The 142131-nt window shown below is 54.1% G+C and overlaps 1 protein-coding gene and 1 long non-coding RNA gene across 2 annotated transcripts; one reads left to right on the top strand and one right to left on the bottom strand.

The window, feature by feature from the left end:
- Positions 1-25548: 25548 nt before the first annotated feature.
- On the bottom strand, positions 25549-112534 carry SLC38A3 (solute carrier family 38 member 3). The gene is made up of 16 exons (XM_054033510.1): positions 112415-112534; positions 70040-70175; positions 68457-68541; positions 65755-65870; positions 55059-55132; positions 53025-53117; positions 52618-52699; positions 48878-48960; positions 48019-48077; positions 37511-37687; positions 36845-36924; positions 35708-35808; positions 35148-35272; positions 34431-34575; positions 32381-32484; positions 25549-30849 (listed from the first exon to the last, which is right to left on the bottom strand). Exons 2-16 carry the CDS (start codon positions 70141-70143, stop codon positions 30745-30747), a joined length of 1533 nt encoding a protein of 510 aa, XP_053889485.1. The 5' UTR covers positions 70144-70175; positions 112415-112534; the 3' UTR covers positions 25549-30744.
- LOC128840051 (uncharacterized) lies at positions 37654-47802 on the top strand. The gene is made up of 2 exons (XR_008445597.1): positions 37654-41659; positions 45390-47802. It is a non-coding gene; the product is annotated as an uncharacterized LOC128840051 (long non-coding RNA).
- Positions 112535-142131: the final 29597 nt, after the last annotated feature.

Raw genomic sequence — 142131 nt, 5'->3', positions numbered from 1 at the left:
CTGACCGGCTCCCAGCCCGGACCCCGGCCCGGCACCGCGCCCCCGGCTCCCCGGCCGGCCCCGCGCCCGGCACTGCACCCCTAGTTCCCGGCCCGGCACCATGCCCCCGGCCCCGCACCGGCCCCGCACCGCCGGCCCCGGCCGAGCACCACCCAGCCCTCCCGATTTTCCCGGACATGGCCAGCTTTTGGGGATTTCCCCCCGGACGGGGATTTGAGCCCCCAAAAGCCGGACATGTCCGGGAAAATCCGGACGTATGGTAACCCTAAATAGGAGCATCTCACAGCGGGAGCTCTTAAATAAGTGTACATTTACGTGCTTTGCTGAACGTGGCGTCTGATTTATTGACATGGATTTTCTTTTAAAAAAGCTAGGAAATTCATCCACAAAAACTTAGTTAAACAGCAGTTTCGGTTACTCCTCAAGGTGAGCTCTTAAAAATAAGTAAAAACCAACAATTCCCAAGGGCCTGCCAGTCTTTCCCCACTTATGCTCATTCCCCCGCACACACACACACTCATAGCACCTTCACTTTCCCCTAACATTTGCCATAATTTGTGCAAGTGTAAAAAAATAAAGAGTCTAATATCCTGTGTGCTATTCATAGGAGAGGCTAGAACACTGACAAGCACGGTCTGAGGGTCTGTGCTGTGCCAGGTGCAGCACAGAACTTGCAGCCCCTAGGGAAGGGGACTAAGGGTTTGCTCTCTTGTGCTCCTGAGCTGCTCCAGCATAACCTGGTGGCCTGTTCAGTTATGGCAACCTGGCCCTAGCTGCCTCTAGGTCACAGCGCTGACAGGAATCTCTGCATCCCTGCTCCCAAAATGGCCCTCCTGCACCCAACATGGCCCCCTACTCCAGCACATGCAAGGAGGTCCTCTGAAAGCAACCCAACTTTCTCAATAACTGCACCGGAGTAGTCCTCCCCCTCCCTCAGATGGAGCCAGGATTTTTAGAACGCCTTGACACTGCTCCAGTCCTTTCACTGGCATAACGGGGCCAGAGAAGGGACAAGGATCTAGCTCACTCTGTTAGTCATTTAAAAAAAAAGAAAAATTGAAAGTTACTCGCTACAACACTGAGATTCTATATTTAAAAATACAAAATGTATGGACTGAATAAACTTCAAAAACTGCTGTAGGATCAATGCATTTCAGCACAAAGAGATGGCATAGACTGTAAGGTGTCTTTTTGGGCAGTGTTTGTGCAGCATCTAACACAATGGGCTCCTGGACTGTGACCGGTGCTCGTAGGTGCTACTGCAATGCAAATAATAAAGTGGTCACTAGTTCCAGTCCTCTGTAAAATAGTCTCCTCCTGTGCTGATACATCATGTTAGGAAAACTTGCAGAAATCTGACGTATCTTCTAGTACTCTTGGGTCTAGGGGTTTTGTTTTCCAAAAAATCTTCCCTACACATGTACTAAAAAAATTACTATTAAAATCAGCAGCGCACATCTGACAGCTCATTTCAATGGCACCATAATGCAAGGTTAAGGCTGAGTGGATGCCGCAAATCAAAGAGATGAAGGATTGATTATAGGACAACAGGAGAATGTTTAGATCTCTTCACTGCCTCGGAGATCATAACACCAGAAAGGAGCACTATGATCAGCTACTTTGATCTCCTGGAGAACACAGGCCCAGAACGTCCTCAAAATAATTCCCATTTGAACAAGAGTAGGTCTTTCAGAAAACCAGCCATTCTTGATTTTAAAATGGCCATTGGTGGAGAAGTAAATTGTTCCCCTGGTTAATCGCCCTCTCCATTAAAAAGTTGGGCTTTATTTCCAGACTGAATTTCCTGTCAATTGTTTCATTTATGTTGATCAGCAACCTTAAATAATGGTTAACAAACTTCTGCGTGCACTAAACCACTAAGCAGGAAAGATGCAACCAATTTCAGCAATGACCCCATGCTATAGCGTCTGCCGGGGGGGCTTCAGCCCCGCAGTGGGGTGGTGGGGCTAGGGGCTTCTCAGGGCTTCAGCCCCATGGGAAGCACCTGGTAGGGCTCAGGGCTTAAGCAGGAGTGGGGCTGAAGCCCCGAGCCCTGGCAGGCACATCCTGGCTCTTGCACTTCTGACAATTGTTGTCTGCGGCTCTGGGTGCTAGAGCGTCAGAGAGAAGTTCCCTGAAGGCTCTCTCCCCCTGAGTACGCTTGGGGGCTGAGCGGGACAGTCCCTGCGGTCGCAGCTCTGGGCCCCAGTGGGGCGAGGCAGCAAAGCAGGGCGTCCCTCTTTCTTGCACTTCCACTGGCCCCCAACTGTGAAGCATGGAGGAGTCCTAACCTGAATACGGAGGGGACCAAAAGCCAAACCTGGGGGGAGGAGACTAATATAAAGCAACGGGGTGGGGTGGGAGACTGGAGACGGAGGAAACTGGGGCTGAGAGTTGGGGGAGCTATAACCCCAACCCCTGTGGGATCAGACACGAGAGCCTGACATATTGATGTGACTGACAGAAGACCTGGCTATGACATTAGCAGACGAGTGCCAGCTCAGACAATGTGCCCCTTTGTCTCCCTTGACCTCTGTTAAAAACAGAGCCAGTCGGCCTGGCTCACCTGTGTGCTGGCACCCTTAACATAGGCAGTAGGGTTATAAGAACGTGTTTAGACTCTATGAAAGGCTTGTAAATTGCTGCGTGCATTAATCTCGCCTATGACATCTGCACCGATGTTATAAAGGTTATACTAAGGCCATGTCTACACTGCCACTCATGTCAGCAAAACTTCTGTCACTCAGGAGTGTGAAAAAACCACCCCCCTGAGCGACATAGTGGCAGTGTGCACAGCACTATGTCAGTGGGAGAGCTTCTCCCACTAACAGAGCTACCGCTGCTCATTGAGCTGCTTTTAGAATGTAGATGGGAGAGCTCTCTCCCATCGGCATAGGGCAGCTACACGGGTGCTCTTAGATCAGTGTGGCTGCAGCGGGACATGTAGACACAGCCTAAGTGTTCTCATGGTCAGTGTCTTTCATTGTGAAGACCAGCAAACAGGAAAGAAACACTGGTTGGTGTAAATAGTGGCTTCCAGCAGAAGGTGTCAAGTACTGCCTGTAACGATGCTGCCTGTGGCGGGACACAACTGAGAGTATCAATTCAGGACAAATTGCTTAGAGCAGGGCAGTCACAGCCCAAAGCTGGGTTTCCTTTACCATTAAGGCACCCAAGCCAGCCAAACAGAGAGGACTTCGGTCTCACCCCACTGGCTAACCACAAGTCATACAAGCAATTCCCTTAAACACTCCAAGTTTCACTGTATCACCACCAGTGCCACTCGTTATGGGGACGAATGGTTATGAAAACCAATCCCCAATAAAAGAAAAAAAGGTTCTCCCAAAGGACCAAGTCCCAGAGCCAGGTCAATATACACGTCAGATCTTACCCACAAATCATGCTGTTGCCAATCCTTTAGAATCTAAAATCTAAAGGTTTATTCATAAAAGAAAGAAATATAGATGAGAGCTACAATTGGTTAAATGGAATCAATTACATACAGTAATGGTAAAGTTCTTGGTTCAGGCTTGTAGCAGTGATGGAATAAACTGCAGGTTCAAACCAAGTCTCCACAGCTTGGATGGGTCATCCACAGCTTGGATGGGTCATTCAGTCCTTTGTTCAGAGCTTCAGTTTGTAGCAAAGTTCCTCCAGAGGTAGGAAGCAGGATTGAAGACAAAATGGAGGGGTTTCCAGGGCCTTTTATATCCTGTGTCATGTGGAAGGACACCCCTTTGTTCTCACTGTGGAAAATCACAGCAGCAAGATGGAGTTTGAAGTCACATGGGCAAGTCACATGTCCATGCATAACTCAGTTCTTTACAGGGAGAGAAGGCATTGCTCACATGCTACCTTGAATGTTCCCAGAAAGACTTCTCATGTGGACTGGAGTCTCCCAAGAGCCATTGTCAGTTAAGTGTTCTTGATTGGGCACTTAATTTGAAGAGTCTCTTCACAATAAGCTGGCCAAATGCTTCACTGGTGCTACTTAGAATCAAACACATTGAGATACAAGTACATAGCCAATATTCATAACTTCAAATAAAAAAATGATACACACATACAGACAACATAATTATAACCAACAAATTACAACCTTTTCATAGACACCTTACTGGACCTCCTTTGTACAAGATTTGGTGCAACTACAGGACCTTGGTTGCAACAATGATTTATACGGTCATGTCAATAATGTCACACCCCCAATGCAAAATTCATGCAGGAAGGGATGACACAAACATCGCTGATTGCATCCCAAGAGCTCCCCATCCTTGGTTCTGTCTTACTACAGCTAGTATTGGGTTAAAAGCAGTATCAGTGTATAACAGCAATGGTTTATCCAAGTCATGTTCAATAACATGATTGAATCTCTTTACAAACTCAAAGTAAAACTTGGTTAGAACAACAGCGGATTGGATCTGCTCTTGCAGCATGGTTCCTGTATTCCTTATCTGATCATGCCAAATGCTAAAGAACATAGCTACTTTATCCTCAGTCCTTTAGTTAGAATGCTCCCATTAGTATAAATTCATAGTCCAGAGGTTTGAGCAGGAAAGAGGCCAAATGGAGATGTTTCAAGGGCCTTTTATAGCTTCTGCCAAGTAAAGGCAAACCCGTTGTTCTCACTGTGGAAAATTACAGGTAACAAGATGGAGTTTGGGGTCACATGGGCAAGTGACAAATCACATGTCCATGCATGATTTCGCTTAGTCATAGCAGAAGCCATTATCCATACTCCAGTTAGAACGTTCACAGGAAAGTCCATTAAGTGTGGATAGGCGTCTTCCATGGTCCATTATGAGTTAAGTGTTCATTGATGGGTCATTCAACTTGAATAGTCCCTTCAAGGTGTGCAGGCTAAATACCTTGTTGGTGTTTCCACAGGAGCAAACATTTCAAATACAGGTACATAGTTCATATTCATAACTTCAGATACAAAAATGATTAATGCATACAAATAGCCTAATCATATTCAGCAAATCATAACCTTTCCATAGACACCTTACTTGACATACTTTGTACAAGATTTGTTGCAATTATATAAGTGGTAGCAACAATGCTCTATATGGTCTTATTTTAATCAGATAATGTCACATTCCATCAAAGGATAAAGATGGCCAATGGTTTCTTACCCACCCCCAGCAAGAGATATGTGGCATAACTCATGGCTCAACAGCCAGGAACTCTGTGAAGAGGATAAAACCACTCAATAAAGGACTAATTTATCTCTATGCTACTTGAACTCGGAAGAGCAAAGATTTCTAAGCCTAAAGAAGGGATCCCCAAGCCACGTGGCTTGTATTAGCCCTAAATCATGGAATATTAGAGTTGGAAGAGACCTCAGGAGGTCATCTGGTCCAATCCCCTGCTCAAAGCAGGACCAACACCAACTAAATCATCCCAGCCAGGGCTTTGTCAAGCCGGGCCTTAAAAACCTCTAAGGATGGAGATTCCACCACCTCCCTAGGTAACCCATTCCAGTGCTTCACCACCTTCCTAGTGAAATAGTGTTTCCTAATATCCAATCTAGACCTCCCCCACTGCAACTTGAGACCATTGCTTCTTGTTCTGTCATCAGCCACCACTGAGAACAGCCTAGCTCCATCCTGTTTGGAACCCCCCTTCAGGTAGTTAAAGGCTGCTATCAAATACTCCCTCACTCTTCTCTTCTCCAGACTAAATAACCCCAGTTCCCTCAGCCTTTCCCTCACTCCCTCAACCTAAAGGAGAGATATAGCTTGCTTATTATAGAAGCTTCTATTACCTTTCAGAACCTAAGGCTGTAACTCATGTGTGTGAGCGCATACCTGCTTTAGCCTAGTAAATAACTCCTTTCTTAGCCAATAAATCATTAGTCAATGTATTATAGGATTAGATACAAGCATTGTCTTTGGTGTAGGGTCTAAAGTGCAATCGACCTGTGTGACGAACTGGAACTGTTCTTACTGTGGTCTTTGAATGCTGACAGGGGAGTGTGGCTAGGATAGTCTGCATTGGGGGATGGGAGACTGACCCACGGAGAATACCTGAGCATGTAAATGAGAACCCAGGAAAGGGTTTGAGGCCAGGTGACACCTTTGCCCGGGAAACTGAACAAAGGCTGTGGGAGGGGTCGCTGAAGAGAGAGTTTTCAGAAGCTGGCTGGTGAGATGGCTGGGAGGCAGACGAGGCTCTGACCTCCCAAGGGGGCTGGGGCACCCTGGGAGCCCAAGATGGACCTAACCGAGGGGGGTCCTGTTGTCTGTGCCTGCAAGACCTGTCTTGGACTGTATTCCTATCGTCTAAATAAACCTTCTGCTTTACTGGCTGGCTGAGAGTCATGGTGAATCACAGGAAGCCGGGGGTGCAGGGCCTTGTGTCCCCGCACATGCCGTGACAACCTGCGGTCAGTGAGTGGTCCTTTGGGAGTGGTAGTAACCTTAATATTGCTGTGATTTTGGGTGTAAGGGACTATCTGTCACAAAGGCAGGCTCTGTGGCAGGATAGACCGGAGTGCCCAAGGGACTGGCTGTGATTCCATGGGAAAGCTATTCTAGTGCCTGAGGAGTTCACACTGGTTATTTGGTTGGTGAAAACTAAGTGTAGAACACACAACCAGTTTGGGGTTTGTGCCTTGGTTCCTAACAGCCTGCCCTGAGGCTGTCACCCACAGTCGGGGTGTCCACACAGCCTGACACTGATCTGTAACCAACGCTTTTCTCTGGGGAGAGGGAAGAACTCTCTGCTGTGATCACGTGGGTCCATTCCCCGTTGCCCAGCCCTGGGGGCGGGATCTGTGGGGAATCCCCTTCCCCCAGAAAGGTCTGTTCTTGGGTCTCTTTCCTCTCCTGTGCAGAGGCCTGAACCTGGATTGAGTCCCCAGGGGCCCCTCCTAAAGTGTAGGGATGCAGATGGAGGGGAGCCAGGCTTCTGACTCAACACAGATGTGGTTGGGCTGGTGCCTGGGGATACAAATGCTCATTTTGCTCTGGCTGATACAGGCACTGTCCTACCTGCCCCTTCCTTGTCATTTCTCCTCTAGGCCCTGATCTGCAAATACTCACGTGTCAGGCTGGCTGACACACCCATGAATTCAGCCCATTGGAGTCAGTGGGATGACGCACGGGAGTCTAGTGAGCGTGTGCATAAGGGATCGCAGGATCAGGGGTCTTGTCCCTACACAAACACTGCCTGTGCGACAGATCAGGCTGCACAAATACAACCACCCCAACCCAAACCTGGGGAAATCCACCATGTGCATGACGGATGGACACACTGGACAAAGTGCTTTCTATACATCCTTGACCAGCTGCCATGCAGCTAGCGCCTTTGTCATTACTTCACTGTGGATAAAATATTCTGGATCTAACCTATTCACCCATGTAATATTCTGAGGGATAAAACAGCATTAATCTGATGCAAAGTCTATTGTTCTATAATAAACCTACATGTAATCCTTTATAAAGAGCATAGGTAAAGGATTGACTATAGTCTTATGATCTTGAATAAGAGGTAGGGTTAGACTATATTCCCACACTCGCTTTCTGCTTCCTGATTTGTCTAATCGTGGGGCCATGGGCTGATCTGAAGCAACCTCCAGTAAGGCGCCCTACTCTGAGCTAACATCAACTCCAGAATGATTTCATTGCCTAGAGCAGGGCAAGTCCAGATTTCACCTGGTGCAATTGGGATCAGAATCCAGTCCTGAGCCTTTGGTAGATGGTATTCAAGTGCTATTGTTGCTACCTTCTCTTCCAAGCAATCCAAATCATCTCTGTACCTGTAACTCCAGCAAGTGAATGCAATAACCCCCCCGGCCCCGCCCCGCCATCCCGCCTCCCCGCTGCCATTGAAACCAAGGGCAAAATTCCCATGCACATGAGGGAGTGGGATCTGGCACCTAGCAGGCCTCAGGGTTTGATATCTGCCCAGAGTGCCATTTGCTAAAAGCATAATTGTCTTCTCCCTAGTGCCTGTGACGTCCCCTCTTCATTAGCAGCCATCACAGCCACTGAAAGCAGCCGAAGTCCCACCACCCAAAGTCACTCTGCTGGGGTGTGTTTTCAAAGAGACATGAGTTCACGCTGCTTTTTGTTTCTTGATGATGATGCAAGAATCCTAAACACCCACAACCCTGGTTATTTTTTGAAGAACTTCAGGACTTGCCTACGCTGGAAGATGATGGATGGCAGGAGAGCTCAGTGCGGTTTGAACATCGACGCCAAGAAAATGAAACCTGATTAATTGAACAAGAAGCAATGGTCTCAAGTTGCAGTGGGGGAGGTCTAGGTTGGATATTAGGAAACACTATTTCACTAGGAGGGTGGTGAACCACTGGAATGGGTTATCTAGGGAGGTGGTAGAATCTCCATCCTTAGAAGTTTTTAAGGCCTGGCCTGACAAAGCCCTGGCTGGGATGATTTAGTTGGTGTTCGTCATTCTTTGAGCAGGGTATTGGACTAGATGACTTCCTGAGGTCTCTTCCAACCCTAATATTTTATGATTCTATGTCTGTTTAAAAAACTCTTTGATTTTTGGTGGGGGTAAGAAGGATGGTCGAGTAGTGAAGCAGGACTTGGGATACCCTGGATTGATTCCCATCTCAGCCACAGACTTACTGGGTCATCTTGGGCACGTCACTTAATCTGTGCTGGGGCTCAGCTCCCTAGCCGTAAAGTGGGGCTAGTCCTACCCTATCTCACATGGGTATTGTGAGGATAAAACCCATTTGTGATTGCAAGATGCGCATATCCTATGGTGTTGAGGGTCTTACATATACAAACACCTACTTAATACTTGGGAGAAAAAAGCTCTTTGCTAAATATTCAGTACCACCACCTCCCTTAACGGCCAAGTAATGCATATTTCCCAGTTTTCCAAGGGAAAAAGGAATGAGACAATTAAATGCTCCTGGTCTTTCTAAGGCAATAAACAAGGAGAGGGCAATTGTAACTCTGCCGTAACAACCTCCTGGGGTCCCTCCCTTCCCTTTGCCATGTTCTTATTAAAAGCAAAGGCTAAGAAATGCCAGCCCACAGACTGTTTTAAGTGGGTTAATCATGCCAAGAGTTCATGATATAGCCCAGGGGTCGGCAACCTTTCAGAAGTGGTGTGCCGAGTCTTCATTTATTCACTCTAATTTAAGGTTTTGCGTGCCAGTAATACATTCTAACGTTTTTAGAAGGTCTCTTTCTATAAGTCTATAATATATAACTAAACTATTGTTGTATGTAAAGGAAATAAGGTTTTTAAAACGTTTAAGAAGCTTCATTTAAAATTAAATTAAAATGCAGAGTCCCCCGGACTGGTGGCCAGGACCTGGGCAGTGTGAGTGCCACTGAAAATCAGCTCGCGTGCCGCCTTCGGCACGCGTGCCATAGGTTGCCTACCCCTGATATAGCCAATGGAAACCCATTTGATGGCTGCAGGTTGCAATTCTCCTTTCCCCCAGAGCGTTCCCTTGTGCAGCGAGATCGTCTGCTCAGGGCAGTCTGTAGGATTTGTAAAGCATTCTTTTCCAGGAGGCTACAAAGCCTCTGTGAGGTAGGTAGACGGGCAGGAGACAAAGGGAGATGGGTACCATGGGTCTGACTGGGAGCTGGTGGAATGTCCGTTTGGCTCCGAGCAACAAAGCAAGTAGTCACTCGCTAACGCCGTCTTTTCCATGAATGGCGTTGAGGCTTGTGGTGAGCAGCTGAAGAAGGACAAGTTCCAGCCTCCTGTAATACATGGAAAAACATTCAGGGCAGAAACAGCCTTTGCTGCCTGCACATCCCAGCTGGGCTGCTTTTCTAAAGGCCTATGAAGAGGGTTTGCATGGAAGCAAGTGCCCTGCTCCTGGGACGTCGGCCCACGTGCGGGACAGCACTTGGGGAAGGCTTCCCCAGTCCCAGGCTCTTTGGACTCAGGCCATTTGGGTGGGTCTTCAGCTGCTCCCAGAGCTTCTACTTCACCCATCCTGCAGCCTCTCAGCTGGGCAATCAGGAGCGGAGGAAGAGGAGTTTTAGGGAAACACAGATTCCATTCTTATGCAAATGCCTTGAGAGAGCCAGGTCAGCAGGGGAGAGGTGATCAGATCTGAGGTGCTGGCATGTGTATCTGTACAAAGCATTGCCCTCTACTGTATGAAAGCAGAATGGCTCAGCTGTGTCTCATAGATTCTATATTGCCAAATGAGATTCTCCTGTAGCTTATGAGGCAGAATATTGTGCTGATTTGGGAGCCGAAGCATCTGGGTTCTGTCTCTGCTGTTGCCATGAAGCTCCAAGTGAGGGCAGAGGGATTTTACCCATTCTAGTAACAAGGCCTGTGCGGGAAGCAGACATTGTCTCCCAGCTGGGACATAGCACATGAAGATGGAGAGTGATCCGTTTTAGACATGGCCAGACCGTTTTAGACACCTCTAAACCAAACTCCCCGCAGCAGTTCTATCTGCTCTCTGTCAGTGATGGGCTAAGAATGCTGCTAAGGGACAGTGGGCTCCAGTTATACGGCTCCAGGTGGCCATGGACCTAGCGCTATTCAGATGGCAGCCACCTGTATCTTTAATGCTGGCTGTGGAGACTACAGCCCTCATCATGCAATGCTCCTCCCTGATCTGGGTTTAAACTGCAGCAAGGGAGGTCTAGATTGGACATTAGGAAAAAGTTCCTAACTGTCAGGGTGGTTAAACACTGGAACAAATTGCCTAGGGAGGTTGTGGAATCTCCGTCTCTGGAGATATTTAAGGGTAGGTTAGATAAATGTCTACTAGGGATGGTCTAGGCAGTATTTGGTCCTGCCATGCGGGCAGGGGACTGGACTCGATGACCTCTCGAGGTCCCTTCCAGTCCTAGAATCTATGAATCTATGAATCTATGAATCTGAGTAGGGTTGCCAACTTTCTAATTGCACAAACACCCCCGAACACCCTACCCCGTCCCTTCCCCGAGGCCCCACCCTCCACTAGCTCCATTCCCCCTCCCTCCGTCGCTCAGTCTCCCCAACCTCACTCACTTTCACCAGGCTGGGGCAAGAGGCTAAGGGGTCGGGAGGGCTCCCGCGGGGGGTGCAGGCTCTGGGGTAAGGCCAGGGATGACGGGTTTGGGATGCAGGAGAGGGCTCCAGGCTGGGGTAGGATGTTTGGGTTTGTGGGGTATGGGCTCTGGGCTGGGGACTGCAGGCTCCAGATGGGGCCAGAAATGAGGAGTTCAGGGTGCAGGAGGGGGCTCTGGACTGGGGCAGGAGGGTGGAGTGTGGGGGTTGAGGGCTCTAGCTGGGGGTGTGGGCTCTGGGGTGGGGCTGGGGATGAGGGGTTTGGGGTGCAGGAGGGGGCTCAGGGCTGGGGCAGAAGGTTGGGGTGTCAGGGGGTGTGGGTGTGGGAGGGAGTTTGGGTGCAGGAGGGGATCTGGGCTGGGGCAGGGGGTTGGGGTGCGGGAGGAGGTTTGGGGTCCCGGCAGCACTTACCGTGGTTCCCAGGAAACGGCCGCCAGGTTCCTGCAGCCCCTAGGCACATGGGCAGCCAGTGAGGCTCCATGCGTTGCCCTCGCAGCTGCAGGCACTACCCCCGCAGCTCCCATTGGTTGCAGTTCCCAGCCAATGGGAGCTGCAGAGCCCCAGCCCTCAGGGCAGGGACAACGTGTGGAGCCTCCCTGGCCACCCATGCATCTAGGGGCCATAGGGACCTGGTGGCCACTTCCAGGAGCCACATGGAGCCTCTCTAGGCAGGGAGGCCTGCTTTAGCCCTGGGCCCCTGCTGCGTCACCAACCGGACTTTTAACGGGCCAACCAGAGCCGCCAGGGTCCCTTTTTGACTGGACGTTCCAGTCGAAAACTGGACGCCTGGCAACCCCAGATCTGAGAGGTCAGGCCTCAGGGCTCCTAGTCGCTATAGGCCACCTCTGCATTTTAATAAGCGCCCTTCTCTAGTGCTTTTCATCTGTAGCTCTCAAAGCACTTCACAAGGAGGTCGTTCTCATTACTCCCATTTTACAGGTGGGGGAAACTGTGGCATGGGCAGGGGCAGTAACTTGGCCAAGGTAACTCAGCAGGCCAGAGCCATGACTATAACGCAGGTTTCCTGAGTCCCAGCTCGGTGCTCTATCTGTCACACAACTAATCATTAGCACAACCCCAAGTCCTTGTCTGCTGAGGTTGTTCCAATTGAGGGAGAGTTCTGCAGCCTCAGTTCCAATAAAAACCCTGTGATGCCAGCGGCGTTGGAACAATTTGTGTAGTGGGGGGGCTGGGAGCCATTGAACCAAACTGGAAACCCTGTGTCTGATGGAAACCACTTCAAACCAGCAGGTGCTGCCACACCCCGAACACCCCTAGTTCCAGCCCCCAAGCATGATGCCTGCCCACTCAGGCTACTTCCCACCTGCTTCCTCTGTTCCCAAGGTGCTGCCGCTTCCCCGCCCCTTCTGCATCAGCTGCCTCCTTGCTTATCAGCAGGGCAGTGCAGTGCCACGCCTGGCCCTGGAGTGCCGCAGCAGCAGACGTTCCCTGGCCATGGATCAGCAGAACAGAGATTCTCAACCTGGCAGCCAAGTCACTGTGGGAGGGGAGTAAATGGGACCAGAATGGGGCGATGTGGGGGGAGGAGATAAGGTGGGGCACAAAATATTTCAGGCCACGAGACCCAGTTCAGCAAAGTTCTGAAGCATGTGCTTAACTTTAAGCTTGGATTTCAAATGAACTTGCTTAACTTTAAGCACGTGCTTAAGCACTCTAAGGAATCAGGACCTGAAGGAAAGGCATCCTGTGCCTGCTGTTGCATTCAGGATCCTACACATCTGTTACTCCCTCCCTTTCACCAGCCAGAGGTGCTGCCCCCAATGCTCACTAGTCATTGGCCAGGGGCTAGTGACCGATTCAGTGTCCTGGGGCAGCATCCAACCGGCTCAATACACCAGACCCAGACTTTCTAACTCCTTGGGATATTGTTCCGCTCAGAGCCTTGCCTACTCTCGCCTGAGGTCCGGATGTGGATGGAGAATACCTGGAGGAATCATTTTGAAATAACACGTGCATTTCTCTCCTAGGGGACAGGGAATTACATCACAGTGACCTGTGATCTCACCCCTCACCGATCTAGGCTGTCCACTAAAGATGCTGGGCCTCACCCTGCTCAGGGGGAGCTTGGTTGTAGATTTCCATGGAAGCAGGGTCAAGCCGACCTGGGTTCCAAGGCAAGGGAAATTTCAGCCCTGGCTCCTAAAGGAAGGCACATCGAGGAGTTTTCTGCATTGCTAGAGCTCTCTGGAGGACATCTTGGCCTGACTGAAGTCAGTGGCAAAACTCCCATTGAGGTCAATCATATACACCCACTTTCTGAACCCAGATCAGGGCATTGCCTGCCAATCACATCAGGAGATTGATAAAAGGCCCCTCCTCCCCAGGGGAGGAGCGACCCTGCCAGTTTGCACTGTCTGTATGCCAGTTTCACTCACCTTTGCTGTATTGACCCAGAGCTGCATTCCAGCCTGTCCTCGTAGCACCCTCATACCTGCAACATCGGAGTGCCTTCCAGACATGTCCGGAGCCACGGATACTCGCATCTGTCACCTGTCTTTTCGCTGCATGAAGAGCAGCTCCCTGCCCTGGGCAGGGCACATTCCCGTTGGGGTAAGCTAAGTGCAGTTGAATCCAATCTGTCCGTATCAGTAGGGCTGAAAGGGCCAGCAGGGTCCCAGCAGAAGGAATAAGTGACACATTAAAACCAATATCATAAATCAGAGGTCATTGATCATGCTGGTGAGGACAGGTTCCCACAGGGGAGAGGAGAAGTGATCCACCTCCCAGCCCCTGACATTGGAGGGAAACAGGGAAAGGGGGTAGAGTGGGAACGCCATTCCTGCACCCGAGGGCCCCCTCCCCTCAGCAACCTGTGGCTGGGCTCCAGCTCCCACTGCCATACCCAGGTGCAGAGCCTCAGATAAGGCATCCCTGAGTGGGATAGCTATGCTACTGCTTGCAGGGACTGTCTGTCCCTTCTGTATCTGCTGACTCCAGGCTGGAGCACAAGGAGACACCTAGGGCTTGTCTACATGAGCACAGCCAGGAAAATTAACCTGTGGCCTGGTCTACACTAAAAAGTTAGCTCAACCCAGCTATGTTGCTCATGGATGCGAAAAATCCACATCCTTAAGCGGCGTAGTTAAGCCAACCTAACCCCTGGTGTAGACAGCGGTAGGTCGACAGACGAATTCTAGCTACTGCCCCTTGGGGAAGTGGATTAACACCACCGACTGGAGCACTCCTCCTGTTGGCGTAGCTGCGCTGCTATAGTGTTTCAATGTAGATAAGCCTTGAATTAACTAAATAGGTGAATTTGAAGTGGATTAGTCAAACTTCATTAAACCCTTGTGTGAACACCTTCATTTAGAATTAAAGTGGCCTTAATTCGGTTTAGTTTAATTCACTTTGGCTAGGTCTACACTACCCGCCTGAATCGGCGGGTAGAAATCGACCTCTCGGGGATAGATTTATCGCGTCCCGTTGGGACGCGACAATCGATCCCCGAATCGGCGCTCTTACTTCACCAGCGGAGGTGGGAGTAAGCGCTGCTGACAGAAAGCCCCAGAAGTCGATTTTGCCGCCGTCCTCACAGCGGGGTAAGTCGGCTGCGATACGTCGAATTCAGCTACGCTATTCACGTAGCTGAATTTGCGTATCTTAAATCGACTCCCCCCTATAGTGTAGATGTGTGACGGGTTGGATCACAGAAACCCCCTTGGGAGCTGCCACCCGATGCGCCAAGACTACCCCTGCTTCTGTTTTCCCTGCCAGCTCAGGACTCCAGCACCCTGTCTTGCTGAGCCAGACACTCCCGTCTGGCTCCAGACACAGACCCAGGGTCTGAATCACTTGTCCCAAAGCTGCAAGTTTACCTGAAAACAGCTCACAGTAGTATGCTTGTCTTTAGCACTCAGATGCCCAACTCCCAGTGGGGTCTAAACCCAGATAAATCCGTTTTACCCTGCATAAAGCTTATGCAGGGCAAACTCATAAATTGTTCGCCCTCTATAACACTGATAGAGAGATATGCACAGCTGTTTGCTCCCCCAGGTATCAATACATACTCTGAGTAAATTACTAAATAGAAAGTGATTTTATTAAATACAGACAGTAGGGTTTAAGTGGTTCAAAGTAGTAACAGACAGAACAAAGTAAGTCACCAAGCAAAATAAAATAAAATGCGCAGATCTATGCCTAATCAAACTGAATACAGATAATCTCACCCTCAGAGATGCTTCAGTAAGTTTTTCTCAGACTGGACATCTTCCAGGCCTGGGCACAATTCTTTCCCCTGGTACAGCTCTTGTTGCAGCTCAGGTGGTAGCTAGGGGATTCTTCATGATGGCTCCTCTCCTCTCTGTTCTCTTCCCCCCCTTTATATATCTTTTGCATAAGGCGGGAACTCTTTGTCTCTCTGGTTTTCCACCCCCCCTCACTGGAAAAGCACCAGGTTAAAGATGGATTCCAGTTCAGGTGACATGATCACATGTCACTGCAAGACTTCATTACTCACTTGCCAGCACACACATATACAGGAAGACTCACAGGTAAATACAGCCATCTGCAGACAATGGGAGTCATCAAGATTCCAAACCATCATTAATGGTCCACACTTTACACAATTACAATAGGCCCTCAGAGTTACATTTTATATTTCTAGTTTTAGATACAAGAGTGGTACATTTATACAAATCAGATGATCATACTCAGTAGATTATAAGCTTTGTAATGATACCTTACAAGAGACCTTTTGCATGAGGCATATCCCAGTTACGTTACATTCACTTATTACCGTATTTTCTCTAAAACTATCTCAGTTACGTTATATTGACTTATTATCAAGTTTTTATAAAACCATATAGACTGCACAACATCACAAGATGTACCCTTTGAAAGTGAATTGAAATAAACTGAATTAAGGCTATTATAATTCTGAATTACAGCATTCACACAGGAATTTAATGTAGTTTAACAAATCCACTTCAAATTCACCCATTTAGTTAATTCAGATTAATTTTCCTGGATGTCCCCGTGTAGACAAGTTGCTAGTGGTGACAACAGGCTGAACAAGCTGGGGACAGGAGCGCCGCAGTTGAAGCACAGGTGTCCAGCAGCCCCCATAAAGAATCCCCCGAGATCTGTCTTCCCATCTGTCCATTCCCATACATATCCACCTCAATCCACCCAGCCCCGCACACTCCCCTAAATCCATCCCTACAGCTAATAAAGTGGAAATTAGCAGCACAGCTGATACAGAATACACACAGAGGCAAATGCTTCCCGAATAAAGAGCCACGTCAGAGCTGGTCTGGGGTTACTCAGCCCTGCCTCAGCGCAAGGGGCTGGACTTGACAGCCACTCGAGGTCCCTTCCAGTCCAACATTGCTAGGAGTCTATGCCCTTAACCTAGGCCCCTGAGGCAATGAAAGAGCTGCCCACTAGGCCATACTGCTGTTTGTCCCGATGCAACTCCACTGATCTCATTACATTGGATCTGGCCTGTTCTGTGTGATGGAGAATCAAGGATTTGGAGGGCATGTGGGACCTCCTGGCTGGGGAGGAAGCAGACGGGGAGTTCCTTCCCTGGGTGTCCAGTCCCTATTACAACCCCTGAGAAGTTATCACTTTATGAGAACATTGGCATCTCCACCAGAGCTGGGGGGCTGGGGCTGCTTGCTCAGAATCTGAGCCACAAGCCGCTGCACTCAATGGAGTCTCCCGGAGCTAGAGCCACATAGGGACCTAGGTCCGGCCACGCGTAGCGCTGCAACGCTCAACTGCTGCCCAGTGCACTCCTCCATCCCGCACTGGGCACCAGGGTTGCCAGGCATTGTACAAAGAGAGTCAAGTGCCGAAGGAAGGGCTTCCCAGAAGACAGCCAGGAGTGAAGTGCCCAGGTGAAACCCGAAGGGAACGCCCCACTCATGACTGTGCTGGAGTCTCCGGCGGGGGGTGCTGAGCGGTGGCATCCGAACATAAGCAGTTTGGCTCATATTCATCCGTGGTAGGAGTTTTGAGGATTTGACCAGCAGGAATTTAGGCACCTCCAGGCTTGGATGAGAGCTGAGCAGGGTCTTTGAGACTCTCAATAGTGGCGAAGTCTCTTTCTGGATGAGGCCCTCAGCCGAAGGGAGAGATCCTGACTTCCACAGCCTGAGAGCGACTCCGAACCAGTGCTAGCCACGTTTGATGGTGCTTGGTGAATGGCAATCAGGGCTGTACATCAGCTGTGGGGGTCATCCTGGGGCCCCAGAGCAGGGAGTTAATTGCTGGCTAGCCCCCGGGACACGGTCCATCCAGGCCCTGGCACAGCATGTGCAGCCAGGGAGCTGAGCTTGCCAAGTGGGGGGTGACCTGTTTACTTCCGCCTGGCCGCACCTCCCGCTGGGACAGAGACAACGGAAATCGGCTCCTCCTCTACCAAGATCCATTGGGCTTTGCAGCAAAGTTTGTTAGCGAGTTCCTCTCCCCACTCTGTCCAGCAGAGTGCGATGTGGAGCCTCGCCCATCTCTGGTGGTGACCTGTGCACCAAGAGCAAGACGCCCCTTCCCTTGGCACCTGGGTGAGGGTCCTTTCTCCCAGCAAGCCCTGGAAGAGGGGAGGGGCTGGTATCAGTTGCTTCTCATCCTACATCCCTTTGGGCAGCTAGCGCCTTACCCTAGGACTGCTGGGGATGTGTGTGCCGGTCAGATGGGGTCCTGGGAAGGGGATGTGTGATGGCGGGTGTTATAAGGAGGATCCTTCTCCTTCTGGTCCATCCCCAAGGCACAGGTAGGACTAGTTAGCAAGCCCTCTAGCTAGGCATCAGCTGCCCTTATGGGTCTCTTCACCGAGATCTCAGAGGCCAAGGGACCCAGGGCTTTCGAACCATATGGCTATTTCTGATGGTAGCCAAGGGGAGTCAAGAGTTGGGGGTGGTGGTGTTGAAGGAAGCTCCCCCACCTATGATCCCTCTAGCTCCTGCATGTCCCCTCTTCCTCATGGCCAGTCCGAATGTTGGCCCAGCACCAGTCAGGGGCTCCAAATCCGCAATGGGGTCAGGAGCTGCATGCAGTTCAAACTAGGACTAAGGGCTTCCTCCTTATTGGTGAGTTCAGGCTCTCTGCTGCCATCCTAATGAGGCAGAGAGACTTGTCCCCATGCCCCTGTGCCAGGGATTTAATGAAGACGGAGAGCAGTAGCGCTGACACCGACGGACTGCGTGTGCGGTGCTAGGAGGGGGCAGCAGAAGGGAAGTCTCCAGGGAAGCAGACACAGTAGGAAGCATGTGGGGGAGAGGTGCAATGCCTTGGTGTATGTATCTGGAAGGTGGGTTTAGTGCAGGGGTGGGGTACAGCACTGGGGGTTCTCTGGAATGGCACTCAGGGCGGGGTGCTTCCTGGCACAGCCCTTGGGCTATGGAGGTGCTCTGAAGCAATGCCCAGGGGAGGGATGCTCCCAGTCACTCCTAGGGCAGGGCTGCAAGCAGTAGGTGACCCTGGTTCACCTCCCTGCTGGCATCATTCCCCGGGGATCACTCCCTCTTTTCCTGGAATCGCTCCTTCCGCAGCTCGTTTGCTCCTGTCCTTGCAGCAGGCTTAGCCCGGCCACTCAGTGATGGTTACACAGCTCCCTATCCCCACCCCTACGGCGCTGGTGAGGAGACAGGCAGGAAGGCCCAGTGCACCAGCCCTTACACCCTGAGCATCCCCACTTGCCGGGGCTGGTTCCGAAACAAAGGGTCGAGACTTTTTTTTTTTTGACGCTTTACATCCACCCTGATTGAATTGGCCCTGTCAACACTGGTTCTCCACTTGCGAAGTAACTCCCTCCTCTCCATGTGTCAGTATATAATGCCTGCATCTGTAACTTTCACTCTATGCATCCGAAGAAGTGAGGTTTTTACTCACGAAAGCTTATGCCCAAATAAATCTGTTAGTCTTTAAGGTGCCACCAGACTCCTTGTTGTTTTTGAATGAAGCTTTGACATTTTTGGAGAAAAAAAATGTTTCCTGGTCTTTTTATTTGGCCAAAAGGATTCACTGAACTCGACCTGAATTCTCAAATAGTTTGTGTCATGGACTCACAAGTCGTGCCCACTCTTGGCCCATACAGTCCCTGGGTGGACCCCCTTCAGTGTGACAGCGCTTCTTGAGGGTCCACTCTCTCTCGGGGGTTAAGCCCTTCTGCCTCCTAGAACCGTGCCTCTTGAGCCTTAGCATGCCTGTCTCTTGCTGTGGGCCCCCTTAGGGAGTCCACTCGCCCTGGACCCCCGGGGCCTCCACTCCCAGAGGGAATAATGCAACCCTGTTCTCTAGACCGGAGCGACTCTCAGCCAGCGTAAAACAGAAGGGTTTATTGAGTATCTGAAGACAGCATAGGAAACTCTCCGGGCCGCAGGCCTGGCCTCTCTCAGCACAGTACATCTAAGTCTCCCCTGCATCCAGGTGGGCTCTGGCTGCTCTCTCTCTCCAGTCCCGAGACCCCGCACTTTCCACCTGGGCATCCGATATCAAGGTCCCCAACAGCTCCTCCCCTGTCCTTTGTCTTCGTCCCAGGTAAACAGGTCGCTGGGGCCCTTTCTCTTCCATCCTTTGCTCCCCTCTGGCTACAACTGGTTGGTCAGGTCACCAGGGTCCTCTCTCCTCAGCCCTTTGTCCTCCTACTGGCCAGAACCAGCTGACTGCTAAGCTGGGGTGGGCCTCTTAGTCACCAGGTCACCAGTTGTTAGGGTTCCCCATCTCCAGGCCGTTGTCTGGGGGTCCCAGCTGCCAGGTGAGGTCACACCTGGTCCTCTGCAACAACAGACCCTCTCCCACCACCTTGTTAAACATGCAGCAAACAGGGAAACTGAGGCACGCACACGCTATTCATGTAAAACACTACAAAAATCCCCAATGTCATCACAATTTGTTCTCCGCAGAGCTGCATTTTGTAGGGAATTGAGTAATAGACTGAAAATGGCTGGCCAGCTCTTCTATGGTCCGACCTGCTGGGATAGTCAGCAAGTCTCAGGGCGACTGCAATCCAGACAGGCAATGGCTGGGAGTCTGCGACCTAAAGCAGCCTTGAGCTCTGACTCTGCCCAACAGGCCACCCAGTCTGATCTATCACAGGCCAGCATCCCACCCAGCACCCGCATGCTAAACCAAGCAACCAGAATGAGCTCAAACTCTAGACGATTCTGTACCACAGGCAGAGAACAGGAGGAATGCCCCACTGCTGGCCCCCAATGTCCCCAGGGGATTGCCTGGGGGACTGGGATGACCTGGCCACCCCAGAAAGCAGGGGGAGGGGGGAGGAGAGGAGGAAGCCAGAGAACAAGACAGTTCTTATCAATGCCCCATCAGTATTTCAGGTCCCCCCCATGTACACCCTTTAGTCTCTTTCCCCTTAAGCTCTCCATATTCTGCACACGCAGTCTTTACGCAGGAACCCCGGTTTATGCCCAACCCCCACTACGGTCAGTACCTTCCTCTCCAGCGCATCATGGCTCCCCCTGCCCTGGCGTGGGGCTGTTTCCTGCAGCACCCCATAACAGCTCACCACCTTTACTGCTACTTCTCTGCCTGGGCTTAAGACTGAGCTGGTGAGATTTATATAGGGCCCAGGCTCCTCCCACTCACAGCAACCTCTGCAGGGCATGGGCGTGGATTAGAGCCATCTCCCCCCCTCCCCCGGGGTTTAACTCTCAGTGGTTCCACCACCTACAGCTACCTGGGCATTATTTTGTCCACCTCTGAGACAGTTCACCCTGTCACTCCCCGCTATCGGTGCAGTTTGACCCCCTCCCCCTGCAGTGACCCCCCCCACTCTCATGCAGTGTGACCCCTCCCCCTGCAGTGAGACTAGGATGAACAGATGTCCTGATTTTATAGGGACAGCCCCGATTTTTGGGTCTTTTTCTTATATAGGTTCCTATTACCCCCCACCCCCATCCCGATTTTTCACATCTGCTGTCTGCTCACCCTAAGTGAGACCCTCACCCCCTTAGTGACCCTTGCTATCAGTACAGTGTTACCCCCCCGCTCGTGACCCCTGCTATCATTGCAGTGTGACCCCTATGCCTTGCGGTGACCCCCACCCTGCAGTGACTCCCTCCTATGGATGCAGTGTCACCCCCTCATAACTCTCCCCCGCTATGGATGCAGTGTGACCCTCTCTCTGCAGTGACTCCTGCAAACAAATGTGATACAGGGCAGATCCAGATTCTGCTCTTTGAAGGTTCAGGATTCTTTGGTACATGGGACAGTGCAAAGCCCAGGGGAGGGAAGGGGGACTGACTCCTAGAGGCTCACACTAAATTGTCTGCCCTGTACCACAGCAACCCTGCCAGCAGGAGCAGGGCTATGGGGATGAGGGAGTGGGGGAGGGGGAAAGCTGCAGCTACAACCCTCTGTCTGTTTGTGTGTGGGGGGTGGGGAGGGGCTGGGAGATAAGTTCAAGCAATGTGAAATGTCAGAGCCCTGTGCCCTCGGGGAGCACATACTACCCTGCTGCTCCAGCCCAGGGGAGGGCGGGGGCCTCGGAGCTTGGGGTGCTACCTGCAGCCCCCATGTGCTTTGCACGCCAGTGCCCACTGGATTCGAACTGCAGGGGTTGCCCTTTCCTGGGGCATCCTGAGTGAAGGGCGGCGAGAAGCTCAGGAGCACTGAGCGGTGGGTTCTGGTGCAGTTGCAGTCCTGCTCGGGGCATTAAATGGCATCTAGTCAAACATTTCAGACAGGGAGTCACAGGGGGCCCGATCCTGCCCAGCTGCCCCCTACCCACCCAGCCACCTTCCCCCAAGGCACCTCATGGCTGTCCCATCCCCACCTGCAGTCTGGCCCTGCAGGGCATCTCTGGGCAATAACCCCTGGGCGCGGCCCTCGGGGCGAGCAGAGCAATGGGGCCATCCAGTGGCCAGCTGAGGGAATCCCAAAGCCTGTTAATGGCATAGTGATTGCTGGGCAGCCCACGCAGCCTGGGGTGGGGAGGCAGACCTCCCCACCACTACTTCCATGGTGCCATGGGGACCCGCAGCCATCAGCCCTGACCAGGGCTCCTCGGGCTGTCGCCCTCCCCGCACAGACCAGCCACTGTTACATGCTGCTTGGGGGCTGCCATGCCCCTTGGGCGAGCTGCGGTGAGGGGTGGGTGGGACCTGAGCTGGTCGCTGTGGCAGTGGACCGGCGCCCAGGGAGGCTGCATGCCAGGGAGGTGCAGGCCATGCTGGCCTCTTGGCACCACTAAGGAGTTGCTGATAGACACCATAGGAATGCCCTCACTCCTCTGCATGCCATGGAAGTCCGATCCCTTGGCAGAGGGGGCAGAAGCCTTGCTCCCAGAGCAGGCGCTGAATACTGCTGCATGCTCCCAGCTCTGCTCAGAATCAGCAAAGAGGGTGAGGAGGGGGTTTCACTTCATGACAGTACAAGTTTGGAGGTGCTGTGCTGCAGGGACTGGTGGAGAGGATGCACACCCCCCACACCCCCACTGTGGTGCTGAGGGCACTGTGCTGCAGCGAGTGCTGTGATTGACTCTGAGTCACTGTACTGACCCCAGACTGGTACTAGGAAGATCTGCAGGGAAGGGGGAAGAGGGGGCGGAGACTCAGCAGAGGGCTTGCACTCCTACAGTGTATATGTGTGTGTAGACAACTGAGCCCCTGCAGCAGTCCCCCACCCCTCAAAGACTGCAGCACAGGGTCCCACCTGCACTCGGCTGGCCTGGGGCCATGGCTCCTTTCCCTCTTCTCGAGGGGCACAAGAAGAGGTGGAGGGGGCACTGCCACGCTCTCCCACCCCTGGTCACACCTGGGCAGTCTCAGCCGTGGTGCTGTGCATTGCCCAGCCCCAGCTGCCCACGCTGCCCAGTTGTGCTGGGATTCTGCAACAGGGGTGGGGTGGGGGTGGAAGAGAGGGGGAGGGCCAGTCCCCCTCCCCAGCATCTACCTCTCTCTCTCTCTGCCTGCAGCTGGGTGTTTGGCTGTGAGGGAGGGAGCTGGACCCTGGCTGAGACTAGGTGGCAACCCAGGCTCCCAGCTCAGCAGCAGTGTACTATGGCTTCCAGCAGTGCTCTGCGTGCACTACAGTCCTGGCCACAAAGTGGCGGCAAACACCCCAAGACCAGTGGTTCTCAAACTTTTGTACAGGTGACCCCTTTCACATAGCAAGCCTCTGTGTGTGACCCCCCTTATACATTAAAAACACATTTTTATATATTTAACATCATTATAAATGCTGGAGGAAAAGCGGGGTTTGAGGTGGAGGCTGACAGCTTGCGACCCCCCATGTAATAACCTCACAACCCCCTGAGGGGTCCCAACCCCCAGTTTGAAAACCCCTGCCCTAGACCCGAACTTCCTCCGGCCGGGTAACAGCTGGCATCTTAGGGGTTTTTTCCTTCCTCTGCAGCACGGGGCATGGGCACCTGCTGGGGTTCACCTGGGCACGGCTCACTGAAGCCATTCCCTCGGGCACTGAGGGCCCCTCGGTCCCGCCTGGTCCCAGCTGGCTCCTGAGGCCTGGCATGCTTTGGGCTGGCTAGAGTCACTGGGCTCAGGACAGGGTAGCAGGGTGGGAGCCAATGGCTGGTGGAAGATGGGTGCTCAGACTGGAGAAAGGAATGGTCCCCTAGTCTCTCTGAGCCCTCTGCACTAGCTTGCCCCGTTCAGCTGGCTGGCAAGCCCCTGCCCCAGGCTTTGCCCTGCCCTCCTGGCCACTTGTCCAGGCCCAGCCAGGCCTTTCCACCTTTCCTGCGGGGAGACCCGCTCGGCTCTGGGGCTCCTGCCCCTGCCTATCTCTGCCCCTCGTGGCATTGCTTGGTCTCTAAATCAGGTTATCTGCAGGGCAAGCCCCAGCCTCACACCCTTCACCAGCCAGCCTGGTAACGGGGCAGGGCTTGAGCCCAGCACCCTTAAAGGGCCAGTTACCCTGTGACAAGCCCTGGTGTAAGGGGACAATTCAGACAGGTGGCAGGATCGGGCCCCCATTCAGCCACTGGGTTCACCCCCTTTGCCAGCCCCCATCTCTCCCGCTTCTCTGCCCTCACACCCCACAGCAGTGCCACCCAGCCGCCTGCCTGGGAGCAAAGCACCAGACGAAGGCCAGGGGACGACTTGCCATGCAGCTAACCTCATGGCACACCGTGCAGGCCTAGCAGTTGCCCTCTGCTGGGGACTCGCTGTGGTCATCCTGCCATTGCCAGGCATGCTGGCGTGCTGCTGGAAAGGGGGGCGAGCACTGACCCTAAGAAAAGAGGTGACACCCCCCCATTCCCTGCTGCCCAGCACCCCTAGCACACGGCTGGGGCACTGACCCTAAGAGAGGTGATGCTCCCCCATTCCCTGCTGCCCAGCTGCCCCTATCATTATGCAAAGCCCCAACTCATCTGCACACTGGCTCCAGGGAACGCTGTGGGGTGGTTTCCTGTCCGAGGCCTGACCTAGCCCTGGGGTGTTTCGTTGATGACGCTGGACAAAACGGCAGCCCCATGTATTTTTGGCTGGAGCAGAGTTACCTTGAATTGGGGCTGTGTGTGCAGCTCACTGAACGGCAGAGTCGCTGGAGCTCGCCTGACTGCACTCTCCATTGCCTCAGTTCCACCTACACGGTAACAGCAAATGAGCGCTGATGGGGCCGGGCCCAGACAGTGCTTGCCCTGGGATCCCCAACCAGAGGAGGCCTAATCCACCTCCCTGTGCATCGGGGCCCTTAGACAGACACTTGCAGGCACCAATGTGTCTCCCCTGTGACCTAGGGACCAATGTCTTCATTGTACTTACTGCACTGTGCAGTCACTCTGCAGCGATCACAGACTGGGCTTCTGCTGCCGTGTACCCACTGTACTACAGAGAGCATGTGCCTGCTGAGCTACCAACCTGCTCACATACATGCATGGGACACAGGAACTGGCGGATCAGGGCAATCCAGCAGCAGCCATTTCAGAGGAAAGTGAAAGAAAGCCCCTAGTTGACAATGACGAAACCTGTCCATGGGGCAGTTCCTTCCTGACCTGCATTAGGTCCTAGTTGGTTTATGCCCTGAAACATGCAGCTTTAAAACCTTTCTAAATGTTTGAGTCTCTCCATGATAACTCTGGGTGTTTTCATTCTCTATATAAATGCCTCAGCCTTAAAAAAAAAACAACTACGTTGCTGGTGGCCATAGTGATACCTTGTAGCAGTGAGTTCTGCCAGTTAATTTTGCATGCTGCACAAATGATGATTTCCTTGTGTCCATTTTCAGTCTGCTCAGATGAAAGGCCTACCTTATGTTCATCTCAACCCCTGAAGGGGATAAACATAAACTCCTTAGATCTGCCTTTGGCCACATGGGCTGAGCTCATTGGTTTCTATGGAGGCAGTCACCATGTCATACAGTAATCCACAAGCGAGTGACTTCCTTCCTTCCAGGGTGTGGCTCCCCACTGATCCGTGTGTGCTGTATGTCCCGTTCTGTGCCTGAGCCACAATGGGCGTGAATCTTTAGCATGGGTCTGGCATGCGCGCTGCAGTCACGCACACATGTAGTTCTGCAGGACCTCAGCTCGCTCCACGCTGGGTCCATCCCATTAGCTCCCAGTGTCAAGAACACACGGAACCCAGGGAGGTTTTGCTTTTCCTTTATTGTTATTTAAAAAGGGGGGAGGGTTGTTTGTTTCCTTTCCAAATAAAAATCTAATTTAACCATATAATTTAAAACCAACCTCAACCTCAAGCCCTATCACATGGTACCGCTCCGCGGCTCCTTGGCCAGCGCCTCACTCCCCCTTCACAGGCTGGGAATGCGCCAGCGAAGGGACAGAGCATGGGAGGCCAGCGCTGGCACAGGACAGGAGGCTCAGCCTGACCCCCACAGGAGGGTCCCGAATGCAAAGTGAGACTGAAACCAGCTTGACCCCTTACGCTGCAGCCTGCTGAGCCGCCTCATAGACAGAGCAATGGAGAGGGACGGCCATACCAACCTGCCGCCACCCAGCTAACCTGACCCGTGCCCTGCCACCTCTTAATGGAAGGCAGGGGTGCAATGACCCACTGAGCACGGCCAAGCTGGGAGAAGCAGAGAGCCTCGGTTGTGGTTATAAGCCACCCCACACCTCCCTTGCCGTGCCAGCCAGGCACAGCAACTTGAGCTCTCCAATACCACAGAGCCCCCAGGTAACCAAGACTGTGGCACACTTCTGGAGTGGTGCTGGTGCTGAGCCCTTCCTGGGAGGCAAGTAGCACCCACTGATTGCAGCGCCTGCCCCTGCCGGGCTGGCGCTCAGCGCCTCGCAGGATCGGGCCCTTATAAAGCTGACTAAAAACATCCTTTAGCTTTGCGACTGTCTAGCCCTCCCCACTCTTCAGGAGGGCCCTAATCCACAGCCCATGGGGGAGATGGTTTAACACCAGCACAACGACATCTGGAGACGTCCCCTAGTAGCCACTGTCGCAGTGGCCGCCAGCCTATTGAATGGACAGATCTCATGGTCAGTTCTCTGCGGCGTAGACAGGTCATCTGGTACAGTGATCCCTCTCCATTGACTATGTAGCATATATACACTATACAGAGATACTGAGAGCAACACAGCACGCCTTAGAAACACCTACTCTTATATACAGTATTGACACAAAGTTGTCCAGCTTCCTCCACCCCCAATACAAAAATACATCTCTGAGTTACTTCATTTGCACTTAGTCAACCCCAAGAAACGGTGGGTTGCTTAATTTCGCTTGCAATCACAGTGCTGCCGAAAATACCCTGGCCCACCCGCCCCCGCTCCATTCATACGGTGCCCGTCACGCAGCAAACGGAGACTGTGAGGCGACCGCTCATTTTTCAGTGTGACCCAGAGGTTCCTGGGTATGTGGCGCCCAGAGGCATGAGGAGTGATGTGGGCAGGCGGGCGGCTGGGGGGCGCTGCAGGCTGGCAGGAAGTCAGACAGTGTTAGCACAGGGCTGCAGGGTGGGTTTAGCACAGGGGGTGGATCTGCATCCTGGCCTGCTTCCCCAGGGGTGGATCGCGGGGGGACACACTCTGCTTGCCCCTTGGGGAGCGGGCGTGATGGCACATAATGCACCAGCTTCAGGCCTGATCCTGCACCCTTGTCATCTGTGAGCATCTTTCCATTGTGCCCGGTGGGCGCTGGGTAGGGGCCGCAGTGCATGGGCAGAGCGCCCTCTACAAGTCTGCTGCTGGCCCTGCATTAGTGGGAGGGAAGGGGCTGCACTCATGGGGCAGAAGGGCCGTCTTGCTGGCAGCTGTGGGCCAGGTGCCCTACACATGCCTGCCCTCCCTCCCCCCCCAATATCTGGGGCACATGAGGGAGGGGCGCTGTTCCTTCTGATGCCCTCAACCATCACCCCCCATGTCCTCTGTCATCCCAATACTTTAGTGCACTCCACAGCATCGCCCCATTGCACAACAACATTGGTCTGTTCGCCCCATATCCTCCAGCTCGTGTGGGGCGCTCCCGGCTCCTGGGCTGCTCTCCAATCGCTCCTTAGCTTGCAGGGCTGGTATCTCCCAGGGCACAGGGTCACCCCAAGACCCCCCTCCGCTCACCGAGGGGCATGTGACACACGGGTACCACCCTGTCATGCTGGGAGCTAGAGCCTGCCTGAAGGCAATGACGACCCTGGGCACCAGGGGGCAGCAGCATCCCATAGACCATGACTCATTACACTGCATAGGTATTTGGTGCCCGTCACCTTGGTGTCTGCGTCCTACCTAGCCGTGGGCTGAGCCTCCGGTTCTCTCAGTTAGGAAGAGCAAGCCCCACATTCCTCTGCTGCCCAGGGTGTTCCCTGACCTCCAGAATGGAACCCACCAGCACATTGCCAGCTCCCCCATCGGCTCTGCCCCACCTCGTGTACATGTAACACTGAAAAACCCCGGGCATCGGTGGGTGGGATTGAACCTGGGACCTCTGGAGCTTAGCATATGAGCCTCTACTGTGCGAGCTAAAAGCCACATGCCTCCGAGCTATGGCTGTAGCAGATTCACTAATCTCTAAGTGGTCTCGGTACCACTAGAGAGGACAGAGCACAACACCCAGGAGGCGTGTGGGTTACATACACACCCACCCTGACCCCTCCTCCCCACTGATCGCCCTCGTCTGAACCCAGCCAGCAGGGCTGTCCCCCCCGCCTCCCTCCAAGGACATGAACGTGTCTTGCTCCAGCCCAGCGACCCTCCTCTGCTTGGCCAGACCTGGGAGAGAGCCCTTGTCGAGCCCTAGGGAGTGGATGTGGCTTGGTTTGGGACGTCCCTGAGTCACAACAGCCACAAACAGCCCCTAGTACCCATGGGTGCCCTGGCTGCCGAGCCAGGGAGTGACACTGCAGCCGGGTCCTGGGAGGTCTTATGTGGGAACCCCATGTGCCCCACGGCATCAGCCCCACAAGCCTACATGTGGCTGTATACCCAAGAAGGCAGCTAGTTCACCCTGCTGTCCCCTCAGCTCTGGCTTCAGGGCTGGGGGAGCCAACTTGGTGGGGCAGGACTGCAGGAGAGGCCCTTGGGGAAGTACCCCACCCCTGGAGAGGTCCGAAGTGCATTGCCAGAGAAGCCCAGGCACCTGGAGAAGTCCAGAAAAACCTGCTGCAGTTCTCCTAGCTGAACTTCAGCCTCCAGAAACTCCCGTCAGTGGGGTGCCCATTCTGGAGCCCCACTGGGGTTCCCTCCCAGCCAACACAGATACAACGCTGCTGGGGCTGCTGCCTTCACCCCTCCATGAGTGACCCTCACATGCTCAGGCAGCCTGCCCCCTTAGGCCAGGATTGAGGGAAAGACCCAGTGTGAACACAGGCCCAGCCCTTCACTAGCCAGGTGGCGAGCTGTGACTCTGCAGGGGTTTTTCCTCTAACTACAATCTAGGCGCCTCTACCAGCTCACTTTCCAGCCCAGCCCAGCAACAGTCCGTACAACCAGGGCCCTGTTGCCGGGACTACTCAGGTTCACACAGGAAAACCTCAGAGTGACACAGGCTCTCCCTTTAGGGAAATCAAAGCCATCAGTGGCACTAGGGCTATCGCAGTCAAACCCTCACTCGCGGTTAGGGCAGGAGACCCCCTCACTGCCTGGGGACCACTCCCCCTACAGCTAGCTAGGGAGCTCTGCAGGTCTCCCCACTCCGAGACCCCAAGAACAGCTCCTGCCATGGGTCTGGGAGGAGGCCACATCCACAGTGGCTTCTTCTGCCCATGTCCTGCCCCTAAGCCAGCCAGACCGTGAGGGAGAGGGGCCCATGACCATAGCATGTGGAGAGGGCTGGGAGCCATCTTTGGTTTGGGCTGAAGTCTGATGGGACTGCAGGTCAGAGAGGTGGAGAAGACCTGTCCAAAGAGGTGCAGAAGATATTAAACTGATGCACCTGCCGGCCCCCCCAGGTTTGGCTTCACCCCAGCCAACTGGCCGGGTGGGAGGACAAGAGGAGAGACCCATGATGGACTGATGCTCCTCATGCCCACCACACGCAGTAAAGAGGGAGCATCCCAAATTAAAGACAGCAGCCAACCAAACATGATTTCACTGGACCCTCCCAGCTCTGACACAGTCTGCACAGGATGGGCATCCCATGGAAACCACTAACCGCAAGGTCAGTAACAAAATAACAACATCTGCGTGTGTACACATATACAATATAAATTAATGTAGATTCTCCTAAACTATTTCGATTAGCACCAAATCAAGTTTTAGGGATTGTTTAGTTTCTATATAGGCTCAATGGCAGGGCCACAATTTCCAGCATACACTGCCAACTCTCAGGGGGGCACCATCTGCCAGCCAGCAGGGAGGGCCCTCCTGAGAAGGGAGGGGATGGTTGGGCCGTGTCTCTCAGTGCTGTGGGGCAGGGAGCTGCTCCAGGCAGTGGGCAAGGCCCCCATTGCAATAGCAGCTGGGGGGGCATATTAGGGCTGGTATTGAATCCTCCACCCACATGGGCCAAGGTGAGACACACCGAGGCCCTGCTCCCCCTAGTGCAGGGTGTCCCTGCCCCTCAGTTCACCCCAAATGCCACCCTCCTCGGCAGGTGTGAGATCATGGCTGCAGGCTTAGCACAACTCTGCAGCCACTGCACAGAGCATGGGACCCTCAAGAAAAGGGGGTTCTGAAGGGCGTCCGGCCCTGTGCTCCAGCAGGGAAAAAGAAACAGAGGCACAGGGCGGGACAGCACTACACCCCACCCCATTTCGTTTCTTTTTCGTCACTGAGCTGCTCCCTGACAGGACGTGCCCTTGGTCTGCGTCACTTCCCACTTGGCAGCACTCGCTTCCTGTTTGTTGCCCCCTTGGAACAATTCTCTGCCCCCCTCACTGGAGCCGCTGTCTGTGGGCTTCTGGCTGCTCCACATGTGCATGGAGCTGCTCCGTCTCACAGCCAGCCCCCCAGTGAGGTAGGGAAGTAGCAGCCCCATTTTACAGATGGGAAAACTGAGGCAAGCTCACCTAGCCGGACAAGGGCAGAGCAGGGAATAGAGCCCACTCCCATGCTACAGTCATTAGACCTGCTTCTCCTCCTTCTGGCACTCGAAGCTTCCCTGCTGGACTGGCCCACCACAGCCATGGCCACCCCTCAGCTGGGGGATTACTCCCCCCCCCCCCAAGCTACATTCATTGGCTGCTAAGGGCTTGCTCGCCTGCACTGGGGAAATCCCAGTAGTGCTGCAGGGCCCCGGGCATGTCCCTGGCTCGGCAGCAATGAGGACCGGGTTGCTGGACAGTACTAGCAGCAGGACAGAGGCAGGGGAGCATGGCTCAGACAGCCCCATCTCCCAGGGTGTGGGGTGGGGGCGGGAGGGCACTTCCTGCTGCCCTCTAGTGGCTGCCCCCACTCTTGGCGCCGCCCATCGCCCAGTCGCTGATGATGAAGCTGAGACTCATGACCATGAAGAGCACGCCAAGGCCCGCGAAGCCGGCAGCCTGCAAGGGAGGAGACAGGGGGCAGGAGACATGAGCCCCAGGGCGGGCTCAGCCCACTGGGCACAACTCCAACATCTGACCCCCCCCACCTTCGCCCCTCAGACACACAGCTCAACCCTCAACCTCGCCCACCCGTGCTCCCCAGACACACAGCTCCGCCCCCAACCCTCCCCATCTGTGGCCCTCAGAGACACAGCTCCGACCTCGACCCAGCCCACCTCTGCCCCTCAGACACATAGTTCCACCCCCAACCCCACCCACCCATGCCCCTCAGACACACACCTCTGCCCCAGACCATGCCCACCTCTGGCCCTCAAACACACAGCTCCGACCTCAACCCAGCCCACCAGTGACCCTCAGACACACAGCTCTGCCCTCGACCCAGCCCACCTGTGGGAGGGGGCTCAGGGCTGGGGCAAGGGGTTGGGTTGCAGGAGGTGAGGGCTCTGGCTGGGGGTGCAGGCTGTGGGGTGGGGCTGGGGATGAGGGGTTTGTTGTGTGGGAGGGTGCTCAGGGCTTGGGCAGGGGATTGGGGCAGAGGGTTGGTGTGTATGTGGGGGGGTGAGGGCTCTGGGGTGGGGCCAGGGATGAGGGGTTCAGGGTGTGGGAGGGTGCTCAGGGCTTGGGCTGCGGGGGGTTGAGGGCTCTGGCTGGGGTTGAGGGCTCTGGGGTAGGGCCGGGGTGAGGGGATTGGGGTGCATGAGGGGGCTCAGGGCTAGGGCAGAGGGTTGGGGTGGGGGGTGAGGGCTCCGTCTGGGGGTGCAGGCTCTAGGGTGGGGCTGGGGATGAGTGGTTTGGGGTGCAGGAGGGGGCGCCAGGCTGGGGCAGAGGGTTGGGGCACGGGGGGGTGAGGGCTCTGGCTGGTGGTGCAAGTTCTGGGCTGGGGCCAGGGATGACTGGTTTGGGGTGCAGGCTCCCTGAGGAGAGAGGACTTGACTCCCCCCAGCCCTCTCTCGCCTCAGCAGCCCAGGGCCAGAGGAGAGTCACCTCTCCCCGCTGCGCGCCTGCATGGCCCTTAATAGCCTGCTGTGCGGCCATGCAGCTTAAAGGGAACTGGCTCTGGGAGGGGAGTGGGGTCTAGTGGTTAGTGGTGATGGTCTCAGATTCAGGACTCCTGGGCTGTATCCACATGACATCTGAGGAGCTTCCCATGGTATAAATGCGACCTCCTTACTTCTAAAGTGAGAGCCACCCCTAAAAGTTCCCCCTAAAATTGTGCCCCCCATACACACAGAGGGGAGGACTCTGGAAGTTAAGGACCATGTTTTCATAATATTGTTGGCCATTAATGTCAGGTGACTGACTTGAAACACACTGGCAGGGAGGCATGACCTCAGCTGTGCCAATTGCCCTGCTGGTCCTATGGCCTCTCAGTGCGGGGGGGTCAGCGCCCAGCACCCCTGAGAGTCAGGTAGGAGGCCTCTGGAGGGGGCCTCAAAAGCAGAGTCAATGCTGGCCCAGGGCCACCCTCTTCAGCGCCCATTAGCGACATGATTCCCCTTGACAGTCAGCTTGGCTGGAGAGGACGTACCAGGATCTTGGGGGTGGACTTCGGGGGCTCCTTGTCTTTGGGCACGATGCGGATGTAGAAGATGGCTGGGAAGATGAAGATGAGGCAGGGGGCTGATGTGGCACCTGGAGAACATCAGGAGAGAATGGGTACAGGGGTGCGGGGGAGCAGCCAGCAGCTCCCAATGTTATAATTTAGTGACTTTTTTTTTAGGATTTTTTGGGGGAAGCAAATTAGCATTGTATGTTGCTAATGCTGTTGCAAGCATTGCAAGGCATTTTGGAAAGGGTTAAAAGGTTAAAGGTATAAGTGTAAAATATTTTTTTTTTTGCAGGTTGCAAAAGGCTAAAAAAACCAATACAAAATGGGTTAACTCAATGCCTCAGCTCTCAGCTGAGTCCAAAAATAAGATGTGGGCCGCAGTCCAAGGTCACAGTGCTCAAACAAACTCTATGCAGCCAAAACACATGCAGCTAAAAAAACCCAAAACTTAAAAACCCTCCTAAAAGCCAAAGCAAATTAAAAATCAACAGCAAACCCCAAACAACCTGTGCACAAAAGAAAACTCCCATCCACCTTTCCTCCTCTTCTTCTTACATTACACCCAGGCTTGGCCAGCCTCGGGTAGTACAAATGTAAGTATAAAAATGGGTTAAGGCTTGGGGCACTAACACTTTCTTTCTTCCTCTAAATAACATAAAAAACCCAGCACTCCCCACTGTTATTTTATTATTTTATTAATAAAGCTTTAAAATTTAGTCACTTGGTGTGCTCCTCCATCTCCTCCCCTAAAAATCCTGAGGCCTCAGCCTAATCACCTAACGCCTCGAGCAAATTGGTAACATAAACCTGTCACACTAGTCCCCCACAGCCACCTGACCCCCTGAGCCAAGCCCCACACCTGGCTAGAGCCAAACTTCCCCCCGCAACTAGCTTCCTTGGAAACAGTGGGGCTAGCCGTGCCAGCCTTGCCCCGGGGCCCCTCGCGGAGTGGGGCCAGATCTAAGGAACAGATTTAACGAGGAGTCCGGTGGCACCTTTAAGACTAACAGATTTATTTGGGCATAGGCTTTTGTGGGTAAAAAACCCACTTCTTCAGATGTACGGAGTCTGAAAAGTGGGTTTTTTACCCACGAAAGCTTTTTCCCAAATAAATCTGTTAGTCTTCAAGGTGCCATCGGACTCCTTGTTGGTTTTGTGGATACAGACTAATAGGGCTACCCCCTGATACTAGGCATAGATCTGGCATGACAAGAGCAAAGGCAGAACAGGAATTAAAAAAACACCCAAACTGCAAACAAAGAGGAGCCCTGGGCTTTGAGCTAACACAGTGGCCAGGCCAGGACTCCAGAGTCCAGGGACAAGGGAGAGCAGCCGGTGCCGCATTTAAACCCTGTGGTTACAATGATTAGAGGGGAGCAGCAAAGGGAGGCGGGGCCTTTTGCCTGTCTGGGCCACTCCTGAGAGGAGTTGTGGGGGGCTCAGCTGAAGCAGGGACCAATGGGCCTACCATACTGATAGCGCTATGGGGCAGAGATCGTGGGCTGGACGGGGATGGAGCCGACAGCCCCAGGCTGGGAGGGGACCCTGAAGCACAGAGCGGGAACGTGACCCAGCTGAGGCCGTCCAAATTGCTAGGCCAGGCCCTACCCAGTAGGCAATGCTACCTCCCCTGTAACAGCAAGGGCAGGGATTCCCAAGCTGTGGAGACTGAAATCCCTCACCACTGAGGTCCAATCTCAGTGCTGCTACTGACTCACTCTGTGGCCTTGGGCAAAGCACGCTCAGTACCTTTGCCCAAGTTTCCCCACTGGCACTCCTTCCCTTGTGTGGCCGAGCTGTGTTTGTACAGGTCCCTCCAATCCAGGGCTGAGGCAGGCCAGCAGGGGGCAGCGTGCGTGGGAAGCTAGCCCTGCGCTGGGGAAAAGCAGAGGATTTCACGCCCCGGGGACTGGGAATCTGGCATGACAGATCAGACACTATTTCCCAGCCTACAGGGTGCTGGTGCGGGGAGCGCTGGGCTCCCTGCAGCGCCGTGGGGGCGGCTCAGGCAGCACGTGCCAGGACTCACCAATCAGGCCGAAGATGCCGAGGATGGAGGGGGCGAAGATGACCAGCAGGTTGATGGTGATCAGCAGGACCACAGCGATCGCTGTGTGACGGACCCAGCTGAAGTCCTTGCCTTGAAAGAGCATCTGCTGGATGGCGCGGCGCACCTAGAGGGGAGAGGGTCAGATTGCGTGCCCAGCATGGGGCCCACTGCCAGTTCCCTTTCCGGAGCCCAGCCTGCTCTGGGCCCATCATGCCCGCATGGCCTCTCTGTAGTATGGTGCCCATCACCATGGCCTCTGGGCCTCGCCCACCCCACACCTGCCAGGGCCAACCTGTAGTATGGTGCCCATCACTGTGGTCCCTGGGGCCTGCTTGCCCCAGTCCCTGGCTGGCCTCCCAGCTCCCTTCCTGCAGTTTGTATAAATGTCCATTTCCTGCTGCTGTCGTGTCCCTCCCGTGCTCACCGCAGCCCATGCAGGGCCAGGCACCCGACGAGGAATCACGCAGTGCCAGGGCTCCACACTGGGCTGCCCTCAGTCACCAAGGCCCATCCAGCCTCTGCTGGAACTGCCCACAAGCGGCCAGCCTGTGTCAACTGAGGCCATGCAGGGGCCCGAGACCACAGCGTCAGTGTCTCCCAGGGTGGGACACTGCACAGGGAGCTACAACCCCTGATGTCAGGGAAAAGGCCTTGTCCCCCCACCCACCCCTGTGACTGGAGGGTGGCGTCACCTACCGGGAAGAGGACAATGGGCACAGTCAGCGTCACGGCGATCAGCACTGCCACGCGCACGCACAGGATCAGCACGTCGAAGGGGTCCACGTAGCTGTAGGTGTGCAGCAGCTCCGACTCCACCTGGCCTGTGAGGTGCAACACGTGTCAGTCGCACCCAGGGCGAGCCCTGCCCATCCCGCTGGCCCAAGGGGAGACCTGTCCCGCGGGGAAACCGGCCAACATGGCTCTGCAACAGCCTGCTGTGGCACTGGGTTGGTGCATGACAACAGAACCGGTCAGCCCTAGAGACTGGGAGCCCAGCAACAAGACCTTGCTGGGTGGATCACACTGGAGGGGCCCTGCCATGGGCTGGGTCTGGTGGTGCCTGGGCAGGAGAGGGCAGCCCCATAGCCGTGAGCCCCATGGCTCCTGCCCTCTGAGCCGTGCAGCCAATGGAGCCAGTAACCCAGCTCTGGCAGGCACCGGCTGGGTCCCCCTGGGGCTAGCGATCGACAGGGGCCTGCTCCTGGCCTTGGGGGGGCGGGGGGGAGTGGGGATCATCTCGCCTGGGGGGCACTCACCGTAGAACGTGAGGTAGCCGAAGAGGGCGGCCAGGAAGTACATGACATACATGACAGCAATGGAGATGTTCGAGATGCCCTGCATCTTCTTCTTGGAGGGGCTGCAGGATGCCCAGAGCAGGGTTAGATTTGCCGGCCGCCGGCAGCCACCACCCACATGAGCTGGGCTTATCCTGCTCCGGGGGGCCTGTAGGCCACTGTTCTCAACCTTCCCAGCCTGGACCCCTTCCTGTTGGTCCTGGGCATGGCACCCATGGCCCTCCAGCTGCGGAGCCAGGCTCTCGATACCGAGGCCTTGCCAGGCTACTAAACTGGGTCCCTCTTGCCCTGCACTGGCGAGGGAGAGGCACGTTCCTGGGGTAAACCCCGTGGTGCCAGCTGGTGCCTGGCAGCACAGAATGGATGGGTCCCCAGCTTGGCTTGGCTGGAGAGCAGTGCCCCATCGCCCTCCCTGCCTCTGGAGCACCAAGCATCGGAGGGCTCCTCACAGGCTGTGTCCTGTGAGCATCTCAGCTGCCCAAGTAGCCACCCTCGCTGTGTGCAGGGCTCTCTGGTGCCAGGAGAGGGCGCCAGTCTGACACAGAGACAGGACAGGAGGCAGGAGCTGCTCTTACCACTGGCCCTGCTGTAGAAAGGGGCAGGCGAACAGTGGGTGGTCCCTGCCCCAGGTGGGTCTGTCAGCCAGGAGGCCGGCAAGGTGAGGGCGTGAGCTGCAGAGCTGACATGGATCGAGGGTCCCCAGAATGGCCGGGGGTGCCCCCAACGGCCCCGTGCCTAGGCTCCAGGTGCCAGAAGGCAGAGGGCAGGTCACTCTGGGCAGTGAGGCAGGGGTGGCACCAGAACCTGCTGGAGCAGAACCCAGATCTGGGAGTCCAGCAGCAGAGGCCACTTGCAGGAATGGGGCTCCTGGCTGGGGCACATGGTCCAGCCACAAGAGGCAGGGGCCCACCTGGGCGTGGATCCTGGCCACACTGGCACTGGCCCCTGGAGTCGCCCCATTGCCTACGATGGAGGTACCCTGGGTTCAGGGACTAAGCGACACTGGCTCAAGCTCCTCTAGGGAGCAATGGGGTAGGGTCCTGGGGACACCTCCTTCCCCGCCTTTGGCCCACCACATCCCGGCCCCCCAGGACTCACTCCTTCAGCTCCGTGTAGATAGGCAGCACCTCGGGGTGGCACACGAAGGCAAACGCCATGATGGGGATGGTGTAGGCTGTCTGCAGGAGACACCAAGGGTCAACGGAGCAGAGATGCTGGCTAACGGTGCAGGGCACTGGCTACAGAGAGCTACCCAGAGCACCCCAGCTGCCCAGCGCCCCTGGTCTGGGTCTCTGCGGCTGGGCATGACCCAGCAGTGGGAATGAATGGGGAGGATGGGAGTGGAGCAGGCAGGTGGGCTCAGGGGAGGGTGCTGGGCTCACAACCTCCAGCGCAGAACTGCCGGCTCCCACCAAGCCCCAGCTCCTGGAGGCACGTGAGCTGGGGAGAAGCTCAGTGCGCATTTTAAATAAAGAGCATCTCTGGGTCCAGAGGAAACATGGCCCAAGCACAACCCGATGGCGCAGGCGCCCTGAGGCGAAGGGAAAACCCAGGGGACTGTGTGAAGTCTCACGGCTTGGGAGCCAGTCCTACCATTTTGGGGGCCTGAGGCATGGTTAGTGACCCTTGGGCTTGGCCAGATGGCAGCAGGGTCAGTGGCAGGGCTGGGGCATGGCCAGAGCATTCCCAGAACACACCCGCACCCAGAGCAGGGCTCCTCCGGGATCCTGGCGGGCCTGCCGTGTGGCCTGGCATGTGCAGTACCTGGGAGTTGAGTGTGAAGAGGCTGGCGGAGCAGGCAGCCGCAGCAGCAGCTGGCTGGAGGACCGGGTAGCCGTTCTGGTAGTCGCTGGTGCTGCCCTGGGCGTCGCTGAGGTTGCTTGTGCCGTTGCCATCCTGCTCAGGGAGGGGGCAGGGGATCTGGAACTTCTTGTAGATGACCTGGGCAGGAAGGGGGCGGAAAACCCAGTCAGCGCCTGGCCCTGCCAGTGTTGCGCACGGCCCCCCAGCAGCTCAGCCCCAGCTCTGAGCCTGGGAGGAAAGGCAGCGAAGGAGACGGGTGCTGCCCAAGCATGAGGGGGAGATCATGGGGCAGGGGAGAGCGGCCCATCCCTCTGTATCACTGACCAACCCAGCCAGGCCTTCCCAGTCCAACCCTCAGGGTCCTTCTCTGCTCTTCCGGAAACCCCTGCTCCCCATGGGCTGCCAGAGCAGGGAGATCACCCTGGGCCCCAGCCACGCTGGTCCGAGGTCCCCTGAAGGGTGTGATTCATCCCACACCGCAGCGCCTGAGGCCCCCTTGCAGCCCCTGGGCACAGACTGGGCTCCCAGGGCGCTCGTAACTTTCAGGCCTGGCAAATTATTTCAAGGGATACTGTAGAGACACCATGACCCCCCCCCTCCCCCCAGCTCTCTGTCTGTGGGCTTTGCTCTGGCCTACCACACTCTGACCCTAACCCCGCCCATGTCTAACTGCACCTCTCCCCCAGGGATGCTGTTACCTCCCGCCCCTCCGCCAGCTGGGGAGAGAGAAAGTGATTCCTAGATCTATGGCCAGGAGGGACCAATCTGACTTCCTGGATAGCCCAGGCCAGAGACCTGCCCCACAGTAATCCTCAGAGCAGAGCTGCGAGCAAAGCATCCCATCTTGGTTTAAAAGTTATCACAGATGGAGACTCCACCCCGCCCCTGGGTAAATGGTTCTAGTGGTTAGTTACCCTCCCTGCTAAAACATACGCCTCATTTCCAGTGTGAAGGTGTCTAGCTTCAGCTTCCAGCCACTGGATCCTGTTAGACCTTCCTCCGCTCAATTAAATATCTGTGCCCCACGCAGGTACCCACAGACTGGGCTCCAGTCACCCACTGACCGTCTCTTCGCTAAGCTAAACAGATGGAGCTTCCGGCGTCTCGCGCTCTCAGGCAGGTTTTCGAGTCCTTTCCATTCCTCGCTGCTCATCTCTGAGCCCTCGGCAACGTATCCCCCTCCCCCTTGAACCCTGGACCAGACTGAGGCTGCTCAGTGTCACTAGGCCTCAGGTCTCAGTTGCACTCTGGGATTCTGGGTGCTGGAGCCAAACCCGCCTGCCTGCGAGATGAGCAACGGAAACCCCATGATGTCTTCGAAACCGCTTGGCCCTTCCAGGGCCTGATGTCACAGCAGGGTTTGGTGACGGGCAAAGAATTCTCATATCTCGCAGGTTATGTGTGTGCGTGTGCCTCTCTGTGTGTGTGTGCATGTGTGTGCCTATCAGTGTGCGTGTGTGTTCGTGCATGAGCTGGTGTGTATGTGTGTGTGCGCGAGCCTCTCTGTGTGCGTGTGCGCACATGCATGAGTGTGCGTGTGTCTCTCGGTGTGCGTGTGTGTTCGTGTATGAGCTGGTGTGTATGTGTGTGTGCGCGAGCCTCTCTGTGTGCGTGTGCGTGCATGCATGAGTGTGCGTGTGTCTCTGTGTGCGTGCGCATGCATGAGTGTGCATGTGCCTCTCAGCGTGCGTGTGCAAGCGTGCATGAGCATGTGTGCCTTTCACAGTGCATGTGCGTGTGTGCATGAGTGTGTGTGTGCGCGAGCCTCTCTATGTGCATGTGGGCGCGTGCATGTGTGCATGTGCCTCTCCATGTGCGTGCGTGCATGAGCGTGTGTGTGCAGGAGTGTGTGCGCATGCATGAGCGTGTGTGCATGTGCGCGAGCCTCTCTGTGTGCGTGTGTGCACATGCATGAGTGTGTCTGTGCCTCTCCGTGTGCGCATGCATGAGTATGTATGCCTATGTGCATGTGCATGAACCTCTGTGTGTATGCGCGCGCATGCATGAGCGTGTGTGTGCACGAGCCTCTCCACGTGCACGTGCATGAGTGTGTGTGCCTATGTGCGCGTGCATGAATCTCTCCATGTGCGCACGTGCATGAGTGCGTGTGCGCGTACATGAACCTCTCAGTGTGCATGTGCATGAACCTCTCCGTGTGTGCGCGCGTGCATGAGTGTGCGCGCGCATGCATGAACCTCTCCATGTGCATGTGCATGAACCTCTCTGTGTGTGCGTGTGTGCATGCGTGCATGAGTGTGCGTGCATGAACCTCTCCGTGTGTGCTGCTATCCCTGAAGGCTCAGCGTTCTCCCCCAGCCCCGGAGCCCTCGCCCACCCCTCTACCCTGGATCTAGGCTTCTTCAACTAGAAATAAAACCATTTGTTTGCCAGGCCAGGCCCCGAGGGGTCTGCTTGGGACCAGCTGATGGGCCAGTAGGGACCAGGTCCCTGTCTGGGGCCACAAGCAGCCATGACAAGCCCAGCGGCTCCAGCTCCTTCTCTGCAGCCCAAAGCAGAGACCTTCAGTCCCCAGCTGGTGTCTGGAGCTCTGAGCAGCCATGGGAGCAAGTGCTGAGCAACCAGGCACTGTCCTGCCCCTGCTGGAGTCACTAACAACCCGCAGTGCGGGCCAACAGGAGCAGAGGGTCCTGCTATCCCAGCCCTGGGCTCCCCCCAGCTCTGCTGGTGCTCCTCGCTCCTGACCCGCAGCCCCTGCTACCCTAGCCCTGGGCTCACCCGCAGCTCTGCCAGTGCCCCTCACTCCCAACCCGCAGCCCCCTGCTATCCCAGCCCAGGGCCTCTCTGAAGTGGAGTTGGCAGTGTTTCAGCTAGTGCAGAATGGGGCCATTTGGCCGCTAGAAAAGGCCCATTTCACCTGGGAGCTACGCCAGCTTTAAACCCAGCTCCCCTGAGCTGGCAGGCTGTGCTGCTCCCCCAGGGACCCTGGTGAGGGGAGCTGGAAGAGCGGCTGGTCTCTGCCCATGTGGAGCTGCAGCCAGACTCTCCCCCGCCCCCAGACAAAGACATGGCACTCAGCGCCCGCATGACGGGCGTGCAGCTCCCCATGCCAGGGCTGAGATCACACCAGGGTCCTCATGCACTGAGCCGCCTATCTCCTGTGCTCCCACGTCAGTCCGCAGAGCCCATCACCCGGAGTCAGGCCCTTTGTGTGGCCCCCTCACTCCCGATCCCTCCCCAGCGGCAGCGTCCCGAGCTCCAGCTAGGGCACAGGCCACCCAGGACTAGGGGCAAGGTAAACGGGGCCCCTTGTCAGTCAGTGCCAGGCCTCACATCCCGGGTCCTTCTGCAGAGCGATGACCCCTTTGTGGGGGAGGAAGCCAATGGTGGGGCTTCCCCCCAAACCTCCAGGGAGTCCCAGGAGCTGGAATCTAGAGCAGCTCAGTGGACACATGAGACGTGCAGGGGGAAGTGTTAGGCCCAAAAACCGAAAAACATGCTTATCTCGGCTTCTGCTTGTTATCCCAGTAAACATGCTTATCTCAGTTCTCACTGTCGTTTCCCATGCATGAAGCTGCACGTATACAGGATGTATAGAAGATATATGGAAAAGGGGAGGGGGTTGGACGGACCCTGGGAAAGGAATGTGAAGGACGGGAAGCTAAACAGATGTATCCTGATTACTACTAGAACTGAATTTAAACAAAGCATAGGTTAGCAGAATTTAGACACGCTAAGTTGTTTGTCTCTCTGTATAAAAGAAGCCCAGTTGTGCTTGTAAGGTGTGTTCCTCCCTCTGGCATGAGTCGAGGGGGACACCCGCTCAGCTGACTGATCAATAAAGAAGTTGAAGCCGTCTTCTAGACTCCCGTGCCTCCTGGGGGTAATTGGGCAGCTCCAGGGGGAAACGAGCCCATTTGGCTAACAAATGGCGACCCAGATGGGACTTCTCTCCCTGTAGAGGGCACTGACCGACGGCCGAGGGCAATTCCGAGGAGTGGCCACCTCGAGCTGTTGCTTTGCTCGGGCCTCGGATCGTCACAATCGGCCGGGGCGGCTGCGTCCTCTCTGAAGAGAACTCTGAAGGACACGGAAGCAAGACGGCTTCAGAAGGAGGGGAAGTCTGACTGCCGGACGCGGCCACTTTGGGCGGTAAGTGCGTTTACCTCCTGGGTTTGAGGAATAACGCCCCCGAGGTGTGGGTTGGACAGTGGAAATCCCCTAGGCAGCCTGTATATGGGAAGGTATGTTAACATTATTGTAGCTTTGTAAATGTCTTGTTGTTGTGTTTTTGGTTAAAGGGTAAGCAAATAATGGCCAATGAGTAACGTAACTAACTCCACAAGTCCATGGGCCGTTTTTAACAATTATTGGGACTTGGAGCAACCTCAGGGATTACTCTTGTTTATAGGAAGGGTAATCTTGTTTCTCCTCTTAATGGTGTGTTGGAAACCGAGATTGTAACTGATTAAAGGATCTGTGTGAAAGATGAATGAGTGCTGCTGACAGGTCTGAGGCTTAAGCTGACTTCAGCCGCCCCAAGACTCCTGCAAGGGGAAACCCGGTGACCAGGATATCTTGATTGCAAGGGGGGTCAGCCGAACCTCGTGACCCAGCGGATATCTGAGTTAGAACTAGATCTATACCTCTTCCCCCTCTTGATATCTCTGTCTCGGAAAACTCTGGGTAAAGCATAATGGGGTCCGGACAAAGCACCTTCTCCTGGACACCCCTGGGATGTATGCTGGATAACTGGAAGGCGTTTAGACGCCAGGCTAATTATGGAATTGTATTATGTAAAGACAAGCTTGTAAAATTCTGTACTCTTGAATGGATGACATTCGGGGTGGAATGGCCCAAGGGAGGGACGCTCAAACCAGGGGTTGTACAAGCAGTACATAGCATTGTGACCTGGGATGGGCATTGGGACCAATATCCCTATATTGATATTTGTCAGGACCTTGTGGCCAATCATCCCCCATGGTTGCAAAAATGTAGATCACAAACTATTAAAACCTTAATGGCCCATGCCCCTGTTAGGAAACCCTGTTTCCCTGTTAAGAAATCTTGTCTGCGGGCTGTGATTCCCTTTGCCCCTGATCCTATGCCCCCTCCCCCTTTGTATCCCGGCCTCCTGGCTCCGGTATCCTCAATTGAAATCCCCACCCCGTCCTCTGAGGATAATGGCTCAACTGAAAGGGGTGAGCCAAGCGACCAGGACTTTTCCAAACGGGAGCCCCCTCCGATCTCTCTGAGCTCCCCAGTGTCTAACCACACCAGGAGCAAGGCTGGCCCCGTGACAGCTCAGAGCTCCGAAACGCAGTGGAACTTGTCATCTGACTATAACCCTGGGGATATTCGGTTTACCCTTATTAGCTCATCGAGCAAGGGTGGCCCGGTACTCCAAGGGCCCCTGCAACAGAATTATTTGTGTCCACTGCAGGAAACTGTAGCCCCTGAGGGTAATCTCACTATGGTATATGTTCCCTTTACCACTAGTGAGCTATATAATTGGAAGCAACAGAATCCCCCGTTCTCGGAAGAAAGGGGCCCACGTTTTAGCCATGGCCCAAAGGAAAGGATATGAAGAAAGGGGGGACAAAGTTAAGGGACGGCCAGGGCCACCGGGGAAGGGGCAGGGCCCCTGCCTGGGTCGAAATCAGTGCGCTATCTGTAGGAAAGAGGGGCACTGGAAGAATGAATGCCCCCGGTGACAGGCCATGGGAAAGGAACATAAAGATAAAACCCCGTCCCTTCCCATCCTCTACAACAGTACAGGACATTCAGGGGAGGAGTCTTCCCCATAGGGGGGTCGGGGAACCCAGCGGCCCCTCCTGACAGCACAAGCTGCCAGCCTGGATCCCACAGTAAAAATTAAAGTGGAGGACCGCCCAATTGAAGCCCTTATTGATACTGGGGCCACTCTTAGTTTGCTCCCCCTTAATAAGGCTCCCCGAGAAGAGCTCAGGGATGTGCCATAGTCCAGGGGATAGAGGGACAAACTACAGCTTTGGAAAAAACTTTGCCTCTCCTAGTAAAAATAGGGGACCGTCAAATTTCCCATCAGTTTGTTTGCAGTCCCCCCCTGCCCCATAGCGCTCGGACGAGATATCCTCACTAAATTACAGGCGGAGATCTCATTCGATAACGGGACAATGGAAGTCAGAATCCCTAAGCAACAAGCCTCTAATTACCAGAATGCTCTCATAAATGCTAGAGATCACTCCCTGGAATGTAAGGGAAGTGTTGGAAGCCAGCTGCAAGGGGGGGGGGGTAAATCCCAAGGTCTGGGCGGAGGAAGGAGGCGTGGCCCGAGCCCGGAATGCTACACCAGTGCATATTTCCCTTAAGGAGGAGCAGCCCAGTCCGAATTCGACAATACCCCCTTAAGCTAACCACTCGGATCCGGTTAAAACCCCTGATTCAAAAGTTTTTGCAGTGCGGGTGGTTAAAGGAAGACACGTCCCCATACAATACTCCAATAATGGGGGTGCCTAAGCCTAATGGGCAGTATCGGTTGGTCCAGGACCTAAGACAAATTAACAAGTTAATAGCAGAGACTGTTTGCCTTTGAGTGGGAGGACCCAGATACCCACTACAAAGCTCAATACCTTTGGACCGTTGTCCCACAAGGACTTACCTGTGCACCCGAGATTTTTGGCAGCCAGTTAAAAAGGGACCTCACCCCATTCCTGGCTAAACACCCTTCATGTAACATAGATCAGTACTGCGATGATCTGCTCTTGAGTACTGAAACAGAGACAGTCTGCAAGGAGCAAACTGTAGAGCTCCTCAATTACCTTGGGGTACAGGGATATAAAGTATCAAAGGAAAAAGCTCAGTTGGTTAAGCAGCAGGTCACCTTCCTTGGATACCACCTCTGCCAAGGGAGTCGCAGTTTGGGTAAAGAAAGAATCCAGGTTATACTTAACAGCCCTCAACCCCGGCACCCCCGAGAATTAAGGGCTTTTCTGGGATTGACTGGCTTCTGTCGACTCTGGATCCCTGACTATGGGGGAAAAGCCAGACCACTATATGAGTCTTTGACTAAAGAAGGTCTGCTCCACTGGAAATGGACCAGGGAAATGGAAAAAGCATTTCGAGAGCTTAAAGAAGGCTTGGTTCAGCCTCCCGCTATAGCCCTCCCAGATTCCCGGAAGCCATTCACCCTATACGTTCATGAAAGAGGAGGGGCGGCAGCTGGAGTCCTGTGCCAAAGGTCAGGACCAACCTGGCGACCCATTGGATACTATTCAAAGGTCTTGGACCCTGTCGCCAAGGGGTGGCCTGCCTGCTTATGGGCCGTTGCAGCAACCGCTCTCCTTGTACAGGAGGCTGAAAAGTTTACCCTGGGGGGGGACACTGAGGTTGTGGTTCCCCACGGGGTGCCTCAAATACTGGGGACAGGCGCCGGGGAAAAGCATCTAAATCCCAGTCGACATACCAGATATGAGGTAGGGCCCTTGCTAGCCCCTAACTTAACCTTTAGGACAGTTAGTTCCCTCAACCTAGCTACCCTATTGCCTGACCCTTGGGTTTCCTATGAGACCAGCCCCACTCATGATTGTATTGAAGTCTTGCAACAGGTGTCCCAGGCACTTGGTATACAATGGAAGTTGCATACACCCTGGAGGCCGCAAAGCTCGGGACAGGTGGAAAGAATGAATAGAACTCTCAAGGATACCCTCACTAAACTATGCACAGAGTCTAGTTTAAAGTGGCTTGATGCGTTACCACTCGCCCTTACCCGCATTCGAAGGGCCCCACGTAAGGGTCTTAAGCTTTCACCATTATCCCGGGGTTCCGGGAGGATGTAAACTGGGAAATGGGGAAGGACTCCTTATGGAAACAGGTCTCTGGGTTGCAATCTGTTTTGTTACAGCTGCATCGACGCGGTGCCTTTTCAGGCCCTTCCCTTGGACCAGCCTGTGCACCCGTTCCAGATCGGTGATCAGATCCTTGTCAAGAAGTGGAAGCGTGACCCCTTACACCACGGTGGGACGGCCCGCATACTGTCTTGCTCATCAGCCAAGCTGCAGTCAAAGTTATTGGGAGTGACAAATGGACGCACCATACGCGGGTAAAACGGTTTCTGAACCCTAACCTAGAAACTGAGTCAGTGGAAGAGGACACCGGCCCTCTGCCCGCCCCGGCTCCGGATGCCCGGGGTGGCACAGGTGAAGACTCCACCTGGGAGTATCAGTACTTGGACGGACTAAAGGGACTGTTTAGAAAAAGATAATGAAATTATTGTTAATATCTTTGTTTATGTGCTTCCACCACTATTATGGTTGGGAAAATAGGTTTTTACAGCTGGGGGAGACAATAGCAAAATCCTTTAACCTCAGTAACTGATGGGTACGCGGAGGCCCAGGGGAATTAAATGAATGGCCTTGGGTAGCCCAGCCGGTACAGCCCAAATGGTGGCTCAGCAATTTGAGTATAGTCCACGACGGAACGGGGGTTTGGACTGAGGATAGTAGCCCCTGGCGACTGTATTCTTCTGGAATGGGTATTCTCTGCCTTAATCGGACAAGGCGGGAGGGAGTGTACTTGGGAGAAAGCAAGTGTGATTGGACTCTATCCCCAGGGTTTGATTGCTGGGACCCTTATTGTCATCTGTATGACTGTTCTAAATATCAGGGGCAATGGAACCAGACCCATGTGAGGCTCACCAATAATAGTTGGGTGAAATGCTCCAAACAATACTACCCTACGGCCGAAGGTTGCAGGGCGGTAGGACAGGATGGGTTCTTTGACGCCCTATTCACGAGTTGCCAGCTAGACAATACCACTAGCAAGGACCACGTGGTACGGTGGTTTCAAATGGGCATGGCAGAATCAGAATGGAACTTGAGTATGGGGTTTTAAACAATTCTGGTCTAGCACCAATCAGCCAAAATGGGGCTGCGATTGAGTCTGGAAAGCAGGAGCTGGGGCGTGGAGATGTGATTATTGCAGTTCAGCTGATGGAATGGTGGGGGGACCTTTAGGGCCAGGTAATCCTTTATATTTTGACCATCTAGAGGACGATGAGAATGAGGAAACCTGGGATGGCCCCTTTGCTAATGGAACCTGGGCTCTAAAGGGCCATTATTGGATCCGCGGGTCCTATGCCTACCGAAGATTGCCTCCAAATTGGTCTGGGATATGTTATGTTGGATATATAAGACCCTTGTTCTTTCTATTACCCCAGATGCAGGGAAATAAATTGGGAATTAAGGTTTAATTAGAGAAAGGCGGTTCGTGGATTCCACCCTGACCGCCGGAAGCTCCCAAACATGGGGGGCTCAGGAGTGGCCCCCTGAGAGAATTATAAAACATTATGGTCCAGCTACATGGAATCCTAATGAGTGGATCTCAGGGGCAAGGGAGCCCATTTACAACTTGAATCGGATAATTAGGCTGCAAGCCATTTTAGAAATAATAACTAATCAGACGGCTGCAGCTCTTGATCTTTTGGCCGATCAGTCCACTCAGATGAGGAATGTGCTCTACCAGCACCATCTAGTTCTTGATTATTTGCTGGCAGAAGAAGGGGGAATCTGTGCAAAATTAAACTAATCTAATTGCTGTTTACAAATAGATGATAATGGAAAGGCGGTAAAACAGCTAACAAAAGAAATGAGGAAGCTAGCCCATGTCCCGGTCCAAACATGGGGTGGGTGGAATATGGACTGGTTCACGTCCTGGTTACCGCAACTGGGATGGCTCCAAGAAGGCCTTCTTCTCTTTGTACTCTTTATTACAACCCTATTAACCCTAGCTTGCTTTGCTCCCTGTGTAGTTGCATTAGTCCGACGAATGGCTAATCAAATTATACACCAACAAATGATGGCCCTATACCAGCCGGTGAAGGCTGAGGATTGGGGGCCATAAGGCTCTCAAAATGCTTTTTAGGGGGGAATCTTGTTAGGCCCAAAAACCGAAAAACATGCTTATCTCGGCTTCTGCTTGTTATCCCAGTAAACATGCTTATCTCAGTTCTCACTGTCGTTTCCCATGCATGAAGCTGCACGTATACAGGATGTATAGAAGATATATGGAAAAGGGGAGGGGGTTGGACGGACCCTGGGAAAGGAATGTGAAGGACGGGAAGCTAAACAGATGTATCCTGATTACTACTAGAACTGAATTTAAACAAAGCATAGGTTAGCAGAATTTAGACATGCTAAGTTGTTTGTCTCTCTGTATAAAAGAAGCCCAGTTGTGCTTGTAAGGTGTGTTCCTCCCTCTGGCATGAGTCGAGGGGGACACCCGCTCAGCTGACTGATCAATAAAGAACTTGAAGCCGTCTTCTAGACTCCCGTGCCTCCTTGGGGTAATTGGGCAGCTCCAGGGGGAAACGAGCCCATTTGGCTAACAGAAGCTCCAGCCATGCCCAGGCCAGGGCGTGTGCCCCTTGGGAGGGCAGGAGCTGTTGCTGCTGCAGAACAGCGGTGGCTAGGCATGTCTGGACTGCTGGCCCTTCTGGAGGGTCCTGGTGCCCCCCAGGGCCATGGCAGACTCACCGAGATGAGGAAGAAGACCATGCAGCTGAGGGAGAACCCGCTGGTGTAGCCCAGGTAGCCTGGGGAGAGAAGAGAGCAGGGGGTGGGCACGAGCAGAGCTGTGTGTGTCCCGGCCCATCGTCTTTGGCCCTCATGGGGTTGGCACCAGGGGGTCCGGGGCGCAGAGACTCAGGGCTCTGTCTGCTTGGGGAGGGAAGGGTAGAGATCCAGCCATGGGCACCAGCTGCCCCTCTTATCAGCCATGGGCACCAGACATGTCCCAGGCTGCTGCCTTCAGTCCCCCAGCTGGACTCTGCCCTTGGCCCAGACCCATATGGGGATGGGGCTCCAAGGGGTGGGGTGCATGGGGTGTGTGTGTGTGCGGGGGGGCGTGAGCCCTGGCGGGGCGAGGGGCAGCAGGGAGGAGGCTGGCACAGATACCTGCGCCCACCCGACCCTGGCGGGAGGCAGACCCCACTGGCCTCCTTGTACCTCCCCTCCTCCAGTCACAGGCTGGGCCTACCCTGCCCTCCAAACCCCTCCCCTCCCTGTTATCTCCCTTCCTTCCCCCCTGAGATTCACTTCCCCGCCCCCTGTCCTCCCCCCCCCCCCACAGCCTGAAGCAACCTGGCTCCCAGCCCCCGCTGCACCCCAGCTCTGTTCCCAGCTTCCCCCAACTCCCCACCCGCCCCACACAGCGTTCGCCTGTCCTGCTGTGCTGGGGTGGGTGGGGGATGTGCTGCTCATCCGTACATGCAGGAGAGCTAGGGGGGGGCAGGCACCCACAATGCACCACAGGCCCCTCTCTCGGGTACCCTGGACCGCCCGCGCTTCGCCCCCCAGCTGCCAGCCCCGACCTGGCCCTGAGCGGGCGACTCACCGAGCTGCTTCATCAGGGCCAGGGGCAGGATGATGGTGAGGGAGATGAGGATCACCAGGTAGTTCCCGTTCAGATACCAGTCCCTGCGAGATAAGGGGCTGGGTCAGGCTCTGCAGCGCTGGGGAATTAGCGGGGCCCTGGGACTGGCAACAGCGCCTCGGTCAATACCCACCCCCCAGCCTGGGCCAGCAACCCCCCTGCCTCAGTGGGAAGGACCAGCCGGGACTGATTCTGGGTGCCCAACACCACTGGCCCTGCCAACACCCACCCCAGCTTGCTCCTTCTCTGTGCCCATCAGCTGCCCCCTCTGCTGCACCAGCTCGGGGTCCTGCTGCAGCCCTGCTGCCTGGAGAGTCTCCCTCTGCCCACCACCCCTGCTCACTCCATGAGTGCAACTCATGGGTCCTGAGTCTCGCCAAGACGCCCTGGCATCAGCAGAGCCTGCATGGGGGGCAGTTACGGGTCAACCCTGCCTGGTCCTGAGCATCCCCTCCATTGGGCACACAGGGTGGGCAGCTCTCTACTATACTCCCCTCCCACCCCTGCTCTGCCAGTGCCCCTCAGTCCCGACCCGCAGCTCCCTACTATCCTCCCCTCCCCACCAGCTCTGCCAGTGCCCCTCAATCCCAACCCGCAGCCCCCTGCTATCCCATCTCTCTGCCCTTTGAAAGGAGTGCTGGGCTGTCCACTGGAACAGCAATGCCCTTGGCTGCCTGCTCCTGCCCAGACACATGGCTGCACCCTGTGCTGCCCCCTGGGAGGGCTCTGCCTCGAGCCACGTCTGCCTTCCCCACCCTACTCAGATGTGGCCAGAGCCCGGCTGGGCCGGAGACAGAGCTCACTCTGTGCAGGGAACACTGGGACCTTTAACGTGCCCTGGCGCTCAGCCTGGCCACACCGAGCCGGCTCTGCGGAGACTGCGCCAGGGATCGTTCCAGCTCTGGGCATCCACCTGGCCTGGACCAGATGACCTGTCCTGCAGCTCCCTCTTGCTCACCCCCATGGGCAGCTAATCTACCCCCATCCCCCCCCAATGGGGCTCCAGGCTCCTCTGTGGGACCCGACATTCTCTGGCTCAGGGTCGCCCAGCTTGGGAGGGTCCCTGGCATTGGGGTCAGGGCCCCACTGGGGAAGCCAGGAGAAGATCCCTAGGAACATGTGGGGAACGAGCAACCTCCTGTTGTCCTCGCCTGTGGCTGCTCCCATGGTCTGAAAACCAGGCTTGAGGCCTATGGTGATGGGCACCCACGCTGGGTGGGACTGTAGCACAGTGCTGGGTCCACTTGCCCATTGCAGGGCTAGCGATGGTTGTGGGGACAGCATTGCCATGGGAATGGTTTGCGGTGCCCATCGTGGGCAGTTTTACTCAATGGGCCTGGATCTCATCTCTCCTCTCCCTCGGTGCGCCAGGAGACACGCCACTAACGCCCCACCCCGGGCTCAGAGCAGAATCCAGCATTTTATCGCTGCAGCGAGCCCAGCTCACAGTGCCAGGCACTGAAACCATTTGCATCAAGTAGTGGGGAGTTCCCCAGCCCGTGATTCCTGGCTAGAACCCCTGGTCCATTCCTTCCCTGAGCAAGCAGCACCGTGAACGGTGGGATTTGTGCTAGTGTCTGCGAGGAGGGTGGGGCACGGCCCTTGGGTGCACGTGGAGCTGTTTGGAACAGTCTGAGCATTGACTGGTGCCAGGATCAGGCCTGTGAGTGACTGCCAGGCCCAACAGCGCCCTCGCTAGGCTGTGCCTGTGCAAAAGTATAGATCCAAACACCCCAGAGTTCTGGACCTGGGTGGCTCTGGTCCAGCCAGTCTCCGCGTAACGTCCAGGGGAGAGACAGGCTCAGGGTGCCTGGAGTGACCCATCCTTTGGCCTCCTGGGTGCCAGGCATGGAGCTGCCTCTACGGGCCTGTGGGAAGCTGGATGAGCCGATAGAGGCACTGGGAGACAGGCTCTGGCACCCGGCACAGACGTTGGAGTGGTAGTGACACTCGCAGCGACCTCACCAGCTACTGCGTTAACCCTTCAGTGCCCGGAGGTGCCAGCCATCCCAGCCTGGTGCCACACAGAGAGTCACACCCCAGGGAAGGCGTGTGCCCAGTGGGGAGCTGGCTCTGCCCATGGGAAGGGGAAGCAGGGATTGGACGTTCTTGCTAGTTTAATCCGACACCGAAGGCTTATTCAGCTCTGGCATCAAGCTAAAATAGAAGTGACTAAATACGGCTAAATCCCTGTGCTGGGCTGGAGGCCAGATGCCCGGCTGCCACAGGACGTGGGACACAGCTGAGCCTGGGGGAAGCCAAAGACAAGGCAGGGGGAAGTGGCCTAGAGGAGAGAGGTCCAGGCAGAAAGTAGGGAGAAAGGAAATGCACCGAGGAAGGAGTGTGAGAGACAGCGCCAGGCTAGCGTGGCAGAGAGGAGGGAGCTGCGAGTGTGGCAGGCGGGTGCAGACACAGCCTGGTACAAACCGATCACCAGGAGGCGCAGGTGGCCTCTGGGTGAAAGTCCCAGGTTGGGATTCCCTGGGCAAGCTGGCTTTGCAGATTGGTGTCATGCTGTGCCTCAGTTTCCCCAACTAGGGAAGGGGGCCTGCCTCATGGTGGGGAGGAGATCAGCCCAGGGAGGCGGGAGGGCAGGGCTGGGGGCAGGGAAGCAGATAGGTGGAGTGAGAGGGGCGAGGTGCCGGGGAGGGCAGGAGATGGACCAATGGATAAGAGGAGGCAGCTGGAGTCACATGGAACATTCTCCCCCAGAGGCTGTGGGTCAGATTCAGCACAGGTCATGGGGCAGATCAGCTTTCGCTCCATCTGACCCCTAAAGCACGCCAGTCCCCAGCCAAGCACCACCCAAGAGCTGGGCTAGCAGGGGCTGCGGGTTGGGAGTGAGGGGAACCCAAAGCCATGGCAGGAGAGGGAAGAGGAGTCCAGGCTGGGCTAGCAGGGGCTGCAGGTCGGGACTGAGGAGCACCCAGAGCTGTGCAGGGGAGCCCAGGGCTTGGGTACCAGGAGTCATGGTGTGTCCTGGGCTGGCCGCTTCCCCATGCAAAAGCCTCTCTCTGGCCCCCCTGTGGAGCGGGGCTGGGTCTGGCCCAGCTGGGGTTGGCTGCAAGTGGTGACTAGCACCTGGATATCAACCCCCCCACACTGCGGTCTTCCCCTAAGCAGTGTCCCTTCCCTGCCCCCCCAGCTGGCTCACGCTACTGGCCTCGGGTAGCTCCCATCCCTTCTCACCCCCTGAGCTCTCCCAGGGGCCCTCGGGACGTCCCTTCTACTGCTGGCTGGGGCACCGGACCTGCTCCTGGGAACAAGGGATGGGCACTAGGGATCCCCTTCTATTTGGAGCCAGGGAGCAGTGGCTGTCAGAGGTGCTTGGTGCCCCCTCCTGGGCCATGTGGTGCCTGGGCTCTCTGCACTGGGGAGACGCCCTGGGAGGAGATCCCTGGCTGGGTGGGTGGGTGGGGAGAGTTGGATGCTGCAGATTCGGCTGCCCCTTCCCCCTCCCCCACTGGGCCCATCCCCCTACCACCCCATTGGAGCTGGGGGGCTCAGGATCACCCACTGGGTCCCTGCTCCCCTCCCGAGCTCTCCGAGGGGCCCCTGGACATGACACGGACCCCAGGCATGGGCTGGAGCATGGCCGGTGTGTGGCCCAGCATAGGGCCCAGCCGCTTTGGGCACCAGCATGGGGCCAGGGGTCTGTGGCCAGCCGGGGGGAGAGGGGGGATGGGCACACGGGGACTCACGTGCTCTTCTCCTCCAGGTTGAGGAAGGTCTGGATCACCAGCGGCACCTCAGACTTCACGATGTACAGGTAGCTGGACATGGCTGTGGGGAACAGAGGGGCCGCGGGGCAGCCCCGGCACAGCCACATTACTGGTGCCCAGCAGACGCTGCTCTCCCAGTCGCAGTGCTGCCAGGAGCTCCCCACAGCTACACCAGGGGGAAGCCTAGGCGACCCCCCCGGCTGTGCCCTGGGTGTGCCAGATGGTGCCCTGGCTGGGTGAGGCCTCCATGGGTGCCCTGGCAGGGTGGGCCCCCCCATGGGTGCTCCATGGGTGCCCTGGCTGGGTGAGCCTCCTGTGGGTGCCCCAGGTTGCCACTTGTGGCTCCATGCTGTATGGGGCAGGGGTTCTGCCCATCCCCCACCTACCTCCAATGTTCTGCAGCGTGATGGCGATGGCCGCGGCCAGCTTCCCCGGTGTGCCAAAGGCCCGGTAGCCCAGCTGCTCATAGGCACGGATCCCTGTGGGGAGGGGAGGGGGGTCGGAGAGTGAGAGGAGCTGCAGGGGCCAGGCACCAGGGTGATGCCAGCAGGGAGCAGTGCCCAGGAATGCCGGTCCTCAGCCCTCAGCCCTGGGTTAGCGGGGGCGGGCAGGGAGCTCTGCCAGCCCTGAGACACAACCCCTCCCCCCCAAAGCACCCCAGGTTTCCCAGCCCCGAGACACAACCCCTCCCGCTGCAGCACCCCGGGACCCCCAGCCTCACGACGCGACCTCTCCCCCCACAGCATCCAGGGACCCTCAGGCTCAAGACACGACCCCTCCCCCTCATAGCACCCCAGGCAACCTGATCCCACAACATGACTGCTCCCTTGGATGGAGCCCCATACCTGTTGCACTAGGGGACTGTGAGACGACTGCATCACCCACGCGATGCTCTAGCCCCTGGGCCCCCTAGGCTGAGAGCTGAGCACCCCTGCCCCCCGGTGTATTGGCCCCTAGCCCCCAGGGCCTGATCTTGCCTGAGGCACAGCCCCATTGAGGTGGGCTGCAGTGACAGGGCGCTGGGCCATTCCAGAGCCAACGTGCTTCAGGGACGATCCGTTTGCATCCTCCAGACTTAACGTAAAACCCCACGAGTGGGGCAAACGCTATGAGCTCGGTGCCCCCACTGTCCCCGAGCATGCGGGGAGCACACGGCAGTGTGGTTACCTGGCCATGCAAAGGCCGTTCCCCTCCGGCCGCAGGCGGTCAGTCAGCCTCAGTCCACCCACAGGGCTGGGGGTGCAAAGTAACAAGTGGGGGGAGTGGGAACCTGGTGTGTCACATTATTGATTTGAACTGGGACCATATAGAACATGGTTGCAACCAAAGTCCTGTAGTGGTAACACATCTTGTATAAAGGGGGTCAAATGAGATGTCTAAGACAAGGTTATGGTTTGCTGGTTATGATTATGCTGTCTATATGGGTGTATCAATTTTGTAGTTGAAGTTATGAATATTGGCTCTATACTGTCTGTATTTCAAACTTATGCTATGCTTCTGGGAAACATCCCAGACAAATTGGTGTTAGTTCTGCCTAGCCTGCTTGATGGCCCATTAAGGACCATTGGCTATACAATTGACCCATTGAGGGAAGGCAGATACGCCTTGTAACTCAGCAAAGTATGCAGGGACTGGCCCATGTGACTGCAGACTCCATCTTGCTGTGATTTTCCACAGTAAGAACAAAGAGGTGTTCTTACACCTGGAAAAGACTATAAAAGGCTGATGCTTGATCTCCATCTTGTCTTCAGTCCTGCTTCTTACCTCTGGAGGGACTTTGCTACAAATGGAAGCTCTACACAAAGGACTGAATGACCCATCCCAGCTGGAGATGTATTCCAGAGACTTGATTTGAACCTGCAGTTTATTCTGTCTCTGCTACAAGCCTGAACCAAGAACTTTGCCATTACTGTATGTAATTGATTCCTTTAACCAATTCTAACTCTCATCTATATCTTTTTCCTTTTATGAATAAACCTTTAGATTTTAGATTCTAAAGGATTGGCAACAGTGTGATTTATGGGTAAGATCTGATTTGTATATTGACCTGGGTCTGGGGCTTGGTCCTATGGGATCAGGAGAACCTTTTTTCTTTTATTGGGATATTGGTTTTCATAACCATTTGTCCCCATAACGAGTGGCACTGGTGGTGAAACTGGGAAACTGGAGTGTCTAAGGGAATTGCTTGTGTGACTTGTGGTTAGCCTGTGGGGTGAGACCAAAGTCTTCACTGTCTGGCTGGTTTGGTTTGCCTTAGAGGTGGAAAAACCCCAACTTTGGGCGTAACTGCCCTGTTTTAAGCAATTGGTCCTGAATTGGCACTCTCAGTGGGTCTCGCCAGAACCAGCCTCGTTACATGGTGCAAATGGGAAAGCTGGGCCTGGAGATGATCCTCCCATCCCCACTTGCACGGGTCTTACCCACAATCCCGGAGGACTTCAGCAGCAGGTGGATGGAGTAGCTGGACAGCAAGGCCACTGTGGTCAGGAGGAAGCTGGAATGAGACGGGAGATGAGTGAGCCGAGAGCAGAGTCCTAGGAGGCTGCATTGAGGTGGGAGCTGCTGGGACAGAGAGCTGAGGCCTGGCAGGCCAGAGCCCTGGGGGTCACAGGCGCTGGCATACCGTGTGGCCTGGGGGTCTCTGAGGGCCAGATTCTCCAAGGAGTGGAATCCCTGGCACTCCCATTACCTTGGGCCCCCAGCCCCTCCGTGCCTCAGTTTCCCCTTCTGAAGCAGAGGGTGTGACCGTGTTACTGATACAGGGGAGTTGGGAGGATTCACCAGCCAAAGGGCCCTGCTAGTCCCTGGTGAAAATCCACTGGATTCAGTGCGGGCTCCAGCCAGCCCCTCTCCCTGCCCCGTGGCAGGGCTCCAGCTGCACCACGGCCTGTGCGATCCGCGTCTCGGGGTCCCACCCACTCGCGGTGCTGGACGGAGAGTGGAGAAGCTGCTGCCTGTCAGTGGCTCCTGGCGCCTGCAGCTGCCTTGGCATAATCGGGGGTGGGGGCTTGGAAAACCCTTGTTAACCTGTGGAACCCAGCCAAGAGTCAAGGGCTGAGTGTTTTTTAGGAGTGGTCTCTCCCCAGTCAATGAAACGCACGTCCTGTTCATCCCACATCCCCATCCCCAACTGTCCTTGTGCCCGTCCTGGGGTGTTTCTGGAGTCCAGAGAGCAGTGGATGCTATTGCACCGCAGCCAGTCACTTCTGATGCTAGTCTGTGGCCTCAGGCTTCACCTTCCCAGAAAGGAGCAGAGTGAGCTCTAGCCAACCTAAAGGCCAAATCTCCATCTGTGAGCCCTGGGGCCAGCTGGGCTCCTCAGGGCGATGCAGAGCCGGGGGGGGAGGGGCAGAGGGTGAAGCATGGGAGGGATGGAGCAAAGCACTCTGGATGGGGGGGGGGGGGGGGGTGAGCCCAGAGCCCAACTGGCTTTAGGAAACACCTCCAACCTCTTTGAAAAAGCTCTTCCACCATAGGAACGACACTCACAACTCTGCTACACAGCAAACCCCAGCCAAACACTCACCCAGCTACCCAAACAATTGACCACCTATCCAGCCAACCAATCAACCATTCATCCACTCAAAAAAAACAGCCATCCAACCAGCCGCTCACCCAACCAGCCAAGCACCCACCTACTCAAACAAACACCCACCCACTTACTCAACCAACCGCTCACCCACCCAGTTCCTCAAACAACCAATCAGCCACCCACCTAGAAAAACAACAATTAAAATCACCCTGAAACAAATCAACTGAGACAACCCCATTGCGATGAATTCATAACAATCTAACCTCCCACCAATCAAGCTCTGACCCCCTCCATGGTACAGGGAAGGCACCAAGACAGTCCGTTGCTGAGCAGCAGGAGATAGACACGATTGTCTGGGAGGCGCTCCAGGGTTTGGGATGGCCTGGGGGCCCTGTTCCTCGGCACTGTTCTTGGAGACGTCATTACCCCCAGAGCTATTTACATGTTCCCAGGCATGTGGCCTGCCCAGCCTCTCTCCTCCTGTTTATGGTCATTTCAAGTCGCAGGGTGTTTGCTTTGGAAGAGCCTGTGGTTCCCTCTGGCCAGCCGGGGACCTGGAGCTTTTCCTGAGGAGTCGGAGGGGGCCGCGGATCCTCCACTGCCACAGAGCCATCGCTGGATGCAGCTGTTTTTGAATGAGATCGGAGCCCTGGGGAGGTTAGGATGCTCCGAGTCGGATGGATCCATGCCCAAAGAATCCTGCTGTCCTATCCACACGAGGACTTGCCCAGCTCTCGGGACAGCTGTGTCACTTGGGTGCACTGGACAAAAGGCCCCCAAACCGCCCACACCTGCGCCAGGACAAGGGCATCGCGATATCCCGGTATTGCCTGAGATCACCCTGGGCAAAATGCCACTTCGCCAGGTCATGCCAAGTAGTGCCAGCCTCCCCCTGGAGCCCTGCATGCTTGGTGGTGGGAGAGCGGCGAGGACCAGGGCTGGCTCTGGCTTCCAAAGTGAGATCGCTCATGCCGCGGGGCAAAGCCTCTAGGCTATAATGGGCTGGGACCTGCCGAGCAGAGGATGCAGCAGAGGCAATGCAGAAGGCCGGCTCCGTCTCTGCCTTGTGTCGTAGGAGTCCAATGGTGTCCCATGTGCCTGGGGGCTGCTGGCAGCTGTGTCGGGGAGAATGGAGCCAGCAAACCAGCCTCTGGCCAGGGCGCACTAAAAACAAGGCGCTGTCTGATGCGCCGATGCCTGAGAGAGCTGCTCCCAGCGTGTAAGGAAGAGCCAGAGTGGAGCGCTCATCCACATTCCAGACCTGGGAACACCGGGCAGCTCTCAGCTGGTCTGGCCCCAAAGCACAGGACAGGTTGAGTTTAAAACAGGAGACAGAGGGCGGGGGACAGGACACCAGGATCCCATTCCTGGCTCTGGCCTACTGTGTGATGGCAGGCAAGTCACCACCCCTGTCTGCCTCGGTTTCCCCGTCTGCAGCATGGACACGCTGACATGTGTAACAGGAACCAGGGCAGCCTGGGAATGGGATGGGGCATTTGGACTGCAGCCAGATGTCATAAGACTGGGGCCTGAAATACAGATCTTGGTTTTTGGTTCTGATTGACCCTCCACAGCCACAGCATCTGAGACCCTCATGCTCTGTAGGGTATTCAGCCTCGCAGCCTTCCTGCCTGGGGTAGGGCAGTTCCATTACCCCCCATACAAATGGGGAAACCAAGGCACAGCGCCTGAGTGACTCACATACAATGTCATAAGCTGATCCCCCTAACCACCTTTTCACAGCTTCTCGCCCAGCCTGGTGCATGGCTCTAAGAACAGGATAAGGTCCTGGCTAATTAATGCCCTTTCCGCTCAGATCCGTTGTCATTAGTCCCGCTAGGTAACAAGGCATCTGCCAGCGTCGTTTGCATTTGAATGGGCTTTTCCCCAGCAGTCTCCTAGGGAAGGAGATTTTCTTTTCTCTCCTGCCATCCCCAGAATCTTGAGATGAGTTCGCAGCTAGGGGGGACCGGGCAGCACGGATGGCAGTGTTCTCCATCAGCTGGAGGTTCGTCTCTGGATCTGTTTGTCCTGGTTTTACTCCAGTGTAAAAACACTTTCCTATCAGTAAAGGGAACCCCCCCACCCCTACCCCAATATCCACCTGAGTTCTGCTGTGATGCGGAGAGCTGAGCGCACGTGTCTTGCCATGTTGCATAGCTAACCAACAACCTGGACACAGCCTCAGTCATTTCACGGCACAGATCCCCACCAGGGAGTCCTGAATGCTGGTTTTGTTAAAGCGTGGGGGCTAGAAAACCCATGGGGCTATAAACAGGTTTGCGCCCTGCGTACATACTCCAGGATAAATCAGGCGTGACCCCTCTGCAGCCAACAGGAATGGGCTGCGGGGTCAGGCCAGTTGCCCCCATGTGTTTTAGGAGATGGATTTTCCCCACAGCAGCAGCCTTGGACCTTTTGAGTGGGAACCAGGAAGTGAAACCGAGTGAGCAAACTCTATTCTCTTGGCTGAGTGGGATGCAAACATTCATCATGGATCCACTCCAACCCCCTGCAGTTTGACGCTGCTCCTTTCTGGAGTGGCCCAATCAGGGCCGAGACCCCGCTGCACCAGGTACTGTACAAGCACATGCAGGCGTGGTCCTCGCCCCGAAGAACAGCCGTGAGTAACCGGGAACTGGCACGGAACAGTGAGCGTAGCAGAGACTTTGGGTCTATTTCCAGCTCTCTCATCAACTGGCTGGGCCACCGTAGTTGAGTCTCTCTCTGGCTTGCTCTGTGCCTCAGTTTCCCCATATCTCAAGGGGAGATTATGGCACTGCACCACTCCCCGGGCTTGTGGGACGAGCCTGCTGGAAAACTTCCATTGAAACATTTTTCCATGGGGAAAATACCATTTTGATAAACTGACATTTCCTGTGAAATCATAATGGTTTGGATGAAATTTCACTTAGGAAAAAAAATGGTTGGAAAAAAAAAAAAGGTTGAAAAGCTCCGAACGGGACTGCTGATTTTTTTATTGTGAAATACTGCTTAATTTTCTAGCAAAACCAGAACAAACCCCATTTCTCAAAGGTTGCAATGGAGATTGGAATGTTTTGATGGCCCTAAACCAGGGTTTCCAGAATTTCATTTTTTGGAAAATTTCCAGTGGTTTTGGAATCTCCCTTGAAATCTCGCTTGTTTCATGGGTGCAGGAATCCGGGGGCCGACGGACTCTGCTCAGGAGGCTGCCATGCTACGTGCACTGAGACACACACGGAAGAGGAGGGCAAAGCAGGACTTGTTTCCCAGGCGCCTACAAAGGTTTCGTGAGCAGCAGCGCATCTGTGGTTGTTTTAAATGCAAACCCAGGAGGCTGTGGCCAGGGGCTCAGGCCGGGGGCTCTGGGAAGGGCCAGACACCGTGGAGCCAGGCCTCGCTGAGTCCTAGCTGAGCATGTGAGTAAGCAGCAGAACCGTCCCAGGAGCAGGTACCCGCTGGGCTCTGGAGGGGGCTGCCCTCAGGGCTGAGTTGGTTCAAGGCTCCAGCCAGGGCACTCAGGACTGCGGTTTGGCGTGCCTGCGCTAACCTGCCTCAGCACCGGGGTCCATGAAAGCAGCTGGCCTGGGGTGTCATCCCGCCTCAAAGGAACTCCCTCCACAGAGCGAACCCCACAGACAGGATAGGAGAGCTTGCTGCAGACCAGATACCACAGTGATGGGCACATGATAGCTAGCTAGATGGTACCCTCCCCCCGCTGCCCATATCCATCCTGCCCAGCCGGTGGCCCCTACCCAGCCATGCCCAGCCAGTGCCCAGCCAGTGCCCCCCAACCCATCCCCATCCTGCCCAATCAGTGCCCCCCAGCTCTCCATCCCCATCCCCCCCCAACCACTTGTTCATATCCTGCCCAGCTGACACTCAATCCCACTCTTCGCCTCCCCCTGTACTGGAGCCTGGCACTGCCAACAACAAGGCATATGACACTATGCCCATGCGGAGGGCACGGGATGGACAGGGCACTGCTTGTAGGGACACGTGATCGAGATGAGCACCAGCTCCTCGTGACCCGCAGACACCTCCCCATCAGAAGCTGGAGGGGCAGTGATCCCAGATCACTCCGCAGTGCCCGGCTGGTTGGGTGGCCTCGTGACTACGTGTTCCCAGTGCCATCCAACCTGGCCCCAGAGGCGAGCAGCAGTGCTAATCTCTCCGGTCACACAGTCCAGAGTTTATTACCATGCCAGGGGATGAGCTAGGCAGGCCTTCCTCCTCTGCCTGTCACGTGGCTCTGTGGGTGACAGCTGCCCCCGGGGCTGGCATCGGGGGATCCTTCTGAGGGGCTGCACAGAGCGACACCAGCCACTGAGAGGCTTCTGGGGCCCACCGACCACTGCCCAGTGGATGGGACACTGGGGGTCGGCGGTGCTTGGAGGCACCCAGTAGTGGAAGGATGGCTTAGTGGTTAATCCCTGGCCTGGGCTGTGGCTGATCTGGGGTCAGTGGGCAGCTGTGGCACAAACTTTGTGGCTAGGGGGTCTCAGTTCCCCATCGCATCCTTGTCCATTTAGCTGGCCTGCCCCTTGGGGCTGATGCCAGCTCTGGCTGTGGGTGCGTACAGCGCCTGGCACAAGGGGGCTGGGTCTTGGCGAGTGCCCTGCAGCCCCGCAGGATGGCAGGAGGCGCCCTGGAAAGCTGCCCTCCTGGGTCATTTCCCCTCCCTGGCTGCAGGGACCTCCCACCTCTCTAGGTCAATGGAAAATTGGCTTTTTGGAAGCTGCGGGCAGTCCTGGAGCCAGCCAGGCCTTGGCTGCCCTCTCTGCTTTGTTTGAACAGTTGTGAGTGGTGCCACAACCAGCAACGACCCTGGGGAAAGTCCACAGCTGCCGGCGGCCCTGCTGCTCCCACCAGCAGGGAACAGGAGGCCGGATCCACCAGCTCCTCATTAAGGCCGCAGCCTAACAAGGAAGTGGGAAGCAAAGGATGCCAGGCAGCCGCCCCCTTCACCCACCACCGCCAGCCACCAAGCAGCTCCTCAGCCCCACAGAGAACCAGGCGGCTGCTGACCGGGCGACCTGGGCAGCTGGGGCAGCTAGGCAGAGCAGCCAGCAGAGCTACGCAGCACATAGCCGCTATGTGGGCACCCCAGGGTGCTGGGCGGGGCCTCTGATTGCTCTTCTCTCAGTGCTGGGGGATCCTCGCACCCCACAGTGTGTGTGTGGGGGGTGTAGAGGGCGATCGCTGGCTCTGATGCTGTGTGCAGTAATGCCAAACACACCTGCTGGAAGCACAAGGCTGGCTTAAAACCCCCCGGGTGTCTCAGCAATACATGCTGGGTTCTGTTTGCCTTCCATTTCCTGAGCCATTGGGGGCAGTTTTCAAGCATTTCCCTGCAAATGGAAGGGCCAGAAACATACTTCTTCTCCCAACGCAAGCAGAGATTTGCCCCCTAATCACCCGACTCCAGGAGCTGGGGCTTTAGGAAACCCCCTTATCACAGAATCGTAGCCATACGGTGAGGCGTGTGGTCACATTCCCAGAACTGGCAGCTGGGGAAGATGGTGAAGGCTCAGCGAATTGCATGGACACAGGCAGCCGGTTTATATGCCCCCTACAGAATTTGATAACAGGGAGATGATTCTCTATTCAGCTCTATATGTTAGTTGGGAACGGCCATGCAAATTATGGGGAGCCGTTTCCAAAGTAGCGGCTGATTCTGGGGTGTGCAAGCCGGCGGGCCTGCTCAGAAGGACTCAGCATCCACCACCCCAGCAGGAGCAGCAGGTGCTCAGCAAGTGTGAATCAGAGGTGTCTCGTAGACCTTGACTTGAGTGCTGTAGAGCCTGGTTGGTTTTATCACCAGGCGGTTCTGCAGGACTGGTCTGGAGTGTGTGTCTGTCAGGTAGGTCTGAATCTGCATCTGGGTCCATGTGCACGAGTGTGAGCGTGTGTGTGGGGGGTGTCTATTAGACATGGCTGCGAATTCCCCTGTAAGCCGGCGTTTGTGTTTGCACTGTGATGCCCTCCTGGGCCCACCAGAAAGCCGTGACGGCCAAGTGTCAGCCATTCCCGGCCCGGACTGAGAAAGCCTGCGGCCAAAACTGTAGCCTCGGCACTGTGGCCCATGCCAAAGGGAGTGGCAGGGGGGTCCTAGTGGGTCTAACAATGCGCTGAATCAGGAGGCCTGGGAACTGCAGAGATCAGCTAACCTGTATCTACGCCCCCCTCTGGTCTGGGCGCATGGAAGGGGAACTGTCAGCACAGGCTGGGGACACAGCGCCAAACTGAAGGTGGGACAAGCACACAAACCTCTCCAGGTAGTGCCAGGTAACATGTGTTACTGATGGGCAAAATCAAAGGGGCAAATGCCAGGCCAGGAAGGAACTGGGACTTGTAATTTTATTTTGTTCCAGATGGGTTGGTATCCTGCCTCATCTGAGTGCCGGTCAGTTGTGCAGCAGGTGATGTGGCTGGCATCTGTCATGTGTGGTCCGCTCTCTCTCACCTTTCCCCAGGCGGCAGGAGGGCGAGGGCTGCATGCACTGAGGAGGGGCTGGGTTGGGGAGCATTTGGTTTGATTTGTCCACACTGCTTTGGGGAGAAGGGGTCCTTGGGCCACAGAAGCGGCGGTGCTGCGCCCAGATCTCCCCCGGACCTTCGGGCAGAGGCAGGAGCTCCATGTGCCAGCGGAAGCCCATCTCACTGGTGCGTGGCTGCGTTCGATACCAGCTGAGGTTCTCTGAGTGCTGCAAGCTTTGTGCCCAGCTCTGGTGTGCAGCTGTATTCTAGCTGAGAGATGACGGAGGCGCCAATAACTCCGGCCAGGTCATCATGACAGGGCAACCTCGCCTAGAGTGCCCTCCAGCAGCAGGGTGCAGCATGACAGGCGTCTCCAGCCTCAGTTTCTCTTCCTTGTCCCGCCATGCAAGGAAGAGTCACTCAAAGCTGGCCTCCGAATGCAACATATCAATCAACTCCCAGGCCGTCGCTCCGCACACAACTCCCACAGTTCCCACAGCAAATATTGAAAGGTCCAACCCATTCCCCACTACAGGAGCCTGGCCTCCAAGTCTGGAGCAGTCCTGCGTTCCCTGGCCACAGCCCTGTTCCCCAGGGCTCCCTGCCTGGCAGTGACCCATCTTCCCACCTCTTCGCCCAGAGAGCTCCTGGCAGTCCTACCCCTCCCACAGCAACACTCCGGTTTCTGGGCTCGGCTGGTTTTTCCCCTTTTCCTGGGGGTCCTTGCCCGGGCATCAGCTGGGGTCGCACCGGCACACCCGTTCCAGCTCCTCCGTGTCTCTCGCTGAATCCTCTCCAGTTCGGCCTCACTCCATGTCCCTCCCTCTGGAGCCTGGTGCCTCCCAAGCCCCGGATTGAATCGACTGATTGGGACATCAACCATTCACTGGGGGAGACTGCCTCGTGGCCCAGAGTCTCCAGCGTGATTCCTCTGCTCACCAGCACTGCCCCCAGCTCGCTCGGCTTCAGCCTCAGCCAGCTGCTCTTCACCCATGAGATGGTCTCGCCCGCCCTTGGGCTGTCCTGGGGGCTCTGGCAAGGTTGGATGTGGTGCAGGATGGGTCAAGCTGGGGGTTGGCTGCATATCGCGACGCTGGCCCTTGGCAGATCTGTGTGGGGGAGGGGAATTGGGGCCTGTCGGGGGTGGGGTGTCGAGAGCTGGCGGTGGAGCAGACAGTGCACTGAGTTGTGCCGTGCTGTGGGGTGTCAATCACAGCTCCTGGGGCGGAGACATGTCTGGCCCCTGCCGTGTTTGTCTCCAGGGGGAATCCCCCGTGTCTGGCTGATTGCTCTGGGGCAGTGGGAGACCGGGAGGGTACTGTGGGCTCTTGTCTCTGCCAACATGCCAGCATTGTGCCAGCGGGATCACCGATGGCATTGGGATCCCAGCTGGGCCAGCCACCCACGGGCCCTCTGCCCATCCTTGCTCCTGTCAGCCAGCGTGGCCACAAAGCTGCGGGGCAGCTCAGGCAGGGTCAGCTGCCAACAGCAAGTGCAACACCCCTAGCGTGCGAACACTGAGTGTGCGTGTCCACCCAGCGCACACCCCTCTATCCATCCATCCATCCATCCATCCATCCATCCATCCATCTATCCCCATACACACCCTTCTATCCATCCATCCATCCATCCATCCATTCATCCCCACACACCCCTCTATCCACCCCTCTATCCATCCATCCATCTATCCCCATACACACCCTTCTATCCATCCATCCAACCCCACACACCCCTCTATCCATCCATCCATCTATCCCCATACACACCCATCCATCCATCCATCCATCCATCCCCACACACCCCTCTATCCACCCCTCTATCCATCCATCCATCTATTCCCAAACACACCCTTCTATCCATCCATCCATCCCCACACACCCCTCTATCCATCCATCCATCCCCATACACACCCTTCTATCCGTCCACACACACCCCTCTATCCACCCCTCTATCCATCCATCCATCTATCCCCATACACACCTGTCATAATTATAAAGGGAAGGGTAACAGCTCTCCGGTGTACAGTACTATAAAATCCCTCCTGGCCAGAGACTCCAAAATCCTTTTCCCTGTAAAGGGTTAAGAAGCTCAGGTAATCTGGCTGACACCTAACCCAAAGGACCAATAAGGGGACAAGATACTTTCAAATCTTGAGGCGGGGGGAAGGCTTTTGTTTGTGCTCTTTGTTTGGGAAGTTGTTCGCTCTTGGGACTAAGAGGGACCAGACATCAATCCAGGTTCTCCAAATCTTTCTGAACAAGTCTCTCATATTTCAAACTTGTAAGTAAACAGCCAGGCAAGGCGTGTGAGTTTATCTTTGTTTTCTCAACTTGTAAATGTACCTTTTGCTAGAGTGTTTATCTCTGTTTGCTGTACTTTGAACCTAAGGCTAGAGGGGGGTCCTCTAAGCTCTTTAAGTTTGATTACCCTGTAAAGTTATTTTTCCATCCTGATTTTACAAAGAGGATTTTTACCTTTTTCTTTAATTAAAAGCCTTCTTTTTTAGAACCTGATTAATTTTTCCTTGTGTTTAAGATCCAAGGGGTTTGGATATTGATCCACCAGGAGTTGGTGGGAGAAAGGAGGGGGATGGTTAATTTCTCCTTGTTTTAAGATCCAAGGGGTTTGGATCTGTATTCACCAGGGAATTGGTGAAGGTCTTTCAAGGCTACCCAGGGAAGGGAATTAGCTTTGGGATGGTGGCAGCGGACCAGATCTAAGCTGGTAGTTAAGCTTAGAAGTTTTCAAGCAGGCCCCCACATTTGTACCCTAAAGTTCAAAGTGGGGAAGCAGCCTTAACAACACCATTCTATCCATCCATCTATCCCCACACACACCTCTATCCATCCATCCCCATACACACCCCTCTATCTATCCATCCATCCATCTTTCCCCACACACTGGCCTCTATCCATCCATCCATCCCCATACACCCCCGTTGTCATCATTGGGTTAGTATCCACTCACCCACCTGCCCAAGCTCTCACATTGCTGCCATGACCGGTTAGGAGTTTGGACCCACACAGGCCAAAGAGCAGATTCAGTCCCTGAGTGTGGGCCAGCCTCCCACCCCCAGCCGCGCCCGACCCCCCGGCACGAGGCGTGTGGAAAGCTTCACTCACAGGAAGAGGAGGATGCCGGTGTTGGCCATGGCGTAGGCCAGCCCCAGGATGCCGCTGCCCATGATGGCATTGCTGAGGTTGAACACGGACATGCCAAAGGAGGTCTTCCCTTCGAACTGCACAGACGGGACACAGAGGGTCATGCGCCTTGGCTGGGCAAAGCCCGGCCCCCCATGTCCCTAGCTGGAAATATCCCCATGTCCCCTGCCCCCCAGTACCTGCTACTTACACAGAGCGATGCCTTCGGAGCACCCCAGCTAACCCTCTGGGCTACTACTGGTACCAGCACCTCTGTCACTGCCCAGGGTACATTCCTCCTTCCTAGGGGCTGTTATTTCCCTTGTAATCCCTCTTCCTCAATATCCTGCCTCCTTGCCCTAAGCTGCCGCACCCCTCTGGGCACCTCTGTGACAGCCCCACTTCCACAGCCTGGCTCTTCAACGCCAACTGTAGTTGCTCCTGCTCTTATATCTAGAAGGCCCCGCTGTGACGCTGGCACATCAGGGGCCAGCTCATGCCAAGGCCCTAGGTGTCGACTGACCCATGACAAGCACACAGCTGGAGCCAGCCTGACTCCCTGGGTGTTAGCCTTATTAACCTTGGTATTAGCGTTATACAAATGAGCTTAGTGGTTGGACGTGCTGGAATGCTGTGAGTCGCTGCCGGCATTATCTGGTTTATAAAACCTTTGTCCCATGCTAGGACGTAACAGTGAAGTGTTCGCTCTGAAACTGGCAACCACCAGACAGGAGAGAAGCACTAACTGGTGTGAATGGAGTGTGAACAGGAGGTGTCAGCTCCGGCCCAACCAAGGAAGCCCAGTGACACCAGCCGAACTCTTGTGGAACATCAGAGGACAAAAGATTTCTGTTGCTTGCTGCCCCCTACCCCAAGAGGAGCCAGACTCCTGAATTCCTCCCAGCAGCTGAATTTGCATCTCGAAGCAGAATGGGGGGAGGAATAAAAAGCCCTGACAAGGAGGAACAGGATCTTTTATGCTGCTTGGACTCTGAGGGGTAAGGATTACTGGGCATAAGCAAGAGATTCCCAGTGCTTAGCCTGGGTTAGCCACAAAGGACAGATAGAGCCTGCTTATCAGAGAAGCCTCTATTACTTTTTGAAACATAAGACTGGAATTAATTTGGGTGTGTCTGTGTTTAGCTGCTTTAACCTCTCAAAGAGCTCTCCTCTTTCCTTTTCCTAGTCAATACATCTGTAGAGCCGTGATACTCCGAGCTCAGCCGGTCAGGAGCCAAATTAGCGAGCAACATGCTCCAAAAGGGCCCCAGTCATGTGAATTCCTTGTTTCATTGACTATATATATATATACACACTATTCTCACAGCACAATGATTGGCCAAGTATTCCACAGTCGGTTAATAAAACAGTACAAGCATCCTGATTGGTTACTAACTTGTATTGGTTAATAATGAAATCATATGGGGCTTTAACATCATGCGTTGTGAACAGCCGCAGGAAACACGTTCAAGAGCCACTTGTGGCTCCCGAGCCTCACTCGGAGTATCACTGCGCTAGACAGTTTATTACAGGACTGGCTACAAGCGCTGTCTATGGGTGAGATCTAAGGCACAGGCGCCGACTTTCTAATGTGCTGGGGGGTGCGCCCCCTTGCTCCACCCTAGGCCCTGCCCCCACTCCACCCCTGCCCCCAAGCCTCACCCCCACCCTGCCTCTTCCCGCCGCTTCTCTGCCCTCCCCGTCCCCTGCCCTGAGCATGCTCCACCCTCGCTCCTCCCCTCTCCCCCATCCATCCCAGTGTCTCCCATACACCACGGAACAGCTGATTGTGGTGGGTGGAAGGTGCTGCAGCGGGAAGCGCTGATCGGCAGGGCCCACCGGTGGGTGGGAGGTGCTGGCGGGAGGCACTGCTAGGGAGGCTGCTCAGCACCCACCATTTTTTTTCTGTGGGTGCTCCAGTCGGTGCCTATGGTTTAAGGTGCAATTGACCTGGGGTAAGTGACGGGTCCCTTGGGACTGGGAGTAACCTGACTATTGCTGTGATCCTTGGCGTGAGGGACCCTCTGTGACAAAGGCAGACTCGCCTGGGTGGCAGAATAGATCGGAGCGCCCAAAGGGATGGTCGGTGACTCCAGGATTAGCCTGTTCTAGCTCCTGAGGAATTCATACTTGGTGAAATCTAAGTGTAGAACTCACAGCCAGTTAGGGTTGGTGTCCTGCTCTTGGGCCCCTGCAGGGCAGCCTGGTACCTGGCTCAATTCCTGGGGAGCAGGCCAAAAGGGCAGCCACTGAGTCCATGTAACAAGCCCACTCGCCCACCCCTAGGGGTCACCAGCACTAAATGCAAGAGCTCTGATCACTTGAGCTAAAGGAAAAATTGAACAAGCTGTGAGCAGCAGTAGTAGGCTTTTATCCTCTAGGTGGACCAGCCACTAGAGGGCAAATGGGTCACACATGCTAAACTGGAGGTTTATGGTGAAACCAAAGAACCTGGGAGATCTCTCCAGCTCTCTCTGTGCCCCAGGGAATGAGCTCAGGGGGCAGCCCATGGTAGCAGGGGGCTGGATCTGGATTTCCCAACTTCCACTCCCCTGCCCTGCCCCTGCTCTGCAGTGAAGGGCAGTGGGTCTGTGCCCTCCCTGAGGGCCAGGCTCTTGGCAAGCAGCACGAGGAGGTGCCTGGCCTGCAGTCACCCCACCAGCCACTCTCCTCCCTGGACTCACATCTGTGAAGTGGGTCTGCTTCTTGTCAGGGCCCTGGGGCAGGAACTCCTCCATCTCCGCCACGGTGGGCTGGGGCTCTTCAAACCTGGAGTAAGGTGAGGGGGGGAGAGAGAAGAGCTATAAACCATGCACCGTAGTGGGGTGCTACTTTTCCCTGGCGCCACCTGGGCTGCCCATGCCACCTCCCAAAGCAGAACAGGGCCATGCCACTCCATCTCCTTCACCTCCCACAGCTCCCACTCCAGAGCGCTCTGCTGGCCAGAAGGCTCCAGCCTGCCCCTGGGGAGCCTTATCTCTGATGGCACCGCGGCATGGGGGGGAAGGTATAGCAGAGGGTCCCTGAGTGACTGGCACCAATCCCTCACCCTCCTCCAGCACCAATACTCCAAGGGGCTCAAAGTGCCCTACAAACACAATCCCCTCCCAGCAGGGTGAGCACCAGGATCCCCTGGGGAAACTGAGGCAGAGAGGGGCTGGGACTTCCTCAGCATTACCCCACAAGGCAGCAGATCCCAGCTCTCCTGTGTCCAGTCTTAATAGACTCCCACTGCTCCTGGCTGCACTGGGGTGTGTGGTCCCGTCATTCTCCTCCTTAGAAGCAAATTCTTCCCCAGGCTCAGGCTGGAGGTGGCCCTTTGAGGTCAGACTGCACCATGCTGCTTGGAGCAGGACCTGCCCATGCAGCTTAGCGCCCTCCCCCCCCCCCCCGGTGCCTGCTTGCATCCCCCCACGCTGCCGCTCAGCCGGCCTCCCCATCAATCCGCCTTGCCAGCCTCTCAGTCCTTCTGGCTCTTCTCTGAACACCCAGCAATGGGGCGTTCTCGTACGGGATCCAAGGGGCTGCTCCGCCGAGACCCTAGACAGGGATCAGCCCCCACCCCACTTTGTTTTCTTGGCTGCCTGTTGCAGAGCTGTGGGGAGGGGGGTCATGGGACAGGAGTGGGAGGCATGGGGTGTGTTGGGGGGAGCCCAGGGTTGGGCTAGCTGGGGGCTGGGGGTCAGGACTGAGGGGCACCGGCAGAGTTAGGGGCTGGGGAGAGCCCAGGCAGGGCCGGCTTTAGGAAGTGCGGGACCCGATTTGAATACCCGGCAGTGGTCCGGGTCTTCGGCGGCACTTTGGCATGGGTCCTTCACTCGCTCCAGGTCTTCCGCGGCACTGAAGGATCCGCCGTCGAAATGTCGCCAAAGACCTGGAGTGAGTGAAGGACCCGCCGCCAAAGTGTTGCCGAAGACCCGGACCACTGCTGGGTGAGTAAAAAAATTAAAAAGGCACCTAAGTTAGGCACTCTTCTTTAGGGCGCAGGCCCTCTTAGGCGCGGGGCCCGATTCAGGGGAATTGGGGGAATCGGCCTAAAGCTGGCCCTGAGCCCAGGGCTGGGCTAGCAGGGGGCTGCAGGTCGGGAGTGAGGAGCACTGGCAGAGCTGCGAAGGGAACACTTGCATGGCACCTGCCTTCACTGTGCCTAGATCTGGCAAGGGTTCCTAACCCATCCCCTGCCAGGCGCAGGAAGACAGAATGACCCTGTCTCTCAGCTGGCTCCAGCCAGGCAAGCCCCTGCCCTCTGCCCACGTGCTGGGGTTACCTGGTATTCCCCACCAAGGGGATGGCCGAGGCATTCACAGCATATTTCCCATTGGGCACCAGCTCCACCAGCTCTGTCTGGATGGGGATCTCTGCAGGGTCCATCTCTGCCAGACTCACTGGGGCAACAGCGCTGGCTGTAGGAAGGAAGGAAAGTCAGTCATACTCCTTTTGAGACCCTGGAGAACTACGTCTCCCCATGGGGCTGGACCAGGCGGCAGAGCACAGATCGGGGCTCAGTGGGGCTGGGAACACAAACAGAATAACATGTATCCGGGCCGTGGGCTTGGAGCTTGACCTGCCCGAAATCCCACCTTGGGCTGGCTTCCAGGTCTAAATTGGTCTCCCCCTGGGCACGTGGAAATGCCAGCAGGGTCACCCACCAGCCTGCTGCCATCCAGCTGCCCTCCCTTCCCAGCCAGCAGCCACAGAGCCAGGCTAACCGCAGGGTCCTGCATCTGCCCAGGGCTATGGCACGGGGGGCATCCGCATTGACCCTTCCTGGGCCTGCTGCTAAGGGGCCACCAGCTCGAAGCTGACACACCCAGGGGCTTTCCCCCATGGGCACTGGAAGGAAATCTTACTGGGGCCTGGTGAGAGCTGACGAGCTGTCTCCCATCACCGGGAGACACGCTCCCTTCCCCGGGCAGTGCACAGCACAGCACGGCACTGCCCCCGCTCGCCCTGTGCTGGGCACAGCTCTACGGGGGGGCAGGGAGAGAGGCGAACCTGCTTGGTACCATGGGTTTCCAGTGGCACCCGGTTGGGGGGAGGACGCTTCCTTGCTGTGAGAGGCACTCAGAGACGGCCCTAGATGGCCAGTCCCTCATTCACGCCGTCTCCGCTGGGTCATCCTGATGGGCTCCACCTGGGCACAACTGTGAAAAACACCTGGGAGCGGCGACTCATCCAGCCCCCAGTTGAGCCCATCTGACCCACGCACGCTCTGTACTGGCTGCCAGGCAAGCTCTGGATAGCCTACAGGGACCCTTGAGCACTCCAAACCCAGGCTGTGCCAGGGTGACATTATTACCACCCCCACCTGCCATGCCAACGCCCACCCAGAAGGCCAGCACGTCTGTGGAGTGAGACCCTTTCCAGCTGCCAGCAGCACCCCTGCCATCACACCGCTGTATAACCCCCTGGAGCGCCCACCCGTGGAATTCTGTGCCCAGGTCTGGTAGTCCCAGGAGAGAACGGAGTTAGAAAAGGTTCAGAGAAGGGCACCAAGGATGATCCAGGGTATGGAACAGCTTCCATGTGAGGAGAGGCCAGACAGAGCAGGGCTGTAAAGCTTAGACAAGAAATGACTGTCAGGGGATATAAGAAAGGTCGATGAAATCATGACCGATGAAGAGAAGGTGAGTAGAGAAGCATTATTCACCCTGTCCCACAACACAGGAACCAAGGATCACCCGATGAAATGAACAAGCAGCAGGTTTCATACAACCAAGAGGAAGGACTTCTTCACACAACACACAATTAACCTGCAGAACTCATTGCCAGAGGATGTTGTGATGGTCAAAAGTATAACAGGGTTCAAAAAAGAACTAGGTAAGTCCATGGAAGATAGGTCCATCAGTGGCCATTGGCTAAGATGGCTAAAGATGCCACCCCATGCTTGGGGTGACCCTAAACCTCTGACTGCCAGAAGCCAGGAGGGGACCACTCTCCCAGAAGCTCAGAGACAGGATACTGGGCAAGATGGACCATTCACAGACAAGGTCAGCTCCCACATTGCTGTCCTGGGCAACACAGTATGGGGAGGAGGTGAACAGCCCTGAGTGGTGAAAGAACAGATTAAGGACTACACCGCTACCTCGATATAATGCGACCCAATATAACACGAATTTGGATATAACGCAGTAAAGCAGTGCTCTGGGTGTGCGGGGCTGCACACTCCAGTGGATCAAAGCAAGTTCAATATAATGTGGTTTCACCTATAACATGGTAAGATTTTTTGGCTCCCAAGGACAGCATTATATCGAGGTAGAGGTGTATTTAGAAAAGCTGGACATGCACAAGTCCATGGGACCAGATCTGATACATCTGAGGGAGTTGGCTGATGAGATTGCAGAGCCATTGGCCATTATCTTTGAAAACTCATGGCGATAGGGGGAGTTCCAGGACGATTAGAAAAAGGCAAATATAGTGCCCATCTTTAAAAAATGGAAGAAGGAGAATCCAGGGAACTACAGCCTCACCTCAGTACCTGGAAAAATCATGGAGCAGGTCTTCAAGGAAACCATTTTGAAGCAGTTGGAGAAGAGGAAGGTGATCAGGAACGATCAACATGGATTCACCAAGGGCATGTCATGCCTGACCAACCTGATTGCCTTCTATGATGAGATAACTGGCTCTGTGGATATGGGGAAAGCAGTGGATGTGATATATCTTGACTTTAGAAAAGCTTTTGATACCGTCTCCCACAGTATTCTTGCCAGCGAGTTAAAAAAGTTGGATGGCTTGGATGAATGGATATAAGGTGGATAGAAAGCTGGCTAGATTGTCGGGCTCAACGGCTAGTGATCAACGGCTCAATGTGTAGTTGGCAGTCGGTATCAAGTGGAGTGCCCCAAGGGGCGGTCCTGGGTAGGGTGATCAGAGAGCAAGTGTGAAAAATTGGGAGGGTAATAGGCACCCATAGAAGACAAAGCCTCAAATATCGGGACTGTCCCTATAAAATCAGGACATCTGATCACCCTAGTCCTGGGTCCGGTTTTGTTCAACATCTTTATTAATGATCTGGATGATGGGATGAATTGCACCGTCAGCAAGTTCGCAGATGACACTAAGGTGTGGGGAGAGGTAGATATGCTGGAGGGTAGGGATAGGGTCCAGAGTGACCTAGACAAATTGGAGGATTGGGACAAAAGAAATCTGATGAGGTTCGACAAGTGCAGAGTCCTGCACTTAGGATGGAAGAATCCCATGCACCGCTACAGGCTGGGGACCGACTGGCTAAGCAGCAGTTCTGCAGAAAAGGACCTGGGGATTACAGTGGATGAGAAGCTGGATATGAGTCAGCAATGTGCCCTTGTTACCAAGAAGGCTAATGGCATATTGGACTGTATTAGTAGGAGCATTGCCAGTAGATCAAGGGAAGTGATTATTCCCCTCTATTCGACACTGGTGAAGTCACACCTGGAGTATTGTGTCCAGTTTTGGGCCCCCAACTACAAAAGGATGTGGACAAATTGGAGACAGTCCAGCAGAGGGCAACGAAAATGATCAGGGGGCTGGAGCACATGACTTACGAGGAGAGGCTGAGGGAACTGGGCTTGTTTAGTCTGCAGAATAGAAGAGTGAGGGGAGATTTGATAGCTGCCTTCAGCTACCTGAAAGGGGGTTCCAAAGAGGATGAATCTAGACTGTTCTCAGTGGTGGCAGATGACAGAACAAGGAGCAATGGTCTCAAGTTGCAGTGGGGGAGGTCTAGGTCGGATATTAGGAAACACTATTTCACTAGGAGGGTGGTGAAGCACTGGAATGCGTTACCTAGGGAGGTGGTAGAATCTCCTTCCTTAGAGATTTTTAAGGCCTGGCCTGACAAAGCCCTGGCTGGGATGATTTAGTTGGGGATTGGTCCTGCTTTGAGCACGGGGTTGGACTAGATGACCTCCTGAGGTCCCTTCCAACCCTGATATTCTATGATTCTATGATTGATCCGATCCAACCTGGCCGTTCTCATGGCTCTGCCCTGACCTCCCTGCTGATCCCATCCTACCAGCTAGCTGGGTGGAAAGGTTCCAGCACCTTGGGAAAGGGCACGTCACAGCCCTTTGTCATGACTGTGCTGCTGAAAGATAAAAGCCTACTACAGCTACCACCTAACGGAGCGACCCCTTTATTTCCAGCACTAGCAACCGGTGCTATGATGGTAAAGATTCTGGGTGCAAACCCTGGGGGTGACCCATGGGCAGGGTCAGTCCATGGGACGTGGCTGCTCTTGGAGGTCTCCTGCTGTCATGGGGACAGTGATTATTAATCAACGAGGACCATGCTTCTACCAAGCCACACAGTCAGGAGCCCCTTTAGCTGTAATATTTGCACAAAGGGGCTGTCCTCGGACAGAGTGCCATGGGGACTGGGACTGAGCTTCTCAGCGCCCCACATGCACTCTGTCTGGGAAGCTCAGCCCTTAAAGACCCAACCCCCAACACTACAGGGTGCACTTGCCCATTGAAAAGTGCCTGGCTGGTTCAGGGGCATCCAGCATGACAGCACAATGGGCAGGGCAAGGGGGCATCAGATCCAATGGCGGCATGACCAGCACCCCAGCCGAGATAGCAGTTATGTCCAGGGCAGCCTCTCCTTTGCTAATAAACTGAGGTGCCAGCCCTAGGCATCCCCACACCCCAGAGCTTTGGGTCTGGTGCAAATCCACCTCCCAACCCTGCCCTAAAGGCCAAGCTCTGGCCTGGGACTGTGGCGTCCCTCCTCTCTGGTGCAGCTCCGGGGATGCCAGGGCCCAGCAGGCAACGCTGTGTCTTGCTCCGCTGGCTGCCCTGCATGCGGGGATCTGCAGTGTCCGGGGAGCTGCCAGCTGGATTTCTAGTCTCCCCTGCATTTTCCGCTGGATACAGGAGCCTGCTGCACTTCCTGGCCCTAAACTACTCATGTGGTGTTGCTGCACGCTGCTAAACAGCTGCCATGGGCCACCTCAGGGATGGCTGCATTTCAGCAGTGGGCGTGAGACCCCCCGACAGCCTTCAAAGTGCTGGGCGTGGAAATAACAATACTGTTCGCACGGCCAGGACCCTTCGTGCGAGGGTCTCCCCAGGCAGGACAAGCGTGAAGCAATTTCAGCCCCCAGCGGAGTGCTCACAAGTGGAGGGAGTTGCAAGTCTCTGGCTTATCAGCCAGGGCAGCCCCTCTCATCTGCCCCCCATTTCACTCCGGGCTAGTGCGGGCTGCTCCCTGCTCAGCTTCCCGGTTTCTAGGCTTCCTGGCTCTGCATGCACCTTCCTGCTCTGTACCTCAGTTTCCTCACCTGTACGACTGGGGGTATTTCCATTGCACAGTGCTTGGAGGTCAGTGGGTGGGAAGCACCTGGACGGTGTAAGGGGCAGGGGTGGCCCAGCCAGGCAGCAGGGTCTGGCATTTCAAACACCATTGGGATGGGTCCCTTCAATGACTGACAGCCGAGGGCTGGGAGGAAAATGGAAGAATAACGCCCCCATCCTCTTGTGAGCAAGGGGAGACCCACTGTGTCCCCCTTTCAGCAGCGCCCATCACGCCCTGGCTTGTATGGAAATGGCTCAGTGCTAACGAGAGACAGAGGCTTAATAAAGTCTCCCTGCTGGGGCTGGCAGCAGCCAGCCTCGGTACCAGCCCAGGAGTGTGGGGGGGCTCCAGGCCAGCCAACGGGGGCAGGAAGGGAGAGGAACTGGAAACAAGGCCTTGGTGGAGGCAGCTCGCCGGGCACCGGGGCCGGGAGCACAGGATGCCTTGGCAGGCAGCACAATGCTCCCTCTGTGGGACCATGCGCCCCTCCCCGCCAATCGCTGGGAAACGGCTCGCATGGACAGTGCGTCTTTATGGGCTGCTGGCTGCCGGCAAGGGGGAGCCCCCACCCTGCCCCCTGCCTCAGGCTGAGGGGGGCGTTGTGGGTTTGTTACTGCCAAACATCTTTGGAAAATATGGTTATAATTAAAATAACTTTGCGGCTGCCCTGGGGCCTTTCAGCCCAGCGAAGCGGGGGGGTGTCTCGGGGTGACGGCCATAGATGGGGGGAGGGCAGGAGATCTGGTGTCATTCTTGGCTTTGCCATAGATGCCCTGTGGGACCTTCAGGCCCCGTGCCTCAGTTTCCCCACCTGGCAAACAAGGATAATAATCCTTCCTTGGCTAGTCAGCTGGCAAGCTCTCTGGGGCAGGGGCTGCCTCGCGCTGCAGTGCCCAGACCCTGCTGTCATACAAATAAATAAAGGATCCCAAAGCCCTCTAGGAATGTAAAAAGGAGACAACGCAAGCAACTTACTGAGACTGCATCAGTCGCCACTGAAATGCAGCTACCTCTGGGGTGGAACAAAGCTGCTGGGCAGCAGGTGGAGGGGCCCATCTTTATCCCCAGGCACACGGCCCCTGCACGTCATCCCTCCCTGAGAAACCCCCATGGTCTGTTCAGTCCTCAGCGAACACTTCCAACAAGGGGGCAATTACTGCCAGCATGGGTGGTGGGCACAACCAGCGGGACCCCTGTCTGTCAGGAGCTGGGACAGCCCACCAGCTGCTAAGAGCTTCCAGTCACCCCCATCGGAGCCAGTGCCCCGAAGACACAACACCCCAGCTCCCTGCGTCCAGTCCCTGTGCCATCCAGGGCCCACTCTAGGTGTGTCTGCTCCAGCCAGACCATCTGGCCACCCCCGCCTCCTGGCCAGTGACACCCCGCTCAGCTAGTCTGCGCTCATGCAGAGCAGCTGCCAAGGACCCGCCCTAGCTGGTACCTGGAGCTCAGGCTTCTGGTGATTAAAAAGCCACTTGAGGAAGGACTCAAACAAGCCCATTAATCAGCTGGGAAAGGGCTGGAAAAGGCAGACATGGGAGAGACGGGAATGTGCCCTGGGGTCTAGCTAATATTCTCCAACCCTTTCTCAGCTTTCATCTTGTTCTTTTAGCTCTGGAGTTTAGAGCCCCCGCCATCAGCTGTAATTGCAAGGATCCTGAAGAGTGTCAGACGAGGACCCCCCAGAGGTAATGATTACTTCACCCCATTTTCCAGAGGAAGAAACTGACGCAGGCAGGGGTGGCTGCAGCCTGCCTAGGCAATGGGTACCCCCAGACTCCTTGCCCTGCTAATTGGGCACCGACCACCCACAGCAACACCCCGGCACTCCACCCCTAAACCCAGCCCAGGACGGAGGGGAGGGCGAGCCCATGCCATACTCACCTACAGTGGCAGCTCCCCTCCTGCAAGGTGGACCAATGCCTCCCTCCGGACTTTGTGATTGTCCCACATGGTCACAGTGCTGCTCCGATTTGGCCCAGCCACCCCGCCACCAAATCTGAGTGGCACTGCCACCCTCTGTGCCAGTTCCCAATTCCACTCACTCCCATTTGGCCTTCCCCGACCTGGGACCAGAGCCCAGGAGCCCTGACTCCCAAGGCCCCTGCTCTAACCATTGGACAAGGCTGCCTCTGTAATACTAAAGGCTGAGGAGGAGCATCAGAGTGTTTGTGGCTGGGTTTGTAAAGCGCGGCAATGATTTTAAACCAACTTGCAATAACCCTGCTGTTAAAACCACCTCAGGTGTCACTGCGCTGGTGCACGCCGGGCAGTCCGTTACATGTTCCAGCCGGGGAAAGTCACCTGAGAAGAACCCAAGTTTGCCCCCAAATCCAAGTTCAAACCAAGGGAGAACTATTGGTTATCATTAGAGACTCTGCTTCTGTTAGGTGGTCCCATGGGAAAGAGTCACAGATGGGTGGGGAGATCCGGCTTCTGTTCTGGACCCTGCACACAACACTTCACAGCTCACTGCCTCAGTTTCCCTGTCTGGCTAGCCATTGCTGGAATCTGAGCTGTTCCATCTCCCACCTTCCCCCGCCCACGTGAACGCAGGCTCTGGGAAGAGACCAACTCCAGGCCGTCAGGTTAAAAAGCGAGGCCACAAAGACCGTTCTGTCCAGATCTCATTAGGGTGCGGGTGAGTCATGCTTGGGACATCTGAGCTTGCAAACAGAAGCTGTATTCCAGGAAAGCGGCGCCTGTCAGTTGAGAGCCCACCCCTCTGGGGGGATGCAGCAGCACCTACAGGCTCAGCCATTCACTGGGGACACGGCCCTGATCTCATCTGCACAGGAGACAGGGCCGGCTCCAGGCACCAGCCCAGCAAGCAGGTGCTTGGGGCGGCCAATGAAGAGGGGCGGCACGTCCGGCTCTTCGGCGGCAGATCCCTCAGTCCCTCTCAGAGGGAAGGACCTGCCACCGAATTGCCGCCGAAGACTGAAGCGGCAGCGGTAGAGCAGATCGCGATTGCGGCTTTTTATTTTATTTTTTTGCTGCGTGGGGCAGCCAAAACCCTGGAGCTGGCCCTGACAGGAAACCAGGTGCTTTGTCTGTTCCCAAGTGAGGGGCACAGACCAAGGAACTGCCCATGCTTTGCCCACCAGTGCCCTTGCCTGGCACCATGCCCAGAGCACAAGCCCTGCACCTATTCGGTATGAACTGGAGTCTGTTGCACGCACCACTCTCCCGGTGAACGTGCTGGCGCGGCTCCTAGGGACTACAAGTCCCAGCATGCACTGTTCCATCTTGGGCAGGTGATGCTGCAGAGGGGGCATAAGGGGAGGGAAGGTCCCTCAGCCCAATCAGTTCCTCCACCCCCCAAGTTCTCGGCTTGGTGGCAGGCGGCTTGGGAAGGGCTCTTCGGTCCAGCAGAGGGTCTATGGCAATAGCCACAGTGGTTTGCAGAGGGGGGGGGGGGGGTGGGAGATGTAAAGAGACGGGGGGAGGCTGATGTGAAGGGGATGACAAAGCTCAGTGTGTGTACAGCACTGTCCACCGGAGGCTTCCAGAGCACCTGACCTCAGCCTCAGAGCCACCCAGGGCTGCAGCATTCTTCCCCTTTGCCAGATGGGAAAACCGAGGCACACAGGAGCTGCCAGACTGGATCAGAGCCGAGGCTTGTTCAGCCCAGCAGCCTGTCTCTGATAGCGGCCAGCATCAGCTGTGTCAGGGGGAGGGGTAAGGCCCCTGTAGCAGATGTGGGATAGTCTGCCCCCACACAGGTCTCATCCTGGTCTCCGATGGTCAGAGATCGGCTTAAATCCCGAATCAGGTGGCTCAACAGCCCTGTCAGAATGTGTGTGGTTCTTAGGGTCACTTTGGCCATTTGTGTTCTCTCTATAAATGCTCAGTCCCTTTTCAAATCGTGCTAAGTCCTCAGCCTCCATGGTCTCCTGTGGCGGTGAGTTCCACTGGCCAATTGCATATTCTGTGAAAATGTGTTTTCTTTCTTCAGTTCTGAATGTGCCACCTTTTAATATAACTGCCTATCGCCTGGCCCTTGGGTTACCAGACTGGGAACTTCCAGCTCTGCCTTCCCTAGACTAGTCATTATTTTATATGCTTGTATCATGCCTCCTCTCAGCCATCTCCCTTCTAAGGGAACAATCCTTCCAATGGGCCCTCTGTAGGGGAGCTTCGCCAGGCCCTGGGTCCTTCCCATCACCCTTCTCTGCACCTCTCTAACTCTGCCCTGCCCTTTGGAGCTGGGGGCCCCAGACCGGCACGTAGCACCCAGACGAGGCCGCACCGTTGATCACACCAAGCTGTCAGAATGTTCTCCAGATCATTCTCCGCCCCATGCCTTACATCTCCTGTCTTCTCCTTTGCTTTCTTGACTGCAGCAGCCCATTGAGCAAACAACGCTGCTGGGATGGCTGCAATGTAGCCAGGTCCCTGGCCTGAGCTGATACTGCTAATACAGGTTTCAGAGCGGTAGCTATGTTAGTCTGTGTCAGCAAAAAGAACGAGGAGTCCTTGTGGCACCTTAGAGAATAACAAATTTATTTGGGCATAAGCTTTCATGGGCTAAAACCCACTTCATCAGAAGTATGGAGTGGAAAATACAGTAGGAAGATATATATATACAGAGAACATGAAAAAATGGGGGTTGCCATACCAACTCTAACGAGACTAATCAATTAAGGCTATTATCAGCAGGGAAAAAAAACCTTTTGAAGTGATAATCAGGATGTCCCATTTCCAACAGTTGACAAGAAGGTGTGAGTAACAGTAGGGGAAAAATTAACATTGGGAAATGGTTTTTAGTTTGTGTAAGGACCCACTCACTCCCAGTCTTTATTCAAGCCTAATTTAATGGTGTCCAGTTTGCAAATTAATTCCTAATACAGGGTGAATGAGCATGAAGTGACTTCCCCATGGCCCCACGGAGAGTCTGGGGCAGAACTGGGCATGGAACCCAGGAGTCCTGTCTCCTGGCCCCCTGCTTTCACCACTAGCTCACACTCCCCACCCAGGCCAGGGGCCAGGACTTCAGATGCTTCCCAACTGCTCGGAGTCTCGTGGTAGTGTAGAACTGGGCCAGGGACCCGCAGGAACCGGCTCTTTGAGGCGATTTCCAGACCTGACACCCCCGCGAGCCCCTCTCCCCATGCTCCCTCAGCCAGCATTGCGCAGCCTGTGCCTCGCTAGCCCTAGCAGGGAAACTGAGGCCTCAGCTGATATGCAAGAGATGGGCTGAGAGGATGGGCTGGATGAACTCCACTGCTGCCCCGGAGCTGCGTCAGGGCCGCGGGGGCCCCAGGACACTCAGCTGAGTTACCCCTTTGTCTCAGGGGAGGCCCTTGCCAAAGCAACCGGGAGAAGCAGAGCCCAACACGGCAACCCCGGGAGCTGCTGACAGGGATTCAGAGACTCCTAGGCCAGCCGGGTGCACCTGAGCAGGGGCCGAACTCCTGCCTGGCCCGGGCCAGAGGTCTGCCCTGCATCAATTCCTGATTGACCAAGAGCAGGGCATCAGGAGGAAGAGCTGAGCCCAGCAATCGGCACCCATGCTAGCTCCTGCCCACACAGTGCAGGTGAAATACCACAGCTGCCCAGGACGGCGGGTGTGTTCTGCACCGCGTCTGGCACGGCTGTAGCCAACTGGGTTTGAGCAGATGGATGACAGGTTCCAAATCCAAGCTGGGGCTGATGCATTCACGCTGTGCCGGCTTTCTCTGGGGCGGCCAGTGGGAAGAGGAAGCCGGGGGTGAGGGGTGGCTCTGCTGGGATTTGGGAAGCTTTGAAGAGTTCCATCCCCTGGCCATGCCCGGTAATACCCCACCCAGGCAGATCCAACCCTTCCCCCCTCAGACTTCAGGCTCAACCCCTCCCAAGCTCAGAACTCCAGCCTCGCTCCGTCACCCGTCTTGCCTAACCTACCCCTTCTTGCTCTCATTTGCTCTCAGCACCAGCACCAAAATTCCCACCCCAGGCCGAGCCCCCACAGCAGCTACTGCTGGCCCTAGAAAAGAAGAAGCTTTCTTCCCCTGTGGGACTGATCTAGCCCAGCCCCATCTGGCCACCCCTGAAGATCCCCCTTAGGGACAGTGAGGCACGGAGGTGCCAGGTGACTGGCTCAACATCAAACTATGAATCTATTGCAGCCCTGGGAATAGAAGCCATGCCTCCTTTTTCATAGTCCTGTGTCCTAGCTTCTAGGCCACGCTGTCTTCTGTGGGGCAAGGGTAGAATTAAGGCTATTCAGGCAGCCTTAACTTTGAATTTCCAAGCTAATATGCCAAGGGTTTTTTTTTTTTTTTTTTTTTTAAGAAAACAACATTCCCTTGAAGTCCACCCCGGCTCCAGATATGCCTGGGAATCCAGTACAGCTTCTAGCTGTTCTGTACAGAGCCACTCAGTGTTAGTGAAAGTATAGCAGCTCTCAGGGACACAGCAGACAAAGCCTGGCAAACCGCAGCTCGGCTGACAACTTCAGAGATTTTGAAGGCCAGAGAGGACCATAACTATCATCTACTCTGACCTGCCCACCACAGGCAGCGAATTTCAGCCAGAGGTTCCTGCTCCACGTGTGTCATGTCTGGCTGAGCTGGGGAAAGACATCAGCTGCTGGACTGAAAGATGCTATGGGATGGAGAACCCATCTTGTACCAAGGGCAGCTGTTCCCGTGTGTAATTACCTCCCTGCAGAACATGTCTTAGGCCTGGGGAGGTGATGAATGTACCAAAACTGCTCTCAGAGCAGCAGCCCAAGGCAGCAAAACTACCCCATTCCCCTCCCCGTTGTGCCACGGTGCCACCTCTCCACTGCTCCTCGTCCGCACCTAACCGTGTCCCCGGCTGCCCCACCCAGACTCTCATCCCCTCCCTGGCAGCTGTCTGCCACGCGACTACACAGCCCCTGAGGCCAGGTTCTAGGCCAGTTCTCTGAAGCCCCTGTTCTCTGCAGTCAAAGGGCTGGGTCTCCCGCTGGCATGAATGGGGGGCACTCCGTTGATTCCCCTCCAGAGGATAAGGCCCAGGGTAGTTAGAAGGGGGCAGAAAAATGCCAGACCATCCCCCTGCTCTGCCAAGGTTGAGGCCTTGCAGATGGGTTTCCCCAGTGTCACTGATGCAGTCTGGGATTTTTCTGAGTGCCACTGTTTATTTCTGCTCCATACGCCAGGCATGGGACAGTGGTGGGCCCAAACGGCAGGCAGGCAAGGCCCTTGCGAAGGAAGCTCAACCCAAGCACCAGTGCTCATGGCTCTGGAAGCAACTCCGCCCTAGTAATTGACTCTGCTTACAGAGATCAAAGCACAGAGCAAAACTCCCCTGCTGCTTGCAACAGCTCCCCCAGGATGAACGTGCATCACACAACTGCCAATAACCCACCATTCAACCAGTGCCAAAACAATGCACAAGGCTCCATGGAACAGTGCCATCTCGGGATGCCCATGTGGCTTTTTGTCCAGTCTAGCTTCATGTGACCCAAGCAATGGGACTTCTCCCCAACCAGATTTTATTCACCGCCCATCCCAGTCACAGCTGGGTGCCTTCTCCAGAGCTCATGACACAGAGGCCAGTGCTTCAATTTCCCCACTCTTCCGCATCCTAGCAAACCTCACTGGCCGTTCCTCTGATCTTTGCCTCGCATTTCCCTTTCTCGGGCTTCGCCTGTTTGTCACAGTCTCCTCCTCCCATATTATTTTCCTTGGGCCCCTTATGCCAACCTCCATCCCCGGTCATATGGTAGGAGCACATTTTACTAGGCACAAATTGAGCTGTCATTGCTACTCCCTTCCCACAGCGCTCACGGCTCAAATGCTCCTGTTTAGTGTCTGAGTAAAAGGTCCTTCTCCCAGGTTACGATAATATTTCTTCGCAGCAGTTCAGGAAATACCAGCCCTCCCCCCAGACCTCTCTGAATAGCAAGTGAGGGGCAGCGAGACCTATTTCAAATGCACCAGAGTGAATGTGATGTGCACAGACCGATTCCCCCCCGCACCCCAGGTCTGTGTGAAATTTGCCATGAGACCAGATCCCTTTTCACTGTTCAGCTGGGCTTCATGGGTGGGGAGTTTTGTTCCCTCATTGGCAGCCTTCCCAGAATGCAATTCATGCAGGCGTTTGGTTGGCGATGTGAACGTGGAAAAGAGAATGTCACCTGAGAGGCTGATGGGTCTTAAACAGCTATTAAAAAAGGGTTTATTGCGAGGTGAGAGAGGGAAGGGAGGAAAATCAATAAATCGATGGAACAGAACTGGAGGTGGAAACCTGTTTGCTTTGCCTTGAGATAAGAGGCTGTGGGACAGCCAATGACTCTAACTCGGTGTGTGGAGCTGGAGCTGTGTACGTGTGCTTTGCACGTGCGTGAGGCTTTGAGTCCGTGTTTGTATTTGGGGGGGAGAGTAGCTATGTTCGGGAGGGTGCGTGGAATTGAATTTCTGGGTGTGGCACACACCTGGGTGTGGGGAAGTTTGTTTCCCTGGGCCGGGGCATCCGGGGTGGATGTGGCTGTCTTTGCATTGGTGTGGTAGATGAAATGATGCGGCTGGGTGAGCACGTGGCATGTGTGGGAGACAGATAGTTTGTGTTTGGGTGGCTTATGAAATCCTGGGTGTATCTGTGCCATCTGAGCCGTCGTGTGTCTCTGCTCGCTCCTCACAATGTGAAGCTGGGTGGGCAGCAGAGCTGTGTTGTGTGTAGGTGGGAAAACTACTGCCCGCGGCAGGGCCACCCAGAGGATTCAGGGGGCCCGGGGTCTTTGCCGCCGAAGACCCGACACTTCGGCGGCGGGTCCCGGGGCAGAAGGACCCCCTGCCGCGGGTCTTCAGGGCACTTCGGCGGCAGGTCCCGGAGCGGAAGGACCCCCGCCGCCGAATTGCCGCCGAAGACCCGGAGTGGAAGAAGCTCCGGGGGCCCGGGCCCCGCGAGAATTTTCCGGGGCGCCCGGAGCGAGTGAAGGACCCCGCTCCAGGGCCCCAAAAAACTCTCGTGGGGGCCTCTGCGGGGCCCAGGGCCTGGGGCAAATTGTCCCACTTGCCCCCCCCTCCCAGGTGGCCCTGGCCTGCGGGACCGTCCTGCCCGGCACCCGAGCTCCTGGCCCAGGAGGCTAGCCCTCAGCCCCTCCCCTGCTGTTCCCCCTCGCCTGCAGCCTCAACTCACTTGCTCTGCTGCCAGCGCAATGCTCTGGGCAGTGGGGCGGCGAGCTCCTGGGGCAGCGCAGCTGCAGAGCCCGGCCTGACCCGGTCTCTGTGCTGCGTGGTGGCGGGGATTGGATAGAGGGCAGGGGAGTTCGGGGTGGTGGTCATGGGGCAGGGGTGTGGATGGTGGTCAGGGGGGAAACAGCGGATTAAATGGGGGCAGGGGTCCCGGGGGGGCAGTCAGAAAGGGGGGGTTGGATGGGGCGGCAGGGGGCAGTCGGGGCAGGGGTTCCGGGGGCAGTCAGGGGACAGGAGAAGGGGTGGTTGGATGGGGCAGGAGTCCCAGGGGGGAGGAAAGATAGGAGGTGGAGACGGGCCATGACCCCCTCCCCTAACTGGCCCTCCATACAGTTTATGAAACCCGATGTGGCCCTCAGGCCAAAAAGTTTGCCCGCCCCTGCTCTGGGGTGTGTGTCACAGAGCAAGGGACGTTTCAAACCCCACAGGCACGTTAAGAGCTCAGCCCGAAGCACCGCCCTGCCCCAGGTGACCATTCTAGGTGCCCCATGCGGGGACATGGTGGAAACTTCTGGCAAAGGAGCCAGGGTTGTTACTTAATTGCCCTCCATGGCCCATGGCTCTGAGAGGAAAACGCTCCCCAAACAATTGCTCTGGTCCACGTGCCACTGCTCGTAAAGGTGCTCTGCTATTTTCATCTCCCCAGCCATCCAGGCATTTGCACTGAGCTCAGCCCCAGCCCCCGACCTCCTCCTCCTCTCCTGCTGGGAGTACGAGCCCCCAGTGCCCAGGGCTGTCAGAGGAAGACTGGCCTTGGGGTGGCAGCAGGGCTGAGGGCTCAGTTCCCAGCCTCCCTCTGGGTCCTTGGCCAGATCCTGAGGCTCCTAACTCCCCTGGAAACTCGTGGCAATTAGGAACCTAAACCCCGCTGCAGGTTTGGGTCTCGGTGCAATGGGATAATCATTGCATGCTGCGTGTCTGTCAGCTCTCTGCACTGGGTCCGTCTCTCCCTGTGCCCGGGCCGCGCCCAACGCCATGGGGCCAGATCTCGGCGGAGAGCTCTGGGGCACTGGTAAATAATTAACTCTTAGCTCCGAAGCCTTCCTCAGCAGGGCTTGTGCTGTTGACCTGAGGCGGGAGCCCTGGGCCAGCTTTGTCCAGACACCCCCCACACGCAGCACTACTCCCCAAAGTCGCCTTTCTGAATGTGGGTTAGAATCGTGTCCTGCCTCGTTCTCCCTGAAATGATCAAAAACACCACAGCTCCGCTGTTGATCCTCAGCCCCAGCTGGCAGCCCCCCATTGCTCTTCCCACCCTGGGCCCCCCCTTAGGGTGACCAGACAGCAAGTGTGAAAAATCGGGACGGGGGTGGGGGGTAATAGGAGCCTATATAAGAAAAAGACCCCAAAATCGGGACTGTCCCTATAAAATCGGGACATTTGGTCACCCTACCCCCCCTGCCTAGGTCTGCCGGTGCCACTCATTCCCAACCCGCAGCCCCTGTAAGCCCAGCCCTGGGCTCTTGCCCCAGCTCTGCTGGTGCCCCTCACTTCCGACCCACAGCCCCTGCTAGCCCGGCCCTGGGCTCCCCCATGCAGCTGAAAGGTGAGCAGAGAATTATTTCAATAAAGCTCACAGTCAGCCCCTGCCGGGAAGGGCAGCTCAGCACTGCTCCCATGTCAGGGAGATCTCCTGCAAACCGCCTTCCCCAGCTCCCAGCACAGCAGCCATATGGGATCCTTGGAACCAGCCTGGAGCAGGCCCCTAGGTCTCATAGAAGTGCCAGGAGGGGCTCAGGGTTCTTTGGATGTAGCCCATCAGGACCGAACAAGAGGCTGATGTTGGCCCAGATCCTCGCCCAACTTCCATGGGCCACAGCAGGAATCTGGGACTTGCCCCCTGGTTTCCCCAGGCTTGCCCTAGGTGTGAGTGGCATCACCAGCCCTCATGCAGCGCCCATTCCCCCTCGTCACCAGCAGGTGGGGGATGGGGAGGCGGAAAGCCCATGAGTCCCTGCACATTATCGATCTGTCTGTTCCCTGCACAGCACGTTCCCTGAGAGATTCCCACAGCTGCCGTTCCCTGGAACAAGCCCTAGTGCCTCTGGCCTGGCCGCCCACCAGGGGTGGCTCCAGGCGCCAGCGCAGCAAGCGCTGCGGGGGGCAGCGTGCCGGTCGCCGTGAGGGCGGCAGTCAGACAGACTTTGGCAGCATGTCTGCGGGAGGTCCGCCAAAGGCGCGGGACCGGCAGATCACCCGCAGAAACGCTGCCGAATCCGCGTGACCAGCGGACCACCCGCAGGCGTGCCACTGAAGGCCGCCTGACTGCCGTGCTTGGGGAGGCAAAAAACATAGAGCTGCCCCTATGCCCAGCACCTGCTCCCCGTCCCAGCATGTTTGGATTATTTGCTGAGGGGGGAAGAGGCTAAGAGTGCAGCCAAGTTCTCCTCTAAGCCAGGGAGCCAAGCCGGCAGGCCCAGCATGCATTGCCAGGACTTGGCTAGATCAGGATGAAGACGGCTCCAAGTAACACCTGGTCTAGGGTTGCCATATTTAAACAGTGAAAAAAGAGGACACTCCATGGGGGCCCTGGCCCCACCCCAACTCTGCCCTTCCCGGCCCCTGCCCCTCCCAGCCCCCAGACCAACTCCGCCCCTTCCCCATCCCTGGCCCCGCCCCAACTCTGCCCCTTCCCGCCCCCATTCCAACCCCTTACCCAAGGTCCCCGCCCCAACTCTGCCCCCTCCTCTGAACACCCCATTCCCCCTCCTTCCTCCCGCCCCCGGGCTCCGGCTGCTGCTGCGCTGGGGAAGTTGCTTCGGCCCCCGCCGCGGTGGAGAGCGGCGGGAGCCGGGAAAGTTGGAGCCTGGGGAGGAGGCGGCTGTGTGCTCCGTGCCCTGGCAGATCGGGGGAGTTGTTAGTTTTGGCTTTGCTGCAGCCACTCGCACTCGGGGTCCCCTTACCATGCCTCCCCATTTTCCCAGACATGTTTGGCTTTTTGGAAATTCCTCCTGGACGGGGATTTAAGGACCAAAAAGCCGGACATGTCCGGGAAAATCTGGACGTATGGTAACCCTAACCTGGTCTCCAGAAGAGTTTAAGCCATTGGCATTGCTGCCCAGTTTCAGACTGGGGTTAATGGTGCAGGACAAGGCCTGACTTCCCCCTGGGCCTCGTCTCGCCTGCAACCTAAGGAGGGAGGTTAACACATGCTAACTAACACACCTGGAACCTCCCGCCTAGCCCTTAGCATGTGCTGAATCGCTTCCCTCCTGCCTGGCAAAGCTGGGCTGTCGTCAGTTCCATAAAGTTTCAGGGTGGAAGGGCCCATCAGATCGGCCAGTCTGATCTTCCGTATAGCCTGGGCCACTGACCCCACTGGCTCCTGAGCCCAGGAACGTCAGTGAGACCAAACATTTCAGCCCTCAGGGGACTATGCTGTGCCAGAGGCGAGACCGCGGGGCTCCCACTGCCCAAGGCCATGCCATGGACCGGCTGAGAGATGCCCAGAGGAGCAGAGCAGGTGATCCATGCCCCCCGTGTGCTAGCCACATGGCAACTGGCATGAGAGAACGTCACCCTTCAAATCTGAGTCTGGACAAAGCCTCGGGGTTTGCTTTGCTTCTCTGCAGGTAACAACCGTGGCTTCAGGTGCTGGCTGGGAGGCCCTGATGAGTCGCCAGCCCTTGGGCACAGCTCAGGCTCACCCTTGCTTTTAGCTTAATTTATTTCAAGTTGCCAGGGCTGACAATGAGTGTTTCTCATGCCAGTGCAGGGAAAAATCATGTCCCCTCAGTTGGGGAAACTGAGGCACAGAGCAGGGTGTGACTTACTCAAGGCCATGGAGCCAGGAACAGAACAGGGATGGGTTACCACTCCCTGCCAGTCCAAATAAAATGTTCACATGAACATTCTTCACCGTGTTCTAATTCAGAAGCTTTACCTGGCCTCAGCTGCATGTTTCCACAATGCTGTCTCTTCCCCACCATTCACTGGCCTATGGCTACCTCTGTACTCATAGATTTGGGCCCATTAGGTGCAGGTATAAGCAGATGCAACAAGTTGTATCCAGAGGTGCCTTTTACCACCACATTTATCCTGAATGTCTGTAGGGTCCTTGAGAGCCGGCCCAAGCCAGAACTCAACTCTAAGAGCCAGATTCTCAAATGCTCAAACCCACAGCCGGGGCCAGGTTTTCAGAAGTTCTCCGGCTCCCCACATGTGGCAAAAGGGCTTTTCTCTTTGTAGTCTGCACTATCCACACCCCATCCACATAGACAGACACGGCGCCCAGGTCACACGGTGGAACAGTTCTTTTCCCATCCACGAGAGAGTGGCAGCACACACGGCCCTCCCAGACCACTCATTTCAACTGGAAGTTGCAGAAAAATGGTAACTGTGTTTCGGGGAAAATGTAAGAAAAAAACCCTGGAAAATGCATTGCCGGGGGAGGTGGGACTTTTTTTTCATTTTTCAGTGAACTAACTTTAAATGAAACTATTCTGCACTCATCAAAGGAATTTGAAAAGTTTTAATGGGGAATAAAACACCCCACATATTTTCTCACTTTTTTTCACACTGGGAGGAAACGACAAAAAAGTGAGAGACTGTGTGTGTGTGTGGGGGGGGGGGGGGCGGGGGGGAATTATGGCCTATGGGATCAAACATATTACAGCTGAATTTTTTATTTTTTTTACCAAAATGATTTTTTTTATTTTTTGAGAAGGTTTTCCCTTTGGCCAAGCCCCCATTTTTCAGCCAAATAAAACGTTCACATAAACATTCTTCACCATGTTCTAATTCAGAAGCTTTGCCTTTTTCCTAGCACTTCTCACCCAAGGATCTCAAAGAGAAAATACCAGAAACTCAAGGGCTCTCCACTCAAGTGGAGACAGATAGAACAAGAACCCAGGGTGGGAAGTTAAAGCCAGACAAGTTCAATTTAGAAATAAGGAACATTTTTTTCACAGTGGAGGTGGCTGAACAGTGGAACTAATCCCATGAGAAATGCTGGCTTCTCCATCTCTTTGATCAAGGCTAGATCGTTTTGTAGTAGGCACCCATTAGCAGAACACTGGTTATTGGCTTCAGCGTAGGAGTAATTGGTGAAACTCTCAGGTCAGTGAGATACAGGTCAGACTAGATGATTTAATGATTCCTAATGGAATTAAAATGAATGAATCTTTGGGGGAAAGTGCTTCATTAATCCTCACAACTCCATCGTGAGACAGGGCAGTTTTTGGGTCCCCATTCAGAGATGGGGAACCTGAGGCACAGAGCAAGCAAAGTCACATGGGGAGTTTGAGCCAGGAATATAACCCAGGCGTCCTGGCTTCCCCTCCCGGACCTACACTCACACCGTGCACCATGGCCCGGACAGTTTGTTTCAGTGCATAGCAGGGAGATAATCCCACACAAAGCTTGTTGTTAGACCTGGCTCGCTTGCCCTCCATTCGCACTTCACATGCTGTCACTTTGTTCCCAGGCAGTACCAGCTCCCCTACTTCATTCTCCCTGCTGAACCGGGCTCAGGTGCTGTCCCCTAGCACCTCTGGAAAGCTCCTGCTTTCTGCCTCAGTTCCTCTGTGAGGGCCCAGTAGATTTAAGCCAATGAGCTAAAGGTGACCAGTCCTTGGTTCTCTGGATGCTGGCCAGGCCCTCAATGGCGCTAATGTTCTAGCTCTTGGCGCTGGGTAATTCTTCCCCTCTCTACACTGCTGCTGAGTGCTGGTATGCCCGGCCAGCTGCTCAGTGCGCTCCTAGGGGAGATGTCTTCCCTGCAGAGTTAGCTGATCGGTGCCTGGATCTGAGCCTAGCCCAGGTCTGAGACCCTGGCTCAACCCAACCCAGGTGTGAGCAGCCCCCCGGCAAAGCCCTGCACCCTGTGTGGGGGGGTTGCTAGGATTTCTGGGGGACGTTGCCTGCACTGCTGGGCTGCAGGGAGCTGAGCCGCTCTGGGGTTTGTTCCCAGTGACGCACGGGAGAGCTTGTCTTTCTCTGGGCACGCGGGGGTGCGGGGGAGGCGCTGGAGGACTAGCAGCATGGGAGTGGTCTAGCCTGCGTCCTCACTGCCCCAGTGCAAGCAGCCCCTGGGCTCTAACCCACCCCCAGCCAGACCAGCTAGCCTGGGTTCAAAGCACCACCAAGCTTGGGTCAGAGGGGCTGTGTGGGGCCAGGCCAGCTACAATGAAGGCAGACCCAGTGCTTCCAGGGCAGCTGGGATCAAGTCCAGCCACTAGTGTCACAGGCCACCCTGCCTTATCACTACATCCAGAAACTTACTATGGTCCACCTTCACCCCAGGTAGGTTCCTTTCCCCCACTACTCCCATGGGAAGGCTGTTAAAGCAGCAAAACTTTTAGGTATAGACAAGGCCTGAGTCTGCAGAGAGCCTGAAACAATAGCTCCCAGATGGGTGAACCGCCCCTCTCATCTTAACCTAAAGAATGTGGGATATGGCCTGGGACGAGGGCTTCAGGGGGCAACTAGGGCTCTGGAAGGCCTTAAATTAGATACTCCCCACACAAACCAGGGGTTGCCCAATGAAATTAACAGGCAGCAGGTTTAAAACAGATGTAAGGACTTCTTCGCACCACACACAGTCACCTGTGGAACTCCTTGCCAGGGGATGGTGTGAAGGCCAAAACTATAACTAAGTTCAGAAAGAATGAGATGAGTTCCTGGAGGATAGGTCCATCAATGGCTATTAGCCAAGGTAGTCAGGGATGCAACCCCATGCTCTGGGTGCCCCTGAGCCTCTGACTGCCAGAATCTGGGACTGGAAGACAGATGATGGATCACTGGATAATCACCCTGTTCTGTTCATTCCCTCTGAAACACCCGGCACCAGCCACTTGCCAGAGACAGGACACCAGGCTAGAAGGACTATGGGTCTGAGCTGGGGTGGCTGTTAGTCCTTACATGCATGTGGGCAGATGGATCCCTCATTGCTCCCCAGGGCTCCTGGCCCCCTAAGTTTTCCGTCAGAGCACGTCCCGTGGGTGGTCACTCACTAGCCCTGATTCCCAGGCCGCTGTTGGCAGAGGCTGCGTGGCATCTCACAGGGAAGACTCCACAAACAAAGCCATGATTTCCCCTAAGCCCTGGCAGGGCTCAGTGACTCACTTGGCAGAGCCGCATGGCCCACTGGGCTGAGAAGGCCTCAGCCCAGGCAGCCCGGCCCCAGGCATAGGAGCCAGGACAAGGGGGTCGATTGGGGATCTTGCCGGGACGGGTCATTTGGGGTGAGGAGGTGTGGCCTAAATGTCCCCCCAGGTGTGACTGCCCCATGCTTCAATGGGCCCTGCCTCAGCTGGGAGGCAGTGGGAGCGAAGGGGGAGCGGAGCCCGAGGCTTAGGGATCTGGCTCTTGTGGGCAGTGGGTCTTGCCGGGGTGCCCAGACCAGGCTGGGGTGATGGCAGCCTCGCTGGGCACAGCAGTGCCAGGCCAGTGCCAGGCCACCCTGTCTTTCTCTCAGGCTATCAAAGTAACCTCTACTTCCAGCAGAGGGGAGGGTGTAGCCTAGCGGAGAGAGCACCAGGCTAGGAATCAGGAAACTGTGGGTCTATCCTTAGCTCTGGCCTTCTGGCGGACCTTGGGAGAGTCATGGCCCGTCTGTGCCTCAGTTTCCCCTTCTATAAAATGGAGGTGATGGCTCTGGCCACCTCGGGAAGGCGCTCTATCATTGGAGGGGGGTGAGAGTGCAGCTGGAATATTTAAATCCCACCCTCATCGCTGGCTTTAAAAGAATCCTTGATTCTGATGTGATGCTCAGGCTGGGCTCCAGCCAGGTGGTGCCCGCCCTGCCCAGCTCAGCCTGGGCTCCTTGCTGTGGAGTGGCAGCAGCCAGGGGCTAGGGCACCAAGCCACTAGCCAGGACACCTGGGTTCCTAGCTGCGCTGTGGCCAAGCCTTCACCCTGCTCCACAGCACGAGTGGTGATACCTGCCCCTCCCCTGGTAAAATGCGCTGGGAGCAGCGAGGAAGAAGGACCCTAAAGCTAATCTGGGCTGTGTCTCTTAACACCCAGCTATCTATACAAACCCAACCCTTCCAGGCCGCCGGCTCAGCACCTGCCCTGCTCTTTCGCCGCCAGCGAGGAGCTGGGCACGGGCAACTCCCAAGAGCCCCTGCAGTGCTGGGCCTTGCTCCCACTAACACAGGCACTGGCATTGCCTCAGCAGCTGGAGAGCAGCAACAAAACTCAGAGTTTTGCTGGGCTTGGAACCTGGCAGGGCTGGCAGCAAGAGCAGGAATCGCTGGATCCCAGAGAGCAGCTTTTGGTTGCTCAGCCAGTAAGTAGCACAGGGCAGTCACCTTCAGCCCCGCGCAGACAGACAGAGACGCACCCACCTGGGCTTTGTCTACACACACAGCGCCTTGGCTTCAGGGGTGGGTTTTGGTCGCTGCAAAGAGCTGGGCGCAGCCTCTGATTTCAGTTTAAACCAGGCCGATAGCAGTTTAGCTGCAATTGGCCAGGAACCTGTTTCAGCCCACCTGAAACAAGAGCATCTACATGGGGGGGAAAGGAGGGGAGGGAAGAAGGGAGGGGGAGTTGCACTACTTTGAGAACTGATTTAAGCTAAACCAGTGCAGCCTGCGGCATGTAGACAAGATCTAACACACACACAGGCCACCTCCTTGCTGCCCAATCCAGGGCTGTTTTTACACCGTGGAGGCTAGGAAAGCCTAGAGGAGACAAGGCAGTGTAGTTTTTACCTTGAGGGATCATGGGCTGGGGAGGGTGGCACAGGGTACAGGTGGCACGGGGTACAGGTGGCATCTGGCTTTTGGTGGCAGCACCCCTCAGCCTCTCTATCTGGACTGCTCACCGGAAGAGTGCAGAGAAGCAGCTGATGGAGTGTTTGGCCTCAGTAGTAGGCGCTGCTAGCCAAGCCATGCTATTGCCCCCGGCTGGTCCCCTGCCTGGAGGCTGGCAGAGCTCAGGAGGAGGCGGAGGGGCAGCTTTGCGGAGGGAGAAACACTCACTCATCTCCCTTCTCGTCATAGCTGAATCCCTGATAATCCGTCTGCCCTGGGGCCCGGGAAGCAGAAACATTAATGGCAGTAATCCGGCTTTAGCACCAGGCACTTGCCCAGCTGCTGGGGCTGCGTGTGGCTGGCCAGGTACCCAAGCGCTGGCCTACGTGGTCAGTAGAGTCTAGGAAATGCCTGCAACTTCTCATTACCTGCCCTGGTTTGACCATGGCATGCTGCGGATCTATAACCCAGGCAGGCAGCGTGGGTGTGCAGTGAGCCCAGGACATTGGGTCCTATTCTTGTCTCTGCCACTGCTTCGCTTGGGAGTTATTGCTCTCTGACTCAGTCTCCCCAAACGGGCGGGCTGGGAGGCTACATTGTGCCTACTTGTCGCTGGCGTAAGGAGGTGGCTGGGCAGAAGCTCAGCAAGGCCCAGAGAGCTGAACAGAACTTGCCTGAGGTCACGTAAGCAGCAAGGAATAAAACCCAGGAGTTCTGGCTCCCAGCCCCCCTACTCTAACCACTAGCTGACACTCCCTCCCAGAGCCCTGACTCTCAGTCCTGCACTCTCACCCACGGGCCGCAGTCCCCACCCAGAGCCAGGAAGAACCCAGGTGTTCAGACTCGGCCAGTGCTCTAACCACTAGACAGTGCTTCCGACAGGTGGAAGAATATGGCTGATTGTTGACTCGCTGGGTTCCGAAAGTTGGGTACCGTCCAAAATCCAGGTTTAGACACCCAGGCAAGAGGCCCAATTTTCAAACATGCTAAACGGACCCTGAGTTAAACGGGCGCAGTTACTGAGGTGGGGGCCTCAGGACCTCTGAAAAGCAAGACATTGAGGTGCCTACTTTTGGATTTAGAGCAAAAAGCCTTCACATGCCTAGTTATTTTGCCCTTCAGTGGGACTTATGGAGTTTTGAAATATTCACCCCCTCATGGTTGAAGTTTAGGGACGCCAGTTTGGAAATCTTGGCCCACTCAGTGCTGCAAACTCTCAGGATTTGACCCCAAGTCATGCTACTTGGTGTGGTTTTCTTAAAGCCCCAGCTCCCAGAGTCATGTGATTAACATCAAATCTATAAAAAGCAACAGAGGGTCCTGTGACACCTTTGAGACTAACAGAAGTACTGGGAGCATAAGCTTTCGTGGGTAAGAACCTCACTTCTTCAGATGCAAGTAATGGAAATCTCCAGAGGCAGGTATATATCAGTGTGGAGATAACGAGGTTAGTTCAATCAGGGAGGGTGAGGTGCTCTGCTAGCAGATTGCAACTACACAGGAAGAAGAACTCCACATGGACTCCTCCTGAGGGTCGAAATGACAGTCTGGACCTATACATAGAATGCTTCCGCCGACGTGCACAGGCAGAAATTGTGGAAAAACAACATCGCTTGCCTCATAACCTAAGTCGTGCAGAACGCAATGCCATCCACAGCCTCAGAAACCACCCTGACATTATCATCAAAGAGGCTGATAAAGGAGGTGCTGTTGTCATCATGAACAGGTCTGACTACCAGAAGGAGGCTGCCAGACAACTCTCCAATACCAAATTCTACAGGCCGCTTTCCTCAGATCCCACTGAGGAATACACTAAGAAACTGCACCATCTACTCAGGACACTCCCTACACTAACACAGGAACAAATCAACATACCCTTAGAGCCCCGACCGGGGTTATTCTATCTACTACCTAAGATCCACAAACCTGGAAATCCTGGACGCCCCATCATCTCAGGCATTGGCACTCTCACTGAAGGACTGTCTGGATATGTGGACTCCCTACTCAGACCCTACGCCACCAGCACTCCCAGCTATCTCCGTGACACCACAGATTTCCTGAGAAAACTACAATGCATTGGTGACCTCCCAGAAAACACCATCCTAGCCACCATGGATGTAGAGGCTCTCTACACAAACATCCCACATACAGATGGAATACAAGCTGTCAGGAACAGTATCCCTGATGATGACACAGCACAACTTATTGCTGACCTCTGTGACTTTATCCTCACGCACAATTATTTCAAATTTGGTGACAATATATACCTCCAGACCAGTGGCACCGCTATGGGCACCTGCATGGCCCCACAATATGCCAACATTTTTATGGCTGACCTGGAACAACGCTTCCTCAGCTCTCGTCCACTCATGCCCCTTCTCTACCTACGCTATGTTGATGACATCTTCATCATCTGGACCCATGGGAAGGAGGCCCTGGAAGAATTCCACCATGCTTTCAACAGCTTCCACCCCACCATCAACCTCAGCCTGGACCAATCTACACGGGAGGTCCACTTCCTGGACACCACCGTACAAATAAGCGATGGCCACATTAACACCACCCTATACCGAAAACCCACCGACCGCTACGCCTACCTTCATGCCTCCAGCTTCCACCCCGGACACACCACACAATCCATCGTCTACAGCCAAGCACTGAGGTACAATCGCATATGCTCCATCCCCGCAGACAGAGACCAACACCTACAAGATCTTCACCAAGCATTCTCAAAACTACGATACCCACACAAGGAAATAAAGAAACAAATCAACAGAGCCAGACGTGTACCCAGAAGCCTCCTGCTACAAGACAGGCCCAGAAGAGAAACCAACAGAACTCCACTGGCCATCACCTACAGTCCTCAGCTTAAACCTCTCCAACGCATCATCAGTGATCTACAACCCATCCTGGACAATGATCCCTCACTTTCACAGACTTTGGGAGGCAGGCCAGTCCTCGCCCACAGACAATCTGCCAACCTTAAGCATATTCTCACCAGCAACCACGCACCGCACCATAACAACTCTAACTCAGGAACCAACCCATGCAACAAACCTCGATGCCAACTCTGCCCACATATCTACACCAGCAACACCATCACTGGACCTAACCAGATCAGCTACAACATCACCGGCTCATTCACCTGCACGTCCACCAATGTTATATATGCCATCATATGCCAGCAATGCCCCTCTGCTATGTACATTGGCCAAACTGGACAGTCACTACGCAAGAGGATAAATGGACACAAGTCAGATATCAGGAATGGCAATATACAAAAACCTGTAGGAGAACACTTCAACCTCCCTGGCCACACAATAGCAGATGTAAAGGTAGCCATCTTACAGCAAAAAAACTTCAGGACCAGACTCCAAAGAGAAACTGCTGAGCTCCAGTTCATTTGCAAATTTGACACCATCAGATCAGGATTAAACAAAGACTGTGAATGGCTATCCAACTACAGAAGCAGTTTCTCCTCCCTTGGTGTTCACACCTCAACTGCTAGCAGAGCACCTCACCCTCCCTAATTGAACTAACCTTGTTATCTCCACACTGATATATACCTGCCTCTGGAGATTTCCATTACTTGCATCTGAAGAAGTGAGGTTCTTACCCACGAAAGCTTATGCTCCCAGTACTTCTGTTAGTCTCAAAGGTGTCACAGGACCCTCTGTTGCTTTTTACAGATTCAGACTAACACGGCTACCCCTCTGATACTTGACATCAAATCTAAATCGCCCTTGCTGCAGATTAAGCTCATTGCTTCTTGTTATTCTCGTTCTGAGGAAATATCCGTTTTCTTTTTTGGAAATATTTCTAGCCCTCACAGCTACAGAGCAAAAGCACAAAAATGTGACCCCTGCCCCTGAAGGGCTCAGAACTAAAAGGGAAAAATAAGAATTTAAAAACATGATTTTGAAAAGTCTTATGATTTTTCCACCAATCTCATGATTTGTCAGGTGGCTGCAGGTTGCCAATTCTGCCTATCACAGCTAGACCGGCTTGCGAATGTCACGAGCTCAGACAATGCGACTCGGGACGATTACTGGTTCCATAGGCCTCTTAGCCGACCAGGTAAACACCACGAGCCCATAGGCATGGGAACTATGGGCGCGGGGGGGCTGCAGCACCCCCAGGTTTTACGCAGCATGCCGGCACACAGGGTCCTGTCTGCTGGTCCTGTGCCTGCCCCCAGCTGTGGCCACAGCCTCAGCCCCCTTACCCTTGTCTGGGTCCCTCCCTCCTGGAGATATGGCCCTGCTCCCAGCCCCAGCTGGGGGGGGGGGGGCACAGATGGGGTAAGGGGCCTGGCTTTCAGTACCCCCACTATTAAAAGTGTTCCAGCACCACTGCACAAGCCCCACAATGAAGAACTTACAAAGATGCCAAATCAGCTCCAATCAAACAGGATGAGTTTGCATGTCAGAGATTGAGTAGAGTTGATTTCACACTGCAGAAAAATGGTCTACAGCAGGGAAGCAGCATGGCCTAGTGGATAGAGCACTGGACTGGGACTCAGGAGACCAGGTTCTCGTCCCTGGCTCTGCCAAGGGCCTGCTGGCTGACTTTGGGCAAATCATGTCCCCACCCTGTGCCTCAGTTTCCCCACCTGTAAAACAAGGATAACGGCACCGAACTCCTTTGTAAAGTGTTTTGAGATTTACCGCTGAAGAGTGCTAACTGGAACTATTAGAACAAACCGAAACCAAAACAATCTCATATCCCCAGCTGAATTTTTACCTCCAAAGAAGAGACCCAGTGTTTCTCAGAGACAAAGAGACTTTCAGGCCAGATGGGACCATCATGATCATCTAGTCTGACCTCCTGCACATTGCAGGCCACAGAATCTCACCCGCCCACTCCTGTAACAGACCCCTAACCTCTGGCTGAGTTACTGAAGTCCTCAAATCATGATTTAAAGACTTCAAGTGACAGAGAATCTACCACTTACACTAATTTAAACCTGCAAGTGACCCATGTTACAGAAGAAGGAGAAAAGCCCCCAGGGTCTCTGCCAATCTGACCTGGGGGGGAAATTCCTTCCTGACCCCAAATATTATGGCCATGTTTCCCAATTCCCAAACAAAACACTTAGTTACCATAAAGCTGCGACTGGCTGCCTGCCAATCTCCTGCCCAGCTGCCTTGCAGCCTCACCTCTGTCTGAGTTCTTGTGGGTGGGGTGGCAGCAGTGGGTCTTGGCAAGGGGGCTGGAGGAGGTGAGGGCTGAAGCTTTATGGATCAGTTCAGTGACCGCGCTCCGGAGGACCTTTTCAAAGCTCCAAGTGGGAGAGGGAGCCTGGAGACACTGGCGAGACAGCAGGCAGGGGGTGAGGCTGGCAGCACGGGCGGAGACAAGGGGCCAGCAGGGCAAGACGAGATGGCGGGAGGCAGTGGCGACATGGAGCGGGTGATGTGGACAGACCATGGGAAGACGGGCACGAGGAGAGGAGGGGTGGCATCCAGATGGGAGAGCCGGCATTGGGACCCGAAGAGAAGGCCGGATCTGAGAAACAGCATGGAGGAAGTAGTGTCGGGTTGTGGAGCGCGGGGCGGGCTCTCATGGGATGGGGAGGTAGGGAGCTGGCTAGGGAGAGGGATTGGGGGAAAAGCCAGGGGTCCCATGCTGGCCAGGTTAGAGCTAAGCTGCTGGGAACCAAGAGGAGATGACAGAAAGAGAGAAGCTGAAGGTACGTCCACACTGGAGCCAGAGGGATAATTGCAGTGTGGGCTCCGGGCGGTGCTGACCTCAGGCGGCTCCCGAGAAGCGGCCACATGTCCCTCTGGTTCCTAGGTGGAGAGGCAGCTAGGGCACCGCCCCCGCCCACAGGCACTGCCCATGCAGCTCCCATTGGCCACAGTTCCCAGCCAATGGGAGCTGCGGAGCCAATGCTCGGGACAGCGCCTGCAGGCGGGGGCAGAGCACACAGCCCCCCAGCCGCCCCTCTGCCTAGGAGCCCGAGGCACATGCTGGCTGCTCCACACTGTGCCGCCAACTGAACTTTAATAGACCAGTCAGCAGTGCTGACTGGAGCCACCAGGGTCCCTTTTCGACCGGGTGTTCCAGTCAAAAAACAGACACTGGCAACCCTAGACTCGCTCCGTAGCCCAAACGCTAGAATCTTGGAAGGGGAGGTCCCTGGTCAAACCCCTTCTCAGTTGGCAGAGGGGCAAACTGAACCTGGAGTGCCCACCTGAGTGCCCTAAATGGATCATCCACCTCACCTGGAGTTAGGTAGGCGTCTAAGTCATTCCTAAAGAAACAACTGAGGCCACTCAGCCAGCTGGCTCCAGGCACTGGAGGCCTCCCTTCAGCCTTCATGCTTCAGGCCAACTTCTAACTAATGGGGTTAGGAAGAAACTGATTCTTCCACAGCTGTCATGAGGGGGTCTCTTGCACCTTCCTCTGCAGCAGCTGGTGCTGGCCCCCATCAGAGACAGGACAGCATCCTAGACTGATCTGGGCTCTGAGCCACTCTAGAGAGCCCCATGTTCCTCATGGTCAGTTTTCTACCTTGGCTTCTTTGCTAATATTCCATTACTTCTTTTCTGTCAAAGTGGCCTGAGAATGAATCGCCAGTCACATGGATGGAGAAATAAGCTTCGGGAGCATCTGACCTCATGGCTTAGACAGCCCAGCTGTTTAACCTCTAGGCTCTAACACTTGCCACATGCACCCTAGTGGTACTGAAGGCTGTTACACTGTGCCGTTAGTGGCAGCGTGCAGGTGCAGTGCTTGCAGTCAGTGCACTAGGAGGTGCTGTGCCTCTGAGATGACCATCTTCCGTGGGCTCCCCCTTGTGGCCCTGGGGGGATAATCAGAGGGGGTGAACCAGGGCACTTCCAGCCCTATCCTGGGACACTGGCTGGCATCAGGGGAGTAGCGGTCACAGCCCTGCTTTCCCCTGGCGCTGCCACCCTAATGTGATTGCACAAGGGGGGGGTGGGGATCCTTCCTCCCCAGTCCCCTTAGCAGATGTGTTAGGGTTAGAGACAAGCCAGCCAAAGGGAGTGTGGCAGAGTGGCCAGAGACTCAGAGAGCTGTGTTAGCTTCCTGGTTCTGCACTGGCCAGGTGAGTGATCCTGGGCAAATAATTTCACCTATGTGCCTCGGTTTCCCCATTTGCAAAATGGAGATAGTGGGCCTAGCTGCCTGCGAGAAGCACTCTGAGATCTGTAATGAAAAACTCCAGTGCTTATTAATGATCCCCTGGCACCTGAAGGCCACAGGAACAGAACGGGAACAAAAAGGGAAATGTGAATAAAAATCAATCTCAGGGCGTCTGAGTTTCAATGGTGACCTTGGTGTGGACCAGATGAGTGAGTTGGTGGTCTCGCATCTTTGATGGAATGTGGGAAGAATTTTCCTAAGTGGTAGCAATACATGTTGCTTCGTCTACAACCAAAGCTCCAACTCATGTGATTTCCTGTCTGATGTGCAAGCAATTAGATCAGTGCGACAGCACTGAGGGGGAAAGCTGCACACCCACCCTCCCCCAGCCACATACACCTGCTGCAGGAAGCCAGTGTAAACACAGAACCCGCCCCACCAACTGCTGGGCAGCCCCTCTTCCCCTGCTCATTCAGCCCCGGCAGACACAGGGGCTGGAATCTGTGTGTTGCCCCTACACTGGGATTTATAACCTTTGGATTTGTGTGACTGCAGCACCATTGGCCCACCCTGCCCATTTGCCCATTCCTGTACAGACTGGCAACCTCGCCCGTTCAAGGGGCCTTCCCCCAAAGCCATGTTCACCAAGTCCCACTCCAGCCCATTCCTGTCTGCCTCCTACACTCCCTGCAGCTTCAAGTGGGACCAGGCTTCCCCTTCTCTTCCTAGACTACCAAGCAGTGTTGCTGAGTGCTGCAAACCAGCTGATGGGTCACTGCCCAGAGGTGGCTGCATTTTGGTGGTGGGTCAGCAATCCTGGTCTCCAGGAGCTATGGGCTCTTTGAGATGTGCCGTGCCAGGCAGGTGCTAGAGAAATGCAAGGGATTATCCTCACTGGCTGGTTCTGTCCATAGCTAGGGCTCAGCTGGCCCCCCAAGAGTCCCTAATCCTGGGTCTTGCCTGTAACCCAGCAGTGAGCCATAGCCCTGCTCCCACCCCCGGTGCAGTCAATGGGAGTCTTTCCCATTTGCGCTGGGGGCAGCTGGGCTGGGCTCTGATTCAGGCAAAGTCCAGCTGGGCAGTAGCATAAACACTGATCAGTGCCTTCGCTCTGAAAGGTTGTTATCTGGATAGGGGAGAGGGGGAATCTCTGTTACCACAGTTACGAGATTGGCTTAAACGCCAGGAAATTTAAAGATTTAATCCATTTTGGGCTTTCTCCATTCCCCTCCCAGTTTTGACCCTTTAGGGGTCACGTTCTCTAGCTCTTCTCCACTAGGGCCAGATGCTTACTGACTTATAAAAATACCAGCTGAGATTCTGACCTAATCCCAGGACTCCAGGAGTTGGGGCTTTGAGGAAAAGAAACACCAAATATTACAAGATGGGCCATAAAATCAGGGGAGTCGGGCAGCGGTTTTACTCAGTTAGACCCAGCCAACAAATAGGCCGATAACGAGCTCATTCCGGTGTGATTCAGGAGTCAGTGCAATGACAGCCATGGGTGTGAAACCAGCACAAGATGAGGACGCGGGGCACCAAATCAGCAAGACTGTTTTGCTCCCTGCTGTGACACTGCACCCCATATTCTTCATAGTGATATTATTATATGCTTATGGCATAATTAGGATGCATTTTATGCCAGATGGTTCATGTAAGATGTCATTGGAAAAGTTATGATTTGCTGAATACATTTATCCTATTTGTATGCATGTATTATTTTGTATCTGAAGTTATGAAGATTGACTATGTATCTGTATTTCACATGTACTTACACCTGCCCACTACGCAGGATGCTTCCAGTCTAGATAGCTGGTGGGGAAGGGCGTATTCAGTGTAATGGGCCATTAGGAAAAACAGTAGGCCTTAGGAGAAGCTTATCCCCGGCCTGGTGAGCCTTCGGGAGAATGCTCCAGACAGTCTGTAAGTAATGGCTGCTATGACTCAGCAAGGACATGTGAGGAGACCACATGACTCTGGACTCCATCTTGGGATGTCAGTGTTTTCCCACAAACTGAGTTTTGGGACAAAGGGTTCCCGCCGTATGCTAAAGCTATATAAGGCAGGGAGTGACATCATCTGTTGTTCTTCACTCACCACACCAGGACTCCTGGAAACACTTGAGGAACAAAGACTGAACTGGGGGAAGTGCTGGACCCAGGCTATAGGGATTTCTAGTTTGTGTTTGAAAGCTCTGGGGATTCCAAGCACTCAGTGTGCACAGACAGCTCGAGCCACAAACACCCTTTGCCTGGAAGAGACCACAGCTCCCCTTGGAGAAGCCTAGTGCTGCCAGCTCCCTGGCACTGGGGCCAACCCCACGGGGGAAGCTGCTCAGAGGCTGGGCCCAGGGCACTCCAGGCCTTCATGAGTGCTCTGCTCCGGTTAGACTCCTGTGTTAGCAGAGCCCTTGATAAATAGCACTGGGACTGCACAGCACCACGGCTCAGCTGGCCAATGCTGGTACCTTAGGCCCATAGGCATGTGCAGCACATTTCATTAGGGTGTGCACCCAGGGAGCCCCACCCTGCCCCCATCCACTCCCTCTTACTTCCCACCCCCTGACTGCCCCCCTCAGAAATCCCAGCCCCCCTGCTGCTTGTCCCCTGACTACCCCCTCCTGGGACCCCTGCCCCTTACTGCCCCCCAGAACCCCACCCCCTATCTAAGCTTCCCTGCTCCTTGTCCCCTAACTGCCCCCCTAGGACCCGACCCCCTACCTGTCCCCTGACTGCCCCAACCCTTATCCACACCCCTGCCCCCAAACAGACCCCCAGGACTCCCACGCCTATCCAAGTGCTCCCCACCCCCTGACAGGACCTCCAGAACTCCCAACCCATACAACCCCCTCCGCTCCTTGCCTGCCCCAACCCCTCTCCACAACCCTGCCTCCTGACAGCCCCCCCCAGAACTCCCGACTCATCCAACCCCCCCAGCTCCTTGTCCCCTGACCACCTCCTCCAGAGACCCCCCCACCCTAACTGCCCCCCAGGACCCTCCTTGCTCCCTGTCCCCTGACTGCCCTGACCCCTATCCACCCCCCACCCCCTGACAGACCCTGGGACTCCCATGCCCAATCCAACCCCCCCGCTCCCTGACTGCCCCCTCCAGAGACCCCCCCGCCCCTAACCACTCCCCCGGGATCCCACCCTCTATCCAACCCACCCTGCTCCCTGTCCCCTGACTGCCCCCACCCCTTATCCAACCCCCCCAACCCCGGACCCCTTACTATGAGGCTCCTAGCAGCATGTTCTGCTCTGTGCAGAGCCAGACACGCTGCCCCATGGGAGCGGGCAGCCCTGCCCCTCAGAATGCTGTGCACACGGCGGGATGGCTCCAGATGAGCAGGGAGCATGTCTGCCTCCCCGCAGAGCTAAACATTGCCCCGCGGGAGCGTGCAGCCCCAGCCCCCAGAGTGCTGCGCTGGTATCATTCCAGGGGAGGGCGGGGGAGGGGCCGGTGGCTTGCTGTGCTTGGCCGGGTACTCTGGCCTGGGAGTGCGGACCCCGTGGCTTGCCGCGCCGGGAGAGTGGAGCCATTTTCCCACCCCTGCATTAGGGTGTGCCTGGGCACACCTGGCACACCCCGTGCGCACGCCTATGCTTAGGCCTCTCCTGCTCCTGGGGCTGCAATCTACCTGGCAGCCCGCCTGGCATCTACACATCCTAATGCCTCCCTCTGCTGGCAAACCAGCTCAGAGATCCACTTCCGCATTCTAGCAGGCACTGGGACACTCATCCCTTCATCTGCGTTCCCAGCTCCCCGACGACTCTGCTATCCCCTGGCGCAGCGCTAAGACCCGGCTGGGTTTCTCTTGTCTTCCAAGACTTGGATCTGTTTTTTCAGCTACTCGGGTCACTCCCTCTGCCCTCGCCCACATGCTCGGGTGCAATCCAGTCCAGGCAGAGGGACCAGCTGAGGTCTGGCCCCCACCTTTCTCCTCAAACTAGAGCTTTAGTGGGGTCTAGCTGGGGCATGGACTTTGCCCTTGTCCCACTGCTTCAGGGAAAATTGCAGCCCCTGTCCTCAACACGCCTTCTCCAACAAAGTGTCCCCCTCTTCCCACCGACATCCCGCCCCCTGCTGGCCCATGGGACGGAGCTCTCCCTCACCCCTTGACACCCATGGGCCCATCGGGCATGGGGGAAGGTGAGGTACCCGCGCCCCCCGTAGGAGGGAGAAGGTAAATGCTGCTTTGCTGGAAGAATGCAGTCCCTAGCTTGGTAGCTTGGTGGCTCAGCAGCTGCTGTTCGGGTATCAGAGCCAGCTCTGGCAGTGCCAGTCAAGCCCAACTCCTCTATAAATCATGCAGAGCTCCCTTCCCCTCAGGGCCCTTGATCACTATTTCATTACAGTAGCATTACAGGCCCCCATCAGCATCCAGCTGCTCCCATGCCAGGTGCTCTGAAGACTGGGAGACCGGAGGGGCTATAACCGCATGCACAGATGGGCACTGACATCACACGGGAGCCTGTGGCAGAGCTGGGGCCAAAACCCAGGTCTGCAGAGTCCCTGTCCAGAGCTATGAGCACATGGGGTTCCTGGCGCCTTTCCCCCAAGGGCTGTCAGAAGTCCCCCATTAACTTCTCCAGCTAATCTAGACTGAATGCCCTGGGGCCGGGATCCTGGCCTGAGTAGGTTGCAAAGTGTTCTTAGAGCAGAAACGAAGACCCAGGAATGCCCCCATCTCAGCCCTTCCCTAGCTGCTGTGCCTGAGTTGGGTTCCAGTCAGTGAGGACACAGAGTCGGAAGTGACTGTCACACATGCTGGGCCTAACACTCTCACACGTTCCCTGCCACCGGACCATCCTGCCCGGGTGTGGGTTGTTCTGTGTGGTTGGCTGGTCCGGAGCCAGCTCCGAGCCAGTCACTGCTGCTCCGGGCCAGGCTCTCTGCCCTCCACTCACCCACTGGGGTAGGAAAAATTCTGCTGCTCCTGGCCCTGGGTGACGGATCTAGAGGGGAGGGATGGGGGGAGCTTTGGTCTCAAAACTAGGCATGTAAGAAGCACAGTGACCCACAGCTGGGTTGGGGGATGGTTGCTCCAATTGCAAACAGCTGTTCGGTGCAGACAACATTTGTCCCGCTTATCCACTGTGGGTGGAACTCCCCCCGCCTCTACCTTGGGCATGTTCCTCTGCAGCATGTCTGCCCCACACTCCTGGGAGCCAGGCAGTGCTCTGCCCCCCCTTGCCCAGACAGGGAGCTGAGCCTGTGCGTTTCTTGCTCAAGGTCTAATGGAGTCAGTGGCACAGCCAGCTCACCTCATTCCCTGATCAGCCACCATCCTTCCTCTGGGCGACAGCCACCCTGGCCAGCACCCTGAAACCTCCAGAGCACAAAGAAGGAGCTGCTACAGCTTGAGCTGTGACAGCTCCATCTCCTCTGGGGGCCGGGCATGGAAGGGGACACGGAACACAGGCACCACTTGAACTAACAGGCCCTACCCCAGAGGGGTGTGCCGCGCTTCCCCCAATCACCCACTACCCACGCCTCCCCATCCCTGAGAGATGGCAGTGGAGCTGTTCCACTGAGCCACGCAGAGGGTAGGGGCTTTTTCCGCTACTGTGCACTCAGCGCTGTGTGAAACACACACCAAGATATAGTCCCTGCCCCAAGCAGCTTCCACAGCTACGGGCCCAAGCCCTGATGCAGGGAACGCTGCAGAGCTTTGCCTGACCATTTGCCTCCACTGGAGTTTGCAACGTCCCATCTCACAGTGAGCTAGTAGCAGAGCTGGGAGAGAACCCAGGAATCCTGGCTCCCAACCCCCCCTTCTGCCCCTCCCTGCTCTAACCACTAGCTCCCACTCCCCTCCCAGAGCTGGGGAGAGAACCCAGGAGTCCTGGCTCCCAGCCCCCAACTGTCACCCTGCCATGACACTGGATGTCTCTGCCCAGCTTCCCCACCAGGGGATTAATAGCCAACCCATTCACAGCCATTGAGTTTCGTTGGGGGCCGGAGTCCCAACCTCTCCCCCATGCTTGCGCAAAGGAAGGAGCCGTGGCCAAGGGCTGGCCCCCCGCCTGGAGAAGGGCTGGATGCACAGCCTCACTCCCAGTGTCCTGAGCTGCCCTTGGGGAGGAAATCTAATCCTAGCGAGGGGGAGGAGGGAGCCTCAAAAGAGCTCACAGCTGCTCTGGATAATCAGCGAGGGTGCGCTGATGAGCAGGGACGTGCACACGTGGCTGCAGCCGCTGAACAAGAGACGAGGCCAGCCCAGCGCACGGGGTTCGTACGTGGTGATCTGCGCAGCAAAGCACCCACACGGGCAAACCCGCCAGGGCTTTGCTACCAGTGTCACAAAGTCTGAGTGTGGAGCAGGTGTGTTGGGGGGTGGATTCAACCCCTCACTGCCCAGCCAGGCTGTGGGGCTCCCGTGCATCCCGCACCCAGTCCAGCCGACGAGCTGGGTCTCCCAGCCGCTGGAGCTCCCTTGGCATCTCACCACACTGGCCTATTTGGAAGCAGGGCAGAGCCCCCCCGATTCCATGGCACATGTCACACTCCAGCCAGCCCCCACCATTGGTGCAGGTCCTAACCCTACCCACCCCAGCAATGGGATTCTCGGGGGAGGAGGGGAGGCTGGCCTCCAGAACCAGCCCTGGGCCATGCCCCAATCTCCCAGGGAAGAAGAGCCCTCTGAGACCCTCCCAGCTCTGAAGGGATACATGCTAGTAGGGGGGTAACCTGCTGTGACGCTTCAGTGCCTGAGCCCACCCTGGCAGGGGTCTGACAGGAACGCTCCCTCCAGCCCATGCCCAGGATCGCAGTACCATCCAGGTAGGTTATGGGCTGGGCTTTTCTGTATTCCTCCGCAGGACCCGCCCTGGACCACTGGCAAAGGCAGGAGAGGCCATCACCCCATGTTACAGATAGGGAAACTGAGGCACGGAGCAGGGCAGCAACTGGTCCATGATCACATGGTGAATCAGTAGCAGAGTGGGAAATTGAATCCTGGCAGCCTGGGCCCCAGGCCCCCCTGCTCTAAGCACCAGCCCTCACTAACCTAGTGCCACTCCTCCGCGAGGCACTAAACCCACCCGTCAGGGAAGAAAGCTGTGTTAGTCGATGGCGCGGCCTGGCTGCGAGGGGGACTCGGAAGTGCGAGGATGAGGGAAGGAGGGCGGGGGCCCCGTGCCATGCAGAAGCCATGGGGCAGGGGAAGCAAAGGCTGGGAGAACATGGACAGATGGCGACTTCCTTCTTAGGCGAGCTGCAAAGACAGCCATGGCGTTCCAGCACCCGGGACAGCAGGGGCCGCCCCAGCACCTCCTCCCCATGCCCAGGGAGCACTGGGGGGCTATGCGGTGCCTACCCCTGAAGCCAACCCCCACTAACCTCAGCCGGGGTGACACACACCCAGGGGTCACTTGCAAAGCAGGAGCCACCAGCTGTCAGATGCTGTCCTGGGAAACCTCCCGCAAGTGGGGGCTGCCCCCAAGACCCAGACACATGCTCCAACAGCACTAGCTCCTTCCCCTGAACATGATCGAGCAGGAGGAAGGAGTGACCCGGGGAACCTGCATCAGCTGCCAATATCACAGGCAGCCTTGACCAGCCAGGGCCAGGCCAGGCGGGAAGGTAGCCCGCTGCAGAGCGGGCAGGGATGGAGCCTGCTGCAGGGGATGCAAACGGCCAGCGGGGAGTTCTCTTGCTGCCTCAGGGAAAGGGGCGAGATCTGAGCCAGCTTGGGCCTGCGCTCAGAGGGAGTTTTGCCATCGCTAGCAGTGGGTGCTCAGCCCTTGAGCCACAAGCGACTCCCGTAGGTGCCCGTGTGACAGCTGCTGGCCAGCGCAGTGGGTTTTGGAATGGGGCCCTCTGGAGCCTGCGCTACAGAAGCCAGGCTCTGGAGCTGGGGCTGGGGCAGACCCCGCTTCTGCAGACCAGGGTGTGTAACATGCCATGGACATATGGATTTAGGCGCCTAACCCTTTAACTCAAGCAATTGCTCTCAGACAAGAGGCCCAGCTTAGCACTGACACTTCCGGCTCTTTGTGCTGTGTCTGTACAGAGCCTGGCCCAGTGGGTAGGTCAGTAGCGGCTGAGCCTGAGACCCACCACTTGGATCAGCCCATGCGTTCCTTTGCCGGGTTCGAGGCTGGATGCAAACTGCCCCCTCAGGGTTTGGAGAAATGAGCCCACTGTCTCAGGGGTCTGCCCCAGCCATTGGGGTCTCCAGGCCATTTTCCCTTGGAGAGGCTGTACATTGGAGGAAGCCAGGAGAGACATAGCCCCTGGACGTGATCTCAGCCAGTCCTTTCCATTCCTGGGGGAGGCCTGGATTTTAATTGAACCAGCTGAACACACACTAACGGCCCACTGCCTTGTCTAGCCTAGACTTGGTAGATGCATTAGCTAACACACCACCTTAGATGTAATGTAGACAAGGCCCAAGTCTGGAGCCAAGCCCAGAACAGAACCTGCCCAAGCCACTAGGTCAGCCTTCTGCCCCTGGATGACTGGTCCTAGACATGTGGGTTCTCCCTCTGCCTTACTGGGTGACTGCCCTCTGCTGTGCCTCAGTGTCCCCTCCCAACCTTTGCCTAGTTAGCCTAAGTTGGGTGGGGTTGGGGCTGCTTCTCTCTGTGTGTGTACAGCACCTGGCACAGTGGAGTCTGGGCCTCATTCCAGTATCCCAGAGGTGACCGGAATGCAGGTGACAGATGCAGATGTTCGGCCCTTTCAGGGAAGCGATAACAAACGAGGGGAGGAGGAGGGGGTTAGAATAGCATTTGGTTGAGGCATTTCCCCTGGAACCTGGTGGAATGTGAAGGGGACCTGAGGGTGAACACAAAGGACCTGACTGTTAGCAAATCTCTGTGTCAGCAGCACTGTGCGGCAGGGGGCGCGTGGGTGGCAGCCAAACCCCACATGCCCCCGGTGTGCCAGGGCCAGCCTAGGTGAGCAGGCGCCGGGTCCCCAGCTCCCCACCATGCCGGCTCTTATTCAGCCTGGAGAATGGTTTACTGAGAAAACAAACTGTGAGAGCCCAGCGCTTCACTCCCGACAAATCCACCAAAGAAAGGGCCTGGTGCAGCATGTTTATTTGATACAGCCGCAGCCAGTGGGTGTAGATACAGCTGAAACCCCAGCAGCTCTGAACTCCCAGCTCTGGGCCCCAAAGCGCTGCCTTCAGCCAGGCTGGCCAGCAGCTGCTGCGGCAGCTCTGGGGTGGAGCAGGGAAAGGGAGGGGCAGAGCTGATCAAAGGTGTTCCTACCCGCCCCAGGCTATGTACTGCAGCAGGCCACAGGGGGCAGAGTCACAGGGTAATTGGTGGTCAAGTGGTTAAAGCAGGGGATAGAGCAGCTTGATTCCTGGTCTAGAAAATCCCAGCTGTCACAGGGGAGTGGGGTCTAGTGGTTAGTGGGTCTAGTGACTGGCATAGGAGACTGGGAGTCGGGGTGCTAGTCCCAGCTACGGGAGGCAAGCTGGGTCTGGCGGTTAGAAGCAAGCCTTGAGGGCCCGGATTCCTGGGTTCCCTTCTTGGTCTGGGAGGGGAGGAGGCTTGGCTCTGGCACCTCGCAGGGACTCCTCTCACCTCTGAGATGGGGCTGCCCACCCCGAGTGCAAAGGGGGATGTGTGGTCACGCATGAGCACCAGGAGGCCCCGAGAGGCTCAGATAAAAGGCAGCATGGGAAGAGCCGAGTAAAGTAGTTAGACACCCCCCCGCCCCAGCCATGGCCCTTTAATTGTCTCCAGCTGGAAACATGGGGTCCTTGTTTGGGGCTCAGTGTGTGAACGCACAGCCTGTGCACTAGCCCTAGCTCTGGCTTGCTCCGGTGTGGGCTCCCCTTAAAGGACCTGTGGTGATTGTAGCCCCGGCCCAGCAGGGCAACAGACCCCTGTCTCTGTGGTGTGGCCAGTCCAATCCTCTTCTGGGGGGTGAGGGGGGAGGTGACTCTGGCTACAGAGCAGATCTGACAGCTCCCTACCCTACCCCGGCTGTGAAACACGCACACTCCCTGGAGCCAGATGCCTGAGTGCCAACCGATTGGACTCAGCCATCTGGCCCTGGCTGTCTGAAGTCAGTGGAACTGACTGCTGACTCCCACCAGCTTTGGATCAGACCCTTTGCCCCGGTCCTGTGTTGGCCTCCCCTGGTGCAAGATGCTGCCATGCAGTGTGACGCGAGTGCCGAGCTGCGCCCCCAGAGCGGGGTGGGACTCTCTCACACCCACATCAGCCCAAGGGGGAAGGCAATGGGTGACCAGCCCCACTGCACTGTTCCCCATGCCTGGGGAAGGATTTTAGACCAAACAAGGCCCTCTCCAATCAGTGTGGGATTCCCCCAGCCCTTCCCTGAAGAGCAGGCGCTTGCCTCTGCACCTGGGGCCAAAATCGCCCCTCCTTCCTCAGCTGTTGGCTACTGCTTTACCCCAGAGCTGGCTGCATATCGGGGGATCAGCTGCAAAATGTGAATGATCATTGAATGGGCCTGGCTTGGTCACTGGGGATGGGAGACCCCAGCTCCAGCAACCCAACCACACTCAGCACTGCTCCACCCGGCTCCATCCAGCCTCTCCTGTACTAGGCGCCCCCTTCCCCTGGCTGTCTAAAAGTGGGGAAGGAGCAAGTTCTCCCTGGTGCCCCTCTATAATCAAGGCTAATGGGCGTGGCTGTGCAAATCAAAGTCTGGGTGAAGGGTGGAGTTAGAAGTGGACACAGTGATTATAAAGTGGGTGGTTGGCAGTTGGAGCATGTGGGCCACAGGAGAAAGCAATGTGCCACCCCCGCCTCCCCCCGCCATCTGATGGCTCCTTGAGCAACCAGGCTCTATAAATACCCTGCTCAGGGCAACAAAAATCCAGGCATGTCCCCCCCTGCTCCCCAGAGACAGCCTGGGCCACAGCACCTGCACAGAGCCAGCTCCCACAGTCAAATTACATCCAGCCTGCTACGCACAGTGACCCCCCAGTGCCCGCCCAGAGTCCTGATAGCCACACCCCAGTACCCTGATTGCAGAGAGCCCCCCTAGTGACACGCAGCTGGGGACACACATGCTGCTGCTGGTGAAATCGAATGCCAAAGACCTTCTCTGTCTCCTGGTGCAATGTGCAAGAGCCTGGTTTTCTCAAGTAGTGTGCTGACCCAGAGCCTCCTGCCGCAACCTGGAGCAATGACACCTGATCTATGCTGCAACAGTTTCCAGAGCTAGGAGACATGTAACTCCCATGCCCAATTAAAAATTAAAGCGGAAAAAAGATATATTTTTTTAAATGCCTGCAACCCAGCAATCATCGGACAACAGATGGCCCACCCAGCTCACACAGCATAAGGCACTTTCCAAGACTTTGCCCAAAGCCAGGCACTATGTTCTAATGCAGCAAACCCGACTTAGCACCGGCTCCTTTCTGATCCTTCACACATTTTTATAGGTCACGAGGAGTTAAGAGTGAAAAAAACCCACACCAGAACTCCAGCTTTTGTCACCTGCAAACTTTGCTGTAGCTTCAGATTTGACCCACATGCATTGGCTTGTATAGTTCACAACATTGAAAGAGAATAAGGCCTTGGCTACACTTACCAGCTAGTTCGACGGCTGGAAATCGAAGTTCTGGGTTCGACTTATCGCGTCTAGTCTGGACGCGATAAGTCGAACCCGGAAGTGCTCGCCGTCGACTGCGGTACTCCAGCTCGGCGAGAGGAGTACCGCGGAGTCGACGGGGGAGCCTGCCTGCCGCGTGTGGACCAAGGTAAGTTCGAACTAAGGTACTTCGACTTCAGCTACGTTATTCACGTAGCTGAAGTTGCGTACCTTAGTTCGAATTAGGGGGGGTAGTGTAGACCAAGCCTAAGATCTGCATGTTAAGACGAGCACATGGTGAATTATACTATTCATTATATAGTCTTGCAGCTGTCTTTTCGCAAGTGAAGAAAGCAATGTGAGTATTTATAATATTATGGGCTGTTGACCCTGGCAATAAAACCATCAGGGCAGTTTAAAAGAGTTTTAGGAGAAAGCCAGAAGAGGTAAAAACAAAGGTGTGGCGGGGGAAGTGGAAGATAAAGACAGCTGCCCTGGAGCTACAATTCACTCTCCACATAGTGCACAAATATCAGTGTTCGGCACATAGGCTATTCCTAACCCCCTTGCACATACGTCAAAAGCTCTAACCCCATCCCACGCAGTATTACTGAGAGTAGAAAGAGTGGCAGTATTTAGACCAGGACAGGTTAGATGAGAACAGCCGGAATAGATTAGGAGGGATGAGCCTGGCTTGACTGGAAGAGTTCTCACAGTTTCAGGGTGGTTTGGAAATTGAAGAGTTTTGCACATTTTAAAAAAAATTAGAAAGCAAGTTTATAGGAAGCAATTTCAAGAGAAAAAGAAAAAGAAAAACACAGCCAGTGTGAGAGAACAGAGGACAAGTTTGCTGGCACTTACCTGCTTCTCCCCACTATGCCCCCAAACACTGGCTGCTCTAGTCTGCGCTGGGGAAAGCAGGCGCAACTTGCCGATTTCCTCTGCTGGGAGATGGCTCTGCGCGCCCAGAGCTACCGTGCAGATTATAGGACCGTGTTACCCAGTAATTCCAATGGAGGCAGGATTAAAGTAGCACAGACCCGCCCCCATCGCAGCTTCCAATCTGTGTGGCTGCTGGGCCAGCGTCACAGCCGACCCCTTTTTTCCAAGGCTTGGAGGGATGTACACACACATACGCACACACACACACACAGCAGGATTAGAGAGGAACAGCAAGGGTAGCGCTCTGCTTACCACCACCAGCCCAGCTCTTCTGATTTCATTCCTGGGTCCCGCTGCCTTTTTCCCCAAGTGACGAACGAAGCTGTCTCTTTCTCCCCCGCTTTACAGAATGACTTGCCATGAGCTTTCCTGCCACACACTAAGATCAGACATTTCACTTCCCTAAGAAACTCTCCCTCGGCCTAATTTATGGGGGTAGTTTAGCCATTTTTAAAATCCAGATGATTGTAGGATCCCCTCTGCAGATTTTAATCCCAAATAGGCACATACCCAAAGCCCCAGGAATAACCTCTGGATTAAATGCCCCAGATCTATTTTGGTTCTTCTAATCTAACCCCTGAAGCTCTAAATATAGCGGGAACCAAATTCACTTGCTTGACTCCTTGATGGCAGCAAACAAGCCTATCTAGAGGAATGCACAGTGCTATTTGACACAAGGGCTAATTCTATAAATCCTGGTTAAATCAATGAGGCTATTTGTGTGAGCAAGGATGTGCAGAAATAGGCTCTTAGACTGTAAAATCATCTGGGCATTGACTTTCCCTTAATTCCTCTCCAGCGCTGGCTGTCAGTAGTTAAATTAATCTAGCCAGGGATTGCTATTAACAAGTTAACATTTCCAGCAGCTGCTGTACATTCCCACAGATTTTCCCTATGTGGAGAATAAGAAATGACTGCAGAACCACTTTTGAAAGTGGATGGGCCTGGCCAGTCCACTTTTCACCATGGGCCCGGCCCCTTGCCCCTCCTCTTCCCCCCTGAGGCCCTGTCCCCCAGCCAGGCTGGAAGCTGGTCTGGAGCCCGGCCTGGTTAAGAGCGGCTTGGGGAGCCTGGGCAGTTGTGGGGAGTCACAGACCCTCCACCTGACCAGGGCTCGTGTCCACACCCCCAGACCTCCCACCCAGGGCAGATGGAGGGTCCGTGGCTTCCCACAGCTGCCCACACAGCTCTTACCATGGCCTGGCTGTGCCTCTTTGGCTCCCAATGCCCCACCCCTAGGCCAGCACGGAAGCCGGAGCTGGGACAGGGTAAGAGCTGAGCGGGCAGCTGTGGGGAGCTGCAGACCCTCCAACTGCCCTGGGCGGGGAGCCTGGGGGGTAGGGACATGGGCCAGTTGCTACTCTCGTGTCGTCCCCCCCCCCCCATGCTGGGCAGGTGGAGGAGCCCAGGAGTCTCAGCCCAGCTCCAGCTTCTGGCTTGGCCAGGCGGTGGGGCCTTGGGTGAGAAGAGGAGGGGCAGGGGCGGAGCCACGGAGGGGCGGGAGGCAGGGCCCTCACTTTTAGGAAGAATCTGTTGCCCCTGACCTGTGGTACATGTTGACTTTTAGATGGCAACCACCGCATGTGCACATTATGTGCAACAGGGGTAGTCAATTATTTTTTGTCAATGTCCACATTTCTTGGTCAAGGTCTAGTCAAGGTGCAGACTCCTGGGAAACATTTTTCACACTGCAAGTGCCCCTGTTCAAACACACACAATACTGTGTAATACACCCAGGGCCTATTGCTTATAGTTTTAGTGCATTAAATGAAAACTAAAATCAAACCACCATATAACCTAAAATAACCTCCAAGAAAGGTATAATACATTACATCCAAGACTTTGAGAAAGTACATGAATAAAATGTCAAATAGATGCAAATATTGGCATTAAAACACTTTCAAACAACTGGTTTACGTTTTGAATTTGTTTTGGGTTTACAAAGAGTATTATCTTTAGTTTTGTCAAATAAAATGATTGTAAGCATATAACCACCCAATTGGCCCCCCCCCATCTTCCTCCTCTCCCCAAACCCCTCGATTGCCCCCCTCCCCGTCTTAGGGTTACCATATTTCAAGAGAACACTTCCGGGAGAGCAGGGAGAACTGGAGAGGGTATTTGGGGGGTGCTGGAGGGGTGTGTGTGTACTGGCTGGGATATTTGGGGTGCTGGCAGTGGTACCTGTGGTCTCATTCTCAAGGTGGGGGCAGTGTCGCACTCCCAGTGACGGTGTCAGGGCAACTGGCACAGGCCTGGAATGCAGCGCCAGCCCATCAGTCAGCACCTCTCTGAAGGCCTCTCCTCACCCCAGGGCAGGGAGCTGGGGTCTGGCCCTGTCACCCCTCCCAGTTGAGCTCTGAGGCCCATAGCAGGGCAGGCAGCCTGGCCAAGAGGTACGTGGCAGCTCTGCTAACTGGTAGGCCAGGCAGCTCAGCTCCCACAAGCTTCAATTGCCTCCCACCCTGCTCTCCGCATGCAGAGGTTCCCACCGCTCCACTCACTGAACCTGGATGCCAGCGCCTGCTCGTTTGCCCACATGGCCCACTCGTCCCATCCCTGTACTGCTGCCGGTGAGCGGAGGATGGAGCTGCAGGCTGCACAAGCAGCCACCTGGGGACACACTGTGCCCCGCAGCTTGACCCAGATGCCCGCCCCCCTGCAGGAGGGGGGCCCTGTGCTGGGGAGCGGGCATGGCTCCACCCCATTTGACCCAGATTTGGCCCATGGTCCACCTATTGACTACCCCACTATAAAACATAGCTGCAGTAGCAGGACGTTAAGGTTGCAGAGTCAAGCACCCCAAAGTTAGGAAATGCCAGAATGAAGATGGCCCGTCCAACCTTAATTCACTCCCCCGCTCAGTGGACGAGAAGCTGGATATGAGTCAGTGTGCCCTTGTTGCCAAGAAGGCTAAAAGCATTTTGGGCTGTATAAGTAGGGGCATTGCCAGCAGATCGAGGGATGTGATCATTCCCCTCTATTTGACATTGGTAAGGCCTCATCTGGAGTACTGTGTCCAATTTTGGGCCCCACACTACAAGAAGGATGTGGAAAAATTGGAAAGAGTCCAGCGGAGGGCAACAAAAATGATTAGGGGGCTGGAGCACATGACTTATGAGGAGAGGCTGAGGGAACTGGGATTGTTTAGTCTCCAGAAGAGAAGAATGAGGGGGGGTTTGATAGCTGCTTTCAACTACCTGAAAGGGGGTTCCAAAGAGGATGGATCTATACTGTTCTCGGTGATACCTGATGACAGAACAAGGAGTAATGGTCTCAAGTTACAGTGGGGGAGGTTTAGGTTGGATATTAGAAAAAACTTTTTCACTAGGAGGGTGGTAAAGCACTGGAATGGGTTACCTAGGGAGGTGGTGGAATCTCCTTCCTTAGAGGTTTTTAAGGTCAGGCTCCACAAAGCCCTGGCTGGGATAATTTAGTTGGGAATTGGTCCTACTTTGAGCAGGGGGTTGGACTAGATGACCTCCTGAGGTCCCTTCCAATCCTGATATTCTATATTCTATGTTTTTTTTTCCAGAGAACCTCTACCTCACTCAGTGCATAGGAAGGACCTAGGAGTATAGTGAAGGCATCTGTTTTCTGTAGGACCCCTGCCTCATTGGTTGCAGAAGCTGGAAGGGGTGCAAAGAATGATTAATTATAGGCAGAGCTGCTAACAGCAAAGCACCTGTAGTTAAGGTTGCTTGACACTTCTCATTACAAGATCCTGTTTTCAGTTTTATATAGCTTTGCCAAAATTACGTATTTGGGCTGAAATGTTCCATGCCAGATCTCTATCTCTGGCTGAAAAATATAGATTTTTTAAAGTTTCAGCAAAAATGGCCCAGCCATTTCTGAGAATGCAATTGGGGGAAATGAAGTGGTTTTTCCAACACATTTTTTTCCCAACTCATTGGATGGAAGGTTCATATATTGTAGCAACCAGCCTCCACTAAGCATGTGCAAATATTGATTTTCAAACACTTATAACATGGGCAAATCTGGGTGAATTTCACCAAGAATGGTAAAAAGCACCTCTTTGATACCATCCTGCTGCCAAATGTGGAATTCCTATTCCAAAACATGAGGATGCTAGGGTGCTTTTTACCATACTTGGTGAAATTCACCCAGATTTGCCAATGTATAAGTGTCTGAAAATCAATATTTGCACATGCTCAGTGGAGGCTGGTTGCTAAAAATATATGAACCTTCCATCCACGCTGACCATGCTATCTAATTCCCCCATAGCTCTAGTTCAAAACAGGCTACAGCAAGAGCAGTTGGACAAGGGGAATGAGAGCTTGGTGGGGGGACAAGAGGTTACTGTGAGTTCTAGTCCCATCTCTTCAGCTGACTCGTGTTAAGGACTGTGAAGTACACAGCTTGTTACTGAGTAAGGCCTCACACCACTCCTGTAGGAGGCAGGCATGTGTCAGCCCCTCCATTTTACAGATTAGGTTGCACAAGGCCTCGTCTGGTAGACCAGGGAATAGAAGCCAGATTCCAGGCTCTGTGCTGCGCCTCTCAAGACAGAGAGGCAAAAGGTGGTTTATAACATCCTTCTGCCTTCCAGATTCTGGGTTGCTCGGGGACTCAGTGCCAAATCTGTGTACTTGGTTGTGCTGTCTGTAGCCACTAGACCACACTGCCCTCCAGAGCCAGGAAAAGAACCCAGGAATCCTGACTGTCATCATTCTACCACTGTCCAGCAGACACTTGGGTGAACCATCAGCAAAATGTGTGTTGCAGTCTTCTCTGGTGACTGGTAAATATAGAAGATAACAGCCTACTACTGCAATCAGTGAATCCTATAGCTCAAGCAGTAGAGGTCTGGATATAAAGATCCTAGGGTCAGACCCTGCCAATGACCCACCTTGCAGGGGCAGCCAAATGTCACATGATGTTACAAAGCCTCAGTAGGAATTGAACCTAGAACCTCTGGACCCAAGAGCATGAATTTCTACCACCTCAGGCCTGAATTGTTCCATTTCCTAACATTGGAGCAACACGTATGGCAACCTTAATGTCATTATTTGGCATGCGTTACACACACACAATGCAAAACATTGCATAGATCATACACTCCCCAGCCTTGTCTGTACTCTGCCCACCTCCCCTGCATTTATTCTAACATTCCAAGACCTTGATCAGCCCCAAGGAGCTACTTGGGGCCTGGGGAGGTGTGACAATGCGGTTCTGGCAGAACCCAACTGAGAGTGCCAACTCAGGACAAATTGCTCAAATAGGGCAGTTACAGCCCAAGGCTGGGGTTTTTTCCACCTCTAAGGCAAACCAAACCAACCAGACTAGGAGGACTTCGGTCTCACCCCACTGGCTAACCGCAAGTCTCACAAGCAATCTCCTTAGACACTCCAGTTTCCCAGTATTCCCACCAGTGCCACTCGTTATGAGGACAAATGGTTATGAAAACCAATACCCCAGTAAAAGAAAAAGGTTCTCCTGATCCCAAAGGACCAAGCCCCAGACCCAGGTCAATATACAAATAAGATCTTACCCACAAATCACGCTGTTGCCAATCCTTTAGAATCTAAAATCTAAAGGTTTATTCATAAAAGGAAAAAGATAGAGATGAGAGTTAGAATTGGTCAAATGGAATCAATTACATACAGTAATATTCCTGTTCTTCTTTTTAGTAATGGCAAAGTTCTTGGTTCAGGCTTGCAGCAGCGATGGAATAAACTGCAGGTTCAAATCAAGTCTCTGGAATACATCCCCCGCTGGGATGGGTCCTCAGTCCTTTGTTCAAAGCTTCAGCTTGTAGCAAAGTTCCTCCAGAGGTATGAAGCAGGATTGAAGACAAGATGAAGATGAGGCATCAGCCTTATATAGTCTTTTCCAGGTGTAAGAACACCTCTTTGTTCTTACTGTGGAAAATTACAGCAAAATGGAGTCTGGAGTCACATGGGCAAGTTCCTGCATACTTTGCTGAGTCTCAAGGCATATTTGCCTTCTCTCAATGGGTCCATTGTATAGCTGATGGTCCTTAATGGGCCATCAAGCAGGCTAGGCAGAGCTAACACCAGTTTGTCTGGGATGTCACCCAGCAGCATAGCATAAGTTTGAAATACAGACAGTATAGAGCCAATATTCATAACTTCAACTACAAAATTGGTACACACATATAGACAGCATAATCATAACCAGTAAACCATAACCTTGTCTTAGACACCCCATTTGACCCCCTTTATACAAGATTTGCGTGCCACTACAGGACCTTGGTTGCAACAATGATCTATATGGTCCCAGATTATATCAATAACGTCACAGGAGGGTTGTTGGTTTGTTTTTTTAATCACCCTGTTAGAGAGACGTTTCCTTCCTTCCCAAATGTGATAGTTTTCCCCAGAATTGCACCAGCCTGGGGCTGGCGACTGATTTCATGTCTGAAATCTTTTGCTTCCAGCATTTGATTCTAGTCCTGGGATATTGGGCTTTAAATTTGGGATGTTCGTATGTATTAGAGAAGCTATTTCTATACATTTTAAAGATGTATTTGTTTTTATTTTCCTCCTCCATGTGCTGGGCGCACTTTCCTCTCATGAGCGCCCTCTATTGGATATGTGTATGTGCCTGATCTTTTTCACCTTTGCGTTGCTCATGGTGCCGCCCGCCGGCTATCAGCCTCATCAGGTGGCAGGGCCGGCTCCAGGCACCCACTTACCAAGCAGGTGCTTGGGGCGGCCACTTCAGAGAGGGGCGGCAAGTCCAGCTGTTCCGCGGCAATTCGGCAGACGGTCCCTCACTCCTGCTCGGAGCGAAGGACCTCCCGCTGAATTGCTGCCGCAGATCACGATCGCGGCTTTTTTTTTTTTTTTTTTTGGCTGCTTGGGGCAGCCAAACCCCTGGAGCTGGCCCTGTCAGGTGGGTCTTTGAAACTCAGCCCTCTGGCCAAGTCACATTCAGACTGTATGTGAATAAGCAAACTCCTTCCAGGATACAAGTCCAACAGGATTTATCACAGTACCCTTGGTTGGTCTCTTCCTGCAGCCCTCCCTGGGCTTAGTCCTCAGCCCCTTCTGTGCTAGCTCTCAAACGGTCCCTGCTCTGGAATGGAGCAGTGCCCCTAGGGCTTCCTGCCTGGAGACCAGGACCGGCTCCAGGCACCAGGCACCCAAGCACATGCTTGGGGCGGCACCTAGTAAGGGGCGGCGGGGGGAGCGCGGCGCGGCATTCCGCGGGGCAGGGGCGGGCTCCGGCAGCGCGGCGCTCAGCGGGGGGGCGGCGCGGGCGCGGCGCTGGGGGGGGTTCCGGCAGTGTTTGGCGGGGGGGGCGGGCTCCGGCGGCGCAGCACTCGGGGGGGGGTTCCCGACGGTGCGGCGCTCGGCGGGGGGCGGCGCGGGAGGCGGCGCTGGGGGGGGGGGTTGTTCCGGCAGCGCTCGGCGGGGGGGGGGCGGGCTCCGGCGGTGCGGCACTCGGGGGGGGGGGTTTCCCGGCAGTGCGGCGCTCGGCGGGGGGGGCGGCGCTGGGGGGGGTTGTTCCGGCAGCGCTCGGCGGGGGGGGGCGGGCTCCAGCGGTGCAGCGCGGCACTCGGCGGGGGGGCGGCGCTGGGGGGGGGTGCGGCACGGCACTCGGTGGGGGCTCGGGGGGAGGCACTTTTTTTTGCTGCTTGGGGCAGCAAAAAAGTTAGAGCCAGCCCTGCTGGAGACTCTTTGCCTCCTGGCGAGTCTTAGCTGACCAAGCTCTCCAGCTGAGTCACTCTTTATAGTTCAGTTCACTCTCCTTCCAGTGAGGTATCAAAGTCCAACAAATGCTGACCCTCTTCTGGGTTTTCAGTCCCTTCCTGGGGCTACTTCCTTGCTCAGGGCTTAAGCTACTTCCCTAGTGTCTGGTGGGGGGGATCCAGGCCTACCCACTATTCTGGGTCCCAACCCATGGATCCTACAAATAGTAGCCACCTGCTTCATCCCTTTTTACTCTGTTGTTGCTGCTACTGTTTCCGGGTCAGTTCCCCACAGCCGCATCGCCTTCATCCTTACTCAAGGCTGAAGTCCTGCTTGCATCTCTGCTACCAGCCAGGCGCACCTTCCTTGCTTCCCCAGTCCGTGCCAGCAACTGAACTACTCTATCCCTTTTATAGGAGCCTGCTGGACTCTGATTGGCTGCTCCCTGCAGCCCCTTCTCTGACTCGTTTCTTTCCCACATCTGTCACAAGGCAGCCTGAAGTACTCACTTCTACTTCTCTTTCCTGGGGCGGGGTGTGGTAGGATCATGAGGCCTCCAGCAGGGGGCCTCTGAGTCTAGTACACCCCATCACACTCCCTCTGAATCCTGTCCATTTGGACTCCTTAGCAATTAACACAGCAAGTGGAAGGATACAAAAAATAGTCCCAATAACTTTTGAACACATGCTAAAGTGTTTCTAAAACAGGTTTTTATCTTCTGTGAAAGAGGCTGAAAATCCAGAAGCCATGATAGTGTGGTATAGTATCAAGGTATCTACACAGCCCACCTACAACCAAGATTGGGGTGATAATAATCCCTAGCCCTTATAGAGCACTTTTCATTAGGAGATTTTAAAGTACTTTGCAAATGAGGTATAATTATCCCTCATTTTACAGATGGGGAAATTGAGGCACAGAGGTGAAGTGACTTGCCCAAAGTCACTCCGTAGATCAGTGGCAGAGCCAGGTCTCCTGAGTCCAGGGCTTTAGTCACTAGGCCACACTGCCTCCTTTATACCACATTATTTTATAGTCTCTCTTTGTCTACATACAATGTATCCCCTCAATCATTAGAACCCCAGAAAACCCATCCAAGCTCTCCTCAGAGAAGATGGTGGCCACTTGGCTGTTAGGAGGTACTGAACAGCATCCCAAGAAGTAGATGAAGGGAGGGTCTGGCCATCTTCACTAAGGGCAGCCTGTTGCCTCAGTCCATTGAAATCAATGAGAGATGGTGGCCATTTTGAAATAGGGCAACTCTCCAAGGCATTCTCTGACAGAACGTTATTCTTCCACCTCTGCTGAAGAAGCAGCTTTCACTTATGAAGAGTAATAGCAAAAAGGGACCACTCATGCTAAAAATGTCTCTTCAAAAACCAGCCGTTGTACCCAAATGGCTCAAGACCTGCCTCTGGGCTAATTTTCTGTTGACAATGGCCAATCCGAGACCATTAGGGACCCAAGAGCTGAGCCAGGGAACCAAGTTTCTTAAGAGGACCCATTTTTAAGATGAATTTTAATTCAAAAATTCATCAACGGATTGACTCCAATTCTCAGAATCAGTCCTGTGCCGAAGAAGGGCGGCTGCCGGTTTGAGAGGAGACGCTGCGTTCCTCGTATGTATAATAAAGAGGAGGAACCCCTGCTATCCGGGCACAAACCTCAGCTGAGCTGGCCTGTACCTAATACACCCAAGTAGTAAGATGTTAAATATTCAGTAAGTTGCTGTCACATGAGCTGCCCTTGTGCCCCACAATAGCACTTCTCCTGTTACCGCTGGCCTTGTTTTGCTGCTTTTCAGCAGAAGAGCCACACTGACTGTTAATTCCTAACAGCAGCACGTGGAGGTAACTCCTGAACTGCCAATACCCTGGAGGACTAAAGGCCGGGCCTGCCTGAGCTTTTGGAAGTTCAGGGCAGGTTACAAAGGCAGATCTGAGCCACCCCACAAGCTCCATTTGTGGGAAGTTCCAGTTTGAAAGAGATAAAACTCTGGCCCAGGGTTTTGAACCCCTCTGATGCCACAATTCCAAGCACAGCCCGGGTTGTGCAAATCAACGGTGCATGAGTCAGGAGAATGCAGCAATCCATGTATTCTGACATAGGGAAGGGGTTAAAAAAAAGAGAGAGACGCCTGAAAACAGTCACCCAATCAGCAAATCTTTCCAGCAGACACACTGAGCATGGGACATTTAATACGACAGCAGTCGAATCCAATGCTGTGCTACAAGCCATGGCCACGCACAGTCAGCACAGCCATGTATGTCTATGCGTCGCTGCAAGCGCCAGTCACACAAGTAAATCCTTTTGAGTGGCAGCTGGCAAAACACGATGAGACAGAGGAGCGATCGGCCAGCTAGCTTGGCTAAGAGGGAGTCTCTGGGGAGGCAGTCCAGCCACTATGTAGCAGCAGACTTGACAACATCCAGCAACACTGCCCCCTTCATGGAAGTTGCATAAATACTCTCTGATTGTTAATTAATTATCATTAGCTTCTCCCTAAAGTAACTCTGTACCTCAGCTGGTTCTGAGAGTAACCCCAGGGCAGCGAGTGACAGATATATCAACCCCCTGCAATATCTTTGGGAAGCTTTGTATTAATTAGGGTTACCATACGTCCGGATTTTCCCGGACATGTCCGGCTTTTGGGGGCTCAAATCCCCGTCCGGGGGGAAATCCCCAAAAGCCAGGCATGTCCGGGAAAATCGGGAGGGCTCGGTGGTGCTCGGCCGGGGCTGGCGGTGCGGGGCCGGGGCCGGTGCGGGGCCGGTGCGGGGCCGGGGGCATGGTGCCGGGCCGGGAACCAGGGGCACAGTGCCGGGCCAGGGTCACAGTGCCGGGCCGGGCGCGGGGCCGGACGGGGAGCCGGGGGCGCGGTGCCGGGCCGGGGTCCGGGCCGGGAGCCGGGCCCGCGGGGCCGGGGAGCTGGTCAGCCGGGGAGCCGAGCCCGCGGGGAGCCGGTCAGCCGGGGAGCCGAGCCCGCGGGGAGCCGGTCAGCCGGGCCTGCGGGGAGCCGGTCAGCCGGGCCAGCGGGGCGGGGAGCCGGGGAGCCGAGCCCGTGGGGAGCCGGTCAGCCGGGCCCGCGGGGCGGGGAGCCGAGCCCGCGGGGCGGGGAGCCGGGGAGCCGAGCCCGCCGGACCGAGAGCGGGGGGTGCACTGGGCCGCCGGGGGCCGGCAGTGCTGGGCGGGCCAGGGGTGGTCGGCCGGGGCCGGCCGGCACCCCAGGGCCCGAGCCGACCCAGGCTGGAAACGCCAGGGGGCCAGCCTGGGCCGCGCCTCCTCCCCCCACATCCCCCTTACCTGCTTCAGGCTTCCCGCGAATCAAATATTCGCGGGAAGCAGGGGAGGGGGCGGAGACTTTGGGGAGGGGCGGGGTTGGGGCGGGGGTGTGGGCGGGGCTGGGGGCGGGGCCGTGGGCCGTGGAGTGTCCTCCATTTGGAGGCACAAAATATGGTAACCCTATATTAATGTATCACATCTACCTACAGCTGGTTAACATTTTTAGTTGGAAACTTTTTTTAAAAAACCTACATCTTTTGCAAAATACTCTGTGTGCAAAACTGTCCTTTTGGGGTCAAAATGAAAAGTTCAAAATTTAATTTTGAAATTGATTTTTTCCCTTTTCTTCTTTCCTTTTTTGCTCTTTTGCCACAGAACACAATAGAAGATGCCGAGGGTTTTGTTGTATGCTTTTCCCCTTTGCCGCTCTCACTTTCCAAAACTTCCTCAACTTTGGAAGAATTATAGGACAGCCAACGTGAAATGGACTCAAAGGTGAGGAAGTTTTGGAAAGTGAGATTGGTAAAAGGAAAAAGGAAAAGACACCTTTTGTCATTCATTCTGTTGCACTCTGGCTAAAAAAGAGGGGAAGTAGGAAAGAAGTGAAAAGTTGCAATCTTAAAAATACAAATTTGACATTTCCCAAAATTGGAATTTTTGAAAAATATATTTCCCAAAAAGTTGTCCCATTTGACCCCTGCAAAATGGAAACCTCAAAAAATTTTTCACTAGATTGTTTTCCCCACGATTTACCTAGTACCATTCCCTGCCCTTTGCTGTGGAGCAAAATGGGAAGAGGAGCCTGCTAAGAGAAGCTACTGCCCCTTAGCACATGCACCAGCACTCATTAGCTGCCCTTCCTCAGGAGGTGGGAAATTGGAGAGGGACAGTCAGTCAGCGGAGGATTTCCCCAGATTGACAGATTGACAGATTCTTCCCTGCAGAGAGGAGCACAGTGTGTGTATAGGCATCTGCAGTTCTACATCTCCCCACCAGAACAGAAACATCTGAAAGCAGATCGATGACACTGACACATGGAGGTTGGTGAGTACCCACAGTGGGAGTTTCCCATTGATATCTGACTTCAGGGACAGGGTAAGATCTGATTCCAGTTACCCTCTCCTGATTCAGGGTCTGCATATTAAGTAGAGCACATGGCAGATATAAATACATATAAGTATAGCTGCAGTGGTCTTTTTCATAATGAGGAAAGAAAATGGAGTGTTTCTGGTATCACAGGACCATCACCCCTTCCAGTAAATCTTGGAGGGGAGTTGGAAGAAACATTACTCTCTCATGCGCCTACATCTTTTTTTAGAGAAGCTAAAAAATGGGGGAGGGGGAATTAAATGGAAGGTAATAAAAAAATCTACCCTTGGAAATGCAATTTGTCCTGCAGCAGAACAATTTCCGGCATTTATTCTATTTTCTCTCTCACACACACACACTCATGCTCACACATGCTCGCGCTTGCACACACAATCTTTAAGCCCAGCCAAGAGCAGGTAGGTGCCACGGTTTATTCTGAGCTGCCATCAGGACACCACCTTTGCAGAGAGCGGGAGCTGGTTTTATGACTTGTAAGACTCTAGTTGGTTTGTTAAAATTTCTGACGTTTCAAAATTGCTAGTTTCATTTTGGGGTGAGTGCAGTGTTTTGTTTAGATTTCCACCACTTTTTAAACATTCTTAGATTTAAAACAAAGACATTTAAGGACATTTTGAAAGGAAAAGTCATTTCTAACTGAAATCCAAACATTTCAATTTATTCAGATTTTTCCCCCCTAAACAAACAATTCAGCCAAATTGACCCAGAACTGCAAGTGGTTTTGGTGTCGCCAAATAGGTTTCAGGCAAAATATTTTGCCCAGCTCTATTTGCACCTACAGTGAATAGTCAGGGGCCCAAATGTGGCTGAACTGAACAGTTGTTTGCAACTGGAACAGGTCCCCCAGCCCAGTCCTGGCGGCACCAGGCCAGCTGTGCTTCTTACACACCTGCTATTAGGACAGAGAGACCCTTCGCCCCCCAGCAATCAGTCACTGAGGGCTGGGAGCAGTGTGATATTTCTAGCTGTCCAGGGCGAGTAGAGGGCAGAGCCTGGAGCAGCAGTGAGTGGCTGGCGATCAGCTCCAGGCTATGCAACAGAGATCAACCCAAACGCCGCAGGACCATCCCAGCTGCAGGAAGCAAGTCTGAGCATCAGCCCCAGCATGTGAGAACACATTTGACTCTGTGGACACTCAGTCTGGAATCTAAACCAACCGAGGTTCCTGGGGATGATGGCATTCCTGGGTCTTTGCTTCTGCTGTGAAAACAATTAAGGCCAGGATCTCTGCCCTGGAGCGTTCAATCTAGATTAGATGGAGAAGTTAATGGGGAACTGCTGACAACCCCTGGAGGAAAGGCAGGGAGTCACTCCAGGAATGCCAGGAACACCCCGTTCCTCAGGTCTCTGGACAGGGACTCAGGAGATCTGAGGTCTGTCCCCAGTTCTTCCACAGATTGTCCGGGTGACCTTGGACCAGTCCCCAAATCTCCCGGGGCCTCAGTCCCCATCTGTGGTGAGGTAATTTCTATGGACTCAAAAGCTAATGGTTTTCTGACTCTCCTCAGAGAAGCTCCTGAGGTAGGAACTTGCTGATTTGGTCCTAATCTTGCGCTGGTTTACACCACATGACTTTCATTGTAGTGACTCCTGATTCACGCCGGAGCAAACTCAGAATCAATGCGTTTGTTGGGTTCAAGCAGGCAAATCCAAAGTGTACATGACCTTCACGATTTTTATGGTGTGTCTTGCAATATGTGGTATTTTTCTCAAAGCTCCAGCTCCTGGAGTCCCGGGATTAGGTCACAATCTCAGTTGATGTTTTTATAAACTTCTGGCCCTCATGGCTGCGGAAATGAGCTAGAGAACGTGACCCCTAAAGGGAGGGGAAAGGAAAGGACCCAAGATGGATTAACTCTTTAAATCCTAGTGCTAAAATTCGACAAGCTAGCCTTGGTTCAAGGTGGAATCCCTTACCCCATGTTCCCAGGAACATTCTCAGGCCAGGATCTGCTCCCAAAGTCCAAAGACTGTTTCTTTTGTCTTAGGTGAAAGAGAAAGAGGGAGAGGGAGAGACACATTGGGGTGTTTTGCCCCTCACTTTTGTAGTCCAGTCACCCTTTGAAATGCAGTTTCCTGAGGGTTAGCCTTAGACAAAGTTCATTCCAGCTGGGAGGACAGAGTCAACGCATCTCTGGGTGAAAGAGGTTCCATGCTGTTTGCTAAGCTACAGCTCTGTTTGTTCCTGCCCCCCTTCCCTCCCAAAGAATGGCCACTTGATGACACCTGAGAAACAGGTTTACCCTCCCCTCCCCCCAGACTTGTCTGGTAAAAATACTTCAGTCAGGATTTCAGTTTGTGCTCATAACTTTACACTGAATGTTGCTACACACCTTTTATCCTTTGATAGGATTGACCAGCGAGTTCTTAGTTTTCACAAGGCATGTTTTGCACAAAGATTATTACAGTCGTGTGTAGGGTGTGAATACAGAGGAGCATTTATTCACACTCACACAGAGACAAGGGTGACATGCCCCAGTACAGGGACAAACCAAGATCCCCTATTTCAACCGAGAGCAGAATGGGCAGCTGCAGAGCGGCTGTCCATCAGTCGGTGGGGAAGGTTCCGTTTCCCCCGCAGAAACTGCATGCGCAGGGGCTTTCCACAGGAGTGGGGTATGTGTGCGAATTTCCTTGTTGTCACAACAATCTAATCACTTTCACATCAGAGACAGGAAATCACTTAATCAGGAGCCCTGTGTGTGGAAGAAACAATATTTTTATTGCTACAATGCGTGAATAAATTCATATTCTGACAAAGAAACAACCACCCCGCTCCCGCTACATTGTTTGATCTGCCCAGAGATCCCTGTCCCAGTGAGGGACCTGGCTCTGCTGGAACTCAAATGCCCTCTGATTAATTTTTATTAATGCCCCCACCCCTTTAATTCTCTGTTTGTAACCAAAAATGACATTTTTGACCAAGTGAAAATTTGCCGAGAGCGCATTCATTGTGGTCAAAGAACCATTGGACCATTGATAACTATGTTTGGGTGAAAAAATTTCAATCAGTTCTGCTGCCCACCAAAACATGTTCAAAAGGAGGAAAAGTATGGGGACACTGGCAGGCCAGTGCCAGCTTGTGCCAAGGTTTCCCATGTCTCACGGACACAGATACTTGCAGGTTGATATTGATAAAATAACTAAAAGAATTCTAAGAAAGTGTTTAATGGTTAGACTCTATTGGATGCTTTTCAGTTACTGCCTGCGTTAATCTTGCTGGTAATATCTGTGTTCCACGCTGTAATCTAATACCAGAGCGGTTGTATTGTGAACTTCTGTGACCGTAGGTATCATCATACTGGAGAGCAACATTAATTAGTGTGAAGAACTGCTTTTCTACAAACATTGATTTACCCCTTCCAAAAAGAGGAGACCCACTGATACCAGATGGGCTATCATCTGATCTTACACCAGGAAATGCCCCACGGTGGGCAGGGCCAGCTCCAGGGTTTTTGCCGCCCCAAGCAGCAAAAAAAAAAAAAAAAAGCCGCGATCGCGATCTGCTCTACTGCCGCCGCTTCAGTCTTTGGCGGCAATTCGGCGGCTGGTCCTGTGCTCCGAGAGGGAGCGAGGGACCCGCCGCTGAATTGCCGCCGAAGAGCCGGACGTGCCGCCCCTCTCTGTTGGTTGTCCCAAGCAGCTGCTTGCTGGGCTGGTGCCTGGAGCTGGCCCTGACTGTGGGATTCTGAATCGTCAATAAAAGGACTAAAGACTGTTATTGTTGTTGTGTTCTGCTCCCCTTGAAGACGCGTCATGAGAGCTGTAATAATGCGGTTCTAGCGGGACCCAACTGAGAGTGCCAATTCAGGATCAATTGCTTAAAACAGGGCAATTACAGCCCAAGGTTGGGGTTTTTCCACCTCTAAGGCAAACCAAACCAGACAGACAGTGAAGACTTCGGTCTCACCCCACAGGCTAACCACAAGTCACACAAGCAATTCCTTTAGACACTCCAGTTTCCCAGTATCACCACCAGTGCCAATCGTTATGGGGACAAATGGTTATGAAAACCAATACCCCAGTAAAAGAAAAAAGGTTCTCTTGATCCCAAAGGATCAAGCCCCAGACCCAGGTCAATATACAAATTAGATCTTACCCACAAATCACGCTGTTGCCAATCCTTTAGAATCTAAAATCTAAAGGTTTATTCATAAAAGGAAAAAGATATAGATGAGAGCTAGAATTGGTTAAATGGAATCAATTACATACAGTAATGGCAAAGTTCTTGGTTCAGGCTTGTAGCAGTGATAAAATAAACTGCAGGTTCAAATCAAGTCTCTGGAATACATCCCCAGCTGGGATGGGTCATTCAGTCCTTTGTGTAGAGCTTCCATTTGTACCAAAGTCCCTCCAGAGGTAAGAAGCAGGATTGAAGACAAGATGGAGGAGAGGCATCAGCCTTTTATAGTCATTTCCAGGTGTAAGAACATCCCTTTGTTCTTACTATGGAAAATTACAGCAAAATGGAGTCTGGAGTCACATGGGCCAGTCCCTGCATACTTTGCTGAGTTGCAAGGCGTATTTGCCTTCTCTCAATGGGTCAGTTGTATAGCTGATGGTCCTTAATGGGCCATCAAGCAGGCTAGGCCGAGCTAACACCAACTTGTCTGGGAAGTTTTCCAGAAGCATAGCATAAGTTTGAAATACAGACAGTATAGAGCCAATATTCATAACTTCAACTACAAATTTGATACACACATATAGACAGCATAATCATAACCAGCAAACCATAACCTTGTCTTAGAAACCTCATTTGACCCACTTTATACAAGATTTGGTGCCACTACAGGACTTTGGTTGCAACCATGTTCTATATGGTCCCAGTTCAAATCAATAACGTAATAAGAGCACATGGCAGAAGGGGGATAAAAATCCCAGACAAAAGTACTAGGTATCTCTGTGCTGCTTGGACTTGGGATGGGGTTGGGGGAAAGGTGTTTCTAGGCCTGAGCAAGAAATCCCCAGCTGTCTAGCCTGGGTTAGCCCTAAAGGACAAATAGAGCTTGCTGATTATAGACGCCAATATCCCTTTTCCTAGTTAATAAATCATCATATAGTTTACTATAGGATTGGCTACAAGTGTTTTCTTCGGTGTGAGACCTAAAGGGCAATTGACCTGGGGTAAGTGACTGGTCCTTTGGGATCAGAAGTAACGTGAATATTGCTGTGATTCTTGGTGTAGGGGGCCATTGAGCAGAAAGGTACACTCACCTGGCAGCAAGACAGACCAGAGAACCCAAGGGGCTGGCGTTGACTCCACGTTAAGGCTGTTCAAGTGCCTGAGGAGTTTGCACGTGGTTGGTGAAATCTAAGTTTAGAGCTCACAGCTGATTTGGGGGTTGTGCCCTGCTTTTTGACAGTCTGTCCTGGGCTGGCACCCACGCTCTTGTGTCACTGTTGGAAGTGTTACTAGTATCATCTATTGCCACCTGGAAGATCTACACAATGCACATGGAGTGAGCGCTTATTTGGAATTGAGCATGACCACTATGAGGCCAGGCTGTAAAAGACACAATCAGTTTCATTTTCCTGATGTGAGGCCCACAGTTGTAGAGTCTTGGAAATGCTGTTTGACGCTGATTCACATTATCCAGCTGTCCAGCCAAGAATCGGCAGCCTTCCCTGCCCATCACCCAAACACCAGCTCCATTTGCTTGCTGCAGCTCTAATCTCATGGTCCTTGCAGAAATGATCATGGGACAAGGGTTGTGGAAAGAAGTCTTGGTTGAATTAGGGATCTTTGGTGGAAAAAAGTCAAAGGCTTGCACTAAGGGTGAGATTGTTTCTCTAGGTGGGATTCATGGTTAACAATAACACTTCATTCTTACCATCAGTCAATCTCAAAACACTTCGTAAGGAGGTCAATATCATTACCCCCATGTTACAGATGGGGAAACTGAGGCACAAAACAAGGGAAGTGACTTGCCCAAGGCAGTCCAGTGGCAAAGGTGAGATGTGAACCTGGATCTCCTGAAATCTAGTCTACTGCCCTTTCCATTAGGATACATTGCAATCGTAAGGCTTGGATCTGCCACATCCCACCTCTGGCAGCCTTTACAGCCTAGTGGATGATGTATTTGATCACTTTAGCTCTTCACTCATGGTCAAATCCTAGGACATGTGTTTTTCAAGCCAGCAGGGTATTTACTCTCAGAAATGGCTGCCAGGAGGGGGTGAGAAACCAGTTTATTTTATAGCCATGTCGTTTGCCCTAGAGAATTGTTTATATCACTGTGTGTGCTCCTAGCTATCATATGACGGGGCAAACTCAACAACAACAGTGAATAATTGGTTAATGCAATTTCAGAACGTTATTTGCAATTATAATTCATCAGAAAGCAACCATGAGCTTTGCACGCTGGAAACAGATTTCTCTCATTTGTTCCTGGAAAATCTAAACCAATTAACTTTACACAAGGCAGAAACAACCACGATCGCCCTGGAGGCTGTAGGTTTATCTCTTCACTAAATCACTAACCTCCCACGTGCGTCATGGGCAGTGGTAATGAGGCCGGTTTGGGGGCAGGGAAGGTAGGACGTGAGGAGTAGGGGGGGAAAATGGCCTAAAGTGGGCATTTCCCCCCTATTTTGAAACACTTCCTAGTTTGGGGGAGGAAAGGGAAGGAGACTAGTCTCTTTGCAATGAAGAGTCCTGCATTTCTGTAACACAAGGGGTCTGATTGTGACTGCTGATTTGAGCCCTGGGTGGGAGCAGGATTAGACCCCAAGCACCTGTTTTTCTGTATTGCGTGTAAAGAAATGTCCATGCAATTGCACAGTTAGGTTCTGATCCTCTCTCACATTGCTCTAGTATTACCTGAGTGTAACTCCGCGGATCCCAGAGCAATGCAATTGTGAATGTGTATGTGGAATTACTGTGACTACATGCGGATATCAGATACGTCACATGCAAGTAGTTGGATGCATAGCTGGTCATTTGCACATGCAATTCCCCCTCATCTTCAGGCAATCAGAGTAACAGGGTATGAAGGTGAGCAAAAGGAAATTGATTTAAAAAAAAATCAGGCCTCAAACAGATCTGGAAGCCTTCCCTGGGGAACACAGGTGTGACTAGAACTGCTCCAAATTTGTTGGCTGAAAAGTGTTCCCATAAAAAAAAAAGAGAGAGAGAGAGAGAGATTTAATCAGAAATGTCAGTTTTCACAGGGACAGTGTCAAGCGTGATGGAATTGGTCATTGGGGAATTTCAAAACAAAATGAGCATTTTCAGTTCTAATTAAAGTGTTCATGTCATTTATTGAAAAAAGTTTTTTTTTTTTAAATTGTGGATTTTTGGTTCCTCTCCTCACTGACTGCAATACAATGGGTTACTTAGGGAGGTGGTGGAATCTCCTTCCTTAGAGGTTTTTAAGGTCAGGCTTGACAAAGCCCTGGCTGGGATGATTTAGTTGGGGATTAGGTCCTGCTTTGAGCAGGGGGTTGGACTGGATGACCTCCTGAGGTCCCTTCCAACCCTATGATTCTATGAATGAATGAGGTGCAATCCCCAGCATCAGAGGTGTTAAAGAGCAGGTTAAACAAACGAAGACAGAATGTAGCAGATCCCGGAAGTGAACCACTGGCTAGGTAAGAGGTATAAAGTGGAGATTACCATATTTTAGGTTCTCAAAAAGAGGACACTGTGGGGGAGGGGAGAGCTAGAGGGGGCAAGGAAAGGGGGTACAGTTGGGGGAACTAGAGGGGGTACTCATTGGAGGTGGGGGGCAGTGTCGCTCGGTGTCACGGTGGCAGGGTGGCTGGTGCAAGCCCAGGACACAGCAATAGTCGTCAGTCAGTGCCTCCCTGTGGGACCCCCGCCCCAGGGCTGGGATCTGGGGCCTGGGTGGGTGTGATCAGGCAGCTGTGGTTTGCAGGGGATTGCACCAATCAGCTGCGGGTGCAGGAGAGGGACCAATCGGGGCTCTTTCTGAGCTGCAGCTTGTCTGCTATGTAAACCCCCCCCCGCCCTTTGAGAAATCCCCCGGGACGGAGAAAGGAAGCTCAGAGGCTCTGTTCAGTAGACCTGCGTGGTAACTCCAGGTTTTGCACAACATTGGTCCAACTTCTGGGGGGAGGGAGGACCATATAGTTTGGATGGCCTCCACCTCAGTAGAAGGGGGACCCATTTTCTTAGGGACAGGAGGGCATTAAACTAATAACAAAAAAACTAATAAAAAAAGAGGGAAGATATGAGCACTTAGCAAAAAATCGTGATGTTGGGAACAAATTAATCAAAACACACAGGACATGAGAGAAGAAAGTCTTTAGTTGCCTAGACACCAATGGTAGGAGCCTGAGTAACAAACAAGAACTGGAATTTATGAGCATAAATTCGCGCTAGTTGGTATTATTGGAACCTGGTGGGATGATCCCCATGACTGGACCTTACAATTCATGGTTACAGTCTATTTAGGAAGGCTCGAGTGGGCAAAAGGGGTGGGAGAGCAGAATTATGTCAAAAATGGCATGGCCTGTTTCTGAGTCGCTGATCACGTAGCAGAAAATGATCTTGAATGCTTATGGATCAATGTCCTAACAGATAAAGCACAAGATGGGCTATTAGTTGATGTCTGCTACAGACCATCAAATCACACTAGGGGACAGGATGACTGTCTCCGTGTGCGCCTATCTATAATGTGTAGGGGGAAAAGCTGTGTGATGATGGGGGACTTGAAGCTTAGTGACACACTGGAGGGCTCATGCTGCCAGTGCTAAAACATCCTTGGGATTTCCTAACTCAAAGTTCAGAGTAACAGCCGTGTTAGTCTGTATCCGCAAAAAGAAGAACAGGAGTACTTGTGGCACCTTAGAGACTAACAAATTTATTAGAGCACAGCTGTAGTCCACGAAAGCTTATGCTCTAATAAATTTGTTAGTCTCTAAGGTGCCACAAGTACTCCTGTTCTTCTTTTTGCTAACTCAAAGTGTTGCCTCCAACATGGGGGAATTCTCTATTACACCATATCTTGACAGATAAAGAGGAATTGATCACAGAATTAAAAGTTAATGGTAATTTAGGTACAAGTGATCAGGATTTGATAACATTTTAAATGTTCAAACAGAATCAAGTCCAGACCAGTAACTATAAACTTGGTTCTTTAAAAGGGTCAATTTCACAAAGCTGAAAGCTATTTTGAGCCAAATCAGCTGGGAGGAAGAATTTAATCAGAAAAATGTCAATGATAAATGGGAATTGTTTAAAAGCCCAAAAAGCCACAATTGAGGAGGAAGGCCGTATTGGTTAAAGAGAGATCTGATGTAGAGGCAAAGTGAAGGCAGCAATACAATATAAAAATATACATATATAGCAAATGGAAAAAAGAGGAAGTTGATAGTAAGTTAGGAACTATAGAAAATTGATACGGGAAGCAAAGGGACACAAGGAGAAATCTCTGGTCAGCGGAGTTAAGGACAATAAGAAGGAGGGCTTTTTATGTATATTAGGAGCAAAAAGAATCCTAACCACGAGCAATGGTAGAATTATCAAATTATAATGCAGAAGAGAGGGAAAACAGATGATGCAATCATATCATAGAATAACACTCTCCATTTCACTAGGATATCAGGAGGATGTAAAACAGCAGCTACTAAAGTTAGACATTTCTAATCAGCATTTAAATCAGCAGGTCCAAATACTTTGCATCCAAGAGTTTTAAAATAGCTGGCTGAGGAGCTCACTGGACCTTTAATGTTGATTTTCAGTATGTCTTGGAACACTGGGGAAGTTCCAGAAGGCGGGAAGAGCAAAATTGTGCCAATATTTTAAAAGAGTAAATGGGATGACCCAGGTAATTATAGGCCTGTCAGTCTGACATTGTTTCCAGGCAAGATAATGGACAAGCTGATACGAGACTCGGTTAATAAAGAACTAAAGGAGCACAATATAATTCATGCCAATCAACACGGGTTTATGGAAAATAGATCCTGTCAAACTAACAATATATTTTTTCGATCAGAGTACAAGTTTAGTTGATAAAGGTAATAGTGTTGGCATAAGATACTTAGGCTTCTATGCTACAGTGTTCAACTTAACATCACTGTTAAAGTTTGCAGATGACTCAAAAATAATGACGAGAACAGGTCATCAGATACAGAGTGATCTGGGTTGTGTGGTAAGCTGGGCGCAAGCAAACAGTGTGTGCTTTAATACGGCTAAATGTAAAATGTATATATTTAAGAACAAAGAATGTCGGCCATACTTACAGGATATGGGACTCTATCCTGGGAAGCAGTGACTCTGAAAAAGATTTGGGGGTGGTAGTGGATAATCAGCTGCACATGAGCTCCCAGTGCGACTTTATGGCCAAGAGAGCTAATTTGTGATCCTGGGATGCATTAACAAGGGAATCTCAAGTAGGAGTAGAGAGGTTATTTTACCTCTGTATTTGGCACTGGTGTGTCCTCTGCTGGAATACTGTGTCCAGTTCTGGTGCCCACAATTCAAGAAGGATGTTGATAAATTGGATGGGGGGTTCAGAGAAGAGCCATGAGAATGATTAAAGGATTCAAGAAACCTGTTTTATAGTGATAGACTCAGGGAGCTCAATCTATTTAGCTTAACAAAGTGAAGGTTAAGGGGTGACTTGATCACAGTTTATAGTACTCTCATGGGGAACAAATATTGGATAATGGGCTTGTCAATCGAGCGGAAGGAGGTCTAACACGATCCAATGGCTGGAAGTTGAATCTAGACAAATTCAGACTGGAAATAAGGTGTAAATTTTTAGCAGTGAGAGTAATTAACCATTGGAACCATTTACCAAAGGCTGTGGTGGATTCTCCATCATTGGCAACTTTTAAAAATCAAGATTTTTTTTTTAAGTACTTGGGGGCTGTTCTCTGGCCTCTGTTCACCAGGAGGTCAAACTAGATGATCACAATGGTCCCTCCTGGCCTTGAAACCTAGGAATCTGTTAATCCTTGTCTTCCTTTTCCTTCTTCTGGACTCTGTAGATTTTTAAAACATCTCAACTTCAGAAAAGTGCTAGAGTGGCAAAAGGAAAAAACAAAGTAACTCTGCCACTGTAGAGCTTGTCCAGAGTTGGAGGACAGGTCTGGGCCATGACCAGCTGGCTTGTCCCATATTGCTCAGGGGAAGGGAGGTTCTGGCTTGATGGGAATGGCAGGGGCCCACTATGGGAAAGGATGAGAACCAGGGACTTAAAGCAAATGGATTTTATTGACAATTTTACAGAACACAGAGGAAAGCATAAAATAAGACACATCTAGACCATGATGCCTAGATCGACACTACAGAAAGCATTAGCAGGCTGGTCCTAAAGGCCAAGGTACAGCAAATACCGCAGCATTTCCTGTATGTACAGCACAGTAGAAGCTTGTCAGAGAAAACATGAAATTGACAAATTTATCAGAGGGAGATTCTCCTGGGAGACAGTATCTGACTTACCAGGAATAGCATCTCCCACTGCCATGTGTCAATAGGGTTGACAATTTCGGCTGGACGTATTCCTGGAAGTTTTTTCATGACACAATCTTTAATTTTCTGGAGACTCCAGGACAATCCTGGAGGCTTGGCAACCCTATGTGGCCATGGCAGCCTTTACACAGGGTAGTTTTGCCCTGGGAATTCAAGAACTGACTCATTTGCCAACATCACCTTCTGCCAACAGCCAACCGGAGTTACGCCCCTTGAGTTAGCATGGCTCGAGCGAGAGTCGCACAACTGTGAAGCTACCCAGTGATGGGATCCACAGGTGCTGACTCCATGGGTGTTCTAAGGCTCAAGTATCAATCGGAAAAAATAAGGGGTGCTCAGCACCCACGAGCCACCATGGGTTTTTTATGTGATAAGTGTTATTAAAGAGTTCGGTTTAAGGCAAAGTAACTTCCAATGCACACACTAAAACTGGAAGGAGGAATTATTAGACTACTATATCGCAACCGGGACAGATGCAACTGAATTATGTAGCTGTCTGTAATGTGAATCAAGACCAGACCAGGGAACTAGATGTAAATAAGATCGCTGACAGTTTCATTCAGAAAGCCACAGTGAGATGTAACGTCTTTCGACAGGAACATTAGTGAAGACAGCTTTTGGGTGAGTGCAATGATTTTAATATACTGTAATTCATGATCATGTAATTATGTCATTCATTACTATTTGAATAATGATTAAATTGTTAAAATACCAATGACAGATACATATTCAATAACTATAACATGAAAGAAATGTATAAACATGCTGAAAATAGCCTCCCCCCAAAACTGGCAGAGCCCCCCCCCCTCTCCCCCCGTCTCTTCAAAAGCACCCACCGGCAAAACCAGAAGTCAGCATCTGGGGGATCAGGGGCTAATGAGCTGTGTGAGTCCAGCCGTAGCCTGAAGTTGCAGCCTCACTGCATTACTAGCTCTAGTATAGCAGCACATGAGTTCAGCTCACTCCCCTGAGAGCCTAGCAAGCCTGAGCTTAAAACACCACTTAACTCGAGCTAGAGGTTTCATGTGTTGACAGAAGCTGGATTATGGGCAAAACTCAGGTTATACCTCGTTTTCACACTGCAGCCAAGAGAAGCCCGTCCTGTTATGACTCACCTGGCTACTTGAGTAGCTGCTAGATCAACTGGAAGTAGCAGATTTCCATAGTCTTACACACACATATTACTGTAGGGCTAATGGCGCTAAGAAATACCTTCATGGCTCATCTCAGAGAGGAACACCCGATGCATGCGCCATAGCTCACAGCAGGGCATGTGGGAGAAATTTACCTCCGTCCGGCCCAAAGCCAATTCATCCTTTAAGTCCTATATTGCTAGCTCTCTGTATAGGAGTGTCACGGACTCACAGGTCATGCCCACTCTTGGCCCCGTACGGTCCCTGGGGGGAACCCCCTTCAGTACGACAGCCCTTCTCGGGGGTCCACTCTCTCTCGGGGGGTAAGCCCCTCTGCCTCCTGGAACCGCACCTCTCTGAGCCTTAGCACGCCTGTCTCTTGCCGTGGGCTACCTCAGGGAGTCCACTCGCTCTGGACCCCCCAGAGCCTCCACTCCCAGAGGGAATAATGCAACCCTGTTCTCCAGACCAGAGTGACTCTCAGCCAGCGTAAAACAGGAGGGTTTATTGAGCGTCTGAACACAGCATAGGAAACTCTCAGGGCCCTCAGGCCTGGCCTCCCTCAGTACAGTACATCTAAGTCTCCCCTGCATCCAGGTGGGCTCTGCCTACTCTCTGTCCCCAGTCCACAGACCCTGAGCTTTCCAAAAGCTGGGCATCCGATATCACCGGCCCCAACAACTCCTCCCCTGTCTTTTGTCTTCCGTCCCCAGGTAAACAGGTCGCTGGGGCCCTCTCTCTTCCGTCCTTTGTTCTCCTCTGGCTGGAACCAGCTGGTCAGGTCACCCGGGTCCTCTCTCCTCAGCCCTTTGTCCTACCACTGGCCAGAACCAGCTGGCTGCCAAGCTAGGGTAGGCCTCTTAGTCATCAGGTCACCAGTTGTTAAGGTTCTCCATTTCCAGGCCATTGTCTGGGGATCCCAGCTGCCAGGCGAGGTCACACCTGGTCCTCTGCAACAACCAACCCTCTCCCACCACCTTGTTAAACATGCAGCACACAGGGAAACTGAGGCGCGCACACACTATTCATGTAAAACACTACAAAAATCCCCAACTTTGTCACAAGGAGTAAAATGGTCCACCCCATCTGGTCTCAACCAGACAGACATTGTACACACCCATTTCGACAAAATCCACCATTTCAACCATCCCAAATAGTTTCATAAATAATGATTACAGGCCAGTTTTTCAGATGGTGTAAATCAGCATAGACCCATCCCCATTACTGGTTTACCCCAGCAAACCTTCTGGCCACCTTGCAATGTTGCGCTTGGAAGAGCTGAGCCCGCAGGCTTACCTGGTCCAGTGTCAGCTGCTACAGGTTCACTCAGGGTGGGACCTCTGTTTCTCCTCTGAGCCATGGTTCATAGGCAGCTCTAGGGCTCATAGGAGGGGTCATCACTCTCTGGCTGAGCCACAAAATTCCTCCCTTCCAGGCTTAAATCAAAGCCCCCAGCGTTAAATGAAAGCTCACTCATCCACCCCAGGTTTTGGCTGGGCACAGCCCTTCCTACCAATCTGTCCTGTTGCCTCACAGTCTGTAGCCCCTAAGCATGCAGCCCTCCTCAGCTCCGACTAGTCAATCCAGCCCTTCTTTCTCTGCTTAATAGGGGTAGTTTCACCCTGTCACTGTCACAGCTAGCGTTATAGGGAGGAGCCAGGCCTCCCCTCTACTAGTGGTTACCAGCCCACGGCTCTTAAACAAGGGTGCATCCTTAATTGATGTGGAGCTAGGGAAGGCTGAGTGAATTAACTGTCTTTTTGCAGTGTTGGGAGGAGCTGAGAGCCTTCTGCTCCACCAGGCAGAACTTAAAGGATATTTGTGTAACCTGAGGCAAAGTTGCGTGATTTTAGGCACATTAAAAATCTCCTGATTTTTTCGGTCCCAAGATGTTGGCAGATGGATAGGCAGAAACTCCCACTGGCACAAGGAGAAACATTTTTCTAGCATCATCTCGTTGTTTTCATTGACACAATGGGCCAGATCCCCGGGGATGTACATTGGTGCAGCTTCATTGGAGTCAATAGGCCAGATCCGCAGCTAGTGTGAATCAGCCAGGGCCAGATGTCCACTGGTGTCACTCAGGTTTGCTCCAAAGGAGTCAACAGGCCAGATCCCCAGCTGGTGTGAATTGGCCACAGCACCACTGGAATCCCACAGGCAATCTTTGCTGGAATCAGTGGCGCCAGCCTGATTTACACCAACTGAGCCTGGGCCATGATTCGTTGCACTGACTCTTTCTGACAGTTTCGGATGGTTTTGTTTCCTACAGTTGCTCAGGGCATGTGCTGACAGTCGGTGACCTTGGGAGTGATCATACAACGTTCTCTCCAGAGACATGTCACAGTCGCCTAGGGAGGGGAAGACAAAAAATAACCCATGCTGCTAATAAGAAAAAAATGGAGCAATCATCTTGGATTAGCTATCCACCCGTATCCACAGCAACCAGCATTGAAGGGCCAAAACTTCGCCTCAGGAGATTGGACACATGGGACCAGATCCCCAGATGGGGTAGATGGATTTCAATGGAGCTAGGCCATTTACCCAGCGGAGGTGGCCCATGAGATTTGCCCTGTGAGGGCTGAGGGTGGGTGAGGGCAGGCTGGTCCCACCAACTGGGCCAGGATGTGGGGGTGGGGGTGGAGTCTGTCTACACTCGCCATGAGCCTCTGCTGGCTTTGAATTGTCTCTGCTTGCTTTACTGAGGCTGCTAGCCCAGCAGGGCCAAACAGCAATGGGAGTTGGTGCTGCTTCATATATCGCCTCCTTTCATTTCCTGCTTCTTTAAAAAAGGGAAGAAGGAGGATCCAGGGAACTACAGGCCAGTCAGCCTCACCTCAGTCCCTGGGAAAATCATGGAGCAGGTCCTCAAGGAATCAATTATGAAACACTTAGAGGAGAGGAAAGTGATCAGGAACAGTCAGCATGGATTCACCAAGGGCAAGTCATGCCTGACTAACCTAATTGCCTTCTATAAGGAGATAACTGGTCTGTGGATGAGGGGAAAACAGTGGATGTGTTATTCCTTGACTTTAGCAAAGCTTTTGATATGGTATCCCTCAGTATTCTTGCCAGCAAGTTAAAGAAATATGGGATGGATGAATGGACTATAAGGTGGATAGAAAGCTGGCTAGATCGTCGGGCTCAACGGGTAGTGCTCAATGGCTCCATGTCTAGTTGGCAGCTGGTATCAAGCAGAGTGCCCCAAGGGTTGGTCCTGGGGCTGGTTTTGTTCAATATCTTCATTAATGATCTGGAGGATGGCGTGGACTGCACTCTCAGCAAGTTTGCAAATGACACTAAACTGGGAGGAGTGGTAGATACGCTGGAGGGTAGGGATAGGATACAGAGGGACCTAGACAAATTAGAGGATTGGGCCAAAAGAAACCTGATGAGGTTCAGCAAGGACAAGTGCAGAGTCCTGCACTTAGGACGGAAGAATCCTATGCACTGTTACAGACTAGGGACCGAATGGCTAGGCAACAGTTCTGCAGAAAAGGACTAGGGGTTACAGTGGACGAGAAGCTGGTAAACAGTGTGCCCTTGTTGCCAAGAAGGCTAACAGCATTTTGGGCTGTATAAGTAGGGGCATTGCCAGCAGATCGAGGGACTTGATCATTCCCCTCTATTTGACATTGGTGAGGCCTCATCTGGAGTACTGTGTCCAGTTTTGGGCCCCACACTACAAGGAGGATGTGGAAAAATTGGAAACAGTCCAGCGAAGGGCAACAAAAATTATTAGGGGGCTGGAGCACATGACTTATGAGGAGAGGCTGAGGGAACTGGGATTGTTTAGTCTGCAGAAGAGAAGAATGAGGGGGGATTTAATAGCTGCTTTCAACTACCTGAAAAGGGGTTCCAAATAGGATGGATCTAGACTCTTCTCAGTGGTACCAGATGACAGAACAAGGAGTAATGGTCTCAGGTTGCAGTGGGGGAGGTTTAGGTTGGATATTAGGAAAAACTTTTTCACTAGGAGGGTGGTGAAGCACTGGAATGGGTTACCTAGGGAGGTGGTGGAATCTCCTTCCTTAGAGGTTTTTAAGGTCACGCTTGACAAAGCCTGGCTGGGATGATTTAGTTGGGAATCGGTCCTGCTTTGAGCAGGGGGTTGGACTAGATGACCTCCTGAGGTCCCTTCCAACCCTGATATTCTATGATTCTATGATTCTCTAAAGCATGGGGTTGGCTGTTTGGTCTCCCAGGGGGCAGAGTTAAGGTTATGCCAGCATACTAGGCATGAGGCATTACCTGTACTGTGCTTGTTCTGTTGTGTTATTTTTATTAGTGAACAACGCATAATTGAGGAGTCCAGTGGCACCTTAAAGACTAACAGACTTATCTGGGAATAAGTTTTCATGGGTAAAAAACCCCACTTCTTCAGATGCATAAGTGGGTAAAATACCCACTTCTTCAGTCTCCATGCATCTGAAGAAGTGGATTTTTACCCACGAAAGCTTATGCTCAAATAAATCTGTTAGTCTTTAAGGTGCCACTGGACTCCTCATTGTTTTTGTGTATACAGACTAACAGGGCTAACCCTCTGATACTTGAATGCATAATTGCTGGAGCTTGCAGGCTTATCTACTCAAACAATTAGACTGCAGCAAGCTGGGATATGATTTGATCCCCTGTAGCCTGCTGGGGTCTAACTGTCCATGTGCACCCTGCTGATGCACCTTAACAGTTCGTCAGAACACTTTGATCGTGTCCTCTTTGAAACAGGGCTGGCTCAAAGTGCATTAACAGCCTATTAATGCACGTCAGCAGGGGCCCCACTGGACAGTCAGTCCACTCCCCAAGTTGACACCATCTGAGATGTGAGGCTCACCTCTCTCTCCCTTCCCCCATTCTTGGGTGTCACTGTCCCTTCCTTTAGCCCTGAGAGCCAAACGGGCTGTTTTTCCCCAGCTCTCCCAGGCCCAGGCTGTGTCACATGGAGCTGAATTAATTCATCACATGAGGGGCAGAATAATGAAATTTACCATCTCGCCTTGCTCC

The sequence above is a fragment of the Malaclemys terrapin genome, chromosome 7 (genome assembly GCF_027887155.1).
Source record: "Malaclemys terrapin pileata isolate rMalTer1 chromosome 7, rMalTer1.hap1, whole genome shotgun sequence".
Lineage (NCBI taxonomy): Eukaryota > Metazoa > Chordata > Testudines > Emydidae > Malaclemys > Malaclemys terrapin.
The sequence above is the reverse complement of the archived record's forward strand: the minus strand, read 5'-3'. Positions and strand labels throughout refer to the sequence as shown.

Coding starts and splice junctions, on each gene's coding strand:
- SLC38A3 (XM_054033510.1), bottom strand. CDS start 70,143: ATGGACCCTGCAGAGATCCCCATCCAGACAGAGCTGGTGGAGCTGGTG. Junction 48,961..52,617: donor AACCTGGAGGAGAAGAGCAC/GTGAGTCCCCGT, acceptor CTTATCTCGCAG/GGACTGGTATCTGAACGGGA. Junction 35,273..35,707: donor CGGCTACCTCACGTTCTACG/GTGAGTGCCCCC, acceptor TGCACCTCACAG/GCCAGGTGGAGTCGGAGCTG.